The following is a 144179-nucleotide window of genomic DNA, read 5'->3' as shown; positions in this document are numbered from 1 at the left end:
TAAATGGACCATTAATAAAGAAACGAAACTTGTGTTTTTACAGTTTCGGAGGCTGAGAAGACCAAGGTCCAGGGAACACGTTGGGTGAGGGCCTTATTCTTACTGATAATTCTAAGGAGTCCGGTGGCAAAGCAAGGTATCACATGTTGAGGATAGCAAGAGCTCCTTAACAGTGTTCATTTGCTCTTCTTATGAAGCCATGAGTACCATCCCGTAACAACTCACTAAACTATTAATCCATACTCCACAAATGTATTAATCCATTCACGAGGGCATATTGATCATGATCCAATCACTTCTAAAAGTCTCCGCCTTCAAAAATGCCATAGTCTTATTACCCACATTCTTAACACTGCTACGACTGGGAGCAAGCTTCAATAAGTGTTGGATGGCCATTCAATCCACACCAGTGCCCAATTGATCTACTGTAGATTTGCTTTTATTTCTTTACATTGTATATTGATCAATTAAAATAAAATAAATAAATAAAAATTATAAATAAATAAATAAATAAAGATTAAAAATAAATAAATAAATAAATAAATAAAGATTAAAAATAAATAAATAAATAAATAAATAAAGATTAAAAATAAATAAATAAATAAATAAATAAAGTTGTTTTTACCATATGGATTCTACACAATTTTTTTTTTATATTTCAGCATAAGTGTTTAACTTTTTTAATGCTGTTGTAAATGGTCTTTTTTTCTTTTTACATTCAATTAACAATTGTCCACTGTTAGTTCATAGAAACACAATTTTGCATATTGACCTTGTACTCTGTGAAAATACTAAACTTATTTATTAGATTAAGTAACATTCAAATAGATTATTTGAAATTTTCCATGTAAACAATCATGTAGTCTGAGAATATAGGTAATTTTATTTCTTCCTTTCTAGTCTTCATGAATTTTATTGTTTTTCTTTCTGTTCACATCTATAAGGACCCCTGGCATGAAGGTGAATAGCCGTAATAGGAGCAAACATTCATGCTTTGTTACCGAACTTAAAATTAAAAATTCAGTTTTTTACTAAGTAGCTATACATTTTTAGTAGATCACTCTTCTGCGGTTAGGGATGTCCACTTCTATTCCTGGTTTGCTGAGAGTTTTAACATAAATGAATGTTGAATTTTGCCAAATACTTTATCTACTGAAATAATATTATGATTTTTCTTTATTGCTATGATAAAAATTTCTGAAGAATGATATATCTCTCTCTTCGTCTGGTGGCTGGGTAGTTTTGGCCTCATAAAACTAGTTGGAAAGTGTTCTCTTCTACTTTTGGAAAAATTATTAATAATAGATATTATTTCTTGATTGAATATTCAGATGTATTAACCAGTGAATCTATTTGCACATGGGATTTTCTTTGTAGATATATAGACTTTTTTCTCTGGAAATACCTTGTTTAGAACTCTCCTTTTTCAGATTTAATGTAATCATTAAAGATTTTTTTTTTTTAGTGTTGTATGATATACAATTTCTATAATTTTATTTTCAAATTATATTATTCAAATTATATTATTTTATTCTTGTAGACAGAATATGGTCAGGGACTACTTTCTCATGCAACTTGGAGTGAGTAGATCATTTGCTATAAACACAATTTTTGAAGAGGTTGGATTAAAATCTGCTATCTTAATAGTTGTAAACTATTTATTCTTTCCTTTTCTTTTTTCCTCTTTTTCTGTATTTTTCTTGATTATTTTTATGATCCCTTTATCTAAAGTTTACAACATATTTTTATAATTAATCAGAGGGTATATTGGAATGGGTATTATTCTTTTTCACCTGTAATATATGTATAAATCTTACAACAGTATATTCTCAATTTTTTCTTCCCATGTTTTGTGCTATTGCTGTTATACATTATAATTTTCATACATTTCACACAACACATTGGCATTATTTTGCTTTGCATATTCAGTTTTAATTTAGAGAGAGATTAAAATTAGAAAAATACATTTTATATACACCTTAATTTTAATCATTTCTATTGATTATTTTTTCACAGATTCACATTTCCATCTAGCATTATATTCCTTTTGCTTAATGCCTTTCTTTTAACATTTTTATAGTGTAGATATCTTGGTAATGAATTATCTCTTTTCTTTTTCTAAAAAAGCATACTTTTATATTTTTTTAAAATATATTTTCGGGGCTGAGCCCGTGGCGCACTTGGGAGAGTGTGACGCTGGGAGCGCAGCAACGCTCCGGCCACGGGTTCGGATCCTATGTAGGAATGGCTGGTGCACTCACTGGCTGAGTGCCGGTCATGGAAAAGACAAAAAAAAATATATATATATATATATATATTTGTTTTTTCACTATTATCACTTCTTGCTGTGCGACAGAGACACAAAGATTACTCAAAGCCAAAATATTAAGAGCAATGAGAAGCCCAAAGGGACTGCACTAAGAAAACTCACTCAAGAATGGAGAAAAAAGGCATTGCCCCAAGCTGGTATTTGCTTCAGCTTTTATTGTAAAGACAAGGAAATACAAGAGAGACAACAACTTAATCAATCATTTATCAAAGGAATGAAAAGAAATTGGCTATAGTGCATTCTCTGAAAAACATCTTGAGAAACAAAGGAAAGGGAGTGAATCTGGATAAGAAATGACCTTAATGTTCTTATCTAATCTAGCCGAAGCTATTTGCTGTTTCCAGCATGTGCTGTTTTCAGCACTTAGCTTCTGCATAAGTGCACGTAGGACTTTTGCCCTTGGTGCACTCCCTGTTCTTTGTCAGGCCTATGTGCTCCCCTACACTATATATAGAATTCTATGTTGGCAGTGACTTTGTTGTTTCAGCATTTCAGAAGTTTTAATCTATCATCTTATGACTTAAACATTATTTCTTATTATGTAATATATCTTTTATTCTCAAGCTACCTTTGGGACTGTTTCTTTTTCTTTAGTATGCAGCAATTTGAGTATTTTATGTATAGCTATGTGTGTGTACATATTTGTCCTCCATATATGAGTGTGTGTTGATATTTGTCCTCTTTAATTCACTTAGCTTCCTAGATCCATGGTTTGATTTCATTATTTTTGGATATGTATCCACCGTATATGCTCAAATCACTTTCTAATGCATTCTCTCTTCTGCTTCTAAGATCCCATTTACAAGTTTGTTAAATTGTTTAAATTTTTCTCACAGTTTTTAAAGACCCATTTTGTTTTGTTGGTTTTCCAGATTGTATGTGTGTGTGCATGTATGTGTTTTACTCTTTCTTCTCCTTGTGTTTCAGTGTGAGTAATTTCTATTAATATATCTTAACTGATTTTTTTTCAGCTGTGTCAAGCCTACTGATCAGCCTGTTCCCTAAAATGCACTTTCTATCTCTTCTACCATTCTTCTAGCATTTCCACTTGACATTTGCTTTTAGTTTCTATTTTTCTGCTGAAATTCCACAGCTGCTCTTGCATTCGGAGCACCTTTTTCACTACAGCTTTTAAGACATTAATCACAGTTATTTTCAATTTTCTGTCTGATTGTTCCAACACCTAGATCATATCTTATTGTAGAAGTTTACTTTGTATTTATAATGGGAAATGTGCATGTGTATTCTGATAGAATGGTAGTGTAGAGAGTTGAACTAATTTAAGAATTGAATTGGGTGTGGGTCTTGTTGTTTCAGGGCACCCACAGCTTCCAATTCTAACTTGTGCTCAGGATGATGGCTTGTTAACTAAAGAATTTTTCTTAATGATTTTTCTATGATTTAGACCTTCTTCTTGTGACTACACCCTGAAATGAGACTTTCTCTATGCATTTATTTCTTTCTCAGCAGTAGATTATTGGTGCTTTCTGCTCATCGCTTGATAGTCTGGTTATGGGGAAAGGCATCTCTCTTATTAACCCACACATCTGCTCTTACTGAGGTCAGCTAAATTCCTAATGCCTTGGGGAAATCTGGAATGACCTGGCAGCCCCATGCCCACCTTCTGAATATATTTACCAGAAGACCATTTTGACTTAGAAGCTAGACATGCTATCACTGATGGGAATGATCAATTAACTCAGGTATGCTGAAAAACATCTTGTAACTTTTGCTTATCAATAGGTCGTAACCCAAAACCAATTATTAGACTATATGATACTGTGTAACCATTGAAAAATCTGATGTACTGATTAAGACCCTCTCCCTCTCTTCCCTTTTCCTCCCTTCATCTGTGATTATAAAAAAAATATTGAAACCTGGCTTGAAAATTGGAATAGGTGGTTCAAGGCCTCTTGAACCTATGTATTCCTGGGCTGCAGTCACACATACTGGCTCAAATAAATTCTCTGATATATTATCAGTGTTTTGGAATATGTATTCAGATTGACATTTTGTTGTCTTCTATCTTAGTTAACCACTGTGTTTCTGGAAATCAGGACTGGCTCAGTTATCCAACTATTCTTCCAGCGAAAGGAGAACTCAAATTGTAGGAGACTTTTAATAGGTTTTCCCCCCTCTTTCATGGATAAAGGTCTGTATTAGTCCTTTAATGTTGCTTATAACATAAATACCTGAAACTGGGTGATTTATAAAGAAAATGAAATTTATTGCTTATAGTTTCTGAGGCTGGGAAGTTCAGAGCCTGGGGAACACATCTGGTAAGTAGTGAGTGACCCAGGAGTCTCACATAGAAGAAAATGGCAGAGCAGAGAGAGACTAACCTCTCACCTGCTCTTCATTTAAAACCCTCAGAACCACACCCCTGACCACCATTATTAATCTGTTCACTATGGCATGGTCCTACAATGTAATCACTTCTTCATGGCCTCACCTTTCAGTTACCATAATAGGATTTCCCACTTCGACAGTTACAGTGGGAATTAAGCTTCTAATACGTGAACTTTGTGGACACAATTCAATCAATCCACAGCATAGTCTCTCTCTCATTTCCCCTTTTCCAAGCTGCAATGGGTCTTCATGTGTGCTTTGGAGCAAGCATTTGTTGCCAAATTCTCAATGGCTTCTGGCTTCTTTTTCTCTCCACCAGGACTACACCAAGTGGAATGGTTTCTCTGGTTTTCAGCACTGTCCATAACATTTTGTGGTGATTCTGAAGAAAAGTCTTGAGGAGGTGCACTACCCTATGTATGCAGCACCAAAGGTGCTGTGCTCTCTCTCTGACCCACACTCAGCATTTGCCACTTTGTTAAAAAAGTTCACTGCTGTGCTACCCACTTTGGTCATGTTACATATTTGTTGAACACTTACGTCACACCAATTTTAATTATGAGTAAAACAGAGCTGTCCAATTTTAATACCAGTTTTTCTCAATCTTGTCTGCATGTTAGAGCTTTCATGTGTCTAGGTGTCCAACCAACATTCAACATAAATTAAACAAGAATATCTGAAGACAGGGCTCAGATAAAGCTCCCCAGGGGGTTCTGTTTTACACTCAAGGTTGAACACTACTGCACTCCACAATCCTGCCTCCTGTGACTTCTGCTTCTTTTCCCTTTAGCACTGAAGCCCTTAAAAAAATATGCCATACTGTGTAGCACAGCTGTCTCCTAGGAGGAGAAAAATTTTCTGAATTAAAAATGGAAGACAAACTTTTATAAATAACTATTCTTTTTCTAACTGTTGTTCTACGGTTTTTACCCGAAGGATCAATTTTTATTATCTGTTTTCTATTCATTTCAAATTAGGGAAAAATTTGCTCATGGGTTGAATCGATGAGGTGGTATTTATGGTATGGAGCATGATAAACAAATTACCAGACACTACTCCTGATTTCCCTAGGTGAGTTCTAGACATTTTCAGTGAGATGGCTTTTAAAATGTTTTGCATCTAGTTATTTACAGATAGAAAAGTAGAAATTGGAGTCATGGGATTCACAATACTATAAACTTTGTTTTTGAGTAGCCAAATTATTTCCCTGGAATTCTATGAGATAGCATAGGCTTAGAAGAAAAAGGAAAACAAAGAACTATTGTTTCCTATTAACACATTGGCCTAAAAGTTTAAGATAAAATTCTAGTGAGATACAAAATAGTTATTTATAAAAGTTTCACTCCTTTTCACTGTGTCCTGCTACACTAAATTGACCAAAAATCACAGCATTCTGAAGCTCTTACTTTGTCCATGTCAATCTCTGGTCTTACCACCAAGTGGCAGCAGATGGGTCCTGAGAATAAGCAAAGGAAACATGAACAAAAGGCCTTGTTGGCTCAATACAGGCTCATCATGGATGATCATGGTTTTCTCTTCTCTGCTTTACTACTTTTTATCATTCAAAACACAAAGACATTAACACATTCTGGATTTAGTACATTTCAGAAAATTGAGGTTAACTAAATTTTATACCTGCTAAGATTTATACATGTAGGCAGGTCACAAGGGATCAGAAAATTCCATTTATTGAGCAAGAATAAAAAGAATTTCAATGGCAAAATTTCAGAGGGAAATCCAGGTGTGAACCTGTGTATAGCTGGATGACACTAAATCTGCACCAGGGTGCTCTTCTCATATCTGACTGAATCTCCTCCGCTTTGCGGGGCAAGACCCTGCCTCTAAGAGAAAACCATGTGGGTGAGTTTAAATGACTTCACAGCCTGAAGGAGATGAAGCGTACATGCACAGAGTCATGGCAATATTAAAACTTGTTACACTTCTCACTATGTAACGGAAATGAGAAAAGGATTACTCAAAGCACCATTAATGTGATGAGAAGCCTAAAGGGTCTGTACCCCAGCAACTCCCCTGTTAGAAGGAGAAAACTGGGTACAGCCCTGATTCTAAGTTAGCTTCTGTTTTTTATTTTGGACAAGGAAATTTCACAAGAAAATTCAGTTGATTTGATCATTACAAAAGGACACAAGGACATGGTCAGAGTTACAAAAGTTATCTATGGCTTAAACAATGGAAACTAGTAACATCAGTAAAATTAACAATGTGACATTCCAAAGTACAATTAGTGAAAAGCTAAGTTGGTAAAACTGGCTCATTATCTAAAGTACAATATCTCCTTAAGCAAAAGTTACATTCTAATGATAAAATTTCAGTATAATTATCTCTAAAGTTTTCATCAACAGACAGCTTGCCCCTAGCAAACATTTTTTTTTTCCCCACATCTTTCCCTACAGCAATTCTTAAAATCTCTTAACAGGATTGGTATAACAATGACCTGTTACCTCTAAAATCATTAAAGTATACAGTCCCATATCTAAGCAGTGATTACAGTTGATTAGATGGGCTATTGCCCAGGTATCTGTGGGCTTTGGCCCCCTACTGGAGGGCTTTTGCCCCATATATGTATTTACTTAAAAACCCTATTCTAAAATCAAATGAGAATCAAGAATTCTAACCCTCCACAAAAACAGGTTTTGAATTTCTATCCATTCTAGTTCCTATACTCCATATTAACTGGGTAAGTAGGCTTTACACAGAGAATATTGAGAAGTTTCCTGAGTGAACCTAATGTGTTGAGTTCAAAATCTGCAAACTTGAACCTTGTAAATTGTTTAATCAACATTTTAGAAAGAAAATATCCTGATCAATATCCCCACTTAAACTTAATAAAAATGCCTGGTAAAATCTTTTGAAAGGGATATATTTTAGTTTATTTTAAGCTGGCAAAAAAGAAATCCTCAGACATCAAAACAAAGTAGAAATAGAAACCTTATCAGGTAAGATAAAGATTATTAGAAATAACCAAGCATATTTTGAAACACAGATTGACTTTCTAGAAATAAATACGTAATTGCTAAAATTTAAAATTTACTGAATCATTCAAACAATTAAACACAACTAAACAAAAAATTAGTTAACTGAAAGTAAACCTGAAGTTTTTCTAAAGGTAGTGAGGAAAAGCCTTAGAAGACATGAATGAGAATTAAAAGAAATGGAAATAAAATTAATAAAATGTTATATATCATATGTGAATGCTAGAAGTAGTGAAAAGTAAGAATAGAAGAGGCAATATTCTAAGAGACAATTAATAAGAATATTCAAGAATTGATTTTTAAAAACAATGTCAAAAAGTAAACTTAGGGGCCGGCCACGTGGCTCACTCAGGAGAGTGTGGCACTGGTAGTGCCGAGGCTGCGGGTTTGGATCCTATATAGGGATGGCCGGTGTGCTCACTGGCTGAGCATGGTGCAGGCCACAAGGTGCCAAGGGTTGTGATCCCCTTACCAGTCAAAAAAAAAAAAAAAGTAAACAGGCACAATAACATTTTTAGGAGTTTATTTGAGCAAACAAAGATTCATAAATCAGGCAGCTCCAAAGTGGTCCAGGAGCTCCACCAGAGAAATGCAAATTGGGAGACTTTTAAGGACTAACGCAGAAGGAAAGCAAAACAAATACTCAATTGTTTACAGTTATACAGTTGCTTTATTTCATCTATTCCACTGAAAAATCTCTGGTTATGTAATTGTACATTTGCTGGCTGTTTCTGACTGGTTAAACAAGTTCTGTTTTGGGTTTGTTTGTTTGTTTGTTTGTTTGTTTTTGTTTTTTAATACAGGCATTTACAACAAATAGCTCAAGTTAAGTTTCACTCATATTTGCAGATCAGGCAAGGTTTAAGTCACTTATGAGACCTAACTGGCATTCTTCAGGCCTGGTCTCAATCTTAATTTACTTTAACAAAATTAATACTCATATTAACAAAGCTCAACAGATCACCAGTTAGGACATGTTAAAAGTAAATGACACCTAGAAATATTAGGGTGCCATTACAGAGTACATAGCACAAATAGAAGATGTTAAAGACAACTAGAAATTGAAGAGAGATTATCTGGAGAGAAATAATATGTATGTAAGGGCAGACTTTCCCACAGAAACAATGAGCTAGAAAAAGGGAGGGAAACATTTTCAAGGTGCTAATTAAAAAAGCTTGTTAGCCTGGTATTCTACACAAAGTGAAATTATTTTTCAAGCAAAATGGCAAAATAAAGATATTTTAAGATTAACAAACACTGAGCTAGTGTTTACCATAAACGGGTGATTATCAAGATCAGAGAGGGATCCCGGGCTGGCGTGACTCTACCGGGTCCTTGTGGCTCTGGAAGAAATCTCTTCACTGTGGCTGTGAATGAGGAATGGGGGAGTAGCTCATGTGGGGAGAAAAGCTGGAGTGCTGTACTGAAGTCCCTTGATTAAAACAGGGGACAGACGCTAAGAAAAGGGTACACTGTTACTGAAGAGGGCAGTTGGGGAAAACAAACAAATAAAAAACTGCTTTGCTCTGAGAAGCAACTGGGTCACCACCAATTGTGAGAGTTGAAAACCTGCTGACAAGATCAGTGGCTATGCTTACTCCAAGCACAGCATATAAGTGCACTCCACTTTTATTAGACTCATCCAGATAAAGAGCTTAGACACCAACCCTCCCAAATTCCCCAAACTCAGTTGTGCCTACTTCAGATGTATGAGGCAGCTATATTGGAAAGAAATGGATTTTCAAACCAGAAATTTCAACCAGATTGTGACTGCAGTGATAATCCTAAATTACCAGTTAACCACTGCATTACACTGATATACCAGAATCCACCTTGATTACTTGGTACACCATTTTCAGCTATAAAGTTAAATTATTGCATTTGCAATTTTGAGACTTTAAATTTTACACTGTTATAACTTTATAAAGTAAAGGAAAAATAAATCCTATCAGAAAAATGAAGATATGAGCTTTAGTGTTATGATCAAAAGGACAAATTAAAGTATCATATTGAAGGATAGTGGACTGGACTTTCACCTACCAACGTAGCATTATCAAAGTTAAAATTTGTTTCAAACTCCACAAAAGGCTTTCCAGTCATGGTCTATGTGTAGCGTGTAGCACAATGTGTTGCACACCACAGGGAATCAATAAATATGGATGAAACAGTTGAATCTCACAGTTGTAGGGATATATAGAAATAAACAGAAAAAAAATGTTATTTGAAAATAATATTTATAGAAATTCTTTTTGAAATAGGGTAGAAATTAAAATTAAGGCATTTTTCTTCATAAAAAAATGAGTCACAATTGGCAATTCATGATTATTCTAATTTAGAATTTAATACAACTTAGAATTGACTGTTCTTTTGTTATAGAGAGCATGTGAAAGTACATGATCTGCAGACTATCATCAAACTTGAACATAATTTAATAATGATTCAGTACACTAATCAATATGCCAAAATCCCTAATAATACATGCTATATTGAATCTCAAAAATCCACAAGATATCTCCAAAATGTTAGTCAAGCAAATACAGCAAAACATGCAGTTTTGGTGAATGAACCTCTAAATACTAGTATTGCAAAACCTATAAACTTTTCTCTAAAATCATTTGAGAATAAACAAATAGAAAGCACACATTAATTAGATTTTCAGTTTATTCCAAGAATTACTTCCAAAAAAATGAGCCTTATTCTATGACACCCCAGCATTTGAAATCACTTGCATCGCAGGAGAGAATAACAAAATATTTTTGTGTGTTTTTTCAAGAAAAACCTGTTGATTCCTTTTGTAAAATCATTTCAATTGTGTCTAAAAAATACCAAAAAAAGTGAAGAAAATGACTTATTTTACTTATGGATGACACTTTTCTGTTTCTGCTTTACTCTGATCATATGGCTTTGAGAGAGAAACAGTGGTAGTCTCGAGAAAAAAATTCTAAATAAAATGATCACATCAGCGGACCTGAAGTTCCTGATGTATACATACCTTGTTTCAATAGAAGAATACAGCCAATAGGAGTTAGTTACTTTCCTAAGGGGTCAAATTTATATCATCAGCCATAGAAGGGCAGGGGAGGGGAAGAGGACATGTTCTCTTTTTGAATCAGTGCTGCACGTGTACGAAGAATGCTGAGTTGCATCCTAACCAAAATTAGTAACATCAAGTACATTTTTACGTGAAAAATCGTTACTTCTCATAATTTTTTTCAACTAAGCTAACTCTATTATCCTCAGAATTAAATACTTTTCTATTCCAGGCCTCTGAATGTTTCCTTTGTTTCTTTATCCCAACTGATGCAGCTAAAAATTCAGTACACACTTTCAGTTATGTTGCTGTTGATCTTGCATATTGTTTCTGTAATTTCCACTTAATAATAGAATGTTTGCTTCTGTCAGTTTCTAAGATTGTCCAAATAGTAAGCTGGATTCACATCATTAGGTCATCAACCTGCTACACAAAATAAATAGTAGTACTTTTGTTTCAACTGCAACCTAATATTACAATTTTATTCCAAACCAGCTTGCTCTAGTTGTATTTTGATTGCCTTGTGATATGTTGTGTTCATGCTCCATTAGACAAATGCTAGTGCTATAATTCATAGAGCAGGGATGTTGAGATCGAGAGTAGCCCCAAAAGGTGTTTCCAGAAAAAACTATTCAGATGAATCTCACTAATTGCTGTGGAGAGGTTTCCTACTGATCCCTTTGATTGTTTTTATACTGAGAGAGAGTTGTAAGAACATTGTTTTGGCCCTGAAGGGCTTTTCTTTGCTACTATATATGACCAATTGTCAATGGGAGTCCATAAAGACAAGGATATATATATTTATATATACACACACACACATATATATGTGTATATATATACATATATACATGTATGTATTTTTTTCTGAATAGATTTCAGACACAAGAAATTTTTTTTTAAGTGAGAAAAAATATGTTTAAACAAAGATATTTGGACCTTTTAGAAATTTGTTTTGGTTGATTTCCCTAAATATTGTTTATCTTAACAATCTGGTACATTCACTAATCTTGCAAATGAATTTTTTTTCCAGTGGATTGTTAACACTGTCTTCCAAATAGAACAAGACATTGATGATAATGACCTTAAGTGTATGAATTTTGCTTATATAGCACTTCAGCTATATCTTACAGGATATCAGGTAATTTTTTTCATGTTTTACCACACTCAAATATCTATTTCCAAAGTTCTGTTTTGTTAAGTGACTAACCATTGTCAAGGCTTATAATTCATGTAAATAATCTTATATTTCTTTATGTTTTCTCCATCTGTCCAAACCAGCTACATACCTTATTCTGTCATGTACCCATCGTTTATTGCTAATATAAAATCATAATAATTCAAGTACATAGATTAAGTTGTGACACCATTCATTCGACAACAAAATCTTATTTAATATTTACTTATGCAAAAGACTCTTTCTGAGTTCAGATATAGGCAAAAAGTGAATATGTCAATTAACTCTCCTAAAATTATATATAATACAAAAAGCAAGAACTAAACAACTGTAAAGGCAAAATATACAAAGTCCCATAAGATAGGGCTAAAAAGTGCAATTGAGGTTTAAACACAGAGCTCTCACTTTAAGTGAGTTTTATTGGAGTTGGCAATTATTGATGAGAATGTGACAATAGAGACTGAGGAAGATTGTTGTGTGTAAAAACTATAATATGAGCAAAGGCCTTAAGACACAAAAACTCAAATGTAGTTACAGAAGTAACTATTAGCAATTTATATGACATGAAGAAAGTATGTTAAAAGACGTTTATCAGTTGAGTCAAATACTTCATTAATTAAGGAGGATGAGAACTAAGAATGAATGATGGATGCCTTTCAATCTTCCTGTAGGGGATATTTTGTCCTTTACACCAAGGACATAAGTACCTTTATGTTTTATCTTTATTTACAGTCTGCCTTACTAAACTATTTTCCTTTACCTTATAGAACCAGAAGGTACAATTATAAGTGAAAATAGCATGTAAGATTCAAACACAGCTATAATGGGCAAAACATAGTCAAGTGTTCTTTGAAATAATATAGAACATGTTTCTCCCATATCTAAGATTCGCTATTTTATTTTTCAATCAATAGTTTTAAAAGAAGAGTGGAAATCTGGTCTCTAAAGAGAGACAGTGTTAAATGGGTTTAAACCAGAAATACCACAGACCACTTCCATGACTTCCTTCTTGGAGGTGAAACTACTCTTACTCAAAAAAAAATCAAATAGTTTGAATGCTGCAAATGGTCTTTTGTGGTAAAGTAGGCTACTGCTCTTTCTTTTCTTTGTTGTTTTTGTTGTGTTGGCTCAGGTCTGAAATTCAAAAGGAAACTGTTCACACTGTTAGATTAAATAAAAGTTTCTTTTACTGACACATCTCTTTTAATTCATCCATTTACTCACTCAGTTACTCATTGATTCACTCATTCTTCCATTTAATTATTCACTCACTCAGGAAGTTGTGCACTTACTACCACCTGTCAGGAACTGAAAAATGAGAACATAAGAGCAAGCAGAAAAAGACATCCCTTGAGTTCACAAAAAGCAGGATCTCATGAGATCACATTAACTTCAGAGGACAGTTCTGAAGTCCAAAGAAGGTATCAGAATGCTCAGAATAGACATATGCGTTAATGATTTTATTTACTTTCCTTTTTTCTCTATTTTTCATCTGTGACCCCACAATCATGTCATTGTATGATGGACAAGATAAAACCCACAGGAATCACATTATTTTCTTTCTTGATTCATTCACTGAATTTTTCCTTTTTCAACGTTTTTATCTTGTGTATTTCTACCTCTTGTTTTTCAAAATTTAATGTTAAAAATAAAAGGACAATATGTATATTCATGGGCATTTTACTGCCATATTTTTATTCAGAATAATTTAGGATTTGTTATTATAAGCAAAGTCGTTATAAGCAACTAGAAGACATAAACTGTTTCTCATCCATTAGGGATCATAAATAATTTTATAATGTATTTCTTGTTAGTATTTAATGAATACCAATAACTAGTATTTATTTTGTGTGTATTTTGCTATATAATTTTTCCTATTTAATCTCTGTAAGTACTATTGAAGATGGTCCTTACTGAGAAAAATGAGGCTTTAAGGATAATTTATAGAAAAAAACCACATTTTAATAGCTCACTAAAACTCCCTCCTGTTGGTTATTTGTCATGTTAATTCTCTTCATTTTCTTTAAACCTAGAAGGCACCCATACATTGCTGAAATAGACAGAGATTATAGAATGCCAACACATGTCTATTCTTTGTTGTTTATTTAAGGAGAATTGAACAGACTCAATTCCACAAACTCAGCTTTTAAAAAGAAAACATGAATAGTCTGTCCAGATATATCAAATCCCTGGACCTATCTAAGGGTTTGGAGCCTGACAATAAGATAGTAAGTGAAAAACATAAGACTTCTTTTAGGCTGGAAGTTTACAATAGAATGCATTACATCAGTAATGCCATCTAGGAACTGGATGGCCTCAAATTCTTCTGTGCACTGCAAGCCCAGAGAGGAAATACAGTGATTTCCAATAATGCAGCAAAATAATGGACTCAATTCTCCTCTGCATCCCAGGAAATATGTGTTTCTTAAAAACAAAGAAACAAATCTCTGCCATTTTCATTCCTCTCTTACATCTCACAGTTGAATCTTTCCAAAATTAGATTTAGAAAAAAACTAGGGTTTCACATCAAGTAGAACTAATGATTCTTCTCTATTCTGTATATCATTTTTTAAATGTTGTATTTAAAATCTTAAATGCTGGATTTTCCAAAATAATGTGGGAATAAATATCAGCTAGTTGAAATATTTAATTTTAAAAGTGAAATCATCAAATAGCTTTAAAAAATATGCAGATGAAGAAAAATTCAAATACATAGCATAAAGTTTAATTTAAGACATATATAACAAAGATAAAGGGTAATATCAGCATAATGATGGCACAATTTCATTGATTATTTCACATTTTCTAGCAAATATGTTAATTACTTTCAGGTCATTATCATTTGATTCCTATATAACCTATATAATATAGATAAATTTTATTGTCTTTATTTTAAAAATGAGGAAGCCATGCTTACAGTAACAGAGAGAATTAGATTTCAACTCTATTGAACTATATCTGTCTCTAAGGCCTGGGAAGTTAAACAATAATCAATAACAGGTGTGTGCATCATGTGTATGTGTGCATGTGCAACACGGCTTCACCAAATGAGTTCACCAAATTTATATATATGTATATATGTATATATACACACATATGGTATATATAAATTTTTTGTACATATACATTTTACATATATAATTTTTTGTAACTACATGTATATATAAATTACATATATACACATACACATAAGAAGAGGTACTCCAACCAAGTAATTTATAAACAGAGAAATATAAATCAAAATGATATTGTGATACTAAGATACTATCTTAAACACATTACATTGGCAAAAATTGTTTGGAGTTTAATACCAAACATTTGCAAATATGTGTACCAAGCATTCAAAAGAATATGACTTAACAGCAATATACATACTTTGCTAGTGGGAGTGTAAATGGGTAAGATAACCTTGGAAAACTATTTGGCATCATCTGTGAGCATACCTAACACAATAAAATACATAGGAAAATACTCTTGTACAGTAGGAGAGATATATGAGGATACTTCTAAAAGTTTGTAGAAAATACAATTAAAATATAATGAGTATCTTTCCATGAACTTTTTGAGGTAGCCTCATATAAAAATGTCTATAGCAGCCCTGTTGATACTTAGGAAAGAAAATTGGAAACAAGTTAAATATCTGTTGAACAGAAGATAGTTAATCAAGTATGTGATATTCACACAATGAAACACTGTACAGTAATAAAATTGAACTTAATACAGGTCCATAGCATGACATGAATAAATCTCAGTAAGATACTATGTAGTGAAATAGCAAGTCACAGAAAACTACATTAAACATAACTTTAAAAAAAAATTGAGTAAATTTAAAAATAAATAAAATGAATACTTCGGTTAGTTAAATACACACACACAAATTTGTCAGATTTGTTACATCACGGATGAAGTCAGGAGATCTGGCTGTCTGGTTGGAGGAGTCAATGTAACTTACTGGTAATTTTAATTCATGGGATTGCATGATGGACCTTGCCTGTCTATTGTATTAGTAAAATAAATCTATAATAAATAAATAATATAAAGTAAAATAAAAGTGGGTCATGGTAACTTGAGGACAAAATATAATAGTGTTTAATCAAACAAAACTGATGTGTCTTTTTCTGTGCACCTGACTCCACCCCTCAAAAAGAAGGAAAAGAAACAGAATTGCTGAAATCTAAATTTCCAAATTTCTTGGAGCTGATTCATTCTGGATGAATAGATAGTGTCTGTGATGAGATGTAAACATAGCGATCCTTCCAGATATATGAGCAGCTTCCCACGGGCAATATCTGCTTTATTCTCAACACACACATAGCTTTCCCCTTTCCCTATTCCCAGTTTCTTGAATATCCAGATGCTATTTTTGCATATCTCAGACTGTTTCAGATTAGTTTGCAAGAAACAGATTCTAAGATGGAGGTTTGTGTACAGGAAGCTGATTTGTAAGTGCTCTTGGAAAAAACAACTCTAAGAGAATGAGGGATGCAGGATTTGGCAGAGGGTGTGAGGTTGAGCTACCGTACAATTGGGACAGAGGTGACCTGCCAGGAGCTCTGCAGTGGAATGGCCTTTCTGAATGTTCCCAACAGATAGATGCATGGGCCTTTGTATTCCTCTGTAGACCAGACATTGAATACTGACTTCCCAGGGAAGGGGGTTGCCACCTTGTGTGAGGTGGCTCCTTCTGGCAAAAGATTCCTGGAGAGGGACTCAGCTATAAGTTGTCAGCAGCTGGAACTCACAGAGGCTGGGGGATGAGTGGCTGGATTTGTAAGGGGTACTCTGGGCTACACACCACATGACCACATCACAGCCCCACTGGATTTTAGTTCTGTGCAGAGACATGTCTCATCTACCTTTCTATTTGTCACAGTGTGTAGCACTGGGACTGACTCAGAGTAATTAACAAATGGTTGGTTATATTATTATTCATTACAACTGTGTACTCTTTGATTTTTAAGATTTTAATAATATAATAATCATTGCAATTGTATCACAGCTCTTCAAGTTCAACAACTTATTGTTCCAATTTATCATGGCACAAGCTGAGTCCTTTAATTGTTATTTGTATGGCATAAAAACATTGTGACAGAATATAGTGCTCATCATGGTCTTCTATGTTCAACTGTAGTGTTCTCTTTACAAAATAAAATGAAATAAATAGATTAAAAATTAAGACAGGGACTTCTGGAAAGCTTAAGAGAAGTAAACAGTAAATGGGTGACAGACAGTTCAACACTGGGAACCAGGTAACTTCTTGCTACCCAGTTAAGTCATACTCCCAGAAGAAGGTTGTTAACAATAGGTTTGGATCCATATCTTGGCTATGGTAAATAGAGCTGCAATGAACATGGGAATGCAGGTATCCCTTCAACAGCTCTATTTACCATAGCCAAGACATGGAACCAACCTAAATATCCATCAATGGAAGACTGGATAAGGATAACGTGGTGTATATACAAAATGGAATACTACTCAGCCATAAAAAAGGATAAAATCCTGACATTCAAAGCAACATGGATGAGCCTGGAGAAAATTATGTTAAGTGAAATAAGCCAGGCACAGAAAGAGAAATACCATATGTTCTCACTCATAAATGAAAGTTGGAAGGAAGGAAGGAAGGAAGGAAAGAAGGAAGGAAGGAAAATGTTGAAGTTTCAGAAGGAGAGAACAGACTTATCATTACTAGAGGTGGGAAAGGGGGAGGGGGAAGAGGGTTAGGGAGTAACTGGGTAAGGAACACAAAGGAAAATTACAATTTGTAACGATGAACATGCTACTAATATTTATTTGATCATCACATACTGTAAACAAATACTGATAGTCGACTCTGTGTCCCATAAATACATATAATTAATTATGTGTCAATTAAAAAATAATTAAGAAAATGTTTGGAGATAATATATCAAAATTCAAGCAGCCCACTACCCTTCCCTACAACACTGATTCTGCTATCACGCTATCCGTCTAAGAAGTCATATTCACAGAAAAGAAAAAAAAAATCCCATTCTGAAGACTAAACATCCAAAATAAAAAGTATGGAGTTAAAAAATAAAAACTGCAAAATACAAAAAATGCAGATTCAAAGCATGAAAGACAAAAGTAAAGCAAAGAACAAACATCCTCAAATAGCTATAGCAATAGATAAGTGAAAACTGATAATGGGGAAAATCAGAATAAAATCAAAGATGTTATAAAACATGTGTTTTTTTTTAAATTAAGAACAAAAGAAAAATAAAAATTTCAAGGAATCGATGATACAACAGACGGAGATAAAAAGAGAGCTGGAATAACTGAGAAAGGAAATATAGAATAAAAAGAAAATTAACACAGAAATGTTTGCAGTGCAATAAAACTAGTCACTAGAAAGGAAGACTTGAAAAAATGAGCAATTTTAATTAGAAAATAACTGAAGTAGAATTAAAAATAACTGAAAAATATGAAGAAAAATTTAAAAATATTCCTTACAGGCAAAAGTATAGATGAATAAGAAAGAGTATTCGTAGCTTCTCACAGAAAGAATAGAACAAATTGAAAAGAAAATAGTAAAAATAATTCTTAAAATAAGTATTGCCTGACAGAACTGGCCTGAACATGTAGTTTAAAAGGGCAGAATATGAACAAGCAAACGTGACATAGAACATTAAACACACTTACCCTGTTAAGATTTTTAGACTTCAAGGATATGCAGATAATTCTAAGCATAGCCAGGATTCATCCCCCAAGATTCACCTGTATAGGGAAAGTAGCTGATGAATTCTGGATATCTGATTTAGTATAAAATTAACAATCTTTCTCCAATATGTAACAACACCTGTAACACCTCCGCTATTTTCTGAGAAATAAAAATGGAGAATTCACTAAATCATAAATAGAACAGCCACAATAGTGAGAATTGAATTCATTTATTGAACAAGGCTAAGTAGTGGTAGTGATTAAATTATAAATATTACAAACATTACGATAATGAAGTAATTGCTTTGTTGTTGTTTTTCAAAATCATGCGTGTTCATAAAGCACATCACAACAGTACCCAATGGATATGAAAAGAGATAGTTTTCTCTTGCCCCTTTAAAGTCACTGTGAAGAAATAGAGTTGGAAGCAGCAATGAATTTGTTGGCACAGTATTTGGCTAAATCGTTAAAGATATACCAGACTGGAAACCGGCAGACCTCCCTGCCCTTCTCACTTCTGTTGCCCTCCTCATGTCACATGCAAGGCACTCAGGACAAACACCAGGATTCTCTCTCTCATTCTCTCTCACTCCATGTGCCTGAGTAATACATCATACAGATTTAGCTGATGTAAATAACTACAAGAGTATACATGATGATACAATGTAGGAAAATAATTAAAAGGGATGTTTTGAGCATGTATTACCCTGTTTTAAAATGTTTTACTTTATTGTAAACTGATATAGTTTCATTTTTGATAATGTCTGTGTGTAACAACCAGCTTGCACAAATCCTGAAGTATTAACAATTAGCTCTCCAGAGCCTGAATGGGGGAGCTGGTTCTGATGCACCACTGGTTAAAGTGGGGTGCTGGCAGGTCAAGGTGCTAGGAGACAAGTGGAAGGCTGTTTCAGACTTCCAGAGAAGACATAATGATAGTTTTACCACAGTGATGTCACACAGGGAAAGAAAGGGATAGATTTGGGATACATTTTTGGAGCTAAAAAATCAATAGACTTGTTGATAGACTAGATGTAGAAGATTAAGGAAGAGATACTATACATAGTATAAATAGAAAAACATATTTATCAATTAATTAAAAAATAGTTACACAGTCTCTCATCCAAAACCATGGGGTCAGGCATCTTTCAAATGTGTTTACAAGGAAATTCAGATACATAATATATGTTAAATAAAACCCCCAGTAGGGTACAGACAACACACATAAAAAGTAAGTTAACACAGCTATGGTGAAAAATGTATACATTTTTACATTAGTTGGGCAAATAACTATAAATAGGCACACATCAATGCATATTAGGTTTTGATGTGAAAGATAAAACACACGTTGTATAAAAAGAAATACACTCTATGTTCCTGATGTGAAGATTTCACAAATTAATAAAATACAATACAAATACTATTAGAGTTTTAACAGGAAACTAGTTATTATGTATAAAATAATTTTAAAACTTACAACCAAATATAAGTGCAAAAACATATCCAATTCTTGTGACAAAGTAAAACCAAAACCAAAATTGCACAATGTCTACTAAAATATTAAGGAAAATTTGAATGGGCTATCATTGAAGCAAAGCATCTTAGAATTTAGTTAAAACTGCACTCAGAGAAATTTGTATTCACACAATAGGACAATGATCTAGGAAAAAATAAGTTTAAAAAGTTGCAGATAAATAAAAATTACATCTTTTTAAAGGGAAACTATGAAAGTGTTCAAAGATAAAACAAAATCAACTCAATCTGTATAAGCAAGATTGGCTTTACTTCGCAAACAAAACCTAGACACTATAAATAAAAAGATTAATAAGTCTTACTAAACATTTACAATTATATGCAAAATAAATGCTACTATTTAAGTGAAAACATAATGTAAAATTTAGGAAATATATTTATAATACATAAATTTATGACTAATTTCTGTAACATAAAAATTCTATTATTAATTTGTAATGTACAAAAACATATAAAAAATATTAGACGTCAAAAAATAAAAGAGTGGCATTATTTTAAACTTGAAGAAAACCACAGAAGCTAACAGAAAAATAAATAGCTAAATATACAGAGAATGTGCATGACAATTGTATATGTGCATAATGATTCAGCTCTCTTCATTGGAAAAACTCCTTTCCTTTCCTTTAGTTTCTTCCTCAGCTCAAAACCTCCCATAGGTTCCAGGCCTCAGCTGGATATAGAGCTACCAATTATCACCAAATTTTAAAGGTGCCAGTGAAAGTTGGTCTTCAGTCCCGTGAAAAGTGATAAACATAAGATCTAGATGTATGTTCAGTGTTTTTTTTTTTTTTTTTTTTTTTTGTGAACTAGTATTGTGGACTTCTGGTTCTCATAATAATGACATATTACTTTAAGTACATCCTTCAAAGCAGTGATAGCACAGTCTAAACCTGTGTAAAGGAAACAAAAGTTTCTTTATGTGTGTCCTTTCTCTGGAAATAGTCAGTCCTTGTTATTGTAATAAAAATGTGTATTTGTTTTAGGTTTTAGTCTTCTGATTAAAACAGCAATGATAATAATAATAATAAGATAGAAATAGGTTTTCCATTACTTGGGTCACACTAAGAAACCCATTTTAATATCAATTCCTACAATCACATCATATATATCTAAATTTTAATAATAGCTATAAAGTCATTTCCTCCCTTAGGGGAGTCTTCATGCTTAGTCTTAAAAATATGTTATTTATATAGGATGTCATACACCATATTATTGTAGAATAAATAAATACATATTTATATTTTTCTCAGTACTTTCAAAGTTATGTTCTTATGACAATTCAAAGACAATTGTTAAAAAAACACTTTCAATATTTTTATTAAATCCTCTCTTGGTGATTAAAAGCAGAATTTACCTTTTGAGAAAAAAAGTTTACATTATACTAGCTTTTTTAGTAAGACAATGTGCAGTCAACATGTAACCGATTTTAATTCTGTCTCTTAACCAATGAAAAATGTGAAATACCTGCCACCCAGCATCTACAGAGTTGAGTTAAATAAATATCTATTGAAAAAAAAAATGACTTCAAATTCAGAGTGGAAATTTAAGAAATTCTGGCTGCTGATATTATTCAGCAACACACTGACAGATGTAGTCCAGAGAATAGCTCTGGCTGGTCATGAGTCTACATATGTACTAATAACTGAAGATGCCTCTTCTTACACAATAACATATATGTTTAAAAGTATGAAACAAGAACAGTTTATATAGGAAATAACTTGAATAGCAGTTTCTAGTTAATATATTTTATAAAGAACTAGTATATTTAAGAGAGGGTTATAAAATAAGTTTTACTCTTTTCTTCTACTTATTTTGATGTTGCTGCTCTCCTTAAAAACAAAACAAAATACAACACAACAAAAATTCTATTGACTCTACATTGTCATTGAGCTGAATTCCAAATTTGGTAGCATGGCATAAGAAATACTCCACAATTTAGCCTTCGGTCTATCTTGACAGGTTCATTTCATACAACTCCCTGGTGGCCTCCTTGGGCCAAATAATTAGACAGCTCTGATCTCCCATTTCCTCATTTTCTCTAAAACAGGGATTATTATATATGGGTTGTCATCAGGATAAAAAACATACATATTTTTTAACAAATGGTAGCTGATGTCTGGACAATTAATTATTTACTACTCTGAGATGCTAAAAATATTGAATATACAAAAATCTTTTTATCAACTTTACATTGCAAAATTAATTTTTTATATGTTTACATATTTTCCACTAACATTTAGGAAGCATGGTACAGAAAATAGAATTAAATTTTGGAATCAAAATGTCTTATTTAAGTATTATGTCTCCACTAACAGCTAAAATATTTCAAGTCAGTTACTCAAAACATATGAATTATAGTTCCTTTGTGTTTTGATCTAGAATAGCAATGCCAGGATCTTGGGTTAACTTCAGTTAAATAAAGAACTTAAATATAAAATCATTACACTTCTGAAGTGTGTTGCCACTTGTTAAGCTAAAATTAGTTTGATTGAATTAAAATGGAATACATATTAATATATATTGATTAAAAACATAGAACAGTGGCCAAAAAAAAAAAAAAACATCTAAACTGAAGTAATAAAAATATAAGCATGCAATCATCTATGCACCAAAGGATAATAATTCTTGTTTATGCTTTGGTAAGTATTCTTACATCTTTTTTTTTCTTAACGAGCATCTAGTTAAAATGTATATAATTATATAATGTGGATGTAAAGCCATAGAAAGGGACTTTAAAAGAAAGTATTCTCTTGTGACATGCTCTTTACTACTTACATAATATTTAATAAACATGTTTCCATGTTCATTCACTCAGCTTAGCATATGTAAAGTACTTACTATGTACTGGATACTCTTCTTGGCACTTGGAATAAATAAGTAAACAAGATAACAGTTCTGAGCATAAATTGTATAGAATGTAAGAAAGTGCTAAGTTCTACAAAGTATTAGAGCAGAGCAAAGTGGCTATTTTTAAAAGTCTTTCCTGACTACAGCTGAATCAATTATATAGATATACATAACATATCCAATGTATTTTATTATCCATATATTTTCCTTTACATTTTTTAATGTTTCTCTAGTCGGGAATGATAGATCTAAATGTTCACATTGCATTCCTCAATGTTATTTCATTAGGCTGTTTTTAGTTGACTTGCTGTTTAGGTATATAAAATATCTAAAACAAAATTGTCCCTCAGAAAGGTTTTACCTTTTTTAGACTCAACTTCAGGTTGAGAATGTCTTCACGTTATAATCTCCTCAAAAAAAAGTGGCCGGCTACAAACATATTTTTGAGGCACAAAGCAGAGGACAGAATATTATATTCAGCTTTAAAAGATTATAATAGTTCTTGAGACTTAGTAAATGTTCCATGAATGATGGTTTTCTTCGAAATGTCTCCTAACAAGAATGAATAATTTCCTATGTAAATATCACAAAAATGTCAGATAACTCTGTTTAACTTCTCCAGGTGAGAAAAAGAGTGTTTTTATCCTCATGAGATAGCCAAACTGTATAATAAAACAGTAAAGGCCAAAATTGTTTTCTAACATTAAAAAAAATAAAATAAACTACGATCTTTTAATTCTAATATCTATTTTGACATATGTATTGTTCATAATAAAAAAAAATCTCTTTGGCCTATGTAAGCCTGTCTTAAAAATTAGCAGTATGTATATCAAGAAATACTTTTAAAAAATTAATAGGAGAATCTTTTTCTTATGTGGACTATTATATATTTCCATGCAAACTTTTGAACAGCATTAATAATTTATGTTGAATGTATACAACTTTTGTGTTCAATTAGAAGAAACGTTTCTTTACAATATTTTCATGCAAACTTTTTGAATAGCAACAGTATTTGTGTTGAATAAATTAGTACATTTTACCACTGAGTTAAGAGAGTTCAGAATGAAATAACTCATAAGCTGGAAGGTCAACTCTTCCTGCATTACAGGATCCAACCAGTTGTTGATTGGACTCATAATATGTTAAAACATACTTCTACAATAATGAGAAGTTAAAGATGCAGGTTATTGAATGGAGATTAAACAAAATTGGTTTTTAGAAAGTTTCTAAATTATGATGTTTAAGTATAATTCTCTTTTTTTGTAATGCTGCATCTGAAATATAATATCAAAATCTATAGTGTGTTTGTGTTTTAATCAGGTAAATATTTTATTCAATACCAGGTAGAGATGAATCAGAAGTGACTGAGAACTGAGTGAGAAGAATTAAATGAAATACATATAACTGAAAAAAACCATAGGAAAATGAAATAGTGAATGACTGTCAAATAAATTCAAAGCTTTTCTTCAAGTTTATTTTTGTATGAAAGTCATTCTTTAAGGTTACCTGCAGACTAAACTCATCCTGTTCGTTTCTCAAGCTTAAATTAAAACGGGCGAATCACCAGATTTACATTTTTATTAATATTGTATTTTAAGTACTCCTTTGGCATTTTAATGAACTAAAACTTAAATACTTCCTTATTTCATTACATATTTAAATTGTTCTACATGGGGTCACTGCTTAGGTTTTCACAAAGGGATAATTGAAACCTTAAATCAAACAATTTCAGGGAAGAAATTTTCTGTAATGGGTGGTGGCACTTAATTCAAACCTATTTCTTCCTTGAAAGTGAAAGTAATAGATTAATTTAAAATATCATCTGGGGAACAATTTAGTTTTCTAACTTTTCATGTATTATGTTTTCTAATTCACAATATCATTACTGGTTTAGTAATATTTAGAAAGATTGAAGAAACAAAATGTCAAAACAAATATGGGTAAAATGCATATGTATCCATTATATAAATATCTAAAGGCATAGTTGAATCTGAACTTTTTCTGATTGTTTACATTTATCATTAGTATACATTCAATATTATTGATTTCCCTGTGTTTCTAGTCTTTTAAAAATGCAAGAACAATTGGAAATTGTTAATGATTAATAATATGGCTTAATTTTTTATGGAAATGTAATTTCATAAGAATAAGAAATGAGTTGAATATCAATACCTGTGTGCAATGTGTGGTGATCAAACCAGGATAATTAGCATGTTCGTCATTACATAATGCAATCATTCCTTGTACCATTAACCAATTTCTCGCTAACCCTCTCCACCACCCCCTTTCCCACCTCTGATAATTGAGGTTCTGTTCTCTCCTTCTGAATGTTCAACGTATTATTGTGATTTTTCTTTCTTTTCTTTACTTTTCTTCCTTCCCTCTTTCCTCCCTCCCTCCCTCCCTTCCTTCCTCCCTTCCTTTCTTGTCTTTCTTTCCTATTTACTTTATTTCATAGCTCCCACTTATGAGTGAGGACATGTGGTATTTCTCTTTCTGTGCCTGGCTTGTTTGACTTAACATAATTTTTTTCCAATCTTCATGTTTCTGAAAATGGCAGAATTTCATTATTTTTATGACAGAGTAGTATTCCATTGTGTATGTATACCACATTTTCCTTATTCACTTATACGATGATGGACATTTCAGTTGGTTCCAACTCTTGGTTAATGTAAATAGAGCTATGATAAACACGAGAGTGCAGATATCCCTTTGACATGATAATTTCCATTCCTTTGGGTATATATCCAGTGGTGGGATTGCTGGATCATATGGTAGTTCTATCTGCAGTTGTTTGAGAAGACTCCATACTGTTTTCCATAATGGATGTACTAATTTACAGTCCCAACAATACTGAAGAAGAGTTTCCCTTTCTCCATAACCTCACCAGCATTTGTAACTCTCTGTCTTTTTGATAACAGCCAGTCTAACTGGGGTGAGATGATACCTCAATGTAGCTTTTTGATTTTTTTTATTTTTATTTTTTCGGACTGGTAAGGTGATCGCGACCCTCGGTACAGTGTTGCCTGCACCACGCTCAGCCAGTGAGCGCACCGGCCATCCCTATATAGGATCCCAACCCAATGCATGCTCTTATGCCTTTGTTAAAGATTGGTTGGCTGTATGTATGTGGGTTGATTTCTGGGTTCTCTATTCTGTCCCATTACTCCATGTGTCTGTTTTTATCCCACTATCATGCTGTTTTGCTTTGTATAGCTTTGGAGCATAATTTGAAGTCAGATAGTATAATGTCTCCAAGTGTATTATTTTTTTGCTCAGAATTGCTTTGGCTATTCAGGGTATTTTGTTGTTCCATGTGAATCTTACATTTCTCCATCCACACCAGCAGAGGAGGAGTGGGGAGCAAGCGATTAATTCCTGCCATCTCACCCAGAATCATACCTACAAAGCCCAACTGAACTACCAATACAAAACACTTCTATAGGTAAGAGCCCACCCCTTCGGAAGCCAAAATTGGAAAGAAGTGACTAAACCATCAGATAACCAAACATCAATGGAGAGATATAAGAAGTATGAAAAAAAAAGCAGAGAAACATGAGTCCCATAACAGAGACTACAATTCTCCAATACCAGACTTTAAATATCAGAAATAGATGAATTGGCTGAGGAAGAATCCCAAAGGGAAATATTAAGGAAATAAATGATGGATGGAAAAACATAAATTACAATGAAGTCAGAAAGAAATTCAATGACATGTATGAGAAATTCAACAAAGAGATACAAGCAATAAAGAAAAATCAAGCAGAAATCCTGGAATTGAAGAATTCATCCAAAGAAATAAAAAATACAACTGAGGGCATAAACAGCATGCTGGAACAAGCAGAAGAAAGAATCTCCAAACTAGAAGATAAGCTTTTCGGATTAACACAGTTGGGAAAAAAAAGAATTAAAAAATGAAGAAATCCTGCAAAATCTTTCTGATAACCTTAAGCGTACAAACATCCTTATTATAGGTATGCAGGAAGGAGAAAAGAAAGGAAAAGACATTGAAAATCTATTTAATGAAATAATAGATGAAATTTTTCCAAGTATTAGAAGTGATACAGTCTCATAGATCCAAGAAGCTCAAACATTCCCAAACAAATTCAACAGAAAAAGGACCTCCTTGAGACACATTATAGTCAAGTTATCAAGTCAAAGGCAAAGAAAGAATTCTAAAAACAGCAAGAGAAAAACATCAAATCACCTATAAGGAAGCCCCATAAGGCTAAGAGCAGACTTTTCATCAGAAACCCTACAGCCAGGAGAGAGTGGGATGACATATTCAAAGTACTAAAAGAAAAAAAATCTGCCAACCAATAATACTGCATCCAGCAAAGCTTTCCTTTTGAAATGAAGGAGAAGTAGGATCTTTCCCAAATAGGTAGTATGCATTCATAGATTAGAAGACAATACTGTTAAGAAGTCAGTTCTTCCCAACTTAAACTTAATCATCATAATGATTCAATTAAATTGGATGTTGAGACTTTTTTCTTGAGTTTTTGTTTCACTTTGTTTTGCTTTGTTTTTGCCTTTTTGAAGTTCTCATGCTTCTGAACCAACAAGCAAAAAAAGGGCATCACTATAAAGATCTGCATAATTTTAATCCTATTTTCCATATGAGTATTGTGTTGCTTCTCCATGACAGGAGGATGATATATCTAACTGGAGAGACTCACTGGAATGCCACTTAATCATTCCACATCTAATAGTGAATGTCAGTGGAGGACTGGAGAACCTTAAAGAATTAGATTGCTCTAATTCTCCACTGACATTCACTATTAGAGTTGGAATCTTCTACTTGGGATTCAGAGTCAGAATCCACTAATATTAACTATTAGATATGGAACTATTAGAGGCAGAATCCATAAGAACTTAGACCTTTCAGGAAAGTTATCTTTCGTCAAAACCCATCTAAAATGTTTCAATTGTATTTCAGATAAAACATAAAATTTTGAACCTGTTCTCTAACTCTTTCTGGTTCTGAGACTAGCCTGTCACATGCACTTTTCTCTCTGCTTATTTTACATCAGCCAGTTGACCTCATTTCCATCCTTAAAGATGTCAAGTTCATTGCTGTTCTCTTTGCACACTCTGTCTACTAGGATTTTCTCAACCTTCTGTCCTATATAAACTCTTACTTAGTATAAAAATATTACCTTAAATGATTGATTCTCTGTGAAGGATTTTCTAACCTTTGAAGCTAGGTCTTTAAAAAAAAATGTTCCAGTGGCTATACGTCTTTTCCTATGATTAGTAATTAATAATAATTAGTATCATTAACATATAATAATTATTAATAATCCTGGCCATAATTATAACGCTTACTCCAATGCTCATTCCTAGACCATGTCATTATTAATAAAACAACCTCTCCATAAATTCATCTTCAAATATCCCATGCTCTGATGACCAATTCCTATCTCCACCTACTCCCCCAAGCATCTCAACTCTAAAATTCTTATATTCCCTTCATATCCACAATGATTTTAACCTACTTCTTCTTATACATGTTTTTACTTGTCTGTTAAACCTGTTTAAATTCCATGAGCAGTCACCATATTAACTCTTCTCTATACTATGAACTCTCTTCACTTGCTAGGTTGGTAACTTAATTTGAACTGTCTGCCCAATAAGCACAGCACATTCAGCAAAGCATGTCTAGAGAAAAACACAAGCACAATGACTGGTATTAACTTGAAATTCGTGATCTTGACCTCAGGTAGACAATGCTTCATTTTCAGAGTTCTTTAACGGCCCAATCTCCCAGGTGACTATTTCATGCCTATTCTCTATTCACAACTTTATCATCATAAACTATTACAACCTCTTTCTTGGCTCTTTCCTATTTTCCTGGGGAAAAAAAAGAACTTATACCGTTTTCCACCACCCTCTAGTTAATTACAAGTATCTGAACCCATATGTTCTGCCTCCCTTTTTCTGATGAGAGGTAAACTCCTTTCTCCTGTCTAAGGCCAACACTTCAATTTATGCTCTCACATACTTAATTACATTACTCTAGCAGTTCTACCTTCTAAAACATATATCACCATTTTTTCCCACCTAATCATTTCTGGAAGCGTAAAACTATATTGCTACTGCTACTGATATCTTGAATGGGAGGAATGGATTTCTTTATTTCTCTTTGTTGTAACGACTGTTGAATAGATTTACCTAATGGTTCAAACTCCTCTCTTTCCATTTTCTCTTATATGCATTTCACATCCATTCTACCAGTCCATATTATTTGCCAACTCGACTAGGGTACAATCTCTTTTACTGAATAATTTAGATGTTGCAATGAATGTATTTTGTAGCACAATTAATGTCAACTTTAAGTAAATATAGGTAAGAGGGATGGACCTGATTGAAACAGTTGAAAGGCCTTAATAGCAGAACTGAGGCTTCTCAGGAGAAGAAATTCTGCCTGTGGACTGCAGCTTTTAGTTCCTGTGGGACTTCTACCCCACCTTTCCTTACTGCCCAACCCATGGATTTCGGATTTGCCTGGTGAGCCTGGTATTAGTCCATTTCCTGTTGCTTTTAAAAGAATACCCAAAACTGGGTAATTTATAAAATAAATGAAATGTATTTCTCACAGTTTTGGAGGCTGGGAAGTCCAAGGTCCAGGGAACATATCTGATAAGGACCTTCTTCTTGGTGGTGACTCCCTACAGCAGCGCACTACATCACCCGACAAGAAAGGCAAGAGCCCCCTAACGTGCTCACTTGCTCTCCTTATAAAACAAGCCCTCAATGCCCTTCCTGTGACAACCCAATAAACCATTAACCCATTACACCATGAATAAATTAATCCATTCACGAGAGCATAGTCCAATCACCTCTTAAAGGCCCTGCTTTTCAGATCCCGTAGTCGAATTTCTCATTCTCATAACACTGTGCCAATGGGGATCAAGCTACAATGAATTTTGGCAGGACATTCAATCCACAGCAAGCTCCAACAATTGCATAAGCAAATTCCGTGCAATAAATCATTTACAATATAACTGCTACTGGTTCTCCTTCTCCAGTTTGTGCCACGACTGATATACCCACCACTCTACCACAATTGCTATGTGAAGGTCAACAATGATTTCAACGCCATTTAATCCAATGCTCCTTTTCACTCCATTAGTAGCATTTGTCATAGTCAATTAATTTTGTTCTTTGATAGACTTGGCCTCAAGACTTCCATACTCTCCAGATTTTCTTTCTTCCTTACTAGCCACTTCTCTTTACAAGCTCTCACATGTCTGCCTGATCAGTTTGCTATTGCCACATTTTTTTCCCAGCCATTTTGATGGGTGTGGAATGGTATATCATTGTGGTTTGAATTGCATTTTCCTAGTGGCAAATAACTTTTAACATTTTTCATGTGCTTTATACCATTTGCATATATTGTTTAAAATGTCTCTTCGTGTATTTTCTGTATTATCTAATTGGATTTTTTTCCCTGTTGTGTTTTGAGACTTTACATATCCCAGATTCTACTCCTCTGTCAGATATGTGGTTTGCAAACATTATGCCCACTTTAAATGTTGCTGAATTTTATTAAATGATTTTTCTGCATTGATTAATCAGATCATGTGATTTTTCTTCTTTTGGATTAACATTGATTGATTTTCAAATCAATTCCATCATTGCCTGTCTGGAATAAACCCTACATGGTTATCATGTATAATTTTTTTTTTAAGTTTTGTTAAGAATTTTTGCATCTATATTTATGAGGAATATTGGTCTCTAATTTTTTTTTTTTTTTTTGGTATTGATTTTGTCTGGTGCTGGCATTAGGGTGATACTAGATTCATAGAATTAATTGGGAGTGTTCCCATTATATTATCTGAAAGAGGCTGTGTAGAATTGGTGTTGATTTTTCTTTCAATTTTAGTATAATTTTCCAGGATAGGCATCTGAGCCTAGAGATTTATTCATTGGGATTTTTAAAAAATTAAGTATTCAATTTTCTTAATAGTTTCAGGGCTATTCAAATTATTTATTTCATATTGGGTAATTTATGACAACTTGCATTTTTTGAGGAAATGGCCCATTTCTTCTAAATTATCAAATCTGTGTGTATAGAGTTATTAATACTATTCCCCAATTATCCTTCTGATGTCTGCAGGGTCTCAAGTTAATACACCCTGTTTTAGTCCTGATACTGGTGAGTTGTATCTTCCTTCTTTTTGCTTTGTTAGTCTTGCTAGAAGATGGTTAATTTTATTGATATTTTCACACCATCTTTTTTATCCACTGATTTTCTCAATTGTTTATTCTCTTCTCCATTTCACTGATTTCTGCTCTTATCTTCATTATCTTCTCATGCTGCTTGTTTTGTGTTTAGTTTGCTCTTCTATTTAGGTTCTTAAGATGTAAGCTTAGATTACTGATGTGAGATTTTTTTCTTTTTTAAAGTGCTCATTTAACATTATAAATTTCTCTCTTCACACTGCTTTAGCTGTGTTCCACACATTTTGATATGTTGTAATTTAATTTTCATTCACTTCAATAATTTGCTTTGCTTTTTTTAGTTTCCCTTGAGACTTCCTTTTTGACCCATGGATTATTTATGTGTATGAATATTGTTTAGCTTCTGAGTGTTTGGAGATTTTCCCTTCATCTTTCTGTTATAGATTTCTAGTTTGACTCCATTTGGTTTAAAGAATACACTCAGTATGATTTCAAATTTTTAAATTTGCTGTCCTTATTTTATTGTACAATGTAATCATTTTGGTATATGTTTCATTGGCAGTTGAAAAGAATGTGTTCTTCTGTTGTGTAAAATGTTCTATAAATGCAGTTTGGCCTCTCTTGGTTGATGGTGTTGATTCTCTTCTGTCCTTACTGATTTTCTGTCTGGTTCTATCACTTGTTAAAAGGGGATTTGTTGAAATATCCAACATAACTGCTATTTTCATTTCTCCTTTCACTCTATCAGTTTTTGCTCCATACTTTTTTCAATCCTGTTGTTTGTTGCATACACTTAGATTTGATATGTCTTCTTATTAGATTTTGTCTCTGACTCCAGTAATTTTCTTTGTTCTGAAGTCTACATTATTTGCTACTAATACAGCCACTATTGCTTTACTTTGATTATTTGAATGATATATCTTATTTCGTCCTTTTACTTTCAAACTGCCTACATTGTTATACTTGAAGTTAGTTGCTTGTAAATAGCATACAGTTGGGTCATATTTTTAAATTTATACTGCTATGCTGTCTTTTAAATGACACATTTATACCATTTTTATTTAATAGAATTATTGGCTTAAGCCTGAAATTGTATTTGTTTATGTTTTTTATTTGTTCTTTCTTTCTTATTTCTCTATTTTGCTGTTCCTGCCTTCCTGTGGGTTACTTGAACATTTTCTAGAATTTCATTTTGACTTATCTATAGTGTTTTTCAACATATCTATTTGTATTTTTTGTAGTGATTGCTCTTATTATTACATTATATATGCAGAACTTGTCAGTCTACTGATGTAGTCATTTTGCTAGTTCAAATGAAAGATACCAATTTTACTTCTCTTTACCCTCCCTGTTTTTTAGATAACTGTTTTTAAATATTGCTTCTATGTACAGTTAAAAAACACATTACATGAGGTTATAATTTTTTCTTCAGTCATCACACAAAATTTACAAATGTCAAGAAGAGAAGGAAAAAGTTTATTAATTTACCTGTATTTGTGCTTACCGTGTTATTTCTTCTTTCCTGATGTTTAAAGGGGTTTTTCTTTGTTGTTGTTGTTATACTTTTATTCTGTTTAGAGAACTTCCTTTAGCTGATCTTTTAAGTTAGGTCTGTTGATGACAAATTCAATTAGTTTTTCCTTATCTAAGAATGTCTCGATTTTCCTTCCATTACAAAAAGCTATTTCACTGGATATGAAATGTTTGGTTGAACATTCTATTCTTTTGGCACTTAAAAATTTTGTACTGCTTCGTTATGACCTTTATGGTTTCTGTTATTCAAATTGTTTTTTCACCATAGGTACGGTGTTATTTTTCTCCGACTGCTTTCAAGATTTTTTTCTTTGTCTTTATTTTTTAGAAGTTTAGATATAATGTTCCTTAGTGTAGATTTCTTTGGATTTATCCTCTTCAAGGTTTACTCAGCTTCTTGAAACTATAGGTTTTGTCTCTCACTGAATTGGGAAGTTTTATCCACTATTTCTTCAAATACTTTTTTTGTCTCACCCTCTTTTCCTTCTCCTTCTCAAACTCCAGTGGCATGAATGTTAGATCATTGATTACAGTCCCATGGGTCCCTGAGGCTCTGTTCTTTTTTTTTTTTTTTTTTTTTTTTTTTTTTTTTAGTTTGTTTTCTATTTGTTGCTCAGATTGGGTAATTTCTATACTTATATCTTCAACTTTGCTGAGTTTTTCTCCATCCCATTGATTCTACAGTTAAGTCCATCCAATGAACTTTTTTCAGTTATTGTATTTTTCACTTTTAATATTTCCTATTTCCTTTTGAATCTTCTCTATATATTCTCTACATGTTCTGCTCATTGCTGAAATTTTTTCCCTGATGATTTCTATTTATTCATTTGTTTCTAGTGTTTTCATAATTGTGAAAGTATTTTTATCATAGCTGCTTTATAATCCTTGTCCTATAACTCTAACATCTCTGATATTTCTGTATTATCATCTATTGATTGATTCTTTCTATTAAATTTGAAATTATCCTGTAGAAAAGAGAAAAAAAGCAACTGTTTTTCTCCTGTACTCTCCTTCTAGAGAACAATTCAGGTCACTAAAATTTTTGTTTTTGTTTTTTCCCCTCATACCAACCAATTCTCTGAAACAAGATGAGTTTCCTACAATTTAACTCAATTCTGACACTGTCTGCCTGGAGATAGCATCATATGCCACAGGTTAAAGGTTCAGTCCCACAAGACAGCCACACAGTTCAGATGTCTGTCATGTGTACATGTTCTTATCTGTGCTACCTGCCATAAATTGAAAGTGCCCACAACTCCCTCCTCAGTTTTGATTATTTGCTAGAATGACTCACAGAACTTAAAAACAAACAAACAAACAAACAAACACTTTGCATACTGTTACCCATTAAGAATACAACTCGGGAACAGGCAAGTGGAAGAGATGCAAAGGGCAAGGTATTGGGGAAAGGGCACGGAGTTTCCATGCCCTTACTGGGCATACCACTCTCCAGTTGTTAGCAGCCAGAAGCTCTCCACCTGCCCCCCCATTTTTTTCTGTTTTAGTTTTTATGGAGTCTGCAGTACATAGGCATGATTAATTAAATCACTGGCTATTGGTGATTATCTCAATCTTAGCCCTTCTCCACTCACTGACAGTCAGGGATGAGGCTGAAATTTCAAACCCTCTAATCAAATGGTTGGTTTCCCTGGCAACCATACTTCATTTTGAGTTTATCCAGGGGCCTCCAGCCATCAGTCATCTCATTAGCATACATTAAGACATTAATCATAGAGAGTCCAAGGGTTTTAGAAGGTATGCTCCTGGAAATGGCAACAAAGACCAAAATATATGTTTCTTCTTATTTATCACAGTATCACTCCAAATTTTTGGAATTACAACCAGTCTTTGATTGAAACCTGGACATTTTCATGTTATGAGACTAGATTACATTTAAACCATCTTTTTTAACTAGATTTTTATTTTTTACACTGCTCCAGCAGGTGAATAAATGTCTCATTCATTCATTCATTCATTCATTCACATGCCTGCTGGTGATAGAAGTCCAGGTTCCCAATTCAACCTTTTTTGACACACAGAGGAAGGATTCCTCATTACTGCTAAATGGGAGTGGGACTTCTGGATCCCCATACGGTTTCTTCTCATCCTGCTGTGGGGATGGCCTTATTGCCACTGGGAAATGGCAAAAGTCCTGACTCTGTACTTGGCCCCTTTTCATCCCATTCCAGAGCAGAGAGAAAGGGGCTTCTTGATACCAGCATGGAGGATGATTTGGGGAAGCTCATTACAGCCTTACAACGATGAAAATCTAGGCTCACCACTCAGCCTTTGCTGGTGGAAGGGTAGTTTTTTTCTGAAGTGTTTGACTGTGGTAAAGTTTGTTGTCTGAAAATTTTCCCTTTTGCTAGGTCGATCTTTTTTAACTGATGTTTGGCTAGAGAGAACAAGATTTTGTTGGTATGCCTGTTCTCATTTCCAGATTGCTAGGTTCTATAAGTACAGGATATATAAAGCAAAGATATATAAATAAGTAAATAAAATAAAATGAACAAATAAACAAGCAAAAACAAGAAACTGACAACTGTGTCTTTCTATGATCCCAACTGTTCCTGGCTGGTCTGTCTTCTCTCCACCATTTAGCATTGTTGACACATATGTGTATATAATGTATAATAATATACAACAAGAAAATAATATTTATAAGTACATGCCTTCTATAAAAAACTCTATGGAGATTCAAAAAATTTTAATAAATATACTACAGTGTAATACAGTTGCATTAGGGTCACATTAACTAATATAATTAAGCCTATATTATTCTCTTGGAAATATATATATACATATAAAATTCATTTAAACACAATGTGGTGAGACTACCTAGCATAAGATAATTCTTAAATTAATGAATAAAGATTACAATAAAGCTGCACTCTATATTTATTTCCATGAGACATTTGTATTCTAAAACCTATTAGAACCTCCAATCATGCTCTGTAGTCCAATATTAGAATTTCATCTTTCAAAATACAACTCTTTTCAATTACTCATATAATTACGTTTACTAAAAATATAAGTAACTCTTCTATCAATAAATTTTTCTAAATTAATTTGGGGGATGAGGGTTATTATATTCAACGTATAGGTTAAAATTATTTTTCCATGAAAGCAAAATTAAATAATATAAACAACTAGACTGCAAGTCTTTAAAAATTAACTTTAAAACGTATTATAGTTTGTCTTCTTCCTATTTCTGATTATTTTTAAAAGCCAGTAACTTTGATAATCAACATCAATGATCAATATGTTCTCCCATATATTCTTAAGAGAACACATTTTGACCTTTAATTTTCTTTTTATTCTATCCCTTCACATTTTCCTTTTCTCTTTCACTGTACATACTTATAATTTTATGAAGTGATTTTTTTTAAATTATAGGAAATGTAAAAATATAATACATATGTCTCATAGTTTTGACACACTAAAACCTGGTCATTCAAATTTATCAAGCACATATGCTTGTAAATATGGAAAATAGTAGAGCTATTTTTAGAAAGGTGAAGAATAGAAATTTCATCTGAACAATAATCTTATTAACGTTATTACACTACTTAAGCATGTGGAATAATAGCTTATGTATTTGCATTCATTAACTCATTTGCCAAGCATTGATTAGTGTCAGAAATAACACTAGTCACTGGGGATATAACTATGAGCAACACACATTTCCATCTCTAAGCCCATAGAAGATTTCTGCTCAGAGAAGATTTTTAGCCTAAATATTTCTCAAATTTACTTATTTAAAATAATAAGAAAAATCAGGTGTGAATATATATTAAAGTATAGGCGATGGGTTTTCGTTGGTTTGTTTCTTTGTTTTAACCAGGAGTAAAAAACTTTCCATCATAATTCTCTTTTTATCTCAGGTTTCTGTCACTCTCAGAGCTTAGAATCATTCTATAGACATGGTTTCTCCATGCAGCAGGAAAAGTAGTAGCTACAATCCCACCAGCTAAACACTATCCTGTCTTAAAAAATTTGTTCCCTCCCTACTCCTGACATTGCATATACCCCTAAAAAGAGATTATTTATCTACCAGTGTCCTTGCTTTAATATTTGCTCTTGGCTTTATGTTTTCAACCATGATTCAGAGAGATGGCATATAATTACTGACCAGGTCCATGTCATATGTCACCAACTCCCAGTGCCAGCAGGCATTTGGGACTTACCAGTAATCAGATAAATTAGGCAGAAGCAGCTGATAGGATAGTGTCCTCCTAACAGTACAAATGGGAACCAGACATTTTCTACTGGATGTAGAAGAGGTACTAAAGTGATAATAATTTCCATTTTATTTGCCACCTTAAAAAATATAAGGACAGATACATATTTCCATACAAAACCCACCAACAATACTACATCACTCTGCCTTTGCATCATGGAACTATCCAAATTGCAACACAAATGTCCTTGTGGCCTGTAAACAAAAGAACATTTCTCATAGTCCAAAGTCTTGCTCAGTTACTACTTCCAACTTCAAGTGCAAGATCACCGTGTGAAATACGAGAAAATCATTTTTTGAACACCTGTGCATTGGTCATCAGGTGGATCTTTATTGTCCGGGAACACATGGCAAGGTATTTTCTAACCGCATGAGCCAAAGCATCAGCAATGTTGGACATCCCACAGGAAATTTATCTGTTTGACTTTCAGCCCAACAAGAATAGGTGGAGACAGATATGAGGAGTTCCCTTAATGAAGATATAAAGGCTGTCAGATGGGCCAACCTGAACTAACGTGTGTCCTCTTCATCCGGAGCCTATTGAATACTGCACCAAGAAACTTTTGTTCAAATTTCATCTGAAATCTCATACTCCCATTCTTCACTATTTCTGTCAAGTGTGCTAAAATACACATCACAGGATGTGTTAGCTAGAAAATAAAGCAATGCACATCTTTACAAATGTTTAGTTTCTAATAAGTTGCAAACTTGCATGTCAGAGCTAGAATGGTTCCTGCTACATTTTATTCCATATTTATTTAATTGTACTCCAGTTAATGTTTCCTGTTCATCAGGACACTATTGCTTGAAAACTGTAGAAATCCAACGCTAGTTAACCTGATCAAAAAGAAAATAAGATATTTTACGAAATTGTGAAGTTCAGAGATGGATTTGGATTCAAGAATGTCTGGATCTGGCAATATAAACAATGGCATTAAGGCTCTGTCATCTAACTCTTCTTTAATTCACTTGGCTTTGTTTTCCAGTAGATTTTTACCAGCCAGAGACAAACAGGTGCTAACCTCAGAATGACATTATTCCCAGATTAGCTAATTCTTTCCCAATAGCCCTCATCAAAATCAGGGAAATCTTGGACTGGTCCTGTTCTCACCATATGCCTCCATTCAACCACTGTAGGCTGCAATCCTGTGATTTCCCATTGCTGGTTCACATGCTACCTGACACAACAAAGGGGAAGATGAAATAGTAAAGCCGGCAGGCCCTACACAACCATTTGGGAAGGAAAAGGAGCTGCTATACAATAGAAAAACAAGGTGCTGGGCAAAAAAAAAAAAAAAAAAAAAAAAAAAAAGGCAAGCATAGGAACAAAGAAACATAGCTAAATATTCACATTGAAATAAGTCCAAAGTTATGACAGTGATATAATCTTATGAATGTTGTAAAGACATATACTACAGCATATAAAATCAAACTTGAGAAAGATGGAGATGTATCATTTGGCCAGAAATAGAAGAAAAGTGAAGGAGGAAGATGTTTAATACTTAAGGAAAAGGTATACATAAAAGCATTGAATTGTGAATGACTATGATATTCTGAGGGAAAATAAAGTAGTTTTGTGTGATGGTAGTTGAATTGGGAGAGAGATTATAGGCACGGCAACTTTATTTAAGCCTGGAGAGGCCTTCATTGCACAAGAATTTAAGAATTTATGTTTTAATGATAAATGACACATGATTTCAACTGCTACCTACGTATTCAAAATTTAGTTGAAGATAAACATACTTTATTATTTAAGTGTACTGTATGTTCTAAGTACTGTATTTGGATAGGTAAAAGAATATTTATGAGTGTAATGTAGTTGAAGATGTAGAGCTCCAAAATATTTCTAATATAGAAAACAATAACACAGAATAACAATTATAGGAACTTCTCCAGTTAGAGACACCTTCTTTAAAATGACCAATATTTTATCAATAGTTCACCTGGCAGAAAATAATAAAATTATGTACATAAAAGTGAAGTTCATTTTTCAACTTATTCTTCTGTAGATTTTTAAATATTTTATATTTAACATTTGGTATCTGGGCTTAGTTTCACAGACTTAATGTTAAGCCATAGGATGAAGACATGTCACTCTGATCAAAAGCAGAACTTAATAAAGATGTGTGGAGAAAAATTAAATTATGAGCTCAACTGGCCTCATGTTGTTGAAAGCTTTTTGCTAATGGACTTTCAGACTCGAGTTTTTTGCTTGTTTATTTGAATCTGTCTTTTCTTGGTAAAATTATAAAAGTATGCAGTTAGGCATTTCTCTTCAGCTAGAGTAGAAGGAGGGCTGTTCCATTAAAAAACAGAGACATGCTAAACATGCTTCATTGCTACATTCTATTAAATTTGAATATGCTTATCAGTATTCATATTCCAGAATATTTGTTGGAATTAACAAAAAAGGCTTAAGTAAAGAAATGCATAAATCAATAAAATCAGTGATATATTGTTAGAGATTTTTTAATTGATATTTTAAGCTTTGAAGTCAGATAAATGTTATTTTTGGCCCTGCACTCTTACACTGACTAGCTGTGCAACACCAAGAAAAATACTTCATCTCTCTGAGCCTCAAGTTCCTCATATGTAAAATGTGTAAAACAGCAATTATGTCACAGATCATTGGAGAAAACAGAATGAGATAGCTTGTACATTGGACAAACACTATTTTTTCAACTATTTTTAAAGTGTACGTTGGGACAAGGACAGCCTCTTCAGTAAATAGTGTTGGGAAAACTGGATACCCATGTGTAGAAGAAAGAAACTAGACCCATACCTCTGGCCATATAACAAAATCACCTCAAAATGGATTACAGTCTTAAATATAAGACTTGAAACTATAAAACTCCTGGAAGAAAACATAGGGGAAACACTTCACGATGTAGGACTGGGCAAAGGCTTTATGAATCAGGCCCCCAAACCACAAGCAAAAAAAGAAAAAATAAACAAATGGGATTATATCAAACTAAAAAGCTTCTGCACGGCAGAGTAAACAATCAACTGAGTGCAAAGACAACCTCCAGAATGGAAGAAAATATTTGAAAAACTATATATCTGACAAGGGACTAATATCTGGAATATACGAGGAACTCAAACAACTTCAAAGTAAAGAAAAAAAAAAATCCAATTAAAAAAAGGGCAAAGGAGCCGAACATATATTTTTCAAAGGAAGACATACAAATGGCCAATAGGTACATGAAAAAATACTCAATATCACTAATCATCAGGGAAGTGAAAATCAAAACGACATTGAAATATCATCTCAAAAAGATTGAGAATAACAAATGCTAATGACGATGTGGAGAAAGGGGAACTCTTCTACACTGTTGGTGGGACTATAGATTAGTACAGACATTATAGAAAATAACATGGACACCTCTCAAACAACTACAGATCGATCTACTATAAATCTAGCAATTCCACTTCTGGGTATATACCCAAAAGAATGGAAAACATCGTGTCTAAGGGATACCTGCACGCCTCTGTTTGTTTGTCACAGCTTTGTGTACAACAGGCAAAATATGGAACTAACCTAAATGTGCATCGATGGATGACTGGATAAGGAAAATGTGGATATATACACAATGGAATACTACTCAGCCGTAAAAAAAGACTGGAATTCTGCCATTTGCAGAAGCATGAATGAGCCTGGAGAAAATTATGTTAATTGAAATAAGCCGGGTACAGAATGAGAAATACCATATGGCTTCACTCATAAGTGGGAGCTAAGAAAGAGAGAGACAATGAAAGAAATTAAGAAAGAAACAGAAAGATGGACGGAAGGAAGGAAGGAAGGAAGGAAGGAAGGAAGGAAGGAAGGAAGGAAGGAAGGAAGGAAGGAAGGAAGGAAGGTCACAATGAAACGATGAGCTTGCAGAAGGGGAGAACAGATCTATAGTTACTAGAGGTGGGAAAGGGGGAGGGAGAGGGGAGTCAGGCAGTAATTGAATAATGGACACAATGCGTTATATTTATCCCTATTTCTCAGGGAAGAAAACGGAAGCCAGAAAATTTAAGTTAAATAAATAAGGAAACTGAGCTAGGAAACAGTAAACCCACTTATAAATATTAAATCAAGGGAAAGGGTGTCTTATGACAAATGAATCATCTGTTTAACTATAGAGATGAGATTAAACAGGTACTATTTATATCAGCATTTCTTCCATAGAACTACCAATGTTGGCTCATAAGCGAATTAGGAAAAAATACTGGAGAAAATCACTGTCAGTTTATTTTTTGTTACCAAAAACCACTTTTTTAGCAAGTTCCTCTTGGAAAGTGACTTTGTCTTTATAGTCAATATTTTGAGTACTTAACATAATACCTGGCACCTAGAGCTGTTTGATACAAGTTTGTTGGTCGAATGAAGAGGTTTCTTCAAAGAGACGCTGCTAAGGAGCCAAAAAGAATAAATGTTTTAGCATTTTCTTATTACTAGATAGATAAATAGATAGATAAACAACTTTGAGTGAAGAGCAAAGTAAAAATATACATATATATAAATCAAGTTATAAAAATATTGAATGTAATCTTAAACACACTAATTAATATAAAATATTGTCTACCTTGTTATGATTTATGTCAAACTTAGAGAGCTCACTCCTCACCTCTATGTTTATGTCTAGACACATTTTCATCGTAAAGAATATTTATACCATAAGAAGACACAGTTTAGAAAACAAAACTAGAGGTAATCAATGAATAAGCTTATTTTCTGTGGAATAGATTTCCTGGCTATATAATTCATTTGGAATTAGTTACAAAACTTAATTAAACCTTTTCCCCATTCAGGATGATATTGGCAGTGGGTTTGTCATATATGGCTTTAATTATGTTGAGATACTTTCCCTCTATACCTAACTTATAGAGGGTCTTTGTCATGAATGAGTGCTGAACTTTATCAAATGCTTTTTCAGCATCTATAGAGATGATCATATGGTCCTTGTGTTTGAGTTTATTAATATGGTGTATCACATTTATTGATTTGCGTATGTTGAACCAACCTTGCATCCCTGGGATGAATCCCACTTGATCGTGATGAATAATTTTTCGTATGTGTTGCTGTATTCTGTTTGCTAGTATTTTAGTGAGGATTTTTGCATCTATATTCATCAAGGATATCGGCCTGTAGTTTTCTTTTTTGGTTATATCTTTATCTGGTTTTGGTATCAGGATGATGTTTGCTTCATAGAATGAGTTTGGGAGATTTGCGTCCGTTTCAATCTTTTGGAATAGTTTGTAAAGAATCGGTGTCAATTCCTCTTTGAATGTTTGGTAAAATTCTGCTGTGAATCCATCTGGTCCTGGGCTTTTCTTTGTTGGGAGCCTTCTGATAACAGCTTCAATCTCCTTTATTGTTATTGGTCTGTTCAAATTTTCTACGTCTTCACGGTTCAGTTTTGGGAGCTTGTGTGTGTCCAGAAATTTATCCATTTCCTCCAGATTTTCAAATTTGTTGGCGTATAGTTGTTTATAGTAGTCTTGAATGATTCCTTGTATTTCAGATGAATCAGTTGTAATATCGCCTTTTTCATTTCTAATTTTTGTTATTTGAGTCTTCTCTCTTCTTTTTTTTGTTAGCCATGCTAATGGTTTGTTATTTTTACTTATCTTTTTAAAAAACCAACTTTTTGATTCGTTGATCTTTTGAATTGTTTTTTGGTTTTCAATTTCATTCAGTTCTGCTCTGATCTTAATGATTTCTTTCCGTCTGCTAACTTTAGGTTTGGATTGTTCTTGTTTTTCTAGAAAGCTTTTCCTTTAAGAACAGGAACTAGACAAGGATGCCCACTCTCACCACTCCTATTTAACATAGTGTTGGAAGTACTAGCCAGAGCAATCAGAGAAGAGAAGGAAATAAAGGGCATCCAGATTGGAAAAGATGAAGTCAAACTGTCCCTGTTTGCAGATGACATGATCCTATATATCGAACAGCCTAAAACCTCTACAAAAAAACTGTTGGAATTGATAAATGATTTCAGCACAGTTGCAGGATACAAAATCAACACACAAAAATCAGTAGCATTTCTTTTCTCCAATAGTGAACATACAGAACGAGAAATCAAGAAAGCCTGCCCATTTACAATAGCCACCAAAAAAATAAAATACTTAGGAATTGAGTTAACCAAGGAGGTGAAAAATCTCTATAATGAGAACTACAAACCACTGCTGAGAGAAATTAGAGAGGATACAAGAAGATGCAAAGATATTCCATGCTCTTGGATTGGAAGAATCAACATAGTGAAAATGTCCATACTACCCAAAGTGATATACAAATTCAATGCAATCCCCATCAAAATTCCAAAGACATTTTTCTCAGAAATGGAAAAAACTATTCAGACATTTATATGGAACAATAAAAGACCACCCATAGCCAAAGCAATGCTGAGCAAAAAAAATAAAGCTGGAGGCATAACACTACCTGACTTTAAGCTATACTACAAAGCTATAATAACCAAAACAGTATGGTACAGGCATAAAAACTGACACACTGACCAATGGAATAGAATAGAGAATCCAGAAATCAACCCACACACTTACTGCCATCTGATCTTTGACAAAGGCACCAAGCCTATTCACTGGGGAAGGGACTGCCTCTTCAGCAAATGGTGCTGGGATAACTGGATATCCATATGCAGGAGAATGAAACTAGATCCATACCTCTCACCGTATACTAAAATCAACTCAAAATGGATTAAGGATTTAAATATACACCCTGAAACAATAAAACTTCTTAAAGAAAACATAGGAGAAACACTTCAGGAAATAGGACTGGGCACAGACTTCATGAATACGACCCCAAAAGCACGGGCAACCAAAGGAAAAATAAACAAATGGGATTATATCAAACTAAAAAGCTTCTTCACAGCAAAAGAAACAATTAACAGAGTTAAAAGACAACCAACAGAGTGGGAGAAAATATTTGCAAAATATACATCTGACAAAGGATTAATATCCAGAATATATAAGGAACTCAAACAACTTTACAAGAAGAAAACAAGCAACCCAATTAAAAAATGGGCAAAAGAGCTAAGCAGGCATTTCTCTAAGGAAGATATACAAATGGCCAACAGACATATGAAAAAATGCTCAACATCACTCAGCATCCGGGAAATGCAAATCAAAACCACATTGAGATACCATCTAACCCCAGTTAGGATGGCTAAAATCCAAAAGACTATGAACGATAAATGCTGGCGAGGCTGCGGAGAAAAAGGAACTCTCATACATTGTTGGTGGGAATGCAAAATGGTGCAGCCTCTATGGAAAATGGTATGGAGGTTCCTCAAACAATTGCAGATAGATCTACCATACGACCCAGCTATCCCACTGTTGGGAATATACCCAGAGGAATGGAAATCATCAAGTCGAAGGTATACCTGTTCCCCAATGTTTATCGCAGCACTCTTTACAATAGCCAAGAGTTGGAACCAGCCCAAATGCCCATCATCGGATGAGTGGATACGGAAAATGTGGTACATCTACACAATGGAATACTACTCAGCTATAAAAACGAATGAAATACTGCCATTTGCAACAACATGGATGGACCTTGAGAGAATTATATTAAGTGAAACAAGTCAGGCACAGAAAGAGAAATACCACATGTTCTCACTTATTGATGGGAGCTAAAAATTAATATATAAATTCACACACACACACACACACACACACACACACACACACAAACCGGGGGGGGGGAAGAAGGTATAACAACCACAATTATTTGAAGTTGATATGACAAGCAAACAGAAAGGACATTGTTGGGGGGGGAGGGGGGGAGGGAGAAGGGAGGGAGGTTTTGGTGATGGGGAGCAATAATCAGCTACAAAGTATATCGACAAAATAAAATTTTTTAAAAAATTAATAAAAATAAATAAATAAATAAATTAAAAATTAAAAAAGAAAGTAATTTTGGTTATTTAAGAATGTAATAAAAATATACTTTTTTCTTTTTAAAAAAAAGAACACTTAATTAAACCTTAAGAGTGGGTTAAAATCCTTGTTCTTAATCTTGACACTGATATATTTATACCTCCTCTATCTATAATTTTAAAAACAAAACAAAGTATTTTCATCCTAAAATGGTACTGACATCTTGATGCAGTTTAAAATATATAACAAGTTATTTGTTTCCAGTCTCATATTTTTCAAATGTATTTTGAAAGAAGTAAGTGAATCATCTTTCCCATACGTCATTACCTTAAACATTTATGATTAAATACTCAGCATCATTTTTTAATTGAAAGTTTTCAGATAAGTTAAAAGAAAAAAACTTAAACCTTTAAAGGAACTAAAAATCAGTGTTGCTCACCATTTGTAATTGTGACTCTTTCTGATATTTTACTTGTAAAATATCTTATTGCAGGGCTCCAACACTTTTTAACTTTCTGTCTATTAAGTATTACTTTGGAAAGATTCATTCACATCAGTGAAAAACAATTCTGAAATCATGCAATTACAGAACAGCTTGAGGCATATTATCAACGTCCTTGAAAATAAAGGATTTTCAACTAGCAGTATGCTTTGCTATATAGCTATTCAGTAATGTGATATGTCTTAAATTCTCCAGTTCTGTTGTATAGGGATGTGTGCTTCTCCAAACTTGGTTAATTATAGTGATGTGAAATACTAGATAATTTAGGAATCTCAGGCAACTTAAAAGCATGCTCCTCGTGCCTTATTTCTAGACACTGTTATGTTCCATGCTCTGTTCAATAGTAGTACCTAAGTGATTTGAGGAAAGAAAACATGTCTGACATGTACTGCAGTGTATATTCCACATTGTGGGAATGCTGGCCATACCAACGCTATCTTCGGCCTTCAAAGCTCTAGTTTGTCCTCTCTACAGCCTTTTCCTTTACATGTTACTTAGCTACTTGAGGCAAACAAGGAATGGAATACTGTGCTAGTTTAAGATAGTAAATCAATCATTCTGGATGACACAAGTAACACGCCTACAGATTTTTCTCCCTTTGGCATAGTTTCACCTATGTCCTCAAACGCCTTATAAATTCCTGATCTCCTCCAGGTGGTGCAAAGTACAGCTGGGCAGATACATGAATCACTACCCACCCAGTCTTTCCCATATGTAAGTTACCCATCAATAAATGCTTGATAATACTATATGGAGTTGCTTACTTTGTTTTTCAGTCTCAAAGTTCCATGTCAGTTCAGAGGCTATTTTACCTTAATTCTTTCACTGGACATATATCGTTTGGCAATATGAACATTCAATAAATAGTCTATCTGAAACTGATATTATAATGTTTCACTTAAGATACAAGAATTTTAAAATATTTATATTTATATCTGCCATTTGATATGCTATGAAGGTCATATGATTTACTTATGCATGTTATAAGCCTGATGATAAGTAGTTATTATTGTGGTTACATAGCCAGTTATCTCTATAAAATATTTAAATAGGAAGGAAATGTTTTATATTCAACCACGTTCTTGCTTGTTCCAATGCTACGTTGATTCATGTCAGTTTTCTTCTGCCTGAAGAACTGCCTGTAACATTGTGGGACTGCTTGGGATGAATTCTAACAGTTTGTATGTCTTTATTACACCTTCAATTTTGAATGATAGTTTTGCTCAGTAGAATTCTCAACTGACAGTCTTTTTTCTTTTGTTACATAATTATTGTTTTTGGTTTTTTTTTTTTTTTTTTTTTTCAGAGACAGAAATCCAGGTTGGTAGATTTTTTTCTTTACCTTAAAGATGTTTCTTCACTTTTGCCATCTTTCCAATGAGGAATCTAGAGTCATTTGTATTTTTGCTCTTCTGTAGATAACATGTATTTCATCTCTAGTTGCTTTAAAGTTTTTCTTCTTATCATAACATTGGAGTAATTTAATTATGATACAACTTTTAAAAAAATTCTTCATGCTTCTTGTGCTTGGGAAGTGTTCAGCTCCTTAAATCTTAAGAATCTTAAAATTCTTATAGTTTTTATAAAATTAGAAAAATGTTTGGCCATTATTTTTCAAATAGTTTTATGCCATCCCTGCTTTTATCTTCTTCAGTAACTCTATTTATACATGTATTACACTTATTAAAGTTTTCCCACAGTTAAATCATACTCTTTTCACTTTGTAAGTTATTTTTTATTACAATTCCTTCAAGTTTTCTTATCTTTTTGATGGCAGTATTGATTGTGACATCAATCCCAATATCATATTATCAATCACAAAAAATTCATTTTTAACTATCGAATTTCAAATCAACTCTGTTGTATATGTTTCACGTATTTATTTCCTTTTAGAACATCAGAAATACCATTAGAATAATCGTTTGTATTTTATTTTCTGGTTTTAATCAAACATCTCTGTTGGTTTGGGTTCAATTGAGATTAGTTGGTTTTTCACCTCATAATGTATTGTATTACTGTATTCTTTCCATGCCTAGTAATTCTTGATTGAAGGATAGACATTGTAAATATTGCCTTGTTGGGTGGGTGTTGGATATTTTTGTTCTTACATATATTTGTGAGCTTTCTTGTGAAATGCATGGATTTAAATCGTTTGAAAGAATTTGATCTTGCTTCTAGGATATTTTAAGTTGGGCCAGTACAGCATTTAGCTTATGGCTAATTACTCTCTATCAGTGAGATAAGGCTCTGTGAATACTATACCTATTGCTCTACGAATTCTGAGATTATTCTGAGAAAATACCTACCTCAGTAGTATGAATCATTTTCACTAGGAAATGAAGGCTACAAAAATTTATTCTTACATGAAAATTTGAATCAAGAACATTTTTCCAGAGAAAACATAACATTTTATATATCAGTATTATCGTCTGGTTGTCAACTGTAAGGATAGTTTATTTTCTTATTTTGCATTTTCATTAGAAATAGATCGATTAATAACTTACAAATAGATATTAATCTAAATTCAGTGGAAAAAACAAAAATCATGCTAGGTGACTCAGTTCAGAAAGAAATTTAATACAAAAGTATGGAGTTTATATAAATTATTGAAAGTGGAAAGTCATATTCTAGGTCATGCCTTTTAGAACTATTCCTAGAACCGCATAATGCTATCTCTTAGATCTTATGCCAATACAGCCTCTAAACACTAGTCGGCTGCAGAAGGTGCATCCAAAGGTACAATCCCAAGCTTCATGAACTATATGAAGAGTCTGTATTTACAGCCACTGTTTCATCAAAGCCAGAACGTGAGCTTTAGTCAGAAGAAGCATTAGAAAATGCTGAAGGAAGTCCATGTGTTGCTACACAGTGATAATTTCTAGTAGTCCCAGAATGATCATCACATCAATACTGGATTCCAAATCTCTGCAAGTACATCTAATTGGTAGATACTAATTCATATCTAAAACCTGAAGTAAGGAAGTTGATTAAATGTAGCTTTTCTTTTTTCAGCTTCTTTAAAATGCTAAGGTTGAGCAAAACAATCCCAGTTTGTTTCACATTCTTATTTTTACTTACAAATACAGACAGATGACGAGGAGCCTTTTGGGAGAACTGGGATATATTTTACAATTTAGAACTAATGTAGAATCATTTTCAATTAGTTGAAATTTTGGACAGTTATTAAATAATTCAAGTAAGTAAATAGTGATGCTGCATTTAAAATGTATAAAGAAATTCTTGATATAATCCTCATTTAAAGATTGAAAGCTGCAAATAGCTCTTTACTTATTATGCATTATTCTTCTAATCATTCTAATATGGATTTATACAAAGCATAAGCAAAGAACTTTTCAACAGTCATAATGCCACCAGGGGAATTTGAATTGTAATTATGATATAGACAAAAGATTGTACAACTACTCTTTGTACACAAAGTAACTTCTAACATATTTTATTGTATATTTTAATATTTCATAGTGGTACTATAGAAAAACAAACTTAGACATGATGATATATAAAGAAACATGTTTTTTTTTCACTCTACAATCTGTTTTTCTTGAGTTGCCAGGCCATAATTTAGGCAGTTCTATGTAACAAAATAAATGTTAACGTTTCCATGGTGACTCAATTCACATGAGTTAACAGATTTTTCTTGCTTTTAAAGTGATATTTAAGTAATTTCGAAGGTATTCACACTAGAGTCAGACATGGCTTATGTGATGTGAATTGGATTTGGAAATATATATTAATAAAACTTACATGAAAGATATTGATTGAATGTCTTTATTCTGCATAAAGGATATGAACAGGTATGTTTGTTGAACTGTCCTACATGTATTAAAAGTAACTGTATTATTTGTACTGAATCAAAATATAAAAGCAATAATTCTAAAACTGTTAAAATGCATTATTAATGATAAACACTCACAAACACACAGAAACATCCCTCAAAAAGTAGAGCTTTGCTACAGATATTGAGTTTGAATCTAGGATTGATTTGTTTTGATTTATTTGTATTTCAAATTCTTCTATATTTAAGTAATTATTTAAATAACTAGGAATGTCAACATAAATTGAACTATAAAAGATAAAAATAATCATGAGAATTACTGTATTGCATATTCTGATGTTTTATTATTATACTACTTATAAATCAGATTTTAGTTAAATTTCCATGAAAATATAATATATAAAAAGTTGTGGAACTCAGCATTCCTAACCAAATCATTCACTTATTTTTATTATTTTAAATGTTTAAGAATTAAACTGTTTTTATTTTTAGAAGTAAAAGAACTGAAAGGAAATTCAAGAATCATGGAAACTCATAATGGCTTATTTCATTATCTGTATGTCCCAAAAAGTTGATTGTATCACTCTGGGTTTTACTTTATTTATCAAATATCACAATAAAGAATGCTTACTAATATCTCTAAAATCCATTGGAGATTAAAAATTTTAACTATACTTCATTTTATATTTTTAATATGTATTCCATTTTAATAAAATTCTTCACTTTTTTCAAAGAGCAAATGCTAGATCAGATCAAGGAATAACAATATCCAGATGTTTTCGTTGTCATATAAAAGTCGCTTTATTCCGAGTTGATGGAGTTTGGATGTGTTGTCCCCTCCAAAACTCATGTGGAAATCTGATCTCCAATGTGGCAGTGTTGGAAACTGATCGAGTCATGGGGGCGGATCCCTCATGAATGGATTAATGCTCTCCCTGGGGGAGGGGGGATGTATGAGTGAGTTGTTGCTCTGTTAGTTACCTTGAGAGCTTGTTGTTTAAAAGAACCTGGCACCTTCTCTCTCTCTCTTGCTTCTCTCTCTTGCTTCCTCTCACCATGTGATCTGCTTGTACCCACTGGCTGCCTGCCACTTTCCGCCATGAGTAGAAGCAGCCTGAGGCCCTTGCCAGATGCAGCTGTCCCAGAATTGTAAGCCAAATAAACCTCTTTCCCTTATAAATTACCCAGTCTCAGGTATTTCTGTTATAGCAACACAAACGGACTAAAACACAAGTGAATCACTATATCTTATATTTCAGAGATTAGAAAAAAAAAAACCAGCAACACGTAAAACAGCAATATATATGCACATATTCCTATGATACTGGTGTCTGGCACATAAAAACAATAAGTAAATGTTTGCAAAATCAATGAAGGGATTCATTTATGAATTCATAAAGAGTTCTGTAAATCATCTTCCCAAAAGCAAGTAAAAAATTTGACAAAATTATCCAAAAAGAATACCATTTTAGTGCTCTGGAAAAAAACAAATTGAGAAGCATTAAGCATTTATTGATGAAAAATGTCTCCATCTTTGATTCAGCACAGCAGGTGTCTTCAGCCTTCTTGCCTAAGTCGCTCCTATTCTTCTAACCCCTAGCTAAGTAGATAAGAATGGCAGTTTTCATCAGAGTGGGGATAGTCATGAAAATTAGCAGATTTTTTGAGAGAGGTGGCTAAATTAACTTAATACAATGGATAAAAATTTTTCCAGTGACATTGTCAATAAAAGTAGAAAACACTGTGGAAAACTGTGGGAAACACTTGCAACTCCAACTTAGATTGGGTCCTGGTTGGGTTAGGTAGCAGAAAACTCAGAAATGTATTGCAGAGACTGTAGAATTCGAGATCATCTTAAAAGGGTTAGATAAGCTGTCCACATATGCCTGACTTACTGGTAAAATACGCGTCTGCTTAGGGCAGACACAACAAGTCCTGGCAAACAGTAAAAGCAAAGCCAGGCTTTTGGCTGCACTCTGACAGATGCATTGGCAGAGGGTGGGTACCTCACAACATGAGTTAATAGAGCTGAGACTCAGTTCTAAGCAGTTAAGACAAAGAAAAAATGTAAGAAACAAAAAGCAGACATATTAGTAGCTATAAACTATGGGGGTGATAGATCCCAGAGTTTTAGTCAGGGAAATATATAAAATAATAATAATAATAAAAATACTTGGTGGGGTAGAGTTTAGTTACCAGATATAGTCTAAGACTCCCAGTTTTTAATAGAAATTAGGGGATATGTAAATGTATAAAAAGAGGCTCAATCTCAAAAAATTTTTAAAAAATCAGACAATATAAGCTCATTCTAAATAGGATCAGGTGTTAAATTTAGCAGGAAAAAAACTATAAAATAGTTATTATTACTATATTTAAGAAATTAAGTAAAATTGTAAAGATGTAAAATAAATTGGAATAAAATAACAAATAGGAAAAATCCACAGAAAAAATTGTGAACTATAAAAAAAGGAAAAATTAACTGAACATGAGACATCTATAGGACGATATTAAGAGTACCCAGATACAGATAATGGGAGTATCATGTGGAGAGGAGAGAAAGAAAGGAGCAAAAACTGTACTTGAGGAAATAATGACCAAAAACAACTTAGATTTGGTGAAAGACTTTAATCCTTAGATCCAAAATTTTTTTTAAAAAAGTAGTAAGACGAAGATAAAAAGAACCACACCAAGACACTTCATAAACTGTGGAAATTTAAAGTCAAAGACAAATTTTGAAAACAGTAAGAAAAAAGAAAAAAAAATCAGTATATTTTGTCATGAGACAAAAAAAAAAAAAAATAGATTTAATACACCAAAGCCAGTGGCAACTTCCTCAGATTCAGACAGGATACTGCTGAAGGCTAGAGAGAAGGCATCAGGAAAAGAGAGTTATGCCTGGGTTGTAAAGCAGACGGGCAATCTATTGTTTGGACACTGGTGGCACACCGTAAAGCATATCAAGCAATATTTTGAGATGTGGTGGCACTATGGCAATAAGAAGTCCTGATCCTGCATTCAAAATATTTGAAAACAGTGGTAAACGGAGTCTAACTTAAGCTATAACAGTCCAGACCCAGCTCAATGAGAGAAAAGATTACCTCTAATCAACAGGGTTTCATAATGACAGAAGGTAAATAATAGTTAATTCAAATTCTACTATTTCTTCACACCCAATGTACAAAGTATAATTTTAAAAAATATGAAACATGGGACTGGCCGGTTAGTTCAGTTTATTGGAGTGCAGACTTATAACACCAAGGTCATGGATTTGGATCCCAGTACTGGCCAGTTGCCAAAAATAAACAAATAAATATAAATAAAAATATGAAAAAAAGGAGGGAAATGTGACAGATAGTCAAGAGGATCACAACCAGTAGAAGCAGACACACAAGAGGGCCAAAATACTACAATTAGTAGACAAAAGTTTCAAATAACTGTGAGAAGCGTATACATGATGTATCTTTCACACACCTTTACTTCCAAATTCTCTATGTCTTTAGTTTTAGAATATGTATGTTTTTTAGATTGTTTGTAAAATTGTTTAATGTTCGGTGGGATATTATTGTAAGTTAAAGATGTGAAATGTAAACTTGTCTAGAATAACTACTAAATCATTTAACACAAGGAGAAATATCTAAAAAGTCAATAGTGGGAATGATATGTAATAGACACAAGCACTCAATTAACCAAAAGAAGGCATACATGAAAAAAGAGAAGAGCAAGGAAGAGAGAGAATAAAAATTAAATAAAAGGGAAAGAAAACACATAGCAAATGGTGAATTTTAAACTAAACCTATCAATATTTACATTAAATACAACTGAATGAATCATTCTGAAAAATGTTTAAAAATCTAGAGTTGCAACACTGGGTGAGAGAGAAAAGCCCACCTTCATGATACTTACAAGGCTCTTCACAATTGAAAAACACCTTTGTCTAAGTGTTGTGGGCAACACATAAAATCATTCAGAGACCTCATCAAAGGGTCTTAGAGCCACAGCATACAGTCTACTATATCTAACTCCATTCTCTACAATGGTTATGTATTAGTCAGTGTTAAAGTTAAGTAATATTTCTATGTACTAGAATTTTTACATGTGTTTGGGCATTTAAATCTTACCACACACACACACACAATAAAAATATAATCTCAATTTTATGTAAAGGAAATCAAGACTATTAAAATAAGAAGTTCACAGATAGTAAAGTATTCACCCAATATCTTGCCTCTAGAAGGTTTGGGAGCTGAGATTTAATCCTTAGACTTTCTACCTCCAGATTTTGTATCCTTCTATAACATGATGTCTTCTAAAAGTAACTGTTCTGCATTCGAACTATGAGAGTTAGACAAGACATCTGCAAAACATTCTTTGTAATCACTGAATTTCTAAACTTATAAATCAATAAATGTCTCAGTTGATAATTAAGAACTGGAAAGAGTCCTAATAATCAAAAAGTGCAAAGCATTGATTTGGGGACTTTAAATAACAAAGAAAAATTGTTTTAAATATAGGTTGTGCTTTTCCATTTTCAATTTTTATAATTCTCCATCTATTCATTAGAAGCAATTTTAAAATAAGATTAGATTTAAAGAAATGATTACAATCAAGGTCAATTATGTAAGCATTCCAACTCTGTACCAGAATTGCTCTTTGTTAATCTAAGGTCCTAACATTTGCTTCAGGCCACATTCAAAACCATGCTGAATAATCATTTCTACCTGTAATGCATTTACTAATTGGTAAAATATGTCTTTGTCAATTGGGCTCAACAAAACTATTTTCAATTTATTAACTGAAAATATCGAGTTGATCTCCAAATTGCCATAGATATTCCTTAACTCAATGATTTAAAATTATACTTTTTCTTTAAAAGAATCCATAAATCCAAGCACAAACCAATAGACATCCTCATTTGCAAGTCTTATCGGGGGTACTTTCAGTCTTATTTATCTGACAGCTTTGGGGTGAGAATAATACACTGAATGTAAAAAGACTTAATTTTCAATAACACTTGCTATTTAATAGTGAAGTATATATTTTTAAAACTGCACACTTTATTAATTTTTAGTAACATTGTTTTCTATATTATTGAGACATTTATACTGCGTAAAGAATAATCAATTAGTCAAGTATGATATAAACTTCTTAGCAGATAGTTCACAAAAAATCAAAAGTTGTTTTCTATGTATGAATTAAGAAAATTTCTCTGTAGTCATTAAAGGTCACCTCTTATCTTCTTCCATTAGTCTTAATGTTGTTTTGTAACATTTCACTTATTTAATAATATTCCATAAGTAATAAGCATTAATTAGGGACCAAGCATTCTCTTAAATACGTAATGCATTATTTCATTTTATCTTTACAATAAGTTTATTTTACTAATTTTATTATCACTTTTGTGACTAAGTTATGAAAAGCCCAAATAATTTCTCCAAAGTGATGCAATTACTAATTTATAAAGTCAAGAGTTGTATCCCATGTGCAACATGGCTACCAGTAGCATTCCTGTAATCTTTGATAAATTCACTGAAAACTTATCCCACACTTTTTACATAACAGGCCTGCAGGGGCTCAGGGGCAGCGGGCCCGAACCTCCCAGTAGCCCCTTTTATGCCCCCTGCCATGGGATGAGCAAGAGAGGGAACCGGTAAGATTACTCCTGCCACCCTAGTGGCCAGGAGAGCCTGGGAGGAAGGTGAGGATGCCGCCCGTCTATTCAGCCCCACAAAGAGACAGACGCGGCAAGGGTTCCATCAAGTAGTTCTGTTTATTTTCACACAAGCACCTGCTTTTATAAGCATATGGCAAGGGGATTTCCTAACTTCAACCTATCATCTTAAAGGTCATGTGAACATGCATCTTGCTCTAATGCTTTGCTATTGCAATCACGCGGTGAGCAGGAGCACGGAAATATCTTTTATCCAATAATTTTAAACTGTTTCTTTCCTTGGCCACTCCCCAGCGGCTTCCATCAGGCGCCATCTTTATCTCTCCTGTCCAGGTGAATGTTTTCAACAGATTGCATACGGGTATGTGGGTGGGGTCGTGGCTAGTTCTCTGCCCCGGGAGGAGGTGTGTGGCCTCAACGCCCCAACACAGGCCCAGAACCAGGCACTGGGAACAAAACTTATTATGACATGGAGAGGATTCACCTTTTTCTAGAAAATCAGACTGCTCAACAGGCTTAAGCATTTTAACTGCTTGGACAGATTTGTACAGAGTTATATAGGATAGTAGTAATTAATTTTAGAATAATTTCCACATACTTACCACATGCCAGACAATGACTTAGGTAGAAAAGAACCAATGTTGAACAATACATAAGATTTAAATAATAATGAAATGAACTGTAAAGCAGGAGATGCAACAAAGTAAAAGATCATGAAATTAAAATATTGGGAAGTAAAACTTCTGGAAATGGAGAAAAATACAACCAAGGTAAGGATTTCAGGAAGAATTGTTGCATAGAAATCAGGAAAGACACTCAGGTGAGGGGGATAAGTCAAAAACTACATATATTTATCAATAATCATCTATAAATACACATTTTAAGTATTGTTTGGCTTAGGTGTCTCTGCATACAAAATCTAACAATACTTAAAACATGTACTTAAGGATTATTATTACTATTAATGATAAATATGTGGTTACACACATATTCACACACACACACACGAACGCAGAAGATGATTCTACTTAAGAATGTCTGTGAAAGTTTCACATACAAGTGCTGTTAGAAAAAAAAAGAAAGCAACAACTCTACTTTTTACCTGTCTACTCTTTTAATAAAGGTGACATTGAAATATAGGAAATTACCACAAAGAATGCAGACAGGGCTTATAGTTACAAATGTGTAACTATTGCTTATCAAGGAAGAATAAGAGAAAACAAATTACATGTTTGAGTGGTGGCCATAAACTCATTTCAAAGATGAAAATATAAATTTCTACAGATCTTGAAAGTGAGTTGTACCTAATTTCTGGAAAAATACTAAGAACATGACTTCTGATAATGTAGAATGAGAACTTTTATAGTGTGTGCCACATAATTCACACAGTATTTGTTATTGATAATAAGTAAAATCAACATAAATACATTTAAAATATGACTAACTTTACATAAAGGTCTGGTAGGCTGGAAAAGGCTAGAAAATCTCTGTATCTTAATTTCACTGAATTATTTAATAAAATATTTTACAAATGAATATCTTTGTTGATAAGCTTTTACCTTAGTTATACATGTTTTAGCAGTTTAAGTAATTATAACTTATGGGTTATGTAAATTTATAGTGAGATGTCTACTGGCTTGCAAATGAAACCTGTCCTATAGAGTTCTGTGTCAACAGTTTGAGCAAAGATTTTGATGTTATTTAAAAGGCATATTAAATATAGGAGTGTTTCCTGAATACATCAATATGGAATATGACAGTGATATCAGAGGATGACTCCAATATTTTAATAGTAACAAATAGATGAGTTTGGTACCATTTACCTTTTCTTGATGACAGAGAACACTAAAGAGAAATGGTTTGTGAGAAAAAAAATCAAGAGCTTGTTTAAAGCAGGTTAAGTTTGAGATACCTATTAGATACCTTGTAACTGTATCGAGTTATCACTTATATACACAAATATAGAATTTGAGGTTGATGTTAGGCTGAAGATCAAAAGTGAGAGGTCATGAGCTTAAAGAGTACATTAAAGGTCATAGTACTGGAAGAGATCACCTAAGAAATCCAGTAAAAATGAAAAATAAGAAAAAAAAACATTGAAAAGTAATGAAAGATTAATAACAATGGAAAAGCAAATATTCTGGGGAAAATCCTATGAAGTTTTTGTAGGTATTTTTTTCTCTATAGACGATCTACCTTTTTTTATTAAAATCATAAGTCAAAGTAATAGAAGCATACCGAATTATGTTTAATTAAAGAGAGAAACTAGAGCGAAAGTTCTTTGAAACAATGAAAACCATATTTATGCATAAAACATATACTATTTGAGTTGTACTAATATAAACCCTACTAAAATTTAAATAATCATTTTCAAGTGCATAAAATATAAGCATGAATTACCATAATGAAAGTCAATTTATATTTTAAAAATATGGTAATTAAAATTTTTTCACTATAAGCTGAGAATAGGAAAAATAGCCTCGTTAAATAAATTAATCAAACACTAGCAAGTTAACATTCAAGTTGGGTTTAGAAAATATAGATTTATAACATATTCAATTATTTTCCTTCTATTAACTTTAAAAGGCAATGGATTGATGTGGTAAGAGATAGATACTGGAGAGACCAAATTAATTTATAATGGATACTAAATCTAAAAGATAAGATCACTAGAGTCAGGAAAAGTTGACCTAGGCTGTATTTGAAAGACACAAGAAATACCTCCTATTAGAATAGACACCTGTAGGCATAGTCCTGGGAGGGTTCTTACTGCAAAGAAGTAGACATGGGCAAGACTCTTGTTCAGCAAAATCTTCAAATTATATTTAAAATCCTTAAATGATAAGTTGGTAAAGCTTGGAAATGTTTTAAAGAATCAAGATGAAACAAAATATAATCTGACAAATTATGTGAATTGGTACATAATGTTCTGCTTAGAAAAAAATGTTTGCTCTTTATCATTTGGCCTACTCATCCATAATTCCAGGTTCACACAAAATAATGAAAAATTGTTTAAAAGAAGTTTCAAAAAAAGTTTTCTTTATTAAGAGACATATATCTCAGAGAGAAATAATGTCACTATACTGGATTTGGGATATGATGGAAATGTGTTTTAATCTAAAAACTTCATGTCACAAAATTGATAGAATGAGTTGAATGTTGGCACATCATTAGGAGAGATGAAATAGTTGTTCTTAAGTAAGAAGGGCAAAGCCTTATAGATAATAGTGAATATTGTCAATGAATTTCAATTCTATGCAATAAGTAGATGAGTTGTTAAATTTTATAGGTAACAATGAAAATTATTTATTTGATTATAAAATATATCAATGAAGTAATTTAATCTTAAATATATGTTAAAATAATAAAGAACCTCAGTCCTCTGGGTTTAGGAGTGCAGATAGATATCAATCAGCTGAACTTAAGAAAATACAGAAGTGAGAACAGTTAAAAAATGGGCAGTCAGGAAGAACAATAGGCATATTATGAAATAGTGTAGGGACAGTATGCCAAGGTCGTAAAAGCACAGGCAAAGTTTAGGCCTGGAAACATGTCCAGGCTGCTTAGTGGTCCATGCTGGTCAGGATGTCTGACCTCAGCACTTCCCGTCAGGGACTCTCCAAAAGGGTTTTAATGGACTTAGGTTTTTTTTTTCTTTTCAGCTATTCTGCATTTGATCTTTGTCCTTATAATCTTGAAGATTAATTTCATTATATTCTGTTTGTAAACTCCCCTTAAGTTCTCTTTATTATTTTTATATTCAGTTTATACTACTAATTCATTTTCAACAGCCTCCATAATTTCCTAACAAATAGCTAATCTAACATTGTTCTGCATAACTTCCTAATGTTAATTGTAGTAAACATTTACTGTTCGGTATTCTTCTATTATAAATGGTTGCTTCTGTGTTCATAGCTATACCCTTTTCATTTTCCTCAACATTCCTTAGTCTTTCTGTATTATTTGCTTGTATAACAATATAATTTTAGCTGCTATTACTTGTATTTTTAAAGTAAGCTACATGACTAATGGATGATAAATTATAATTGTAAATTATTCTGGCAATGTTTCTTTTTTGTGAACTTATTTGAGCTTTATCTAGAGTTATAAAATTTATATCCCACTAAACAAGTATGGAGACAGATAATAGTCTTAAGAATTTTTCAAGAACAGTATACAAGGTGCTAAGACTTGAATGTTTGTTTCCCCAAAAGCTCATGTTCATGTTGGAACTTAATTTCCAATATGGTATTTAAAAGGTGAGGGATTTTAGAAGTGATTGGATTGTGATGACTATGCCTTCCTGAAATTAATTCATTCATGGATGAATAGGTTAATGGTTTAATGGATTACCAGATAGTGGCTCTGATGGCTTTATAAGGAGAGCAAGTGACCATGTTAAGAAGTGCTAATGCTCTTGGTCAGCTCTCAATATGGGATACTCCCACTGGCCATTGGATTTTGTAGAGAGTTCCCACCCAGAAGAAGGTCCTCGCCAGATGTGTTCTCTGGACCTTGGACTTCCCGCCTCCAAAACTGTAAGAAATAAATTTTGATTTATTATAAATTACCCAGTTTCAGGTATTCTGTTATGAGCAACAGAAAACAGACTAATAAATAGGATGACTTAGAAAAAATTTGATGCACACAATGGCAAAGTAGGCTTAAGATAGAAATTTGTAATAAATTATGAAAAAACTTGGAGTTTTGGTATTGTTTTCATGTGGAGAGGTAGAATGTTAAATCAGGAAAGGAGTGGTAGACAGAAGAGAGGCATTATCATAAAAAAGAATTAAATAAAAATAATGAATATTGTCTACTGCAGAAGAAAAAGAGGGAGGGAGGAAAATAAAGACCGAGTTGTGTTTCAGCTCCAGCTCCGGGACATATAAAGTTAGGAAGAGCATTTCTCCCATGTTTACAAAAAAAAAAAAAAAAAAACCGACAAACTGAAAATTAATGACTTTTCCGGAGCCCATTGGAGTACTAAGGCTATCAGGCAAACAACTATCCTGAAATCTGGAAAGAGAGAGACCCTTGATGAGAAACAGAACTCCAGAATTTTTTCCTGGAAAAAAAGCCACAAAATTCCATCAAGCCTGGAAGAAAACTCAGCTGGAACTTTTTATCTAATTGCTAAATTTGTGCTATGAGACAGACTGAAAGTGTGAAGCCTCTGGACACTGCAGCACAGACAGCATCCCAAGCCTTTGCATCCGCCTCTACCGCCTCCCTCTTGTCCTCCCCCTCCTCCCCCTCTTCCTCCTCCTTCTCTCTCTTTCTTTTTCTTTCTTCTTATATTATTCAACTACATTTCTATATTCCTCAACTATATCTTTTTTATTGGTTATGAATATTCATGAGATACAAAGCTGATTATCACCCATTGTGCCAAAGATGTGAAGGCCAGATCATAGTGGCAGCATGCACATTACCACAAATTGTGTTTGTACCCCATCTCCCCCACCCAAATATCCCCAACCTCCTTCCCACTCCCCCCTTCCCCCACTCCACTTTGTATCCCAAGGTATGTTCTCGCCTTCTGCAAGTCCAACACACCACTGTGGTCTTTCTTTCCTTCCTTCTTTCTCTCTTAGCTCCCACATATGAGTGAGCACATGTGGTATTTATCCCTCTGTGCTTTGTGTATTTCACTCAATGTAAGTTTCTCCAGGCTCATCCATGTTGTTGCAAATAGCAGAATTTCATTCTTTTTTATGGGAGAGAAGTATTCCATGGTGTATATATAGCACAGTTTCCTTATCCAATCATCCATTGATGGACATTTAGGTTGGTTCCATATCTTGGCTATTGTAAACAGAGCTGCAATGAACATGGGAATGCAGGTATCCCTTCAACATGATGATTTCCATTCCTCTGGGTATGTACCCAGAAGAGGGATTGCTGGATCATATGGAAGATCTATTTGTAGTTGTTAGAGAAACCTCCATACTGTTTTCTGTAGTGGCTGTACTAATTTACAGTCCCATCAACAGTTCAGGAGTGTTCCTTTCTCCCCACACCCTCTCTAGCATTTGTTATTCACCATCTTTTTTATTATAGCCCCTCTAACTGGGGTGAGGTGGTATCTCAATGTGGTCTTAATTTGCATTTCCCTGACGACTAGTGATTCAACTACGTTTGAAGCTGAATAATAATGAGAAAGTAACCAACTTGTGAATTATACATTTTTAAATGGGCAAAATATATTAACAGAAGGAAAATAGAAAAACACATTGAAATGCAAATAAACCAGTAAAACAGAGGAGGAATTTATTTGAAAAAATATTTCTTTACAGTCCTAATGAGATCAGAGAAAACAGTAGTTCTAACCAAAAATTTAAATGAGAAAAAGTTGGAAAACATTGTGAATTGCTCTCGTAAATTCTAAGAAAACAAATGCAAAAAGTCAAATTGAAAAATCTCAAAATACAATACAATAAAAAATAAAATGAGTGATAAAATAAAGCTATATTAAGAGAAAAAATGAAATCAGACACATGAGAGTCATGCTTGTTAATTTCACTCCAAAATTTTTTAAAAAATTATTTAAAAATAGCAGATAATCTAATAAATAACAAACACAGGAGATGCAGCATAAGTATTCTACTACTAAAGGGTAAAGTTTTAAAAAACAGAAATAGAAATAATGTTCAATGAAAATAGAAGGAAATAGAAATGAAATATACAATATTTGAAAGATAAAAATGATTTACATAACATGAAAAATTTGATTAAAATAATATAACTATGTATACTCAAAGTGATTTTTCGAGTGTGAGAGTCTCAACTTCATTCATAAAATAAAAGCAGGAGAGGCAGAGACTTCTTTTTCTACAGTGATGCATCTTTTTCTTTTTATTCTCATGTCAAGTTTATTCTAGGTAGGAGTTCATTCAGTAACAGGATTGCTTTTGCAAACTCGCTTGCCACTTTGGAGGCCAGTGAAACGTAGTGGGTATTGTTGGGTATGTATCTAGCAAGGCACTTTGAGATGGCTGGATCACATTTGCCCTTTTACTCTTCTTACTCTTTTTTCTTCTTTCCAGACATTGACTGAATCTGCAGCTGGAAGGTCAGCATCCACGTTAGAGAAAGAAGTAACATCACAGGTGAAAGCCATGCACTAACGATGGTCAAAAGAAAGCTAGTGTTTGCTCTGGGCTCTCTACCTAAGCCAGATTTTTTTTTTTTTTTTTTTTTTTTGCATAACAAAGAATTGGGCCTCTACTTTGTTTAAACCACTTTTGGGGGGTTTCAATTTTCTGTGTTTGAATCTCATATGAAATCGAGTACCAGTTGTAACAGAATATTACTCTGCTATAAAAAAGAGTGAAATACTCCCATTTGCAGCAACATGGATGGACTTAGAAAAAATTATATTAAGTGAAATAAGTCAGGCACAGAAAGAGAAATCCCTCATGTTCTCACTTATTTGTGGGAGCTATAAATAAATAAATAAATAAACAAACAAACAAATAAACAAATAAATAAATAAATATACAAATAAACAGTGGAGGGCTGGCGGGGAAGAAGACTCAACAATCAACAATTCCTTGAACTTGTTAAGACAAGTGAACAGATATGATGTTGATGGGGGGGGAGGGGAGAGGGAGGGAGGAAAGAAGAATTGATAAAGAGACATGAAAATCAACTCATTGTATACAGATAAATTACAATAAAATAAAAGAAATAACATAAAATAAAATAAACTATAAAATGTAAAAAAAATTAAAATTAAAATTTACATCAGTTTAAAAACAGTTAAACTATATAAATTTACAATTAACTAAATTATATTAAAAACAAAGGCAATTCTCAAAAGAAACAAAATTGACTAACTGAAAGAAAGGAGAGTATATGTAATAAGGAATATAATTTTGTCAGCTGGAAATCTGGTGACCATCATATTGTACTGGCAAAACATTAGATCAAACTGTTACCTTCAGTATTTTGGAAGGCATAGCTTTGATTCCTGAGGCTGTCATGTTACCGAAAATACATGAAAATTCAGAATGTTAGTGTGTGTTGGCTCCTTCTTAATGCTTTCAGCAAAACCCTATCAGTGAGAAATAAATCGAGACTGTAGCTTTCCAATTTACTAGAATAGATAGAAGGAGATGCCACTTTGCCAAAAGAAAAGCACTTTTTCTCTCTCTCCCTATAGTTTCCAAAATAAGTTGCCAAGAAGTCTGTAATTTGGAACATTTTCAGTATTGCTCTGGTTGTGAAACAGCAGATCTAGTGAGAAATAATACTGGTGCCCCACCACACAAAGGCAGTGAACTTACTGGCAAAGTTGACAAAAGTTTCAGAAATGCATCAAGGCAGTGACTGCTGAACTAAAAGAGTCAAAAGAACTGGCAGAACTTAAAGGTCAGTTAGTACAAGTTTTAAAACTATGACAGACTAGGTAAGTCTTCAGCTATGTTGTCATATAAAATTAACAAAAACAGATTGGGTGTTTGCTAAATTTTTGAATGAATATATACTTATTAAGGTATTAAACTCCAAAGATTAAGATATCCTAAATTCACTTACAAAGAATATATAGATGTTGTAAAAATGCAGTTTCTAGTGCCTCCTCTTCTTTCTTAGAAATAGACACCAGTTTTATTCTGTGTGGCAAGGAATAAAACTAAAGGATTTCAAGTGTAATCCTTGAAGGCAGCCGAAGGTGACGAATTAAATATAAATCAAAGATGTTGGGTGGATGTCTGGGAAGACTCTCCAGATAGTGCTTCTCCTTGCCTTTTCTCACACTTCCTGCTAAATTGTGGACTTAAGAGACAGAATTCCAGCAATCATATTGAACCTTTCACAAAAGTTAGTGGAGCAGAAGTCTAACGGTGCTGCAATAACTGCTTTGCATGGTCTGACCCTGTGTGCTTGTTTTGCTTTGCTTTGCTTTGTTTTGTTTAACATAAGAGAAATGTAAACATCAAAATTCAGTTGGCATAGAGTCACTTTTGCATCTGTCCTCCCATACACCTTTCTTCTTATATAGAATTCTAAAATGACAGCTGAAGTTTCATTAGCTATTCTAAACCATGAGGTGAACTTGAATTTCATAGTCATGCAAGAACACTGATGCAATAGAAATATAGAATAATTTAGGTTCCTGATGATCACAAAAGCAGAATATCACCCTAGATATCTTTTTTCCTTGTTTCTGTGTTAGGGATGTACACCTCTATCTCACTGAAATGATTTACTTTGGTTTTATATTTTATATATCTAATTTTAATATAAAATTAGTGAAAGTGTATACAAGGAGAACAAAATAATTTTAGCCCCAAACTTTTTCATAGCAACACTTGATGCTACAACATAGCATGAGGACTATTATCTTCAAAGAATTTAGAGAAATAAAATGTGGTCTCAGAAGTATATACACAAATTTTCTTTAAGAATCAAAACAACGGAATCATTCTTAATCATAAAATAACTTAGAGATTCCAGCACCTATGCAATTTTTTTGAACAAAATCGTAGTTAAAAAAATAGAACAAAACATAATGCTTGGAAATGGAGATTTAATAAAATGGCTGTTGGCTACTGATGGAGTCTGGATGTTTTGACCTCCCAAAACTCATGTGGAAATTTGATCCCCAATGTGGCAGTGTTGGAAACTGATCGAGTCATGGGGATGGATCCCTCATGAATGGATTAATGCTGTCCCTGGGGGAGGGGGCAGTAATGAGTGAGATCTCACTCTACTAGTTCCTGTGAGAGCTGGTTGTTTAAAAGACCCTGGCACCTCCTCTCTGTCTCTCTTGCTTCCTCTCACCATGTGATCTGCTTATACCCCTGGTTGCCTGCCACTTTTGGCCCCTGAGTAGAAGCAGTCTGAGGCCTGTGCAGCTGTCCCAGAATCATAAGCCAAATAAACTTCTGCTCTTTGGAAATTACCCAGTCTCAGGTACTTCTGTTATAGCAATACAAACAGACTAAGACAGCTACTATTAACTCTATTTAACCATATAGTTGGAAATTATACAATAAAATAAGTGATAATGAGAAGATAAAGAATTATTTATAAGAAATGAGGAATGGTAGATATGTGTGTGTGTGTGTATATATATATATACACACATATCTACATATGCACAAGGGTATTTCAAAAAGTTCATGGAAAGATTTATATTATCTTTAGGCTCTATTTTTCCACAAACTTTTTGATGTACCTTCATACAAGTGAAATAAACACATAAATTGAAGAAATTCCATATGTACATATAAATTTACATATAAATATGAACAATATAGTCTATTAGAATGTACACAGCTCAATTATGAAGAAAAGGACTTATTTTAAAGAGACTTTTAATGGTCTTTGTTACTAAAATAAACATTTTAGCTTAACAAGCAGTTAGAAACTTTGGAAAAGGAGAAACAATGAGATTTGTGTAAATGGAGAGGGGTTTGGAAGGACAGTAGGGTCATGAACATTCTAAAAGATTCATCTAATTGAGGATGGATATTAATGATACAAGTGTGTACATAAAGTATCTTCGTGTGAGAAATTAAAAAGCGACTTGTTTGCACTTAATGGATATCTGTGAGGATCTTGAAAGGAAAAGTAACCATTGACAGAATTAGAAATCGGTGTAGAATTATAGAATTAACAATGGAACAAAGCATGACAAATAGAAGTTTGATTAAATCAGCAACAATGAGGCAAAATAGGAATTCACAGACTAAAAGAAATAATAAATTAACGTAGTAGAGACAGATAAAATCAAGTAGATTACATATTACACTACATATAAAATGATTTGATTTTGTCAATAGAAAACAGACTTGTTAGGATGGGTTAAAACTCCATACCCAACTGTATTGCATTATCAAGAAACACATTTAAAGTGGAGCTATACAGAAATGCTAAAGATAGAGAGATAGATAAAAAAAAAAAGTCAAAAGAATTTCAAACATGAAGAAAAAATATATGGCAATGCTAAAGTGAAGAACATTAATGTAAAATAAACATATTTTAAGACAGAGAAAAGCTAAGATTCAATGTCTAAAGCATTACACCTACTATAAGGAACACTAAAATAAATTTTTAAATCAAAATGAATAACATCAGATGAAATTACAAATTCCAGAAAAGAATAAAGAATATAAGAAAGGGTAAACATTTGGGTGTGTGTGTGCATATATGTGTGTGCGTTTATATATATTTTGTACCGATGTATTTACATGTGTATACATGTAAGTGGACAAACCTATCCAACTAAACACCAAAAATATATGAATTGTTAAAATAATATAAGACTAACTATATTAACTATGTTTTTTATAAGGAATAATTTTTAAACACAAAGGGGTTAACAGTTTTAAAGTCAAATTTTTGAAAATAAATTACATAATACACATCTTAAAATAACTCATGTTACTGTGTTCTAACCAGAAAAGGAGGCTACAAGACAAAGAATTTCACCAAAGATGGAGAAGGACAGGTCAAATTTTTAATGGAGCTACTAACCAAGAAGACAAAATTGTTCACATACCTAAATATTTATGAACTTAAAAAGAAGTTTTTCAAAATACATAAAACAATAATTGACATGACTGAGGGGAGAAGAAGATAAATCCACAAACATAGTTGGAGATTTTAAGAAATTACATTGTCAAATTATAAAAAAAAGCAGGAAATTAAATCAGAAAAGTTATAGATTTGCAGACTATCAAGCAACTTGATCTATTTAATATTTATAGCAGGACACAGCCAACAACTATACAACATACATTTGTTCCATGTGCACTTGCAATATTAACACATAATTATTTTAAGCCACAAATAAATCTTAAGGTTGAAATTTTGAAATAATTCAAGGTACATTCTCTGCCCATAAATATATTAATTAGAACCTGATGAAGATAAGATATAAAGAAGATCCACAAATATCCATAAAGACATCCCTAAATAACCCTAGCATCAAAAAAGGAATTGTAAAATAAACTTTAAAATAGTTCATGCTGAATGAAAATGAACAAAGAACATATTTCAAATTGTGGGTGGACTTCCATATCAATATAAGATAGAAAATGCTTTTAAAAAAAGAAAGAGTGTTTCTAACTTAAGATTGAGGGGAAAAAATAAGATTGGCTATGTTTTCATAACACTTCTTATCCTCACTGGAAAGCTGAAGTTAGAAGGCTGTGAAGGAATCTGAAATCCAAAGAGGTTCAAGTTCTTTCAAGTGATACCAGGACATATGTATTTTCTCACTCATGGCAGAGCAGAAGAGAATCTGCAGCTGTTCTGACCGCAATGTAAGCATATAAAATTTAACCTGGCTGAAGGCCAAGTAACAGTTAATGTGTCTGAAGTTGCTGGAGGCCCTTAGCAAATGCTTCACCCAGTCATGTAGTTCTGCATCACTTCAAATCTCATTCCTACTGGATGCTCACAGGGGAAATTGAGAGCAGGGTCCAAGACTGAAGAGAGCAAACCTGAGTGGCTCAGATGGGCAAAAGGTGATTTACAGCTGTTGGGGGACAGGGATGAAACATCTTCCATTTCCCGAGTCCCCTCTTTTATACAAAGTGAATGTCTTAATTCTCTGAGGTAGGGGACCAAACTCCTTTTGCCCACAGAAGGCAAGGCTAATTATAGATTGCAAACAAGACAAAAGCAACACACTGCCTGCTTCTTAAAACTATTTCTTGTATAAAGCGAAGAGATTAAATCACTGGGGAAGGGGAAGAAAGCGTTCTCAAGAAGTGCTCAAAGAAAATTATCACTTGCTGCTGGTAAGACAGACACAAACCCTGCTAATTGTCCCCACACTTCATCCCTATGGAGCCAACTGTGCAGAAAGAGGGGTAAGACTCATAAGAGATGGTTGGCACCTATGAAGATGAGAAGGTGGTCAGAAGGTCGCTTCTCCCACACTGAGATCTTACTGAGCTAATCTTAAGTTGCTAGGGAGGAGCACCAAGGCCCCTCACCTGCAAGGCACAGGCAAAGACTACAGATGAAGGAAGTTTAAAGAGAAATTCTCTAGAACAGATTAACAGGCAAGAACCAACCTCAGGCCTAACATTCTTTATTGCTACAGTCTACATGATATGGTCCATATTGATGTGGTCTACCACAGCCGGAGGAGGTGCAGAACATCTTCACTTAACACCAAATGTGGATATAAGGCTGAGTAGACTGACAAGGAGATAGAAGTGCAGGGATGTTGAATGTTAAAAAAAAAAAAAATCTTAAACTGTCTAGTGAAAAAGAAGATCGATATGCATAAATAGATGGAGAATTTCATCAAAGAAAATGAAATATTAATAAAGATTCAAATCAAAATGCTGAAAATTAAATAAAAACACAATATCTGAGATGAAAATTCCATTATAGACTTATCAGTAGAATTGAAACAGCTAAGAAAAGAATCAATAAACTTGATGATGGGTTAATAAAACTAGTAGACTTACTCAAACAAAACACAAAGGGAAAAATGTGGAAGAAAATACAAGATATATGGGACATCATAAGGTTTAACATAAATGCCAGAAGGAGAAAAAAAAAAAGCCATAATATGGGGAGGAAAGCATTTGAAGAGATATTAGCTAATCATTTCCCCAAATCACTGAAGGATAAATAATCATATACCGAAAAGCTCAGATAACTTCAAGCAGAATGTAAATGAACACACACACACACACACACACACACACACACAGCAGAACATATAGTCAAAATTCTGAAAACCAAAAATAAAAGTAAAATCTTGCAAATGGCAAGATTAAAGAGAGACAAAAATAAAACAAAGCATAAAGAGAAATAAAGACATACAGAGAAACAAAGATAAGAATTACAGAAGGCTTCTTGTCAAAAACTACAAGTCAGAAGATTACGGTGTGACATTTATTGTAGGTACAAAAACATGTACCTCTCAATCTATAATTCTATACCAAGAAATACTGTCTTTAGATGTTAAGGTAAAATAAAGACTACCATATGAAATGGCTTTAAGTTGCAAAGTCATCTCAAATTCTTTTCCATACCCTCAGAGATTAAAAAAAAGAAAGTCTTTACTTTCAAACTACAAATCACTTTATATATACTTTGGAAACCATTGACCTTAGCATGTGGACAATATAATCAGTGAATTAATAAAGTAAATGTGGAGGCAAAGAAACATAGTCATATTGATGATGTGATACTGTCCTGGGAATTAAATATGTGAGAATGTGAATGTCACAAATTACTGAACAATATTAACCAAAATATTTTATGTGAGATACTGTTGATGAATCCCTTAAATTAATTGTATTTTGCATTTAAGAATTTAATAAAGTAGCATAGTAGCCAATGGACTGTCAAAGACAAAATAACACATGGCTTACTTCCCCAAACCTGCCCTCCCCCTTAATTTTCACTGACAACGGAAAGAGCATTGTACGGACACTCTTGATTGAATACCCTTTTGTACGAACACTGTAATGTGGCCAACTCACACATCTGTCATGTTTTAGACAGTTGTGTTGACAACGTTGTTGCCGTTACTCGTGAAGTCTAAAATTACGTTTTTTCCGGCGGTGCATTACTAACATCTCCCACATCTATTTTACATCATAGATCATTAGCATAAGCCCAATTATTTAAAAAACTCAGAGAACAAGATTTGTGAGTACAGACAGAATTCAGAAACATTCCTAATTATTTTAGAAGTCTATGTATAGCTCCCACTAAAAAGATTTAAGTACATTTTCCCAAGAATGACTGCATTAAGTCAGAACAGACTGACTCTAAGTCAAAAACAATGTAGAAATATATATGGTGTTTGTGTGTGTGTGTCTGTCTGTCTGTTTATGTATATAAAAGGAGGGAATTGCAGTGGATACTAGTATAGTATGTTTAGCATAGTTAGGGCAGCATAACTAGATGGCCACAAAAAGTTACTGAAATCTAGGCCATTAGCAAAAAAGTAATTTTTTGTGATTTTTTTGTTTTATTTGTGCTTTATATATTAATTTTATCATATATATGTTATTGTCTAGTACTTCTTCTCCTGTCAGAATTTTTTATATAAAAAATACCGTTGGACTTAATTGTAAGTGGGTAAATATTCATTCAGATTGTTAGATTCCAATTCTTAACTATGCCAAAATAACATATTATTTTCTGTTAAAAAAAACAAAATGATTTAAGTTTTTTCCCCATATTGAATTCAGAGAAAATATTTGTTTATGCAACTAGGAATTTTTGTATGTTGTATGGTTGTTGTTGTACTAAAGACAAGACAGAAGAGAGAATAACAGACTAAGGAAACCTGCCTGCCTGGAACTTACAGTCTACACAGGGTAATGAAAATTAAACACAGCATAAAAAAATGCATGATTATATTCATGGAAAGTGATATGAAAGAAAAGTAAATGGTGTTGTGAAATAGTGTTATGACAGGATGAAGCCTAGTTCGGGCGTCACTTAAGCAATGACATCCAGGCTGAAATCTGAAGGTTGAATTGGTTTGAGCTGTGTGCACAGGTAAGAGGAAGAAGGAAAGGTGCAGACACATGAAAGTCATAAAGAAGGAAGTAGAAATGAGTGAGATGAAAGAGAATGAAGACATTTGCAGAAAGTAGGGGAGCTGAGTATGGTATGCCTTCTTATATTTGCAGTAAGTAAGCAGATTGTTGAGGCAATTTTTGATATGGCATATTAGAAGTGAGCACTGTCAGAAAGCAAAGGTGGATGGTGCTGCCACAATCTCCTTTGACCAGTAAAATATGCATGAACTTAAAACACTAGAGGGAGAATGTCACTAAAAAAGCAGTCTACTTGTCCTGGACTTAACAGAAGGAGTTACTCTTTTCCTTTTGAATCCCCCTAAGGAAATTTCAGCACTGAAAATGGTAATGAAAGCATATTAGCTTTCAATGCAAAAATAGTTTTGAATTAATTCATTAGTATGTTGACATTAGAAACAAACAGATCTGTTTTCCTCTTTCAGTATCTTCAGGCTTCCAGTGGGTTTAGCTAGCAGTTGGCATGCTCATTAAGTGCACACTGTATTGTTTTTGGAAATGTCATCTAAATATTTGGAATTATAGAGGAACTGACAGTAGAAAAACTGAATGATTTTTCCCCAGAAGAGGAAACTACTGTTTCCAGGAATTTATCATTTTGACATGAGGATTGATGGATTGGGTATAATTCCTGTCCAAAACAATAGGCTAAGAGGTCAAGTACATTTCCCTAAGCCAAGATACCACAGTGTCAAAATACAATTCGTTGTATTCTGGGCAAACAAGGTAATGATTTTCTACCTAAAACCCCATTCTTGGAAGTTGCATTTTAATTTTTTATTTCATTCATTTAATTAGTTTAAATATCACTTTAAAAAGTAATTACATACAATAAGAAAAAAACAGGAGATGAAATAAGTATGGCTATAAAATATTCATGGTAAAAATATAAGTTTTATCAATACCCAGAAAAAGTATCAAAAATTATAAACCTTAACTTATATATGTGAAAACATAGTATTTATGATGCCAAAGTGAGAGAAAAATCCCATTTTTTTTAACACTTTCTTGCACTTCAGTTTTATTTGTCTGATGTCTCCACCTACAAGCATTTTTTTTTAATCACTTTGCCATTCAGTTAGCATTATTTTAGAAGCAGTCAGAAGAGAGACAAGAATTGGTCCCTGTACTTAAGACATTTATACTTTAGTTAGATGAGATAGACTTAGGTGTTAATAGCATAGGGATAGAAAATGATTTTAGAATACCATGAATATATAATTTAGCCCTCCAGAATTTACTACATTATCAAATACTGAGTGGTATAAAGGGAGATTTTTAAAAGCATCACAGAGAAGGGTATGACCCACTGAAAAATCATTTTAAAATACAATAGAGCAATTAGCTAAGTGTAACATGAGTGTGTGTGTGCACGTGTGTGTAACATCGGCAGTTTACAAATGCATCTATATGGTAGCTTGTAATGATAAGTAGCTTAGGACTGCCTGTGTCGAGAGACATATGCTCAAGTCCTTGCTATGCAAGAAGAGGATTGGGTGGGTATGGAAACGTGAGAAAAAACTGACAGGATGATATAATTTGATGACTATGAGGGAGACTGGTAGACACCATAAATTAAAGACCCCAAATTAGTTCTAAAATAATCACTTTAGGGTTGGTACAGAAGGCAAGTGACATATGTTTACTACAAGAGGGTAAGAGTTCCAGAATCCAGAATATGAGGTAAGACACAGAGAAACCAAATAGCAGAAAGTTAGAATCCAATTTAGGAGACTGGTGACAGGTTATCATCAGAAGTTCTTCATAGCAAATCATCAGGAGGCAAAGTGCTAAAACTATGAAGGTGGCACCTTCTACTTGGCCTTTTCATGGAGATAATTCTCAGTGTGCTTACTCTCTAATGGGGCCATTATAAAGGAAGTGTGCGTGAAGCCCTACAAGAAGAGATTATGCTTTGCAATTTGACAAACCTTTGTGCAAATCAGAGCACCATCTCTCACTAGCGTTGTAATTTTGGACATTTTTCTTAATGTCTGCAGATATAAATCTCCTTGCTCTAAAAGAAACATGACTATACTCACCTCACAATGTTGCTTTCAGATTAAGGGAGAAAATGCATGTAAAGTGCTTGCACCATGTTTGATAGTTGGTAATTAAGTAATAAGCCATTCCAGCTTCCCCCTCTTTCAATGTCTATATTTTTACCCAGGTCAAAATATGTTCGTCTCTGTTCATTTTTAGGGCCTACTACCTTTTCCAATTTTCCATCAACTGTGGCCTAGAAAACTGCAAAAAAAAGCATCCTACCTGTTTTTTTTTTTTCATTTAGTATATGACCCCTAAAATCTATTTGCCACACAGTAGCCAAAGAGATCTTATCAAAAAAGAAACCACATTAACTCACTAACCTGAAAGCTCTCTAATATCTACTTTGTCCAAAGAATAAAATCCAAACTCTCCACCATGGCTAAAAATGCACTAAACGAGCAAGCCCTTGCCTCCTCCATGTCTCCATCTCCCACCCCTCTGCCCTTCTTACTATTATCAACGTACCAAGCTCTGCGATAGGGTAAAGAATTCATACTTGCTTTTTCTTTTTCTTTTTTTTTTCTTTTTTCTTTTTCTTTTTTACTTTTTTAAATTTTATTTTGTCGATATACATTGTGGCTGATTATTGTTGCCCATCACCAAAACCTCCCTCCATTCTCCCTCCCCCCTCCCCCCAACAATGTCCCCTCTGTTTGCTTGTTGTATCAACTTCAAGTAATTGTGGTTGTTATATCTTCTTCCACACCCCCCCCCCGGTTTGTGTGTGTGTGTGTGTGTGAATTTATATATTAATTTTTAGCTCCCACCAAAAGTGAGAACATGTGGTATTTCTCTTTCTGTGCCTGACTCGTTTCATTTAATATAATTCTCTCAAGGTCCATCCATGTTGTTGCAAATGGCAGTATTTCATTCGTTTTTATAGCTGAGTAGTATTCCATTGTGTAGATGTACCACATTTTCCCTATCCACTCATCTGTTGATGGACATTTGGGCTGGTTCCAACTCTTGGCTATTGTAAAGAGTACCGCGATGAACATTGCGAGCAGGTATACCTTCAACTTGATGATTTCCATTCCTCTGGGTATATTCCCAGCAGTGGGATAGCTGGGTCATATGGTAGATCTATCTGCAATTGTTTGAGGAACCTCCATACCATTTTCCATAGAGGCTGCACCATTTTGCAGTCCCACCAACAATGTATGAGAGTTCCTTTTTCTCCACAAGCTCGCCAGCATTTATCGTTCATAGTCTTTTGGATTTTAGCCATCCTAACTGGGGTTAGATGGTATCTCAGTGTGGTTTTGATTTGCATTTCCCGGATGCTGAGTGATGTTGAGCATTTTTTCATATGTCTGTTAGCCATTTGTATATCTTCCTTAGAGAAATGCCTACTTAGCTCTTTTGCCCATTTTTTAATTGGGTTGCTTGTTTTCTTCTTGTAAAGTTGTTTGAGTTCCTTATATATTCTGGATATTAATCCTTTGTCAGATGTATATTTTGCAAATATTTTCTCCCACTGTGTTGGTTGTCTTTTAACTCTTTTGTTTCTTTTGCTGTGCAGAAGCTTTTTAGTTTGATATAATCCCATTTTTTAATTTTTCCTTTGGTTGCCCATTCTTTTGGGGTCGTATTCATGAAGTCTGTGTCCAGTCCTATTTCCTGGAGTGTTTCTCCTATGTTTTCTTTAAGAAGTTTTATTGTTTCAGGGTGTATATTTAAACCCTTATTCCATTTTGAGTTGATTTTAGTATACGGTGAGAGGTATGGATCTAGTTTCATTCTCCTGCGTATGGATATCCAGTTATCCCAGCACCATTTGAAGAAGAGGCAGTCCCTTCGCCAGTGAATAGGCTTGGTGCCTTTGTCAAAGATCAGATGGCAGTAAGTGTGTGGGTTGATTTCTGGATTCTCTATTCTATTCCATTGATCAGTGTGTCTATTTTTATGCCAGTACCATACTGTTTTGGTTATTATAGCTTTGTAGTATAGCTTAAAGTCAGGTAGTGTTATGCCTCCAGCTTTATTTTTTTTGCTCAGCATTGCTTTGGCTATGCATGGTCTTTTATTGTTCTATATAAATGTATGGAGAGTTTTTTCCATTTCTGAGAAAAATGTCTTTGGAATTTTGATGGGGATTGCATTGAATTTGTATATCACTTTGGGTAGTATGGACATTTTCACTATGTTGATTCTTCCAATCCAAGAGCATGGGATATCTTTCCATCTTCTTGTATCCTCTCTTATTTCTCTCAGCAGTGGTTTGTAGTTCTCATTATAGAGATTTTTCACCTCCTTGGTTAACTCAATTCCTAAGTATTTTATTTTTTTGGTGGCTATTGTAAATGGGCAGGCTTTCTTGATTTCTCGTTCTGCATGTTCACTATTGGAGAAAAGAAATGCTACTGATTTTTGTGTGATACTTGCTTTTTCTTTACACTGAAACTCCATTTTCCCCAGATCTTGCTTTTCTGACTTCTTTCCTCCTCCACCTCCTTCTTTTCATTTCCCCCAATCAGGTTTAAGCTCAAACGTGATCTCACTCAAGCTTTTCTAACTGCTCAAATCAAGAAGGCTGACATACATTACCCCGACAATCCCTACTTTATTTTGATATGGGAGGGGCTCAGTTTCCCTGGGCCCTGCTTTCAGGACATGCCTCTGGGTTTCCAGCTCCTCCCTGAGGTTTCAGGCCCCCTTCTCTGAGCTCTCCCATGGGGAAAAGTTACTGCTGCCAATCAGACCTGTTTTTAGCACCCACAGGAAAATGAGACCATAGCTGACCAGCTTATGCAATTCAGTGGCTGGGCATGCTCAGTAGAGAGCACAGAACATTCTGGTGCATATAACTGGGAACCACCCCATTAACTGAATGTTCATTAGATAGAGAAACTATAAATCCGAATCCAAGCTGAAGGCAGGGTTGTTGCTCACATTCCTGGAGGCAACCTGCACTTTGCTGGCGGAGGTGTGTGTATTTTACTTTGTAAAGAACTTTCAGCAAGCAGCTGCTCATTCTTGAGCCAGTCTGCACTTTGTACTAAACTTCAGAATGTTTTTCTTGCTTTTGTGTTAGAATTGATGTCTTTACTGAACTTTCTTTTGTGTTAAACTTGGTGTGAGTCCTGCTCCGTCTCTGGAGCTAGGCTGCTCTCTCTCTTAGAACCTGTGTTTCTTATCTATTATATTAAACTTGTTCAAACTTTATACTGTGGACTCTGCCCTTGAATTCTTTCCTGTGGCAGATACAAGAACCTGGAGGATTGGGCAGGCTGAGGCCAACTATTGGGCCCCCTACCTCTGATATAAATTTCACTTAATTTCCTTCATTCTCACTATCTGAAATTATGATTGTTTCTTTTGATTTATGCTGTAAGCACCCAGCAATAAATTGTACTCCCTACAAACACAAAGAGAGAGTATCCTGTGAATCTTGTTCATGATAGTATCTCTAACACGAAGAAGAAAAGTGCCCAGATCATAAGTGCTCAGTAAATATCTGATGAATGACAAGATGAAATTTAAAATATTACTTGAGCATTTTATGTAGCATCCAAATAAAAAGAGAAACACCAGTGCTTTAACTGTAAATAATAGAATAAAGTAAACTTGGCTGCCAAAAAACTAGTAATCAGATAACATATCGATTTTGCTTATATTTTGCACATACATTATCTAATGTTATAGCCAGATGGTTTCTAAGAGATCATGGACTCCGTGATTCTAGAAATGACAAAACTGAAACCTAGAAATCAAGACCCGACTAGTTTGAGCTAATATTCACATCTGAATCTATTGAGTCCCCCCCCAATTCAGTGCTACTTTTTCTACATATTATGATTCTGTAGTTTATTTTTTTCCTTTGCTTAGAGCTATCAAAACACTTGGACTATAAAGCAAATTTCCATTTAATTAATATGAGAAGTAATGATACAGGCAAAAAATATGAATACAAGTTATAGGTAAATAATAATGAAAATCGGGCATGGGCACATGGCAAAAACGCAGTTAAATTCCTAGTTATCTCCATCAGAATCAAGCTGATGAATGAAGGGGCAACAGGAATAAGAAAAGAAAAGGAAATTCTGGAGACAAATTCGGTACTATTTATATGCAGAACAAATGACAACAACAACAACACATTTCTAAAAAAATCGACATGTCTAAACAAACATTCAAAACCTGTGTTTAGCATTTTTGTAGAGAAATTTACTACTCATATTTTGCTCTCTGTTTCAACCTCCATTTTATATTCATGGAGGATACCTTCTTTACATATGGCTGTGATATTTTCAAAAAAAAAACATGATAATTTAGTAAATAAGATAAACATGTAACTAAATAGCTGTGTTTTTAATATTCCATGTCAAAAATAAGAAAATACACTTTTACTTGACTTATTTGAAGTATCTTCTTTGCATTAGTACAATAGTCTACCTCTTTGTCTTCATCTATATATGTACTTATCCCTTTATCTATGTATCTATGTAGCTATCCACCGTAGAAATGTGCCTTGTTTTATTGATGTGTAATAGTCTTCTGCCTACACTGCAATGCTCAAAATTCTTTAAAACCTCCCATAACTGGCTTGGTGTTTCTTTTTAGCTTTATCTCATGCAACAATTCTCCCGTATGGAGTATCATCTCTAAACCGTTTTTATTAGTGGTTTCATAACAACCATTGATTTTTCCCATCTAGTTTTTTCATGCTTTTCTCCATCTCTGTGTGAGGAAAATGGACTAGTTTAGTCAGGTCTCCTGGCCTCAGGTCCATCTGGGTATGATTCAGCACATCCTTTGTAAACAAGTTGTGTGGGAGTAGAGTTAGTGCGCATGCGGTAGGTGTACTCTTTGGCTTGTTGCCATTTTTTCTGTGCTCTTCAGTATGGAAGGCAGAGCTCGTGTCTAAAAATAAAGCATGTCCACTTTGCCATGGGCTGCTCAGTTTTTCTTTTGACTACCTGGCTCAGGACCTGCACAAGATGGGGTAGAAGGGTTTGTGATACGGCCGACAATATGGAAATTCTTCCTTTTATTTTTTGTGACTATAAAATTTTATTTAGCAAAACCTATATCTATACTAATGTGTTTCATCTTGCTTCCTTTCTATTGTTTCCTTCCTTCCTTCCCTCCTTCCTTTTTCCTTCTCTCTTCCTTTCTTCTTTTCTTTCACATTTTATTCAATATTTCAACAAATTATTATTGATGACCTATTATTTGCCAGTCACTGATCTAGCTGTTTCGAATATATCTATGAACAAAACAAATAAGTTCCCTTCCTTTATGGAGCTTTTTCTAGAGCTTTATGAAGGTAAGTTATACAGTATGTTAGAATGTAAATAACACTATGATAAATGCAGAAAAGCAAGGGACATATGGAACGTGGGCTACAATTTTAAATACATAAGTAATGGTAGGTCTCATTGAGAAGATAATATATTATTAAGACTTGAAGGACCTGATGGAAGAACTGTTCAGATTGAAAGAAAAAAAAAAACCTCAAAGACGACCCCACAATAGAAATGTGAAAGTATCTTAGGATTTGCACAGAGTCCAGCAGTGTGGTAAGCTAGCAGAAGAGTACAAGAATTAATAGCACAAGTCAAAAAAGCCAGGAAGTTTTTTAGTAACCTTGAGAGTATACCATTTCCAGTGTTTTAAATAAATAATTGGCACAATCATAATTTAATTTGAAAGAAGTATCTAAGATATTATGTTTAAAACAGACTTTTGAGAGTTAAATGTAGGCTCAGAATGACAGGAGACTCTGGTAAAAGTCAAATGACCTTGCACCATGAAGCTTCTTGAGTAATTAAGACAAGAAATTGATATGATTTATATAAATGTAGAGCATCTCATATCTTTTCTATATAAACAGGCTTTATTTTTATCCATGCTTATTTTTTATTTAATATCTTGAAATCATCTTCTCACAACTTTTGCGTTTCCAGTGCTATTAATTTACAGATATAGTTGGCATAAATATTCTTCTAAACAGAGTTCAACCATGGAAGCAAACACTGTTCTCAACCTGCAATTTTCTGCATAAATTACTAGACATAAACGCATTTCCAATTATGAAGGGCAAATTATGAATATTGTTTAAAATGAGACACAAACGTACGATTTACATCTCAAAGATGATTTTACCAAAATAAGCTTTACCTAGAAACACAAAAACTGAATGGAATAAATAGCCTGATCTGCATATTTTAAATAATATTTAATAAATTCCTTTGGTGTCTTAAGATAAATATTATTTTTATTTTTAAGAAGCAAACTTGACAATATGATGTTGTATTTTAAGACTGCTGACCTATAAAAATGGACAAAGACTATTTTTACAATCATGATCAGTGAGTTTGACAGTTTCAGGATAGCATATCATTCATGATAATTTGGATGTTATTGTTGATTGTCTATTAGAAATAGCTTTCATAGAAAAAGTGCCAGTCATCTAAGAGTTTTGTTAAAATAACTGTTGTATTAGCATGATAATGATTACAGGAGACATGTAAAATGTCATGAACTAACTGAAAAAGAATAAACAAAGGACCAGTTCCATACCTCAATCATTTGTAGTGTGACTGATAAAATTTTATCACAACAGCAAATTGGTTTGCATAAATTATTAAATCATATGCATACATGACAATTAGTAATTAAACAGAAAATCTTATTGTGTATTTTCATAATTGGCAGTTACTAAAGAAAGATAAATCCATTAATAATTCAAGATTACTTTAATTTTATGACAATTTTGAGTTATTATTCATAATGCTTTCAAATGTAGTCAGGAGAAATTAATTGTGAGATTGTTTTTTCTTCAAGCATATACCAGACTTAAAAATAAGTTGGAATATATAATAAGTATAATGTATAATGTATAATTTTGAATGGTCACAATAAGCATAAGTTTGGTGCAATTCATTTTAACCAAAGAATAGGTATTTTCACCAAAGTTACTCTAGTGTTTGGTATCCAAACACATTTAATATTTCCTCTATTAATTTTTAGACTTTATTTCCCTTTGTTTCAATAGATTTTGTTTTTGTAAACAACAGGCTTTACAGCTTTTCAGCCAAGTGTCATTGAAAATATTTCATGTTTCTCATCAAGAAAATTTACTGAGTATTTTTTTTACATTTCTCTTGATAAATTATCAGTTATTTAAATATAGTTTAGTATTTATAGAAATATATTTTTGTGTTCCTAACATAAAAACTGTTTTGTTATCACCTATCGCAATAATGAAAATGCTAACAAAATATAAGTGACCTGCTACCTTATGTATAATAATTACCTAAACTTGGACATTCTAGAAGCATTAGCAAATGTTGACTTCAGTTACTATGCCTTTGTAATATATGTAAATTTACATATATTAAATTCTATAAATTCTATAATTACATATATTTCTTTCTTGGTCTAATATACATGAAAAATCAATTTTTTCTAACTTTCATGTAGTTTAAATTAGCATATCCAGCTCCAAATTGTGTTTAAAGTTACTTATAAAACCATGTATGTATGCATACATATATGTATACATGAGGGGCCTTCAAAACGTTCATGGAAGGATTCACATTATCTTCTAATTCCATTTGTCCACAGACTTTTTGAAGTACCTGTATATATTTTATATACATAATATACATATATATGTACACATACAAGTGTCCATATACTTGTCTGATATATATATGTTTATAAAATAAAGGCAAAAGGGGATTTTAAAAATACTTATAAATGAAAGAAGGGAGAATTAAAAAGTGGTTTTAAAAAATCTGAGTATTAAAATTAACTTGGATTATTTTGTAATTAAGGTACAATGAGCTCATACTCTTAAAAAAGTATATAACTATTTTTATGTTAAACAAATGTGGCACATATATGTATGTGGATTTCAGTACAGATGTATTTCAATAATAAGTTTTAATGCATTTAACATAAGCATATATTATCTAAAGATCTATGTATAGTAAGCATGTACTGAAATGCTTGTAAGTGTAATATAAATATACAGTAAAGTTTCATGTGATTGACAATAAAGATAATGCTATGGGATCAGAAATGCTGGGGTGGAGGTGAAAGCAGGGATACTGTTTTCACTATCTATAGCTATTGTCTGAATTACTAACTGGCAAAGCCATTCTTTTCTTTATTCCTACATATGATGCATATAAATATCTTTTTTTTGGTTTTTTTAGACACTGTGCATATGGTTGAGGCTAGAGCAGTGAACAAGCTGATAAAAGCCTAGCCTTCATGACTTCTGTAATCTAGGTTGGAAAAAACAAGGCATAAGACAATGATGTAAAAAATTTGAACAGTACAGTAATGATGGAAATATGGAGTATTATGGGAGTATACAAATGAAGTACAGCATATACTCTGGTTATTTTTGGTTCTCTAAACAATAAAATTCCAATTAAACAAAAATTATTTGAATTTGTCTCACTTAATGAATGTTCTTCAGAAGTTGCAGATAAATCTAAAGGCTGATTGTGATGGCTACCTTCCATCTCAATCCACAGTTTCTAGTTATATGTGCCTTCATTCTATTCTTTTCCCATGAATGTACATGATGTATCTTGTGTTAATATAGGTGTATAAAATTGGTTACTGTATACTGGGTAGTAGGATATAAAATGATATAGACACTTGGAGGGCAATTTTATAATATTTGCCAAATTTAAAATGCAGACACATTGCGCAAATAGATATTTCCCAGAAGAAAAATATAATACTATGTTATTTAACATAAATGATGTACCACATAAATATCTGGAGTTCTTGAATGTCAGTGTATGTGTGCATGTATAACCTAAAATTTGAAAATGCTATGTAATATTAAAAATATGGATGTATCACAATTTATTGAGCCATTTTCTTATTTAAGGGTATTTAATGTTTATGAACCTGTTTTTTTCCAACAAAACTGCAATAGACTTCCTTTTATAAGCCTCTTAGTGCGTATATGAAATTTTTTCTAGGATTAACACTGTTCAGTGAAATTACCAAATGATAATGTCTGCATTTTAAATTTTGGTAAATATTGTCAAATTGCCCTCCAAGTGTCTATATCATTTTGTATCCTACTATCCAGTAATCAGTAACCAATTTTATACACCTATATTAACACAAGATACATCAAACTTTTAAAATTGTTAATTTCTTAAGCCTCATTTATTTTATATTTTTCTGGTTATTCAGCTATTTTAATATGTTAGTTTCCTACTGTTATGTACTCTGCGAATGGATATTAATATGCATTGTCAATTTTTTTCACTTGATTGATTGGACAGAATTTTTATGCTGAGAAATGGTGGATAATTGGGAATCATCCAATCTTATGGGAAATGGGACAGAACATAGAAAAAGTGTTCTAGGAAAGAGGGATGGCGTGTACAAACATACTAAAGAGAGAGTACGGTACATTTGTCAGAATTAATAAACCGGTATTCACACACTATTAACTAAAGTCCATACTTTATTCATATTTTCTTAGTGTTTACATAATGTCCTTTTTTCTGTTCCAGGGTTCCTTCCAGGATACTTCATTACATTTATTCGTCATATCTCTTTAGACTGTTCTTGGGTGTGGATAGTTTCTCAGACTCTACTTGTTTATAATGACTGACAGTTTTGAGTAGTATTGGTAACTGCATGGTTTTTAGGGACTGCATAATGTATCACAGTTGGCATTTGTCTTATTTGTTTATCATGATTACACTAAGTTTAGAGGTTTTGGGGAGAAGGACCACAGAAGTAAGTTGCTTGTATTAGATTCCTAAGACTGACACAAAGAACCACAAACTGGGTGACTTGAATCAACAGACATTTATTCTTTCTCACAGTTCTGGAAGACTGAAGTCCAAAATTAAGGTATCATCAGGGTTGATTCTTCCCGAGAGCTGTGAGAAAGAATCTATTCCATGCCTTTATGTGTTACTAGTCATATTTTATTGCATTGTAATAGTTTAATGTAAAACTACTTTTATTTATATTTATTGACCAACATTTAAATACTTAATTATTGACTTTTAAAAGTATAGCTTACCACGGGAGAAATTTAAAAGAGAAATATGTGAATTACATATTTTATTCCAATAAATTTTATAAAGTGTCCAGTAAAGAGTATTCATCATACCAAACATCTTCTCTATACTTTGTATTCAAGACAGAGACTGTTCTAGGGCATATCTATATTTACAGGAGTTTTTTTATTTGTTTATTTTTTAAAAATTTTTTAAACCATAAACTGGCACTGACTAGGAAAAGCAATACAACACTGATGTGAAATAACAGACTTTGTCTTTTTACCTATCGAGTTAATGACACTCCAGGCCAATCTGTATTCACGCTCATACTCTACTGCCTTTTACGCAGAGATTTAGATATTATGATAAAGTAATAAGACCCACAGATTTCTTCACATTTACATTTTAGGATGTAAACCACAGTGCCTTCATTTTATGTGCTGTTACATTGACTACAAACCTAACTTGTAATATGTCAAAGGACTCTTGAGGAATGTCCTTGAACTTCTCTAAACAGGGCCCAATGGCATCCAAAATGGTACTGTCCACATTAAAATGTAAATGAGCCCTCTGTAACTGCAAACCAAGATCATTTTACACAGGTGTTTAAATATAACAAGACCTTAAAATCGATCCTTTGGGGACATCACGTGTACTGTAGTTGCTGAGTTGCATCTTGGCATAATGCTTTCTTTCTACATGGTTTTATTGCTTTTGTGTGATGCTTGCTGAACTCTCGAGAAAATATTCTGCTAAATCAAATAAAAGGACATCTCACCAAGACCCAAATGATTATCTCTTTCAGCCTCCCCCAAAAGAAACACACACAATTTTTAGTAATGCTAAATAACTTGATATTTGATTAATATTTATAGAACAATTATGATATTAGTCACAAAAAGGTACATGTTTTTGCCTTAGAACAATTTATACTTACATAAAAAAGATTAACATGTGGCATAATTTTTCTTGCAAAGTGAATTTTATCCTTTTTGTTATCTTAATGTTACTCTATTTATCTCTGATTCATATAATATGTGGTCAAATTGTGTGAGCTTCATTGCCATATGTCACTACCAATGCGAATTAAGCTATCTCCTGGCAGTGCTGTTTCTAGTGCATATTCATAATGCATGATGCATAAAACACTTCCTAATCTTTCAAATCAGATCCTCCACAGGCATGGTAAATGTAAATGCAGACAGCCTCAAATAAGATCTCATTTCCGATGAATATGAGAAAAATAACTTTTTAAAACTGGGTTACTTTATTTTCAGTGAGAATGAATGAACCTTATTTTTTCCTCTAAATAAAGCCTGGAGAAGGAAAAGGAGGACAGAGAATGCCAAGATAAAATAAGAGATCAATTCCCTATTATTTGATATATCATATTTAAAGTGCTCAAGCATTTCTGGGTCTTGTTCCCTTATAAATGTCAAAGAAGGAAAAATAGAAACAACCTTTAAGTGCTGAACTCATCAGTTTCCTCTGCCGAAAATCCTTCTTAGCAGCACCTCCATTAAATAAAGTTAAAAAATGAAAACAAAAATGTTCTTTTTAGTACACCAGCCGTAATGTATATTTACAGACTTAATTAGCTTTCTGTTAAGTTTTTTTGTTTCATTCAAAAATTGGTATTCTTAATTAAATATATACTTCAAAAAAATCAGAAGATTAAAAGGTAGAACATATTTATCAACAAATTCTTATTTCATTTACTTACCTGTCACCCACCCAAATAATTATGTATCTATTTATCCATCTATTTATTTAATTTTTTGTTTCAGTGCTTTTCTAGAATTGTTTTTCTAAGAGGGATAATTAAACTTATCATTCCCTTGTGCCTGGGATAATGAGATGCATTTAGCAACAAAGCGATCAATACTGCATCGATGAGAATATATAAATATATTTTAACTTATTCATCAGTATGCCAGTACTAGTCAATCCCTAGTTTTATCAAACCTTAGGGTAATTTCCTTTCCTTTTATTTTTTAATTGAACTACTGCTATAAATAATATCCCCAGAACGTGAATCTCGATGCAGTAGAAATGCGGGGTTTGGCACTGTTCCAATTTGTCCCTCTTAGAATTAGAATACCTGTCCTAACAAATGTATTTCCTTCCAGACCCAGCCATAATTGCCACAGGGTTCACAGACTTTGAGTGAAATACTTCTCCCCTCAGGTATTCATAAAGTTTCAAAGTATTCCTAAGAAACCATTGAAAAAAATCATTCAGGCCATAAGATGGTCTTTATTCTGCTCCAAACATGCTGTGGTACTGTACTTGTGAGATTTTGTCTGACTTGAGGTCTCAGTACAGTTGCTTGATGTAACCTGCGGCCAGCAGAGACTGCAATGAAGTCCAAGGCTGAAGTTGTGGCTTCTATATGCTGACATGCTGACCTGTATATAGGCCATACTGATGGGGCTTTCGGCATTACTATAGCTGGATTTGTACAAACACAGACAGACATTAACTTTGATCCCTTTACATATGTAAGTGTTTAGAGTAGATGTTTAGGGAAAAAATGTATTAGTTTAATGTCTGAAAGTGTAAAGGAAGTTTTTTTTGTATTTTCTATTTTTTATTATGTTAGGAATGGGGTCAATTTATGCTTGGTTTGATTCTAATGATAAACGCATATTTTATGTATTGGACACAAATACATTATGTATTGGGCCTTTTTTCTATCTGCAAGGATCCTCAAGCTTGCCTAATCACAAATAGCACCTGGGCACTTGTTAACAATGCTGATTTCCAAGCCCTTCACCCATGTACTCCGATTTAAAAGTTCAGCAGTGACAATGGAGATTAGTCATTTTAGTAAGCAACACAAATGATTTTTTTTTTTTGCTAGACTAGAGAAGTTTGCATAACACAAACTTATAGATTTATAGTAGCAATGCATAACATGTCCTAATATTTCCTTGATCTGTATATGCATACCAACTCAACAGAACCTTCTCCTACCTTTGTGACATAGCAGTTTCTCCCTCATTCTGCAGTAGCTCATTATCACGTTGCATCACTCTTCTTCTTTTGCTACTCTACCCACCTCTGGTTTGATACCAACTAGAATGGACTTAGGCAAAGTGAATAAATGTATTTGCTTTAATATTGAAAAAAGTTTGCAGAAATATATAATTATACAGCATGTATAATTTAGGCTTCTTACAAACTAGTGGGAGGGGATTGATTATAGGATTCCTAGTGTTTTTTAATCCGAGTTTAGAAAGCTTTGCCTTTTCTGGTCCTATCTTTTCATTTTAAGAATGGTGTCTCAACCATAGAAACAGATCTATTCAAATATTCAAAAAACACGTGATGCAAGTCTTTGAAATGACATTTATAGACTTTATGTTATATTGGCTTTATTTGAATTACATTTTAATATAAAAATGTTAGAAATAATACATTTAAATGAATGTTAATGTTTTCATTTAAAAAAGTATCCCTTGTGTGAGTTTATTCACACTTGAGGTGTTTAAGCATATAGTGATTATTATCTACTGGGAGTATACACAGGCACATGCATGAGATGGGGAAATATTTAAAAGAAAGATTGATGAATATCTGCTACAGAATTATGTGAAATACTTGCTAAAGGTCAGATTCCTAGGACCTATTCCTGATCTATTGAATCAGTTACACTGAGGGTGGACCTTTGAAATTGATATTATTAATATGACTCCTGGTCTATTAATAAATCATAAAAAAATTGTGAGCAATTAGTTTAGAAGGTTATATCATATCACAAATAACCTTTTAAATAGAAACACTAATATCTTTCAAATACAGGTTTTAAATGGCCTAGGTGCTGTCCCAGTTCAAATTAGTACACACATCTACTTAATGCCATTCAGTGATTAGTGCTGACAGCCAAACAATAGGTTAGTGGCTGGAGTTCCACCAACTGATGGAAGACAAAACAAGTTTTGCTTCTGCAGAGACAGAATTACTTATGTTTGGAGAGAGGAAACCTGTGCACCTGGATACCCTGCTTCATATCTTGCTTCTCCTCAATTAATAAGTTAGTAACAGGAATTCATGTTCAGAGCCTCCTCTTCAATGTTTCATTAAAAAGACCTCTGAATTCGAACCCATTTCTCTGAGACATTTGCCTAGATTTTTCACTGATGTAGGTAGTAATTGTAGTTACTGGCTCAGGTTCCACTCTGAAGCTATTATCGTTTGAGGTCAAGAGTCAACATAGAAAGGACCACAGAAGGCATTGCCAAAGCCCACAAGCCTGTTTCCTTACATGCACAGGGAGGATGACAGCTGTGCCCATCTGATAAGGTTATTTATTACAGTACCCAGTGTAAAATAATACTGATTAACTGTCAGATGTTGTGTTATAAACAAGAGGACATCTATAAAATTATAGAGAAGTTGGACAGTTTTTGCTCCATTCAATGAACATTTGTTGTAATTCTCCACTAAAAACCACAAAGCAGGTGTATATCATTCTTCATTTCCTAAAGGATACACTCAGAAATGGGTGCCCACCTATTAGGAATATTCTTCAAAAGACAAATAATGTGTGTTAAGATAACCTTTTATGGAAACCTCTGATATACCAGGTATGCTACCAGTTTCCATGTGGTAGGGGGAAAGAATTTAGATTTTCCCTAATTGCTGCTTTCTGACAATAGAAGTGGTAAGGCTAGCCATAAAGGCAAAGATTTTTCTCCCCAAAATGCTTCTTGTTAGAATGTGGAGATTCTTTAAAAACATAAGAATTTGAAGAAATTGTCCCAGAAATAATAGCTAACAATTCTGAAATACAATTAGATTCTGATCTCCTTAGATGTGCTTATTTTTGCAGAAAAGGACAGCTAAAGTCAAAAGGTTGGAGAGCACTAGTGATAAGCACTGAGGTCCCATATGGGCCCTGAATATGTATATACAGACTGCGCACACAGTTCAGAAGCAGACAATGGCCAACCCTTCAAATCCCCCACACCCAGGACTGAAAGGGATCATATAATTTACAGAAGCAGAATAGAGCTTAAATTATAACAGGCATTCCTGCGTTCTTCTGATAATAGCTCCTGAGCCAGTGACCATTCAGAGAAAACCCCCAAGATAACATTTATCAAGTAAATTAGAGTTCAAACACAACATACTTGTCTAATTTTTCTAGACTACCAGGAATGCTTCTAAGCTGCCTTAAGAGTTTATAGTCTTAAAGCCAATCATATTTATTTTGTTTTTGAAAAAAATCAACATCCCTTCATGATAAAGACTCTCAACAAATTAGGTATATAAGGAACATATCTCAACACAATAAAAGCCATTTATGACAAGCCCACCCACAGCATCATTCTGAATGGGGAAAACCTGATGGTCTTTCCCTTAAGAACAGAAACAAGACAAGGATGCCCACTCTCACCACTTCTATTTAACATAGTACTGGAGGTACTAGCCAGAGCATTCAGACAAGAGAAGGAAATAAAGGGCATTCAGATTGGAAAAGATGAAGTCAAACTGTCCCTATTTGCAGATAACATGATACTATATATTGAAAAACCTAAAGACTGTTAAAAAACTCCTAAAGCTGGTTAATAATTGCAGTAAAGTTGCAGGGTACAAAATAAATGCCCCCAAATCAATTGCATTTATATACTCAAATAATGAACTAACAGAAAGAGAAATAAAGTAATCCCATTTACAGTAGCCATGAAAAAAAAATGAAATATCTAGGCATCAATTTAACCAAGGAGGTGAAAGATCTCTACAATGACAACTACAAACCACTGCTGAAAAAAATTAAAGACAACACAAAAAGATGGAAAGATATTCCATGCTCTCGGGTTGCAAGAATTAATATTGTGAAAATGTCTATACTGCCCAGTGATCTACAGATTCAATGCAATCTCCATCAAAATACCAATGACATTCTTCATAGAAATGGAAAAACAACCTTAATATTCATGTGGAATGACAAAAGGCCCTGAATAGCCAAAGCAATCATGGGCCAAAAATATAAACCCAGAATCATAACACTACCTGACTTCAAATTATACTACAAAGCCATAGTAACCAAAACAGCATGGTACTGCTACAAAAATAGACAAGTGGAGCAGAATTGAGAACTCAGAAATCATCAAAATCGACAAAGATCAACAAAAATCAAACAAAATCAACAAAATCAACAAAAATCTACATTGGGGAAAAGACTCCCTCTTTGGTAAGTAGTGCTGGGAAAATTGGATATCCATAGGCAGAAGAATGAAACTAAACATGCACCTCTCACCATATACCAAAATCAACTCAAAAGGGATTAAGGACTTAAGTATAAGACCAAAAACTGTAAAACAACTAAGGAAAAATATAAGTGAAACACTTCAAGAACTAGGAGTGGGCAAAAACTTTAAGAAAATGAGCCCAAAAGCATAAGCAACAAAAGAAAAAAATAAACAAATGGGACTATATCAAAATAAAAAGCTACACAGCAAAGGAAACAATGAACAGAGTGAAATGACAACCTACAGAGTGGGAGAAAATTTTTGCTAACTATTCTTCCAACAAGGGAATAATATCCATAATATACAAGGAACACAAGCAATTACACAGTAAAAAAATAAAATAAATAACTCAATTAAAAAATGGGCAAAGGAGCTGAATAGACATTTTTCAAAGGAAGATATACAAATGGCCAACAGGTCCATGAAAAAATGCTCAATATCAGGGGGCCGACCCCGTGGCGCACTCGGGAGAGTGCGGCGCTGGGAGCGCTGCAGCGCTCCCACCACAGGTTCGGATCTTATATAGGGATGGCTGATGCACTCGGTGCGGCCGGTCACAAAAAAAAAAAATGCTCAATATCACTAGTCATCAGGGAAAGGCAAATTAAAGCCACATTGAGATACCACCTCACCCCAGTTAGACTGGCTATTATCAAAAAAACTGAATAACAAATTCTGGCAAGGGTGTGGAGAGAAGGGAACACTCCTGCACTGTTGGTGGGACTGTAAATTAGTACAACCACTATGGAAAACAGTATGGATTTTTCTCAAACAACTACAGATAGATCCTTCCATATGATCTAGCAATCCCACTTCTGGGTACATACCCAGAGGAATGGAAATCATCATGTTGAAGGGATACCTGCATTCCTATGTTCATTGCAGCTCTGATTACAATAGCCAAGATCAAGTTAATGGAACCAAGTTAAATGTCCATTGATGGATGATTGGATAAGGAAACTGTTTTTTATATATATACACCATGGAATACTACTCTGCCATAAAAAAGAATGAAATTCTCCCCATTTGCAACAACATGGATGAGCTTGGAGAAACTTAAGTTGAATGAAATAAGCAAAGCACAGAAGGAAAAATACTGCATATACTCACTCATAAGTGGGAACTAAGAGAGAAAGAAGGAAGGAAAGAAAGACCACAGTGGTGTGCTGGACTTGCAGAAGGAGAGAACATACCTAGTGATACAAAGTGGAGTGGGGGAAGGGGGGAGTGGGAGGGCGGTTGGGGAAAATTGGGTGAGGGAAATGAGATACACTCACAATTTGTGGTAATGTGCATGCTGCCACTATGATCTGACCTACACATCTAGGGCTCAAGGGGAGACAGTCAGCTTTGTATCTCATGAATACTCATAACCAATAAAAAAAAATTAAAGCCAATCTTGAGCCAACAGACTTGAAGTGTAGTTGGAATCGATGGTAGTTACATGAAGAGTCCTTCTTCATTATTACCTTATATATTTGCCGAAATCCAGACTTTCAGACTACTCCAGAGAGATTTTCTTGTTAGGAACAAAAATTAAAAAAAAAAAAAAAAAATCTAGATCAAGTAGAGTGACTGTATAATTATGTTATTTATCTTTCAAACACTTTGAGACTGATAACAACTCAATATTATTCATTAGGCAAGAACTCTCCTGGGTAAACCAGGAGGACTACTGTAAATATAACAGGAATAAGATACATTGGCAAGATCTCTGCCCTGAATCTATGCTGCATGCTGTCTCCTCAGTCTTTTCCACTAGGCTTGTCTCTCTGTTTCCCTCCTGTCATTTATGGTTTTTGAGGGACTATGATCCTAACTAAATCCAAGTCCATTAGGCTGAAACTCTGACTCTATACCTACTCATTCCTAAATCTCTCATCTAGAGGGCTGTATTTAATTATCTCCAATCCACTGGTTGGTATATTACCTGTTAGGCACTACTAGTTTAGAAGCTTGGTGAAGGAAGAAACTGATTCTCTATTTTATGTTTATTGCTGTCTCCTTAGTGCATTTTACAGTGCTTGACAAGTAATGGATATTAAAAAATTACTGATTGAATGCACGAATAAATGTTAGTGCCTGGTAATTTGTCATCTGAAACCCTAAATCTGTGCCTCCTCTTCCACATTGAATCTCCTCAAATACAATTATTTGTGTGAATCAATGAATTTGTATTCACTTAATATGTCCAGGATTTGCCTTCAGCATCTACAGAGTGATTATTGAATATATATCCTTAAAACTTCCTACTCTAATGCTTATGATATTGTTTAACAAGACATAGAGGAAAATATTTTATGTCTCGTATCAAAGAAAATCTATGATTCCTCTATGGAAGTGGTAATTTTTCCTCTTAGGGATAATGATATTATTCTAATTTACCATGTAGACATTTTGTTTTTATTTGAAGCTTCACTTAGTAGGAATAATTTCCAGCACCTTTCTAAAACATTCTCTTATAGACTTCCTGTTTTAATTCTATATGTTGCTATTCTGCTGTTTTATTATTTTTATCCAATTGCTTGCTCTCTTTTAAACAATTTAAAATTACCTATAGAATTTAGCAGGGAATATAAAACAGAAAGTGCCTCAAAATTTCTAGCGTGTAGTAAGCTCCATTCCTTTCCCCTCCCCTTACTATTTCTTTCACTAACATGTCCCCAAACAATATTTCCAGCTTATTTTTTATACCTTTCCATGTGTGTATAGCAAGAAATGTCTCATTTTTGTACATATATTCACCGATATTATTTCCTAGACTTTCAGTTTAGCGGATTTAAAAGGTTCTAAGAAATTAGGAGAATGAACCAAGGTATCCATATACTACAAAATGATCTTTCTTTGTACATCAATATAATTATAACAAAAGTTAAATAGTAACAAATCAATGATAACAAGGCTTAATTACTAATTGTCAAACCTGTTTCATAAGAACGTAGAAGTCAAAGATATTACTGGTGTGCTGCACTGCATGGTCACTGGCTGTGCTGTGGTTTCTGCTGGTAAAGTCCTTGGTCGGTGAAAATTAGGTCTGTTCTCTTGAATCGCTCAGGAGACTGATACTTTGAGTTCTACCACGGCTACATTTCACCCCTCACTGCTTTAAGCAGTGTCCTCTGCAGCCTCATTCAAATCATTGTATTATACTATGGCAGCTCCGTGGAGAACCTGAAAGATCACCATGGAGAGAAATGTTCCAGATCACTCAGGGAGAGCTCACAGAAATCCCTGAATGCCTTCCTGCTCCATGGAATCTTGCTAGAGATGGCAGGAACACTTACTCTCTTTGACTAAGGAGTCCTCCCTTAAATAAATAGCTTTATTGGGGTGTAATTTATAAACAAAAAGAACTGCTCATGTACACAATTTGATGAGTTCGGACTGCATATGCAGTTGAGTGCAGACATTTTCTGAGGTAGCCTGAAGTTTCCCTACCTGAAGCCCAGAAAAGTATAGAGGAAGTCTTGCTCTGCTGTTCTCACCAAATTATTTGTTTTTATTTCTCCAATGCTTTATTCATTATCTTCCCAGCAATATCTGACAGTAAGAGTGAGAAGCCTAGACACATATATCTAAAATTTGCCCTTGTTATTTTTTGTTATTCTACATAATGAAGGGATCCTAATTTTTTCTTTTTGTTGCACATATATATATATATATATAATTTTGACTTTTTATCATCTGTGTATTTTACGTAAATCCTCAGTTTTTTTTATTATCTACATAATGAAAGGGTCCTAATTCTTTAACTGTACATTTATATATAATTTTGACTTTATATAATCTGTGTGCTATACTTAAATTATTCCTTGTTATTCCTGAATAATATTTCATTATATGGATATGGGAGAACTTCTTTATCCATTTTCCAGCTTATGGACATTTGGTTGGCTTCCAATTTGAAGCTATTGTGTATAAAGTTACCATAAACATTTCAGTACAAGGTTTTTCTTGTGGACATGTGGTTTCCTTTGCTTGGATACATTCCTAGAATTAAGAATTACTGTGCTGAAGGGTACATGTGCTTTTAAATTTACAAGCTGCTCTTAATTTTTTTTTAAAAAAAACAAGTGTAAAGTTTTACACTGCAGGACACAATGTAAGAGATTTCCAGTTGTTCCACAGTTTTCCCAAAACTTGTGATTTTCAGGAATTTAATTTTAGTCATTCTAATAGATATATATTATTATTTCCTTACAGTTTCTTGATAATAATTTTGAGCAACAGTTTTGGAGGATGAGAGGGCTTAGTGGTCATTTATATATCTTTTTTTGTAAAGTGTTTGTTCAGGTATAATCCCATTTTTAACTGGATAGAAGTTGTGTACATCGTCTGGATGTGAGACCTTTATCATACATATATATATATATATATATATATATATATATATATATATATATATATCACAAATCTTTTCTCCAGGCTATGGCTTGAATCATCAATTTTTAACAATACCTTTGATGAGAAGATATTTTTATTTTGATGAAATCTAGTTTATCAATATTTTTCTTTAAAATTATTTCCTTTTGAGGAAGTCCCGGTCAAGATGGCAGAATAGACGGTCTCCAGCTGTTGGGTCTGCTGCCAGCCAAACCGAACAGCCCTTGTCTCACTGTCAGTCTCTCCCTTGGTGTTCCTTCTGGTGGGCGAGTGAATTGCCCGGATTCCTCTTTCCCTCCGGTCCCCGTTGGGAGGAGACGGGGGAAGAGAGACATGAAGAGAGGTGAGCACAGCCGCCGGCCCCAACCAGCCCGTTAAAGGACACTCAGATGCAGTGGGGGTTCTGTCCAGCAGTTCCGTTTATTATCACACAAGCACTTGCTTTTAAAGGCAAATAGGGAAGGGAGGTTTTTACATCCTCCAATCAGCTTAAAGTTTATGAGAGCATGCATCCTGTCTCAATGCCTAGCTATTGCAATCATGCAGTGTTCACGAGCGTGGAAGCAGGTATTTGGCCAATAAGGGCTAAGGCAAGGTTCCGGCAGACACTCCCACCCTACTTCCTCCCAGCGCCATCTTAGGCTGCCAGGTTAATATGCCCTTATGGGCCCATAATGGCGCTACCTGTAATGTCACTTAAGGTGGCATTAGTTTTTAAGGCCCAACATCTCCCCCTTTTTGTTTTAATAAGGCAGCTGGAGGCGGCTAACCTTCCCAGCCTCACCTCCATTCCCTCTGGTGGCTGTGCCTGTTTTAGGTTGTTTCCCTCTGGAAATCTTACCCATCATTGACTAGCGGGGGTAGGGTGGAGCCTTACAGATTGGCGTTGAGTTTTTAAAGGGCCATATTGACCCAAGGGCTGTCAGGGCTTGCATTATGGGCCACCTCCTCTACCACCTGGGTGAGCATTATGAGAGAAGTGGTGTTGCGCCTCATAAGGGACACAACCTGGCAAATGGCATAAGACCCCAAGATGATTAAGACAAGGAAAATGGCTAGGGGGCCCAGCAGGGAGGACAGCAGGGTGGTGAGCCATGGGGAACTTGAAAGCCAGCTTTGGAACCAATTACTATTGGCTTCGCATTCTTTTTTTTGCGCTTTTCTAATCCTTCTCTAAGCTTAGATAGGGAATCCTTGACCACTCCAGAGTGGTCAGCATAGAAGCAGCACTCTTCTTTGAGGGTAGCACATAATCCTCCTTGCTGTAAGAACAACAGGTCTAGTCCGCGTCGATTCTGTAAAACAACTTCAAAAAGTGATGTTAGCAATTTTTTTTTAAATGTGATACAGACACCTCCAAGCGGCCAAAATCTATGTCCACTGCCTCCCTAAGGGAAGCTACCTGTTGATGTGCCAAGGCTATTCCGGCGGTCCTGTTACCCACTCCAATAACTCCCAAGAGGGAGCTGATGACCACAGCAGCTGCCCCTGCGGCCCGCTTGTTTCGGGTCCTCTTATTTCGGGTTTTGGGGGTGGTGAGATTTGCCACAGTGCTGCAAAAGGGTTTGTTGGCACCTACGCAGGAACCTTTGCCAAGAACCTGCGGGAAGGTGAGTCTGGGATTGCTTTTATTGTGGTTACATACACATTGGCTAGCGTTTACACCTAGCAGAGTGGCATTGGGCAATGCTACTGCTTGATATATCTCTGCCTGCACATGGCACTCTTCTTTAAAGAAGGCGCAGAACTTGATAAATAAGTTTGGAGGGAGGACAGCCTTACAGAGCATTTTCCATGGGTTGCGGAAGGCTGGGGGTTCCCAGCGAGCCATAACAGGAAAAACCTGCGGCTCTGCCGGGGGTTTTCTTAAAGGTGGGCTAGCCTCCTCCACTTCTTCAGGTGCTGCTTTTTCTCCTTCGGCTAAACTTTGGCGGGGTCAGTATGCTGGGAGAGGAGGGTACAGGATAGGGGCATAGGTATCACTCAGTGGCTCAGGGCCTTGCATTGGCAGCTTTGTGTCCTTTTTTCTCTCCTCATCAAACTGGGCCCAATCCCTTTCTGCCCCTTCCTGATGCTAGGGATGGAAGCAAAGCTTTAGGGCAGAGATAGTTAGGTAGAACCCTAAGGGGGGTCTAGCCCGTGACTAATCTCGTTCTTTCTGGCCAGGGTCTGAACCCGGTCCCAAGTCTCATACGAGAACAAGTTGGACAAGGGTGCCCAAGGGGCTACCTGCACCAAATGATGCCAGGCATTGATGGCCGTGGAGTCAGATATTTCTAGGCCTCTGCTTTATAACATGTACTTTAGAGCCTTGCAGGCTGTCTCATCACTCTTTCCACACACACCTCCCATGTTGCCCCACGAGGAAGGGACAAAGGGAGAACAGGGAAGAGAAGTGCAGGGACTTCCCCGTGTTATGGTACTCACGCTGACACACAGGTGGATTACTTCAAGGTGACTATCGCACTTGCGGGGGCCACTCCATTGGGTGATCACCCTTTGTCGACCTTCTTTCAGGACCGAGCAGCCGGGGGCCTCACTCGCTCGCCTTTAACCCACGAGTTTTAAAAAAACGCTTCACACGCGGCACCACTCTGTCCAGTCCACCGCTGGCCGACCCGAACAGCCCTTGTCTTGCTATCAGTCTCTCCCTTGGTGTTCCTTCTGGTGGGCGAGTGAATTGCCCGGATTCCTCTTTCCCTCCAGTCCCCATTGGGAGGAGACAGGGGAAGAGAGCTGTGAAGAGAGGTGAGCACAGCCACTGGCCCCAACCAGCCCATTAAAGGACATTCAGACACGGTGGGGTTCTGTTGAGCAGTTCCGTTTATTGTCACACAAGCACTTGCTTTTAAAGGCAAATAGGAAACAGAGGTTTTTACATCCTCCAATCAGCTTAAAGTTTATGAGAGCATGCATCCTGTCTCAATGCCTAGCTATTATAATCACAAAGTGTTCACGAGCGCAGAAGCGCGTTATTTGGCCAATAAGGGCTAAGGCAAGCTTCCTGCAGACACTCCCATCCTACTTCCTCCTGGCGCTGTCTTAGGCTGCCACGTTAATACGCCCTTGTGGGCCCATAATGGCACCACCTGTAATGTCACTTAAGGTGGTGTTAGTTTTTAAGGCCCGACACCCAGCATCACTCTCTCCCACAAATCAACCAATTTACAACCATAAAAATGTAACATCAGCCAAGCCGGGGCCGCCAGAGTTCAGGTGAAGAGGAGGAGAGACCTATGGAGTTCATGAAGGCAGGAGAAACCACAATGAGAGAAAGAAAACACTGCTCTGATGGTTTTATGCTTCAGCCACTTTAAGCCTGGAGCTGTTGAGTGCACGGAGCAGGAGCCGGCACAAGCTGTAGCTGCAACCTTCAGATGGAGTTGCTTGGAAGTGACTGGGGAGAAGAGGGCCTTGGTTGCTCCCAGGACAGCAAGACCACTAATAGGGTTCCGTGGACCCGTGCAGGAGTGAGGAGCCAGAACAACTGAAAAAAAGGGAGCCATTCAGAGGCCAGTGAGTCAACGCCAGGGACCTGTGCAGGGCCGTACCATGGGAAGTGTTTGGAGCATGGGCAGTGGGGGAGACAGGCCCACTGTGAGAACACAGACACAGCAAGAATAGCTGACCCACCTCCCAATCAGTGCAGGGCCACTCAGAGGAAACTGGTGGGAATGCAGAATTTCATGGGGTACAGTTTAATGAAACAACTCAGGCCCAGATCAGAGATTCTACACAATATAGATCCACCAGGTCTCTGGAGAGCCAGAAGTGCCTATAAGGTCAACCATTAAACCCTGAGCTGCACAAAAAGTCTTCCCTAGAGAAACAGCAGCAAAGCAGCAATTTAACTCAACCACACAGCTCAAGTATTGGTTCCCAGAGGAAATTCCCCCATTTTAGAAGTAAGCAAATGACAAAAAATTAGTTCCAGCTCAGGTATGCCACCAGTGCCTTGGGACCTGCTTGGGAACCTGAGGCTTGGAGCCAAGGACTGGATCCTACTCCCACATACAGGCACACAGTATCTGCAGCTCGGGGCCTGCCCATGGACCCAAGGCATGGAGAAGGGGACCGGGCCCCCCTCCCACAACCAGGCACACTGTGCCAGTGCTTCAGGGCCTACCTGGTGACCCAAGGCACAGATCTGGGGACCAGACCCTCATCCTACCACCAGGCACACTGAACCAGCACCTCAGGGCCTGCCTGGAGCTGGGGACCAGACACACCCCACAACCAGGCACACTGCCATCTACAAGGAGGATGCCAAATACATCACCTCCATGTGGGTGGCGCACCACAGCTACCACAATAATCATGGCTGCCATGAAAGCGACTAGACACCACAACTGCCACGCAGATGGTCCACCAACCACTGGAGTGCATTGACACAAGGAGAGTCACCAGCAGAGATAAAGAAAAGAAGAGGATGTCTCTCTCTACAAAGCCCATTTCAGAGTGACAGAAGAAGCATCTGCTCTATAATATTGGGGGACCTGATCACACCTCAGCATTGGACAGATCATCTAGGCAACAAATCAACAGAGTAACCATTATTCTTTCAGAAGGAGAGAAGAAGTCTAGGGTTATCAGAGCAGGGAGAGGGGAGGGAGAGGGGGAAGGGGGGAGATTGGACAAGGGGCATAAAGAATAATTATGATTTGTAACAATATATATTCTAGTAATATTGATTTGATCAACATATCTCAATGTTGAACCCCCAAAATATGTATAATCAAGTTTCATTCAATAAAAAAAAAATTTTTTTTTAATATTTCCTTTTGTGTCCTTCTTAAGAATCTTTATCTCCCATCATTATAAGATTTTTCTGCATTTCTCCAGAAACTTTAGGTCTATGATTTTATCTTAATTTAATTATGACATGAGTTAAGATCGATAATTATTTACTTCCATTCATATATCCAGTTGTTCCAAGACATATTTTTTGAAAAGTCTTTTATCTTTCTAACAGATTACAATAATGCATTAGTTATAGATTGTCATTCTCACCTAGTAAGCTTACCTATTTTCTAAGATCATTTCTCATTCTGTTACTATCTGATTTCAGCTAATCTTCAGTACTTTGAAACCATCGCTTTTTATCTTTTGTCCAGATTTACAATTGCTATCATTAAGAGGTTTTGTCCAATAAATGCTACTCAGACATTATCATAACAGGAATTTCTAGGCTTGTTTCAAGTTGTGTAAGACCTATGGGGTAGAAAAATACTTACCTAATCAAAAATCTGAATTTCACAGCTACTGTCTTTTGGCAAATTAAGAATCTGTTTTGAAAAATAAGAGCTGGAAAAAACATTTCTTGTTAGACTGTGGCTACAATAATTCAATTATTTCCTGTGACATTAGTTGTTTCTGAATGGAGGGGAGTAAATTACCAACAAAATACTCGAGAAAAATAAACTCTGATTTCAAAAATTTTTTCTCCATTATATAACAAACTCCTGTGCATAGGGTAAAAGTATCAACAGGTATTGAGTTAGGAAAACAGTTGGATTATTGAGTTGGTTCATTTGTATCATAGCAATTAACAATCACATTGAAGTTGAAATTAGTTTTGTATTATTGATATTGGTTGAGTAATACTGCTATATATTTTTATAACATATTTTGCTATTATTAGTGTTTTCAAGAAAGATCAATATAACCTTTTAAATTTACTTTCAAAAAGGGGTTTTTTTTCCTTAAAATACATCCAGACTTAGTGTTTGAATTACTTTGAATCTAATAGACAGTGGCCCATTAAAAAAGGTGATCAATTATGTACATATTATCATTGCTATGTTTTTTAACTTTTATTTTATATTAATTTACAATATTCAAAATTTATTTCTATATTTTTATTTCACTTTCTAAATTTTTGCTGAGTACCTGCTATATGCCAGGCATATTGATATGCACCATGAGAGGCTGTATCACTTGAAATCCTCACTACTCTGTCATATAGACAGAAATCATTTTAAATTCCACATCAATTTTCGATACAAAGGTAATCCCTCCAAGTAAGCCTGGAGGAAATTTTAATAGAAATACCAAAATATACCTGCCTTTTCAAAACTCTTAAATGTTTAAAGGAGACTTAACATTAGTCTAAACAATCTAAATAATATTAGAAATGCATGTAAAGTACATTAAAAGTAATAGAAACAAATAGAACCACTTTTTGTTTCTTTCATTTTTATATTTAAAATTTTACTGTTCTCATTTTTTAAAAATTATATGAGGTGGTATTATTTCTTGATTTTTTTAGTACCTAACGATTGACATTTAATTGCTTAAAATTTTTACAATTTATTTCTCTGGGTGCATAGATAGAAGCAGATGGTTTGGAGATTAAAAGTATCAAATTAGAAATTAAAATCAGTTTACTAAAATCAACTTTAGGGTTATATGTTAGGTTTGCATATATCACACATAACACCCACCCACACCTACACACAAAACATCAATTTTCATAAATTATTTAGTTCTCATAAAAATGGGATGTCTTAAGTGCAAATCTTTCAGAAAAATATATCGTTAATTTCACTTTAATAATCAACTTTAAAAATTCATGCTTTGCAAGAAAAGATATTATAAATAATTTCTCTTCAATTAAAATAATATTTGAAACAGAATTTTTTAACATGTCCCTATTAGTGATAAATTAACAGAAGAATATCACAATAAAAAGTTATTACTAAAATGGTATTAATAAAATGCTGTATTTAATTCAACCCAGAAAAATCCTTACCACCTCCCCTCTGCTTGCTTTAAAAGTCTTGGAATCTATAAAAGTATAATAGTTACATGTATTTTTTTTTTATTTTTCTTTATATATTTACAGTTTATAGTAGTTTTAGTGGACACTGGATAGGGTGTTCCCAGCAGGTAATAATGTGATTTTTTTTTTCTGCCAGGAAATAACCAAGTAGATTATCATTACTTAAATAAATAGATGATTATATAGCTAAAGGGAAAGAGGGATGTGTGTTAAGAAGGGACTTTCTACTTTTTTAACAATTAAACTGTATTTTATTAAACTAATACAAAATGCTTTACATTTGTCACCTCTTGATTGAAAGTATATTAGCCTAAGTTTGCTGTTGAGTATATAACTAATGAAAGGAATTAATCTTTGAACACCATTGAGAGTACAAACTTGACTTTGACCTATGCAACATTCCAAGGTTAGTGGGTAGAAAAGTTATAATTCAATGCTAAACCTTCTATGTCCTTGTGTTGTATGGAAACATGGATTTAGGAATAAAAACTCTCATTACATCTCTATTCTTCTATTTATTGTTTCATATTTGTCAAATTATTTCATGATTTTGCTAATAAAATTATTTTTACATAATCTAGATAATAATATAAATTCTATACAGTTGAGAATTAACTGTGTTAATTATACAGAATATAATGTATTTCCTTGGAATGAAAGCTCAGTAAATTCTATTTCTCACCTTTCTTTCCATTAGACTAGTGATTCCAATACCTCCAGGGGATGATATTTATACCCAGTGAACATAATTTGAGGATAATGCTTATAATAGTAGCATTTTGTAATGTTAAGGACTTCATAATTGTAAATATGCTGGTTGCCTTTAATATTTTATTTTGTTTGCATGGGAGGATGAAATACACAGATTGACTTTTAAATGATTTTAAAATGACTATAAAGATTCATAAAATACACAACTAAAAATCAGTAGCACAAATGTGATTTAAGGAGTGATCCATCTTTGGGCATCAAACTAAACAATACTTTTGACAGATTTTGTATACCAGTGTATTCAGACAGGAAGAATCCCAGCTATATCTTAGGATTTGGGACATCAGCCCCATAAAATTTTTTCATGAAATGTTGGCAGAATCAGGAAATACCGACTTGATGTCTCAGTACATTACTCATGATAACAAATTGAAATCATATTCTCTTTCTGGTTTCAGCTGTAATCTAACCAGTGTCCCCCAGATGCTAAAATTGGTCCTAGATACTGGAGTAAAATAAGTTTTGAGTCTTGCACTCCAGGGTAAAAATAGAGTTTGCTGAGTGACCCTGGGTTGAGATGCAGTGGGAAAGCTGAGGGACTGAGACTCCTAGTTAACCTTTTTTGCAATAAAAGCTTCAGTTTCATCTGTTTGTATGCTGTCTTTTTACATAAGGCTTAAATTAAAAAATGATTTTGATGTTACTTTTAAAAATAGAGGAAACCACTATTCTAGAACCTGTACTAAAAACTTATATGACCATATGACAATACATAGACCTAACAACCTTAATATGTACTGAAGTAATCAAAAAGCAATGTGTTATCTCTTTCCCTTCATATTTTAAAAGTACCTCAATGATTACTGTGCAGTTCCAAAATGAAATGTTTGCTAGTCTCCACCTCCAAATTTAAAAATATTTAAGTTTAGTCGAAATTGCCATCATGACCAGATACTATTTATACTACTAAATTGAGCTGTACAAAATTGCTGTTTTTGAAGGTTAAAAATGATAGAATGTTGACAGGTTCCTATGATTGATTCTCATACACCCTGCCATGTTCAAGAACCAGAGATAAAGTATGCACAGGAAAGAAACTGTATTAGTCTGGATTCTCCAGAGAGAGAGCATCAATAGGATATTTTATAAATATATTAGAGGGGATTTATCAGCTGAACTAGCTCACACAATTGTAAAGAGAAGTCTCATGATAGGGTGCATATAAACTGGATGCTGGTAGTTTGGCTCACTCCAAGTCCAAAGGCCTCAAAAGTTGGGAAGCTGATGGTGCCCTTGGTATAAATCCCGGAACCCAAAAGCTGAGGAGTCTAGAGCTCTGATGTCCACGGACAGGAGTGAAGAGTGTATCCCAGATCCAGCAAATAGAGAGAGTAATTCGCCTTTTTCTCAATTTTTTGTTCTCTCTGGGCCCCAGGTAATTGGATGGTTCTCGCCCATATTGAGGGCTGGTCTTTTCTAGCTAGTCCACTCAGGCTTTCATGCTTATCTCTTCTGGAAGCATCCTCATGGACATACCTAAAATGATAGCTTTACCAGGTTTTTCAGTATTCCTTAATCTAATCAAGTTGACACCCAGAGTTAACCTTCACAGAAACATATTCCAAATTGAGATGCTGAGGAGCATTTGGGGAAAAATTCACAGGTAAGGTGACATTTAGCATGGCAGCTACCATTTATTTAATACAGTTTCTTAAATATGAGTCTGTGTGTGTGCACATGTATTCTAGACAGCAAGAGAGAGAACAAGAATGAGAGGTAACAGGGAGACTAGCTTGACTATCAGAGAGGTTTAGAGGGAAATCATCTGAGGTGGAGGATGGGACCAGGCTAAGAGATTCACGAAGGCCAGCAGAGAAACTAGGCTGGACGAGAGCTGCTGGAAGCTTCTCGATCCTACAACTTCAGGCACAGGTCCTGAGCACATGCATATTTTATTTTGTACATGGGCACATAGTTTGGAAAACTAAAACAAAGAGGTAGAGTTATGCAACTGCATATAAATACACATAAGTACTGTGTGTTCATTATCACTTTAATTTATAAACTTGTCAACTCCATCAATGAGGTAGTTTGCTGGAGATATATCATTGGTTCATCTCTGACAGATAGGTCAGAGAATTATTTTCTTCAGTCTTTAAAGTGGCTTGATGTACTATAAAATGCCATGGCATTTTATCTTTTTACTGTAAAACATTGAGACATTTTATCTGAGATTCTTTAAATTTAGCATTGTTTTTAAGGTAGTCATGAAATGGTATAAAATATATGTATTGGACAAAAAGTTTGCCATGGTAAATATAATAAAAATGAACAATTAATGATAAACATGTAAGCTGTTCAAAAGAAATTTCACAAAACTGAGAGAAGAGTCTTGCAGCAGGGAGACACATTTTTCTTAATTTTACAAATTTTCAATAATGCTAAGTGAATCAATAACAAGATTATTTTAGGGGAAATGTTGAAACTTTCTCAAGGAAGTATTGTTTCTTTGTTTGTTTTTTGTTTAAGCAAAAACCCAAAAACTCCTCTAGCAAAACACAATAAATTTTTAATTTAAGTTAATTTAACTAAATTTAAGTCAGAGGATGCAGGCAAGTTATTTGACATCTCTTAGCTCTCACTTTGCATTTATGTTTATTAAAAATCAAGATGTCTCATTATATACTACATATTATGCTATTTATTCTTTCCTATGTTTCAGATTTTCTCAGGTAGCTTTAAATATTAAGACTTTATGACATTCTTATCCTTTTTGTGTTTTCTCTCTCTCCCCACCCCATTCTGCATATTCATGCATTGAAATATAAAATGTCTCTGGGTTTTATCAACGATTTAACAAAAAAGTAAAGAAACTTCTTTAAACTGGTTTTATATATGAAACCAGAAAAGCCATAATTATATTTGGAATTTTTCCTAAGTTGTGTGGCATGTTTATTTTTCCCCTTTGGTGTGGTATACTCTTATGAATAAGTGAGCATTCTAATAAATGAACACTACAGATATACTACATCTGTAATAATTTGTTAAAAACTACCATGTAGATGCATTCAACAGAAAATTCACTGCTAGCCCCCTTATATTAGAAAAACTAACAGTGTTGGTAAAATGTGCTCTTATTTCTTGGTTTTGACACTAATGAGAGTTTTCAGTAAAGACTTCTGGTCCAATTGATTCATGAGCCTAGTAGCTCTCCTTAATTGTGTTTGTAAATTCAATTGCTATTACAGAAAGAGACATTCTCGGCTGCACTTTACAAAAATTATTATACCTTCTAGACCATACTTTATTCATTCTTAACTTCTATGCATTTTAAAACTGTCTCGTGTAAAATGTAACTCAGAAATGTATACTTGTCTCTCACCAGCTTTGGGAGGTTTTGATTTGTCACATGTTCCTCTGATAATTCAATACATTTTGTCTAAATCTAACATAATGGTGTTGAAAGTCTTCCAAAAAGAATGGAGCAAATTCTTTTTTATATAAAAACACAGCAATATAAAGAGAAATATACAATGCATTCTGGAATTTTTTTGAAATGCTTTCTTAATAGAGAGAAATGGAAAAGCATTTAAGTTGCAAATTTACATCGATAATATTTAATACTGAATATGAAATGTTGAGATTTTTCTAATATTCGGCAACATTTTAAGTTGTAGATCCTCCAAAAGCATTCTCACTGTATGTCTAAATATGTATCATGTAATCAAAATTGAAGTACAGACTTCTTTAAAAAAGCATTTGTAATCTTGGCGAGCTTGTAAACATTTACTCTTTTTTGTTATTGCCTCTGGTTTGGAAGCTTGGGGTTATTTTAGGGAGTGGGCATTCACATTTATTTGTGGTTCAGACTAGTGGCTTTTTAACCAATACATTTCTTCTCAATCATTTACTGAGATTCCCAAACATTCAGATCTGGTCAATTTAAAGGTGTAAAGCAAAATATCTTTAGAGCTTCCGTCTACAAACAATGATTTTTTTGTCTGTTACCGATTGGTTCTATGCTCTGCCATTCCCTAGCCCTTAGCTTAATAGCCTGTGCCTGAAGCAATTAAACAATTGTCTTAGGTGAGGAGAAACCATCCTTAATATAGACTTGGCCAGTGTTCTCACCCAGTTTGTCTGGAAGAAAATAACTACCAAGTAGCATGGGTGAAAACTGGTCTCTAATCCTATCAATATTTTCTTTTGATAAAGAGAGTTTTTTTCTACAACCTCACCTTGAATAAACCAGAGTTGGTGATATAAAAGGTGGCTCTTGCTTGCTTTTTTTCTACAATATCAAATTCCATATTTTGGGGTCTTTCCCTTTAGGGATATCATCAGCTGCTACTAATGGAAATCCATGTAATAGTGGTTTAGACAAATAAAATATCATTTTTCTCACCTAAAATTCTGTAGGTTGGTCCTTGCTGGTATGGTCCCCCATCTTTCTGGGTTGCCTCAATATAGGTGTTGACTTTTTAACTTAAGCATATTGCCTCATTATGATAATTTACATACACAACCACAGGCCACAGCAGGAAATTTACATGTTATGAGATAGAAGAACTTTCCTTTTACCTAAACACACATAAAATTTTTCACAGAAGTCTCCAACAGATTACCCCTTATGCACCACTGTGTTCAATTACATCTCCCCTTAACCTCAGGAACTGGGGAAAGGAGTACCTGCCATAGAGGAAAGCCATTGTCATGACTGGCTAAGACCAGTGGTGATTTACTGCTTGAGACAGGTTAGAGGTCACCCTAAACAAATATTCAATATTTCACCCTAACTGGAATATTGTTATTAAGAAACAAAGACTGAGAGTCTCTTATGTGGAACCTGACTAAAAATTTCTGATCTGAATTATCTGGGATTATCTCTTGATATGTAAAAATAATCTCTTGGAATTAGATAAAGCCCTTTTCTCTCCATCAAATCCTCACTGATAAGACTATAATCAAAGTATAAACTCAGAGTCAAACTGACAGTTAAAAGCTGAGCAAAATATGTATGACTGTAGCCATTTATTGCTCTTTCTGTGATATACTAAAACCCATTGATTTAGTGGTTAAGGAGCCAAACAATAACATGAATTAAAGAAAATAAGTATTTCTCATTATTACTATGCCTTAATGACTTCCAAGTGAAAGGTACTGTAACTCTAAAAGGAGAATTATATTAGAGAATAATTAATTTAAGAGCTTAGTTAATAACACATCCTTTGAATGATTATACTGACAGAAGTAAGGAAAATGCATTTATTGATTCTTATGTAGTCATCTGGATACCTTTATGATTGTTACAAAAAACTCCCTGAGTATAAAAGAACATTTTGTAGACATGAAAATACATTTTCTGCAACAATTAAAATCTGACCTTGACTTCATCATCAGACTTTGTGCAAAGAGTTGTTCTAGGCTAGAAAAATGCCAGATTATAAGAGACTTGTTTATACGCATGTTTAGTTTGTGATTAATGTTTTAATGCATACACTTTAAAATAATATATTTTAAAAGTTTCATCATAGAATAATTATTCTTATAATGCATTTTACAAAGTCATATAAAGTTAATGAATGCTTTCAAAGTATTTTTTAACATTTTGAGTAGAATTTAAAGTGTTTAAAATTCTTGCTCATGTTCTATAACTTTTTTCTCCAAATATTTATGTGTCAGAAACCTGTCACTCAAATCTATTATTTAGAGAGATTTAATTTGTTGGTTATGCTAGTATAAATTGTGGTTTAAGTCATGTAATGTGGCAAGCAATAACATGAAATGGCTGGAGTTTAAAGCTTATATAATTATCTCTTTGAATAAATATTAGCATTTTGACAAATAATTCTATCTAAGCTATGCCCAGTTTTTACTAAGTAACTTATTTAGATAGCTAATATTTTCTCCAGTGGCACCCGCATTAATTAATTTCAGTTTTATAAAATTCTTAAAAATGTTGTCTTATTAATACTATTTTATTTTGGATACTTTATACTGTACAAATTACATTTTAATGGTAAAATAAGCGTCATGTGATATTTGTATAAGAGTTAATTTTATGTGTCAAGTGTTTCGGCTAAGAGGTGCCCAGATAGCTGGTAAAATATTATTCCAGGATGTGTCCTGAGGATAGCATGTGAATCAGTAGACTGAATAAAGAAGATCTGCCCTCACCAACGTAGGTGGGCATCTTAATTAGGCAGAGGAATGGTGAATTTTTTCTCTTTCTCCTTTAGCTGGGACATTCATCATCTCTTGTCCTTGGACAGTGGAGCTCCTTCCAAAGGCCTTTGCACTCCGAGACTACACTAGAGCCTCTTCCTTCCTTTTCTCAGGTCTTCAGCCTTGGACTGGGAGTTATGCCATAGGCTCCCCTGGTTTTCAGTCCTTCAGACTCAGACTGAATTACACCACCAGCTTTACTGGTTCTCCCGCTTGAAGATGGCATGTTGTGGGATTTCTTGGCTTCCATAATCACGTGAGACCGTTCGCATAATAAATCTCCTCTTACCTATCTAAATATATATCCTATTTTTTCTGTTTTTCTAGAGGAGCCTAATATAATTTATCACCATGGTGACTGTCTTAGTTCATTCCGGCTACTATATTAAAAAACCTGAGATTGGGTAATTTATAAAGGACAGAAATACATTCTGATGTTCTGGAGGTTGGAAAATCCAAGATCATGGTCTGGGAGGGTTTAATTTGAATTTTGGTTGGGGTTCTCTTTGTGGCTCTTATAGATAGTCAGCTGTCTTCTCCCTGTGGAGATAGAAAAAGAGAAAAAGAGAGAAAGAAAGAGACAGATCTTCCTCCTTTTATAAGACCACAATCTTATGGGATTAGGCCCCCAGCCTTTGACTTTATTTTACCTTATAGATACTATCACCTCTTAAAGATGGTATCTCCAAATGTAGTCACACTAGGGTTTAGGGCTTCAATCATTTGGGATATACTTCAATCATTTTTTAAAAAAATATTCAGTAGCATAAGCATGTAAGGTGAAATATATTTAACTATAGCCAGAAAACTTAAGATCAAGGGCTACATCTAAGGCTTTTCTTTGATAATGAAAAAAAGACACAATATCTATGGGCCTCAGTGTAATTTCTAGTAAATTATGAAAGTAGAAATATCTTAACCCGTTGTTTAAACATTTGGACCGTAATTTCTGAAATAATGTTGAGAGCCTCTTTGCCGACTTACATATTGTTAGATCAATATTCAAAAATATAATAAGTTTAAACAGTTACAAAGGAAATTGTTTCTGCCATTTTTATGCTGTATATGCATGTTACACATATTTAGATAACAATATTGGAACTGCATTTTTATTTTATTCCATTTAAAGAAATTGTGCACCAGATTATCTAATCAGCAAATCTAGACATAACCGTAAAATATGACCAGCCAATCTTACATTAGACAGAAAAGCTGGCATCAAATTTTATAGTCAAATAAAAATATTAATGGGTGCCCTTATATCAACCATCTCACCTCTAAATTCTAAGATGGATAAAAAGACAAATAGAAAGAAAAATGAAAGAAGGAAGAGAAGAGAAAAGAGAGAAAGAAAAGAAGAGGAAAGAAGGAAGGAAGAAAGGGGCAAGGACTTTATCATGAGTTTGTCACTTGAAAAGAAAAAAAAGCCAGCTCTGTAATATTAATGATGTAAACCTTTTTTTGTTTTGTTTTTATGGGACTAGCCATCATGGTACATGAATTCACAATACATGCATCATTTTTTTCTATGTCCATAAGATTTTATTCATAGGGAGTTAAGGACCATTATAAAATATAGGGTGAAGGACATTGTGCCTTTTTATTTTTTATATATAAAAATATATATTATGTACATAATATATAAATTATATATTATTAATCATATATATTATATATACATAAAATATGAGAGATATTTTGAAAGGACAGACCACTGCAAAAGAGAACTAATTAACCACAGTGATATTCTTGGGTATACTGATTTTTGAGAAAGAGAATAGATGAAAGTTAATGATCTAATCATTGATTTCCTTAAATCTAGCTGAGGTCATTTATCTGCTGAAGAGTTTTTTGTACCTTCCTTTGTACTTAGAACCCAATATGAAGATGCCACATATGAAAGACATGTTCTCGCATTAAATTCAATCAATTATCATCTTCCTTCTTCCTTCTATATGATTAGGTTTGCAATATTTATATTAATATTATCCTGAAAACACATACTAATAAGCATATGATAACTGCATGGTTTCACTGTGCCTAAATCTTACCCCTGGGACAACATGGTAACCCTACAAATAGTATTACAGACAAGCAATACCAAAAATATGAATATCTAAAAGAGACAGCTGACCCCTCCCTTTCTAAAAAGAGTCTCCCTAGAGATGGGATAGAAAGGATTAGGGTTTTCACTATAAACCATTTGGGACGTAAATAGATCTCTTCAGTAGAAATATGAGACCCATTGTCTTCAACTTTGCAACCCCGGAGGTTTCTCTACTTTTCTGGATCTCAGCACATTGATATTTTAAAACTCATCACATTGCTTTATAGGGGGGTGAAGGGGGAGGCTTTGGTTATGGGGGTGTCTCTGTTATTCAGTAACCTTTGGAAATAACCCAGTATGTATCCCTTCATGTAAACATTTGACTCTTGAGGTTGTGGAAGAAAGCTAATTATCCTTGCAATGGAAGCAATTAGTTCCACTGAATAGAAAAACAAATGACTGCAGATCTAATCCTCACTGGTATGAGCAAAGTAAAAGGTTTATGAAGAGTATAGTATTCTTGGCTGGCAGTATATTTCTTTTAGTATTTTGAATAAATCATCCCATTCTCTTCTGGCCTGTAGAGTTTCTGTTGAGAAGTCTGCTGTTAATCTGATGAGGGTTCCCATTTATATTACTTGACATTTTACTGTTTCTGTTTTTAAGATTCTCTCTTTGTCTTTGAGCTTTGCCAGTTTGAATACAATGTGTCTTGAAGAGGACCTTTTTGGATTGAATCTGTTTGGGGATCTTTGAGCCTCCTGGATTTTCTATTTGGGAGTCCCCATCAGAATAGCAGTAGATTTCTCAACAGAAACTCTACAAGCCAGAATAGAATGGGATGATATATTCAAAATACTAACAGAAAAACTGCCAGCCATGAAGACTGTACCCAACAAGGCTATCCTTCAGAAATGAGGGAGAAATAGTGTATCTCCCAGACGAACCAAAACTACAGGAGTTCACCACCACATAACCAGCCCTGAAAGAAATCCTCAAGGGAATCCTGCATCTAGAATCAAAAAAATGATAACCACTACCATGAATACGTGAGAAAGAACAAAACCCACTAGTAGAACAGAAATGCAAGTGAGAAAGAGAAAAAAACTATATCTTACTACCTCAAAAAACCAACCAACCCCAAAGGCAAACAATGAAATAGGAATAAAGGAATAAAATATACTTAAAACATCCAAATAAAAATCAATAAAATGCCAGGAGTAAAACAGTAACTTTCAGTAAAAATCCTAAATACAAATAGATTAAATTCCCTACTCAAAAGACAAAGACCGGCTGACTAGATTAAAAAGCTAGGTCCAACTATATGCTGTCTACAAGAGACTTGCTTCACCTATAAAGACACACACAGACTAAGAGTGAAAGGATGGAAAAAGATATACCACACAAATGGAAGCCCAAAACAAGTAGGAGTAGCTATTTTTATATCAGATAAAATAGACTTTAAGTGAAAAACAAGAAAAAGAGACAAAGAAGGCCATTATATAATGACAAAGTGATCTATCCAGCAAGAAGACATAACAATCATAAATATATAAGAACCCAACACTAGAGCATCCAGATACAGAAAGCAAATACTACTAAACCTAAAGAAAGAGATAGACCACAATATGATAAAAGATGGGGACATGAACACCCCTCTCAGCACTGGACAGATTATCTACGCAACATATCAACAGAAAAACACAGGACTTTAACTATACTTTATACCAGTTGGACCTGGCAGATATTTACAGACCATTTCATCCAATAACTACAGAATATACATTCTTCTCATCAGCACATGGAACATTCTCCAGGCTAGACCACATGTTAGATCACAAAACAAACCTCATAAAATTTAAAAAAAAAACTGAGATGATTTTTTCAACTATCTTCAGAAAACAATAAAAACTAGAAATTAAAACTAGAAATCAATAACAAGTGAAACTCTGGAAACTATACAAACACATGGAAATTAAACAACATGATCCTGAACGACCTATGGGTCCAAGAAAAACATTAAACAGGGCATCAAAAAATGTCTCAAAACTAATGAAAATAAAGACACATCATACCCAAACCTTTTTGATACTGCAAAGCAGTACTAAGAGAAAAGTTTATTGCAATGAACACTTACATCAAAAGAATGAAAAGATTTCAAGTATACAACCTAACACCACATTTCAAAAAATTAGAACAAGAAAAATACTATTCCAAAATCAGTACATGGAAAGAAATAATTAAGATTAGAGCAGAACTAAATGAAACAGAGACCCCCAAAATGATACAAAATATCAATGAAACAAAAAGTTGATTTTTTGAGAAGATAAAAACAATAGAGAAACAATTAGCTAGACTAACTAAAAAAAGAAGACCAAAATAAAAAAATCAGAAATGAAAGAGAAGACATTACAACCAATATAGCACAGAAATACAAAGAATCATTAGAGACTATTATAAACAACTACAATTCATCAAATTTGAAGACCTGGGGGAAATAGATTAATTTCTGGATGCTTACAAACTACCAAGACTGAACCAAGAAGAAACAGAAAACCTGAAAAGACCAATAACAAGCAAAGAGATTGAAGCAGTATTAAGCAATCTTCTAAAATAGAAAAGCCCAGGAATAGACAGTTTTACTGCTAAATTCTAATAAACCATTAAAGAGGAATTAATACCAATTCTCTTTAAACAATTCCAAAAAATTGAAACAGAGGTCAGTCTCCCAAGAGGTAATTCTATGAAGCCAGTATCAACCTAGTACCAAAGCCAGACAAAAATACAAAAAAAAAAAAAAAGAAGAAGAAGAAAACTACAGGCCATTATCTCTGATGAATATAGATGCAAAAATCCTCAACAAAATATTAGCAAACAGAATACAGCACCACATCAAAAACTTATACACCATGATGAAGTGGCATTCATTCCAGGGGTGCAATCATACTTCAACATGCCCAAGTCAATAAATGTGATACACTGTATCAACAAAATCAAGAACAAAAACCATACGATTATCTCAATAAGCACAGAAAAAGCATTTGATGATATTCAACATTCCTTCATGATAAAGACTCTCAGAAAATTAAATATAGAAGGAAAGTATCTCAGTATAATAAAAGCCATATAAGACAAACACACTGCCAACATCATCCTGAATGGGGAAAAGCTGGAAGCTTTTCTCTTAAGAGAAGGAACAAGACACAGATGTATGCCCACTCTCAGCACTAATTTAACATAATATTGGAAGTACTATCCAGACCAATCAGGCAAGAGAAAGAAATAAAGGGCATCCAGATTGGAAAAGACTATGTCAGACAGTCCCTGTGTACAGATGATAGAAAAACTTAAAGGCTCTACAAAAAAACTCTTAGAGCTAACAGACTATTTCAGTAAAGTTGCAGGATACAAAATCAACATGCTAAAATCAGTAGCACTTTTATACTCCAATAATGAAGTAGCAGAGAAAGACATCAAGAAAGCAAGCCTATTTACACTAGTCACCAAAAAATAAAATACCTAGAAATTAATTTAGCTAAGGAGTTAAAAGATCTCTACAGCCAGAAGTACAAATTACTGCAAGATAATTTAAAGAGGACACAAAAATGTGTAAAGACATTCCATGCTTTTGGATTGCAAGCATTAACATTGTGGAAACGTCCATACTACACAAAGCAATCTACAGATTCAATGCAATCTCCATCAAAATACCAATGATATTATTCATGGAAATAGAAAAAAATCTATACTTACATCCATATGGAAGAACAAAAGGCGTCAGATAGCCAAAGCAATCCCGAGCAAAAAAATAAAGTGAGAGGCATAATACTCCCTGACTTCAAATTATACAACATAGCTATAGTAACCAAAACAGAAAGGTACTGGCATAAAAATAGACACTCAGACCAATGGAACAAAACAAAGAGCCCAGAAGTCATCCCAGAAACTGATGGCCAACTGATCTTTGATAAAGGCGATGAGGACATACATTGGGGAAGAGACTGCCTCTTCAACAAATAGTGCTGGAAAAACTGGACTTCCACATGTAGACCTGTACCTCTCACCATTTACCAAAATCAACTCAGCATGGATTAAAGACATAAGTATAAGACCTGAAACTATAAAACTTTTAAAAGAAAACATAGGGGAAACACTTCAGGAAGTAGGACTTGGCAAAGACTTTATGCACAGGCAACAAAAGGAAAAGTAAACGAATGGGATTGTATCAAACTAAAAAGCTTCAGTACAGCAAAAGAAACAATTAACAGAACTAAAAAACTACCTACAGAATAGGAGAAAATATTTGCAAACTATCATCTGAGAGGGGATTAGTATCGAGAAAATACAGAAACTCAAACAACTTCAGAGTAAAAAAACAAGTAATTGATGGGCAAAGAAGCTGAATAGGCATTTCTAATAGGAAGATACACAAAAGGCTAAAAGACACCTGAAAAATTGCTCAGCATCACTCAGAATCAGGGAAATGTAAATCAAAACCACACTGAGATATCATCTCACCCCATTTAAACTGGCTATTGTCAAAAAGAGAATAACATATGATTGCAAGGATGCAGAGAAAGGGGAACCCTCCTACACTGTTGGTGGGACTGTAAGTTAGCAAAGCCATTATGGACAACATTGTGGAGGTTCTTCAAACAACTACAGATAGAACCATCGTATGATCCAGCAATTCTGCTGCCAGGTATATACCCAAAAGAATGGGAGTGCAGGTATCCCTTCAATGTGGTGATTGGAAGGACACAGTACTAAGTGCTTAACATGCATTACTTCATTTAATTCTCAAAACCATCTAGAAAAAAAAAATATTTTTCACACTGTTCTGGAGGCTGGGAAGTCCAAATTTGAGGGGCCACATCTAGTCCCTGTCAGGTGCTCTGAACTTTCTTGCTGAGTCATAACATGGCAGAGGGTATCACATGGCAAGAGGACGAGAGCATACAGGTCTCTCTTCCTCTTCTTATAAGTCACCAGTCTTATCATGGGCGCCCCATGCTGATGACTTTATCTAATCCTAATTACCTTACAAAGGCTCCACCTCCAGTCAACATATTTGTGGATTAAGTTTCCAATGCATAAAATTAGATATTTTATTTAATTTACTAAATTAATGCATCAGTCAAGAGATGAAGTTAAGTTCTAGAGTAACATGCTATCTGAGGAAGAATTTTTCAGAGCTACTTATCACTTTCCTGACATTGCAAAAAGAACTGTTTTATAAAATTTAGGCTGTTTCCTCTTTCAGTTATAGTAAATGTTAAAAACTAGTATGAGTTGCCAAAAATAAACCATCAGCTGAGTGGCTCATGAAATTTATAGCAAAAGTGCTCTTAGATGTGGGTAGTATTTTTGTAAGACATTGTGTAAAGTGAATCAGTTTGTGTATGCATAGTCTGTATACATTAAACAGAAAACATTTAAAACTGGGTATTTAATTAAAGAGAATACTCACTTAAAGTTGCTAATATTAATCTAACTCAAAAAAATTTGTTTTATGTAATTTTAAATATTTGTTTTATTTTGTGTGATTTTGCATATTTGTTTTAATTTTAAAATGAGACTTTTAATTTATGAATTTAGTTATTTTATACAAAAATTTTATAATTTATAGGTGAATGTATCACATAAAACTTAGTGAAAGATAAGATGTCTTGTATTGTTATGCTCCTCTATGAAGACAGAGCAACTAGTATAAGATGAGTAAGAGCATGTATTGATGTATTTTGATGGACATAAGAAAATTCTCTTTAAAGTAATCCTTTAGCCAATATTCTGTGGCATGTCCTCCTTAACGTTCCTTGAGTAGGTCATCTCAGAGTCTTTTCAGCATATAATTTTATTTCTGGAGGAAACTACAGACTTTGAAAATAGGAAGGTAGGTATTGAAAACTCTATTTAAAAAAGAAAATAAAGCATTGAAAATAAATTTTGGAGATATAAAATCAAAAGTAATGTGCGAAGGAGGTGAAACAGTTTAATATGCTATCTGCAGAGATTTTAGGTTATGGCAGCCCCAATGCACAAGTCATGAGTCCTGATATAACAAATAAAGCAACATGTTTTAAAGAAATCTTTAATCGTTTTTTCCCTTTCACATAGTCAAGGGCATTTCTAGAATAATTCTCCATCTAATGTAGCACAACACAACACATCCGCCTACATATATACTGGAATTTTGCTCCAACCTGAAAAAACAAACCATCTTAATCCTATTTCTTTATTAAATCACTTTTTATCATTTTGCTTAGCTTTACGGGTAAAATCTTGGAATGAGATGCCTTTACATTCTGTCTCTAACTCCTTTCTTGGCATTATTTCTTGACCCACTCAAAACTGCTAAGTTTTGCTATTTATAACCTGTACACTCTGAATGTTAAAATGCGTGCAATCTCAAAAGGTTAACTACTTCATTCCATCACACCTTGACCAGGTTGACCTCATGATAAACCTACATAATAACTTGTATCTTTAAAATTAGTGGCAATGATAATCAAAATATCTTGAACTTTATTAGCCCTGCTTTTTATAATCAATAAAATAATAGAACATTTCACTGTAGATTATCATTAACATATTTAAGCAATTCCCATGCTTATAATGATAACCTTGTGAAACAGTAAATAAAACAGATATATAATACTTAGTCTTAATGAAAAGGCTGGGATTTCAACTATCTAATTTCTTTTTAACTGAAAGTGAGTGTTAAACTTTAGCATATCACTGACTAATACCTTTATTTTTTTTAATTTTTGAAATTTATGTTGATAAATAATAATTGTATATAATTATGAGTGCAACGTGATGTTTTGGCATATGTATGCAATGTGGAATGATTAAATCAAGCTAATTAACATATCCATCACCTCATTTTTTGTGGTGAGACATTTGAAATTTACTCTTTAAGCATAAGACCTTTCTTCTTGACTTGTCTTTGTGATTTCAAGTTAATTGAATGAACACCGCTTAGCTATCTACTGAATTCAATCCAAACTCCAAGGTTACAAAAAGGTGAGAGTGAGAAACCTGGTTTCTTTAACAATGGAACGTAACTAAGTTAATAATATTTATTTGTTTATTTCACTCTTCATTGTACTTTATTATTTTTTAATATATTAATTGAAGTATAGTTGATTGTATATATCTGTGGGTGTAGTGGATTGAATTATGTCCTCCCCAAAACTCACTGAAGCTTGAATTATGTCTCCAAGTTATGTATTAGAAATTGGCCCCCACTGTGGCTGTTAAGCGGGTGGGAAACCCTATAATGGTAATTGAAAGGTGGAGGCTTGAAGGGCTGATTAGATAACAGGACCATGCCCTAGTGAATGGATTAGAAATGTTGTTCAGGGCCATGGTTCTGAAGGCTTTAAAAGAAGAGGAGTGTCCCTGTCTTGCTCTTTCTGCTCTCTCTGCTTCCACCATGTTGCCATGTGAGACCCCTGGGTCACTGTTGTCACCACCAGATGGACTTTTGACTTCCCAGTCTCAGAAACTATAAGCAATGAATTTCATTTTCTTTATAAATCACCCAGTTTCGAGTATTTTGTTATAAGCAACAGAAACAGACTAATACAGTGGGGTACGAGTAGAATATCAATACCTGTGTACAATTGTGATGCTCAAATCAGGGTAATTAGTATGTTCAACATTATACAATGTAATAGATTTTCGTGGGTCTCTACCAATTTCTTCCTCCCCCTCTCCCACTTCCCCCTTTCCTTCCTCTGGTAACCTCAGCTCTGTTCTCCCCTTTTGAAAGCTCAGCATGTTACTGTGATTGTTTTACCTTTCTTGTTTTTTTATTTGTTTATTTTATTTATTTTTTTTTAGCTCCCACTTATGAGTGAAGACATGCAGTTTTTCTCTTTCTGTGCCTGGCTTATTTCACTTAACATAATTTTCTCCAAGTTCATCCATGTTGCTGTGAATGGCAGAATTTCTTTCTTGTTTTTTATGGCAGAGTAGTATTCCATTGCATAAATATATTACATTTCCTCATCCAGTCATCTGACGATGGGCATTTAGGTGGTTCCAACTCTTAGGTATTGTACATAGAGCTGAGATAAAGATAGCAGTGTGGGTATCGCTTTGACTTGATGAATCCCTTTCACTTGGGTATACCCAGCAGTGGAATTCCTGGATCATATGGCATAAAAGTATTTAATTGAAAGAAAATCAGATAATCTTTGGGCTATATTGAAATTAGTAACTAAGCAAATTGCTATAGTTGAATAAATAGCTACTTCTAGAATTGGTATGATATAGCTAACATAAATGTATCTACCAGTAAAAATTTGGATGCCCACTAGGTCTTCTAACTTGACTGTCTTTTGTATTTAAACTTTCATTTCTTTCAAAGCAAACACATTTTAGGGTTGATTACAAGCAATCCTCAGCAAAATAATGAAGATTAAAAAATCATATTCAATATTCTATACTCTCCGGTTTTTTCTTCCTGCCCCATGTGTCCAGTTTTTTAATTCCCTTCCCAGGGGTCTCAGTTTACTGAGGTTTAGCATTCACTGAAAAAATAACACAGATTAAATTACAGGATATTATTGATGAATTCCATGCAAAAGGTAATTTCCCTCTGACGTGGCATTCTGAAACCATAGTGTGTTTAGTCATCTCATATTATTCTCTATTTTACATTATCAGACCGTGAAGAAATATATATATATAATTTATTTTTTCCTGGAGCTTGATAATGTGCTTCATTTATAAGATTCAGATTTCATGAATTTGTCTAGATGTTATATTCAATTAATTTTATAATAAATTACCTCTCTTATTCCTGGACTCCTGTAATGAGTTTTCATGATTCAGAAAAATAAAAAAAATTATTTTGGGCTGGACTCTAATACTCTATGAAAAGTATTTGCCTGGTATCGCATATATTTGGCCAAACATTATATTTATGTAAAATATTTAAAGAGCTACCCCAAGAGCTACTCTATCTCCTTCCCATATAAAACTAAACCCATCTTTAAGTTTTTAAATGTAAATTCCTAAGTGAATGTACTATTTATATTGAGAAAAAAAGAAATTTCAATTAAACAGTTTTCTGAGACTCTGAATTTCTAGGAATTTCATATAAAATTTATACAAAAAATATTTTTTAAAGGGGAGCAATTCTGATAAAACATAAGTAACATGATAGTGTATTATTAATCATCAGTATGACATAATCAAAAAACTTGTAAAGGATCTATCTCTGTAATATCTGCACCATTAGAAATGCTGTTTGAATGCTGAAATATCTTTCCCTTTTCTCTGATAAGCCAATTTCAAAACCTCTCACATGCACATAAATTATTTTTCTCTTTTTAGAACTTTTTACATGCACAAAAACTATCATCTTTCCTGACTTCTTTGATCAGAAAAGCTAAATCCAAGTGCATCAGATACTCCCAGTTCGTTCCCCATAGAGAAGGTATAAGTAAAGCAACATTTCATGGGGTCACTTAAAATATCCTAAAATACTACATCCATCATTTTGAAAAGGGTACCTTAGTCCTTATAGTCCTCATTTTCTAAAATTAGATATTTTACTTAATTTACTAAATTATCACATCAGTCAAGAGATGAAGTTAAGTTCTTGATGACATGCTGTCTGAGGAAAGATTTTTCAGGGCTACTTAGCACTTTCCTGACATTGCAATAAGAACTGTTATATAAGAGTAAGACAAAAGTGTCATCCTGAATGCTTGGAGCTATTTCACTATCAACAGAAAAAACTCAAAAAAAAAAAAAAAAATCAAAGGGCAAGAGCTATTTTTCTAATAATTTTACCAATCACTTTAGGGATTAAAAACTTCCTAAAAAACTTTTGATATTATAATTAAGGGACGCTGAGATTCCGAAAACAAATAAAAAAATAGACCATAATATGGGAGAGGCACTCTAAGCACAGATGGAGAATAACACAGGACAATTGTGTTTTTAGTTCCTCCATTGTAGCCTGTCAGCCCAAAGGTTCATTTATCAGGAATGTATTATGTGAGGCTGTTTTAAAATATCCAAATGATAAATACTGCCTTCCTGTTTTTAGAATAAATGGCTTACTGTAATAGTGGGAATTACAGACCTTGCTTCAAAAACTTCTGGGAAAATGAGCTATCACAAGCCTTTAAAACCATTTGTCTATTCTTTATTGCTTTCTTATCTCTCAAAATTCATTTTATTAAGTCTAAGCAGTTTTAAAATGTTAAAAATCATGTTTTATAAACATAATACCTGTGCAAGAGTAAGGGTATGTGTTTTTAGTAATTAAGATATGCTCATGTTAAAAACTAAGTTAAGCAAATCTAGAATAGGTGACTAAAGATTGATGAGTGTGAGACAGAAATTTCTATAACGATAATACTATTTACACTGAAATGATGACAACACAAGCTTTGCATTTTAATTGTTATTACAATTAAAAATTAGTTGTATAATGGTCCTGTATAAATATATGTATATGTACTCATTAATCACTATAAAAATATTAAATTCTTTACTTTTAAGAGTAAACTCCACTTTCACTATAATGTGCAGGCTTTTGTTAGAATAGGAAATCTTTAACTCATTGGCAAACAGCACTTAGCAGCTACCAAAATTTAAATATTGAATAGTAATAAATAACACCTAGCAGCCACAGAAAATATTCCATACAAGAATTGCAAAGTTTTACATCTGACTCAATTTAATTTTATGTTATATTAAAATAGGAGAATATTAATATGTAAATAAATGTTTTGATGCCAATATGTACAATTCAATGTATACTTTAAGACTTATTTATAAATACAAGCATACTATTCTTATGAAGCTTATTTTTTTCCTTTGCACATAAAATGCTGAAAGCACATGAACTATTTAGCAATAAAATGAATAAAAGAACTATAAATAATTCAGTAGCTTTGTTTAGCAATTAAAAGAGTAATTCTTGATTACGTATTAGAGACAGTAATGGCTATTACTCTAGTAGAAAAATAAATTGCTTTGACCTGTAATTTACTGAAAATGCTTCTTAGAAGAGAATGTAATTTAGCTTAGCCCTAAAAGGCATAAACTGGAACAGATCTGAATATTCTAATAAAATATAAAATCTAATTAAATATAAAATCTAAATATCAATAGCTATTCAAATTTGACAAATATCTCATTTATTTCTGCTTATAAAGTAATTACACACATTCCAGTTTGTACCTTAACTTTTCTCACCGTGTGTACCAACTATGAACTTGTTTCCATTTATTTAGCAAAACAGGTCTCATAGCCTGGCAATTACTTGCATTCTGCTGATGCTGCTATTTTCTGTCTGGATTTCTGAAATCATATAGTATGTAATTGTTCAGATCTACCTTCTTTCTCTGACCATTATGTTTGGGAGACACATCCATGATGTTGAGCTTTGTAGCAGTTCGGTCATTTTCATTACTATGTATTATTCCACTGTGTGAATATATTGCAACTTATTTATGCAGTCTGCTATTGATGAACCCTTAGGTTGTTTTTAAACCATTTCGTTTCTGTTCCTGTTGTAGTAGTGCTACTAGTAATATATTGTACACAGGTGTGCACAATTCTACTGGCAACATACCCAAGAGTAGAAGTGCTGCTCATATAGAAGGCATGTGATCTGCATTGGTAGATAATGCCCAGTTACTTCCCAAAGTAATTAAAGCAATTTGTATTCCAACAAATAGGTACAAAAGTTCCAGGTGTTCCTCTTTTCTTTTCACAACCCTTGGTATCATCAGACTTTTAAATTTTATCCATCTGGTGCAACGGTATCAAAGCACAGTTGTGATTTATATTTCCCCTGAGGATTAATGAAATTGAGCACCTTTATATAAGCGTAATTGAGAATTTTTTATTTCATTAACGAAATGAGTGTTCAAATATATGCCTCTTCTAAGGTGTGGTGCTATTTGAGTTTTTCCCATTGACTTACTGGTATGCTCAATGTATTCTGGGTATGTCTGTTGACTATTATACCTACTGTGAAAATAGATTCTCTTTCTCTCTGCTACACACTTTCACTTTCCTAATGGAACATTTTGGCGAACAGAAGTTGTTGATTTTAATATAGTATAATTCACCAATATTTCCTTTATTATTTCATTTATAATTAGGACTTTTTTTTTTTTTTTTGCCAAAATCTGCATATAGTCTCTGAAGCACGCTTATTTTTTTCTCTTTTTGTTCTTTCTGCCCCTTCACCTAAGGTGTTTAACATCATTTATTACAGTATTACAGTTTTTATTTTTTGGATTTTACATTTTCCTTTATAGTTTCTCCAGTGTTAATTTTTTAGGAAAGAAGTAAGTAGCCTTGTGAATTTACCATCTTGGCAGAAAATTTTATTAAATGACAATTACTACAAAAAGGTAACATGAATTGGTTATCTATTATATGTCAGGTACCAAGAATAAATGATGAAGACATACCTTTATTTCAAGATAGACCTTCATGTCACTCTACTTACAAGAAAGACTAAAACAGGTCAAGAAATGATATAAATGCAGTAAAGCTATTTAGCATGTGTGGGAGACTGTAGAAGAGCATCACTTAGCCAAGTCCTGTTGAGGGAGGGATGTTTGAAAAGACTTTTAGAAAATAGGGTTTCTTTTGACTTCAGACTTCATCATTTTTCTTGATATAAGTCTTCATGCTGAAGAAGCATTGGTGGAGAAGCAGGTGGGGAGTTGACTAGAGTAATCCAATACGAAGCCATATGCAGAAAAACTGAGCCCTGAAACATCAATCATTAGACTAGATTCTTTTCATTTCTATTAAGACTAAGTGAGTTTTCAGCAGACATAATTAGTCCGGTTATGCTAAGATTCAATAGGAGTTGTATTAGGGTAAATAAAGAGTCGCTTAACTTCTAAATTATTATTTATTCGTCTAGTATAGTCACTAGAAATTATTACCATAGTAATTGTACACACTTTTGCAAATATTATTCCTTTTGACTGCCTCTGCAACATGCACCCATTGTACATATTATTGTTTGCATCATTTCTCTCTCACTAATTAAGTGGTAGCCACAATAAGTTTTCACTGACATTTAACTAGTAATAGAACAATACATAAAAGGAGAAGGAGCAAAAGAATTTTTATGTACTGGCTATTAGAACTTCTGGCTATCAGAGTTGGGGCTATGATTTGAGGAATCTTATTAGTAATAATGGTCCATTTTATCCTGTAAGTAAAAACTACTAATCAGTAACCCAATGAATTATGAAGGTTCTTTTTGGAATAATTTGTCAGAAATATTCCATTACTCTTAGAAAAAATGATCTGAGAAAGATAAACCATATTCTGTGAGTCTCCTTATTACTCCATTTCCTCCTGCCACATTGATTTTATCCAGAAAATCCCTTAATAAAATGAATATAAATTCCAATTAAATCGTGAAATTTTAAGGAGCCATAATATAGTCTATTATATATCTAGTTCTCTCATGAGCATATTTAAATATCATAACCTTTCTATTTTTAATTTTAAAGAATAAAATGGAAGTGAATGTTTTAATGCTATCACAGTGATTAAGGTAAAGGGCTGAAAGATGTTAGTTTAGAAGGACAAAAACTGTTAGAAATATGGTTGTGAACTTCTCCTCTTTAGAAACAAAAATTGGATTTGAAAAGACATCAAAACACATATGAACACACCAGGGGTTGATTTGTGTTCTCTACAATCTTCAGAAATACATCAAAGAAAATCTAACAAGCAACTTCAAAAGCCTGTTAGTTTCACTGCAAGCTGCAGTTCAGGGAGAAAGGGCCTTTTAAAGGACTTATTGAGGAAAATGACAGTATCCACAGAGAGCACAGGAGATTGACCTACAAACAATTTCTTGAAAAATATCACCAAAAGATAATATAAATTTCACCTAGAAATCAAAATAACACCAAAATATACTATGATTACAAGAGGCATAAAATAGAAACAAGAAATATAAACAGTAAAAGACAGACTCAGTTCATTGAAATTGTATTTATAAAATACATGACATGAGCGGGTTAATATCTAATGACAAAGAAATAGGATTACAAATATTTAACTTGAACAGTGGTGTGTTGCACTTGCAGACGAAGAGAACGTACCTTGGGATACAAAGTGGAGTGGAGAGGGGGAGGGAGGTTGGGGACAACTGGGTGGGGGACACGGGGTACAATCACAATTTGTGGTAATGGGCATGCTGCCAGTATGAATCTGGCCTTCACATCTTGGGCACGAGAGGTGACAATCGGCTCTGTATCTCATGAATATTCATAACCAATAATAAAAAAACATAAAAATAAGTCCAAAAAGAATTATTCTAATTAAAAATATTTGCTGGATAAATATAAACTCATTTTTCCTTTTTCCAATTCAAAAACTAAAAACCTAAAATCATACCATGATGTAGAAGAAGGCAGGATCTGGGTTTTTTGTTATTTTTAATTTTTGTTAAAAAAATCTTTTTAACAATAAAAGCAGGTATATGGCATTTCTGATTATACAGAGAATGATTGCTCATTTTAAAATTAATTGAAAGAACATACAAGGTATAGGGAAAAGCATAAACTGTACCAGATATTCTATTGCCTTGAAATATCCACTACTAACATGTTGGCAAATGTTTTTTTCATGCACAACAAACAAAAACAAATATACATGATGAGGTAATATTGTGAAAGTTATTTATGTGCTTTATCATTTGTTTAAAACCGAATGGATTATATGGTATAATACCTTGGTCAGATATCTCTTTCAAGGTGCCAGAACTTTTTCCCAGGCTGTCAGAAGTGTTACCTTATAATGGCTTAGAACGGAGCAAATCCCCAGGGATTGCTTTTAAAGAACCTGTTTTGCTCAAGGCGTTACCCATTCTTCAGGCAAGGGCTTCCCATGTTCATTGACAGTTTCATGTGTAGGTAAAACTGTCTTGCTCCCTTACCTCAATTTGGCATATATCTAAAGGGCCTTCCAGGTTGAAAACTTCACATTGAATCAACTGAGGCCACTGTTGTTATTGAATTACAAATCATTTTTTTTCCTGTACAATTCTTCTTCCCTCACCTTTCTAGTTTTAGTTCCTGACAGCAATGCCCAGTAACACTCTTATGCAAACATCTGGTTCACAGAGTTTCCTGTAGAATCTGCCCAATAACACTCTACCGAGAGTGTTCCTTGAAACAGACTCTAAAATGGAATTTTTGATGTAGATCATCTGCTGGTCAGTGGCAATGTGGAACCCATCCATCTTTGGTGGTTGTAAGTGGAGTTCTCACAGCCCTGAGAACAGGGAAGCAGTCTTTGTAAAAAAAAAAAAAAAAAAAAAAAAAAAAAAAAAAAAAATCTCTGGTGGTAAAGCAGGATAGAGTACCTCAGGAAGTTCATGCATTGATGGTGAAATATATCAGGATTTTGAGATGTTTGAGGGAACAGAAATTTGAATCAAATGGCTGATGTTGGAAAATATTGATTCATTAGAAAAGACATTGAAAGGCCAAGGTGCATTAATCACTACCAACTTAAGGCAAAGCTAGGAGGCTTCTACAGCAGCATATAAAAAGATGCTAATATCCTGCAGTTGGAGGGAAGAAAAAGATGACTTTTTCTTTCTATCCAGCCAGGGACTTAATAATAGGTGTCAAGAGCTCCAGAGACTATTGACTGCTTAACCTTTACAACGGCTGCTATTCCAAGATCAGTGCTGTGATTGAGACAGTTTGGGGCTCTGGGACACAAAATGGGGCACCAATTTTAATACACTTGAAAATTGTAACCCCCACCAAATATTCGGAAACTTTGTGGCCTGTGAAAGTAGCCCACTCCTTTTTGATGAATTTTATTGTTTCAGCTTTGCTGAAAGATGATGTAAATATCTCTGCTTTTCAAGAAGACACTTACCCGCATCAGGATACCCAAATCCTGCATATGCTCAAGTCTCTGATGTAAAATGGTATAGTATTTGCATATAACCTGTGCACATCCTCCTATATGCTTTAAATCATCTCTAGAATATTTATAATACCTAATACACTGTAAATGCTATGTAGATAGTTGTACTGTGTTGTTTAGGAAATAATGATAAGAAAAATGTCTGTACATGCATTCAGTAGAGAAGCAAATTTTTTTCCTTCCTGAATATTTTTGATTCTTGGTTGAATCCGTGGGTGCAGAAACCACGGGTACAGAGGGCCAACTATACTACTGTACATGTGCTGAATCTGCAAAGGAAAGAAAGGAAATATAGCTAGAAAGAAATGAAGGAGATAGGCACTGTGTATTAACAACAGATAGGACTGGACAGTGAAGTGTTGTATTGGGAGATGGGGTACTTGAACATAAATATAAGTAAAGGAGAGTTTATTGATATAGAAATACTCCATCATTAAATAGAATATAACACAGTGACAAGCAGCCCAAGAGATGGTTCTAATCTGCCACTAGGATGTCTCTTAGAAACTGGAGGATGTGATTGACAATTACAGATGAAAAATAAATGCTATGACTTCCATAGCTGACAGTGAAGAAAAAGATTACAATTCTCTCAGAAGTTACCATACCAGGGTACATTCACTATATAAGAAGATCTACTAGCCAATTGTATTCTATGGAAGGCCCACAACATATGGAAGGTCATGTATCAAACTGCTGGGTAACACTCACACGCACAGTAGTATTGCTGAGAGTCCCAATGTTGGCTGTCCACTATAGGCTACAACTGTTGATAAAAGATGCACTTAAAAGATTGGTTTGCCTGGTAATAATCACAATAGTACGACCTTAAAACAATTGAGGGCAAATGGTGGAATTTGATTATCGGAAGCCAGGAAGAAAAAGTTATGTATTGAGGAACAAAGCCAGAGCCAAAGCCCATTGGGATGAGATGTGGCTTGTTAACAAAGAGCCATGGAAAAGTTAATAGAACATGGCTTCCCTGGGGACAAGATAGAGAGGCAGTCAATGAGGATATTTCTCAATCATTACAGATCAGAAAAATTCAAGGGTGGGAATCCCAATAAAAATAATTATCCATTGCCTACTTTCCAGACATCAATTAGTGTTCAGAACCAGAGCCCATGAAAGAAAGAAAATCTGGGAAACCAGGATAAAGACATCATAATGCCACTCAGTCCCTCCCACAAAGGACCTATGAACATGTACTTGGATCCATACTCTAGGGAAAGGAGTATGCACAGATGTTTCAAGGGCTGTTGAACATAGCGTCCAAGTTGATAACTACGGACTTGATGGGCCATAATGGCCTCTGCGAGAATGGGCATGCAGTAGAGATAATATATGAAATTCGGGCTCAGGTCCAGCTCATAGTAGGTCCCACAGATGTATACAACCATCCAGTGGCTATTTCATTAGTAGATGATAAATAATTAAAATGGGCTTTCTTGGTGGTTGACAGAATCCTCACACTGGTTCCTTGGTCTGTGATCAAGAGCTCTAAAGAAGGCTAAGGAGAAGCTTCTAAAACTACCTGTACCCCAGCCAATTCAGTAAATAAAAAATGATAATAGATGCTATGTTCAATTACAGATATTAGTGTCCATACTTAAAGACCTAAAGAATGTAATAAGCAGATTTTGGAAAATACCATTGTTCCACTGCAAACTCCACCTTGCAGTAACCCCAATTATGGCTATGTTACTTGATTTTGCTCCAGCAGACTTATGCTGTGTCAGGTTTATAGTATCCATCCACTGAGATGATGAATTCATTTTCCAGAAGCAGTCTCTCTTACCTAGTATAGACAATAGTATACATTTATGGCTTTACCACAGGACTATGTTACTTTTTCCATTAATTATCATGCATACAATCCAAGGTGACATGGAGCATCTGGACATTCTACTGAACATCAGGTTGGTCTATATGACATATTTATAACATAATTTTAATCAGATTAGAAGAATATGATAACGGCAAGTGTGATAGAGGATTGTTAAGACACATACAACACAGGGAGTGGACAAGAAACTGAATGAAGATTCAAGGGTCTGTTCCATCTGGGACAGTGTCTAGGATTAGAATAATCTGGGGCTTTTCAGGACATCACTTACAAAGTAAATAAAAAATTATGCTTCTTACAACCCCAGCACCAAGAAAGAAGAAACTTTTTTAGTTTCTGGAGGCAGAATATTTCACACTTGAAAATATGGCTCCGACCTGTTTACTGAATGAAGTGAAACCTGTCAAGAGGATAACAAAAATGGACACAACAGTAGGTCCAGGCTGTGGGGTAAGCAGCCTACCACTTGGCTATGCAACCCAACCTACTCTGTGGTACAGTTATCTGTAATGTGAGAAGGTGTCATATTGAGTGTACAGTACTTCCCAATAGAAGCACTAGGGTTCAACAGCCCTAGGGTTCAACAACAAGATCTTGCTCTCTATAAAAGAGAATTATCTGATATTTAAAAAGAAAATCCTGGCAGAGTAGATATGAGATGCCTAGCCAAAGGGCATAAAGTAATCACGTGGCCTAAATGGACTATTATGAACTAATTCATAAGGTTGAACAGGCCCAACAATGACCCACTGTAATATGGAAGTGGTGCATCTGAGATTAGACACAAGCAGGTCCAGAGTGCACAAGTAAACTAACTGATTACTGTAAAGAGACTCAATAACGTGGGCTCCATTTATAAAGGCTGACCTATCTATTGTCACTGCCAATAGAACCACCAGGCACCAGATGGCATAAGGAAACAGAAAATGCCATTCTAAAATGTATATGAAAATCCAAAGAAGCTAGCATAGCCAAAACAACTTTGAAAAGGTCATAAAGTTAGAAGAATTATACCTTATCATTTCAAAACCTATTATAAAGCTACAGTGTAAGTCAGTGTGGTATTGGAATAAGGACAGATAGATAGATAATTGCAACAGAATAGTCTAGAGACAGAAAAACACATATATGAACAATTGAATTTTGACAAATGTGCAAAAGCAATTCAAGGGAAATAATTACCTTTTCATCAAATGGTGTTAAAACAATTGGATAGTGATATGCAAAAGAAAAAAAATAAATAAATATAATGAACCTTAAACCCTACTTCACACCATTTAATTGTAGATACCATATATAATTAAATCAAATTAATCATATACCTAAATATACAGATAACTAAAATTATAAAACTGCTATAAGTAAATATAACATTTTAGTGATCTTGGGATTGGCCAAGATTTCCTAAGTAGAACACAAGAACCATAAACAATGAAGTGTCAATATGTTAAATTTCATCAATATTAAGAACAATCATTCTTCAAAAGACACTTTTGTAAAAATGTAAAGGCAAGTCACACACATGGAGAAAGCATGTAAAAATTTTATATCCAACACAGGATTTTATCTAAAAAATGTAAAGAATTCTTATAGCTTAGTGATAAGAAGATAAACAGTTTAATGAAAAGGGGGCAAAAGATGAAAACATACACTGTACAAAGACAATGCAAGGAGACTAAATAAATTTATAAAAAGATACTCAATATTTCTAGTCATTAAAAAATGAAAATAAAATAACCACACACCCACTAGTATGGCTACAATTTAAAAAATTGACCATACCAAATATTTATAAGGATATGGAAGAAAGTTTTGGACTCTCGTACACTGCTAGTGCATACAACAAATCAGACACAGTTTCATAATTTCTTTAAAAGTTATATATATGCCTACCACATACTGCAAGAATTCCATTCCACTCCTAGGTATTTATTCAAAATAAATGGAGGCATATTTCTGTACAATGACTTTTGCACAAATGGTTTTAGCAGCTTTATGTGTATTAGTCCAAACTTGGGGGAAAAATCCAGCATCCATCCCAAGGAGAACAGACTAACAAGTTGTGATAGAGTCATAAAACCAAATATTCTTCAGCAATAAATGGAAAACAAGAACAACAACAACAAAATAACAACTATAACTGGTAGACTGGAGACTCTGCTGGTGGTTGGGAGCCAGGAGAATGAGAGACGGCAGGAATCCCAAAGCAATCACAAAGGAGCAACAGGAAATTTATGCGGGTGATGGGCATAATCATAATCTCCCTTATGGTAACAGTTTCAAGGATGTGTGTGTGTGTGTGTGTGTGTGTGTGTGTGTGTGTGTGTGTGTGTGTGTGTGTGTGTGAAAAGGTCCAAACTCATCAAGTTGTGCAATTTAAATATGTTCAGTTATTGTATGCCAATTATACCACAGTAAAGCTGCTAAAACAACAACAGTAACAATAATAAATTTTACTCTACTTTCTCTTATAGAGTAGGTATCTACTACTTATTCTCTGGTTAGCCTCGTATAAATTAATCTTTCTAATATTAATTTATCACACAGAATGTGAAAAATGTTTTTTTCTTTCATCCAAGAATTTTTTTTAAAAAACGTACAAACAGGAAATAGGCATGGAAAGACTCAAATGTATATTTAAGGAGCTGTACATGTTTTAATATGGGCTGTGCACAATGAAAAATTTAGGTCAATTGAGTTCAACATATATTCATTAAATGCCAACTTTGGGCTGATAATTCTGTCAGAAGCTAGAATAAGAAAAGGAATAAAAGCACTTTTAGTTTTACAGTTATCTACTATATATGAAAATAATATATTGAGGATATGGCACATAAACTTCTAATTCCACTAGTAAATTTATACACTGAATACTAAAAATTATGAGAAAATTGTGTAGCTTGCTCAGGTTGGCATGATAGAGGGGTCAGGACATTCTTTCTTGAAGTGATAAGACCTGACTCAAAATAGGAAGGATTAGCATTCATTAACTGGCACAGAATAAATGGTTTTATAAGCAAATGCAGCATTTTTCCATAGGCCACAAAAGCCATGATTTATCTTTTTACCCGAAGAGAAAAGTACATTTGAAGTCATTACAGTAACCTCAGCAATTTTTAAATAATATTGTAGTTTTATTGATATGCCTACAGGGTCCATATAAATTCCATAAAGCATGCATTTAAAGGATTTATACTTCATCAGAAGCACTTCCAGAACACAGTGATCTATGAATTTTATCATTTATATTAGGACACTATTATTAAACTTCCAACTGAGAGGGATTTGATGTCAAATCCCAAATCACCTTTCTTTAGTGTATATAGCTATAACTATATCCATAGCTTATAGTTAAGCAAAAATGTACAATAACTCTATACAGAAAGTATAAAACTTTATTGGAAGAAATTTCAACAAAGCTACTTACATGGAGAAATATTCTATATTCGTGGATTGGAACACTAAATATTGTAACAGTTTGAATTGTTTTCAAACTGATCAATCAAATTCCAAGAAAAACTCCAGCATTCTTTTGTGGGAATTGACAAGCTGGTTTATCATTTATATTACAATGCAAAAAGCAAACAGTATTAAGACATGACCCAGGGAGAACAGGGAAGATACTAAGAAGTATAATAAAGCTATAGTTCATTCATTGGAGTGTTAGGGCAAGGACAAACAAATGGAATCTTGGAGAAGAATTAAGAGTCCAGAAGCAGACCTACCCACATATGGCCATTCAATTTATGACAAAAAAAAAAAAAAAAATGGTGGCATTGCAAATCAATAGGAAAAGAAGAGGACTTTTAATAAATTAAACTGGAACAACTGGGATACTCAATAATAATAATAATTTAAAAATACAGTACCTAAGGCCATTTACAAAAATCTATTCCAGGTGGAAAGTAGATCTAATTGTAAAAGAAATAAAAAACAAAACTTACAGATGTTGTAAGTTAAGATAATATATTCAAGGCTTCAAGGTAGAAAAAAATATTTCTTAAATAGGACAAAGAAAAGAGTAATCACAAGGGAAAAGACCTATAAATTTGAATATATTAAAATAAGAACATTTCTTCATCAAAATTTTATTATGAAAATAAAAATGCAAGCCATGAAATGAGAGAATATGTTTCAATACATATGAAGAAATTTCAAAAATTTCATGGAAAAATTGAATTGAAAAAATATGAATCTACTTTATATTATTTAGTATTTAGTAGGTTCACATGTTATGCAACCACCTCCTCTGTCTAGTTTCCAAACTTCTTCATCATTCCAGAAGAACACTCCAGACCTATTGAACAATCATTCCCCATTCCCCTCCACTCCCCATGCCCTGGCGCCCACTATTCTGCTTTCTGTCTGTATAGATTTCCCTATTTTGAATATGTCATATTAAAGAAGTCATACAATAAAAAAAAAAAATAGGAATCCTTCCAAGAAGTTTTTGAAGACCCCTCAAATATCCAACAAGGACTATTATTCAAGATACATAGACTTCTGCAAATCAGTATACGAAAGATACAACCAAATAGAAAAATAGGCAAACAAGTTGACTCACCAGTTTTACTAAAAATGACAGTAAAGTAGTCCGATGTTATTAGTAAAATGCAAAATTAAAATAAAAATCAGAGAATGACTAAAATTAAAGATATTAGCAATACCATGTTGCAGAAAGTGTGTGGGTATGATGGTTATTTTTATGTGTCAATTTTACTAGATTAAGTGATGCCCAGGTAGATGGTAAAATATTTTTGGGTATGTCTGTGAAAGTATCTCCACAAGAGATTGCGTTTGAATCCCTAGACTGTGTAAGAAAGATCCACCTTCACCAATGTAGGCCTGTGTCATCCAATCCATTGAGGGACCAAACAGAACACAAAGGCAGAGAAAAGGTGAATTCACTCTTTCCTCTGGAGCTGAGACATCCATCTTCTCCTGACCTCAGACATCAGGGCAGGTTCCCAGTGTTGGTACTCTGGGACTTACACCATCAGCTCCCCTGGTTCTCACTTATTGGACTTAAACTGAATTATACCACCAGCTTTCCTGGTTCTCCAGTTTGCAAATGGCAGATCATAGACTTCTCTTCCTCCATAACTGGGTGAGTCAGTTCTCATAGTAAGCCCTCTCTTGTAGCTAGCTCTCTCTGTATATCCTATTGGTTCTTTTTCTCTGGAGAACCCTGACTAACACAGTGGACATAGGATCTATGCTATAATGATCAAGTGATAGTATATTTTTACAATTAATTTGGAAATAACTTTGGCAAGGATATGTATACTCTATGATTCAGTAATTCTACTCCTAGGTATATAGTATACAGAAATGTGTACACATACACATAAGGAGACATGCGCACACTTGCACGTGGCAACATTATTCATAATAAAAAAAATTGAAAGGCCTAATTGTCTATCACTGTATGATGAATAAATTAAATGTGGTATATTCATACAATGTAATGTTATGCAGCAATAAAAATAAACAGACTAGAGTTATATAAAAACATGAATAAATTATAAAAGCAAATATTGAGCAATAGAAGCTGAATGCCAAAGAATACAGGTTGTGTACTCCTTTCACATAAAGTTCAAAATCTGGCAAAAACTAAAAGTGTAAAGGCAGTGTTACATAGTTAGGTGATAACTATGAAATTTAATTTATATTTACACAGGTTAGTTACATAAGTTACATAGTTACATAGGATACTCTTACATAGTTAGGGGATAACACTATAAAGAAAAACAAGGAAGAGATGACTCCGTAAATCAGCATAGTGATTACCTTTAGAGTAGGGTGAGGTAATTGGAAGGAGCATATTGAAAGTTACTGAGGTTCTGGCTGTGTTCAGTTTCTTGACCAGGGTATTCACCACATACATATATTCCTTCCATCATAACTGACTGAGCTTTAAGTATCTACTTCTTGCTTTTATCTATGGTGTTCTTCAGTTGTTCTAAAACAATTAAGATTAACTCACAGTCCAAATAACTTGTGAAGTTGTAATAGGGTTAGATCAGGCTGCAGGGCAAAATTAAGCAGTGGAAACTTAAATAAAATAGAAATTTCTTTCTTTCTCCAGGAACGTAGGTTTTTCTAGATTAACCAAACAAATATACAAAGGCTCCATGCACAAATAGAAATACATCACCTAGTTTTGAATTCATTTCCATCTTTCCCACATGTATAACTTTGGGAATATTATTTAACATTTTTCATGCCTCAATTTCTTTATCTGTAAAATGTGAATAATTTCACCTATCTCAGTAGGCAATTGTGAAGATTTACTCTGTTAAAATATGCATTAGGATTATGATGCAATAATGCTGAGGGGGGAATATATCTTAGGCTTAAAACAAGGATTATTTATTTCACAGTTATGCTTCTGCAGATTGGCTGAGATGTCGTTGTGGTTTGGCTGATCATGTTTGATGACTGAACTTCATCTTTCCCATCAGATTTCAATCTGTTCATATCTGCGCCCTAAGAAGCAGTCCAGAGGGACAGTGGCTACTGCAGTTGAGCTCTTCTCTTGATAGGTGGCAAGGAGGAGAAGAGGCCCATCAAAACCATAATGCACACTTCAAGATTTTGCCCAGATTTACTCACATTCCTTTGGCCAAAAAGATTACTCAGCCAAATCCAAAATCAATAGGTTTGTATACTCCTCCTAAGAAGGAATGTATATTTGTCAAACCATAATACAATTTAGGACAAGGATACAGGCAGTATGTGTAAAAGCATATTAAATTGCCAAATTCTTTGATCAGAAAATATCAAATATCTTCATATGATATTTTAACTATATAGCACTCATCTGTTGTTTAAGAGAACTGTTGTATTATCAGCAACATATTTCTATTCAATCTAAAAAAAGGTAGAATATTGGGAGAGAGAGACATTTTGAGTCCTCTTTGGGGAACTTTCTAGAATTTGCAAAACAAACAACCCCCCCCACACACACACATACACACATTTAATTATCTAATTTCTAAATAGACAGAACTGAATTGGATATTACACCTAGCTTCAAGAGAGGCTAAGAAATATAGTTTTTATACCACAGGCCCAGTACCTAGTCACAAATTAGATATTATATTAGTAAAATATAAGGAGAGAGAAAATATTGGGCGATAGATTATCATCTCTCTAGTGCACACCCCTTCAACCACTTAGATATCTATGTACACTCTTCCTGGAGCACATAAAATGCAGTCACCTTTTTTCTAAGAGAAACAACCCCAAAGTCCCATTTAACTATATATCTGTAACTCTAGGTATAAATTGACTCTTCATAGCCTGGTGATCTATACATCATTTGACAAAGATGTAGTTTCTTGTACTCTAAAAGGTGAATTATCTGCAAAATGCTCAGGAAACAATAGGATAGAAAGAACAGAAAAAAAGTCATATCAGGAAAAAAGAAAAAGGCAGATTAGAACACAAATGAGTCACTGGAGCACAGGCACGATCAACTCCCAAGGATCGGAATTGAGAGCTCTTTCCTTTCTTCCCGCAGTATAAACTCCTCACCCTGGAAGACACTGCTTTGCTTTCTTGGAGATTCGTTCACATCAGTTATTTCCCAGGGCCATCACTGAAGTGAATACGGGGATCTATGCTCTCCTCAGGGGCTGTACTTGTAGTTGGCTTTCTTCTGTGCTACATTATATAAATGTAGAGAAAATGCTTGTCTTCTTTGACAATATAATTCCATCCAAAGTTTAGCAGTCTTTTGATGTGTTGTTAATATGTAAAAGAAAACTACAGGCATAAAAAAAAGTCTCTGGTCATTTACTTAATGGCTTGTGAGCTTTTGTTAGATTGAAAGAAGAGGTCAAAGATATGTCCACATCCTAAACTCTGGAACCTGAGAATGTTACCTTATATGGCAAAAGCCTAAATATTACCTTATATGATGAAAGATGTGATTAAGAATCTTGAGAAAAAGAATTCATCCTGAGTTATTGAAGCGTCCCCTAACTGTAATTACATGCATTCTTATATAAAAGAGGAGAGGACAACTGGAAAGTGGAGGCAAAAACTGGAGTAATGTGGCCACAAGTCAAGGAATGCCAAGCAGCCCCTACAAGCCAGAAGAGCCCAGGAATGGGTTCTCCCTCAGAACCTCCAAAGGGAGCATGGCCCTGCCAGCAGCTGGATTTTGGACCCCAGACCTGCAGAACTGTGGAAGAATATATTTCTGTTGTTTGAAGCCACTAAGGTTGGTGTATTTAAGAAACTAATACCAAGCTCAACTCCTTTCCCTGTCCATCCTCTCAACCTATCCTTCAGGGGTCAAAAGCAAAAGACTTAAGTATAAACATAACAATATTAACTTGATATTTTTTTCTGGCTGCCATTTTTTTGGCACAGTTCGTGATCACAATCTCATCTCTGACACTGAGTAAAGTTTCAAGATATCACGCAGTATAAATTATAAAGAAATTAAAGATTATAAAGGGTACTTTGCTTTTTCAGTCTTGCAAGGCTCTAAATCATTGGAATTATGATCATCGTGGATTGTGCATACCTGCAGAACAGGAATGTATTCATTTCATTCCATTAATGTTTGCAGATCAGCTTGCTGGAGCCTGGATGCGTCTCTTTGTAAGCCCCCCCCCCATGAAAGCGACTAGAATTGGACAAATTAATCAACACTAAATTTCTTCTTCACTTTTCTCTGGTTGTCTTGGTTGACATATGTAGTGTTTTCAAGGTAATGTGGGCATTAGTTAAACATTTTGGCCTATAAAGGGCCAATAAACTTGCCACCTGTGATATTTTAGTTAACTCTGTTTTTCTCTAACAAATGCCACCATTTTAGTTTCTGTCCTAATTAGCATCCCAATTCCAAGTTTAAAATTCTGCATTAGTAAGGGTAGCTTTACTTGTAAATTGAATGATATCCAAAGTTTTAGTAAATTGAAGAAGATAGACAGTTACTTATATCTCCTACGTACGTATGTGTTCCAAGGCTGGTATGGAAGGTTGATGAGCTTTAAGCACAAGCCTCCTCTATCTTCTTCCATATTCTCAGAAGCAGAAGGCTCTTCTGACCTAAACCTAGCATCCACCTCAGGGTCCAAAGCAGCTGTTCTGGTGACAGCTAGTCATAATCAAAGGATTGCCTAGAGAACAACAGAAAGACATAGAAAAGGGCATTCCTCTCTTTAAAAACACTTTCCAGAAATAATGCACAACATTTCCAACTACTACCCATCAATTATAACTTAATTGCAATGTCTGGTGATAAAGGAAGCAAAGAAAAAGTGTTTCTTTCATTTGGATATGTGCCCAGATAGAAATTTATAATTTCGATTGCTTTGGGAAAAAAAGAAATAAAGAGAACAAGCACCTTGGGGGGTGGGAGGACTGGTAGCTGGTGTTTTTGCTATAAGAGAGAATATGTGGAGCAAAAATAGCTTTATCTGATTCTGTTACTCTCTCCTCCTAGATGTCCTTTGCTGCTCATTCTATGTGTTCTTGTGTTCATCTGCTATTAGCAGGAATGCAATATGTTCTTAAATATCATCAAGTTTGAGGCGGTGTTCATGACTATGACTATCACTGTATACTATGCCTTGCACTCTCCTGTGGCAGTGGAAGTACGAGGGACTAGAAAGCAATAAAGATCCTTAGGTTCCATGCTATACAAAATATATGGCAAAGGTAAAGTGTGTCTGTGGTTTGAAAATGTATATGTAATGAAGACACAGAAACAACAAATGTCCATACTTGAGTAAATATGAAGCCAAACAAATAAATTTGATAAAAGGTATGAAGAAAAATATTTCTAGTATTTGAAGGTCAGAGACAGAGTAATACTAAACATTGGATACACAGATGAAATTTCATACGGATGTAGATCTCTCTTCCATCTTGTATGTCGTGAAGGGAAAGATTGAAGGTATAAAGCAAACTCCCAAGGAAAGGCAACGGTCAGAGCCAATGTGCTTGTCAACTTTCTACCATCCCCAAAGCAACTAACGAGCTCTTAAATGTTGACTTCAAGACAAACAAATATGTGGTCCTCAAGGAGTCAGAAAATGAATTGAGATCTTTTCCAAGAAAGGTCACTATATATCATGTCAAAGAAATTGCAAGCTTGCAGAGCCAGTGAATATAAGAACAATTTTGTCTGCCCCTTGCCTTTCTGTGCCAAAATACATGGGCCTTTATTTTTAGATTCTAGTGGTCAAAATAAGCAATTGATATGATTGTCACCTTACTGACAATACAGAAAACTTGAAATATGTAAAAGTCTGAAAGTTGTTAAGTACTGTGACTCAGAAATAAGCAGATGTTCACATTATTGCTGCCAATGTCTCCGCTAGGTTGCCTACAATGGAACTAACAAACCAACCCAAATAAGTTGATTATTATGGCAGAATCCCAGCAGAGACAGAATACATCTGATCTGGTTCATCAATCCCCAGCAAATAAGGAAAATGAGATGTTGGATTTAATTTTTAAAAAACATTTATAACTAAAATGAGAAGGAATTAAATTATAATTGATGGATGGAGATAAACTGTGATTAGTATCACATTGGTTACATGTGTTGGCTTAGTAACTACAACAAAACCTTGGACAACATGGGTTTGAACTGTTTGGTTAGACTTATACGTGGATTTTTTTCAATAACTGTATTGGAAAACAGTTAAGTCGCCTACCTAACAGTAGTCTATTAGTAGGCTATTAGTAGTTATGTAGCTAAGTACTTAAGTAACAATGCCTCTACCCTCTCAGGTGCATAGTGCAGCTTAGAGGCACCTCTGATGCCAAATTGTTCAAGGGTCAACTGTAGATTGCTTATGGCACAAATCCTAGCTTTACAACTTGGATTGTAAATCACAGCTTTCTAATTTTGTGAGCTTGGGTGAGAAACAACTAGTATAAACCTCAGTTTCCCCATAAGGAAAAGAACAAGTTTTACAACACCATTATTTATCTGTCAGAATTGAACGAGGAGAAAATGAGTTAATGCAATTAAAGCAATCCATACAATACCTGGCACTTAGTATTCAATAAAAGTTCATATAATCATTTTATTTTAATTTCAAGAGTTAGGCTTTGCTTAGGTTAAATAAATTAACATTCTTTCTGCTCAATTATACTTTTTTAGTATAAATATAATTGGCATGTTTATTATTATTTTCAAAATAATAAAAAATTAAAAGATAATAGGAAGAAATAAAAAGAAGTATACTATTAAGCAGCTCAGTTATTAAGCATAATTATTCTCCACTATTATTTCATAAATCTTTCCTGTTTAATAAAAACTCAGCTTTTAAACTTTTTTATATTGTGTTATACAGTACAAAGAAATCAGTGCATGCTCAATTCCTATTTCTGAACATTTGTTTCATCTCTTTTTATACTTCCTTTGCTTTTGTTTTACTCTGTCAGCAAAGCAGAGATAAAGTGGTAGAATATTCTAGAAATCTATGCATTACTAATCTACCTGATTACCTATTTTCAGTTAGGAACATATTTATCTTTGAAGCCTGATAATTTACTTATTTTTAATGTGTTCATTTGAATCTGCAACAAATGTTTTACATGACAATTGCAAAATAAAACTCCCTTTTATAAAGACTATTCTAACACTTAAAACAACCTTTACTTCTGATTTTTAAATGGCAGATAATTGTTTTCAAATATGCACTTGTGGACACATTAAAACAGAAAACTACAAGGCTTTTGCATAGTTATTTAATGATTCTGATAACAAGAATAACTTTAAATCAAATAATTTTTGCTGCTCTGGAGTCGTATTGCTTGGGCTAGATTTTTGACTCTCTTATTATTACCTGATGATATTAGGAAGCTATTTAAAAATATATGCTTCAGTTTTCTTATCTGTAAAATAGGGATAATAATAGTATCGACTTGAAAGCATGACAGAAAATGCATTGCTGAAACTCTTTTTCTTTCAGATCAGAGATTATATTTCTATAGATATCTCTTCTTAAGTTGAAGACAACATATTTCTGTGTAACCACGCAGAGAAAAGAAAAATTGTCACCTAAAATAGATTTGTAGTGATGCTTTCACATCTGTAATGAAGACTTAATTATACTATTATTGGGAGCAATTTGTTTCCTTTTTGACTAGGCTTGTTTGATAAATTATAGGGTGCCAAGTTAAATTAAATTTCAAATAAATGATACATAATATTTTAGTGTAAGTATGTCCTATCCAATACTTAGGACAAACTTATACTTCCAAAAAAAAAAAAAGTGTTTTTCCAAAATTTAAATTTAACTTGGCATCCTATCTTTTTATTTGTTAAATCTGGCAACCATATTTTTGTCAAAACCTTCTGTTCGCAAGCTTTACTCTGGGGTTTAGCTTTGCAGAATAAAAATCTCCATTAAATTATTTTGTCAATTGAGAGAGCATTCTTTCTCCAAATATGAGTTATGCACAAAAACTTAAATAAGAATACTTGTAAAAATATCACTGTTCTTAGGTCTAGCAACATGCCCCACTCTTGTTATTGTGATAGTATCATTATTAGTAATGCTTATAATAGCAATAGTATAGCAGAAAAACTATTAATGTTTTTGATTTTAGAACGCTAGCAATTAGAAATTGCTAGTAATTCAAATTGGAAAAATAATTTTCACCACTTGTCTTTGAAGATATATAATAGTTTCATTCAAGAGTATTTTGAGATTAAAAAACAATCTTTTCAAAAATGGCTACTATTCAAAACAGCTTGCCAGTTTTTTCTTAATTGTGTGTAACAAAAATAGACAAATTGTATACTGAGTTTTAAAGAAGAAAACAATCCACATTTATCTTTTAAAAAGTCAAAAATATATTCTTTCTATTAAATCTTCAAGTTAATCATCAAAACTATTTATCAAAATTGTTTTATTATTCTGATTTACTTTAAACTCATACCTTAGTTTATAAAATATTTTTATAGTCATTAAATAGCAATGTTAACTTAATTTATGTCAGATAATACAAAACTTTTTATTGTGTACAAAAGGGTTCAACCACTTTAAAAATATGAAAAACACTATTTTAAAAATAGACTTTTTGAGTGAAGTTCCATTTAAAACAATCAGGCTGGGAAACTGTTTTAACTGTACTGAAGATATAACATGATCATATGCAGGTCAAGTTATAAAAGAATTCTCTTAGTAACACTGCATGCAATCATACCTCAGTCCCTAATCATACCTGTATACTTCATCAGGCATCTAGGATTCCAGGCAATTATAAATTAAAGTTTAAAGCCAATTTTTTTAGCCAATCACTTCACAAAGGAGTGACCAGGCTTTGGTTCTTATTTATTATTAGCTTTAACTATGAAAGCTATGTGCCAAACTTCATAATATATATCTAAAGTCATGTGTAATACATGGCCAATGCAATCATTTTTAACTAGATTGTATTGTCCACTACGTAACTTAGTCATTCTGTCATTCAAATAAAACCAAACAAAATGATAATTCACTTGGATTTTATGCAATGAAGTTTCCACCAATGGAAGAACTCTTTGCTCTAATGTAGACTTTTATAAAAGCCTTAAATAAACATTTGCTCCCATTTGTTTGACAAACTTAATAACTTCATGTCTAACTTTTCCTGATATGATATTCCTTGATTTAATTTCATTGAACTATAAAATAAAGAAGTAGAGAAACATTTTCTGGCAGCCCGGGGATAATCTCTCTCGTGTTTACTAGGGCTGAATGTGTCTTCACCTCATTGGCACCCTTCAGTACTTCAGAAACATGTTAATCTAGGTGTTATCAACACATTTCAGAATGGCACCAGTTTATATGATCTCCTTTGTCTATACATATTGACAATAATAGTTATACTAAGTAATATAGGGCATATGAAGCATCAAAATAAATTGTTCTGATATGCTGTATGATTTTCAGACAGTAAATTTTAGTTTATAGTTTTTCCAACTTGCAGTTTCTATATAGGGTGTCTGATAGTCAAGATTAAGAGAGGTGAAAGTTCTGTACAGGTAGCTGTAGAGAACCTGTCTCTGTATTTACCATCCAGTTGCTCTTAATGTCCAATTCTAATACCCGGGCATATTTCTAGAAAAAAGTTGAATTGAATTATTGTGGTGTTTTGTTCAAAAGCTAATTCTTCTTGAGGTTTCAGTGAGCCCTGATCTTTTTTGTATGAGATTGTCAAATGGTGCTGTGTAGTCACTTAGATGATGTTCTATGTATCACAGATTAACATGCAGTGCATCTACTTTTCAAGGCACCTTGGGCAAAAACTATCCTATATTTTCTATGTTAATCAAGGTAGCAGGAAGCCATTGCTGTTATCTTTCATGAACTCAACAATAAATTTAAGTATATGTATTACCTCAAATCTTATTTCTAAATCCCTTATTTTGCAACTAGAGCAGAGCAATATAAACACGTTCACATGTAGCTTATTAAATTATTCACCCGGCATTATCCAAATTGACCTGTTTTTTTCATTTTAAGTAAATTTATTTACTTTTATTGAGTCATACCTGATTTTAAATCTGTGGGAGTTGAATATTATCAGCACCTGTGTGCAATATGTGATACTTAAATTGGGGTAATTAGTATATTCAACATTATACAATGTAATCATTTTCGTGGCCCATTATCCATTCTTCACTTACCCCCCTTCCCCTATCCCTTTCCCACCTCTGTTAACTTCAGTCTGTTCTCTCCTTTTGAAAGTTCAACATATTATTGTGATTGTTGTATCCTTTTTTCTATTTTATTATTATTATTATTATTATTATTATTATTATTATTATTATTATTATTTGTTTAACTTTTTTTAGCTCCCACTTATGAGTGAGGACATAGGTATTTCTCTTTCTGTGTCTGGTTTATTTCACTTAACACAGTTTTCTCTAAGCTCATCCATGTTTCTGTGAATGGCAGCATCCCAGTCTTTTCTTAAGGTACAGTAATATTCCATCGTGTGTGTGTATACACACACACACACACACACACACACACACACACACACACCATATTTTCCTTATCCAGTCATCTGATGATGGACACGTAGATTGGTTCCAACTCTTGGCTATTGTGAATAGAGCTGTGATAAACACGGGGTGCAGGTATCCCTTCAACACGATGATTGCCATTCCTTTGGTGTATATACAACAGTGGGATTGCTGGATCATATGGCAGTTCTATCTGTAGTTGTTAAGAGAACCTCGACAATGTTCTCCGTAATGGTTGTGCTAACTTCCAGTCCCACCAACAGTGTAGGAGGGTTCTCCTTTCTCTGCATCCTTGTAAGCATTTGTTATTCTTGTTTTGATAGTAGTCAGTCTAACTGGGGTGAGGTGATATCTCAGTGTGGTTTTGATGAACATTTCTCTGATGATAAGTGATATTGAGCATTTTTTCATGTGTCTGTTGGCCATTTGTATACCTTCCTTTGAGAAATGCCTATTCGGCTCCTTTGCTGATTTTTAAATTGGGTTATTTGGTTTTTAACTGTTAAGTTGTTTGAATTCCTTCTGTATTCTGGATGTCAAGCCTTTGTTAGATGCATAGCTTGCAAATATTTTCTCCCATTCTGTACATTATCTTTTGACTCTGTTATTTGTTTCCTTTGCTGTGTAGAAGGCTTTAAATTTGATATAATCCCATCTGTTTATTTTTTCTTTTGTTGCTTGTGCTTTGGGGGTCATATTCATAAAGTCTTTGCTCAGTCTTACTTCCTATAAAATAAAAATTTACCATACACAGTATTGTTTTTAAAGACATAAAATACAAAATAAATCCCTTTTCCACTCTGCTAGGCACATTGTTTTGGGTCATTTGAATATCACTTGTGTGTTACCCTTTATAAAATAAACAATAGAAAGAAAGATGTATTAAATGATAGAAGATTTTTTGCCAAACCAGGAGGGGACCATCACCTGCTGCCCAAATATCTAAGAAATCTCTCACACTAAAGTTTGCAGTGTTAAAAATTACTGTATTTGAAGGCATGACTCCTACCCTTAAATCTCCCCTCTTTAACTGGGAAAATTGAACATAATTTAAGTACATAAAGTGCAAAGCAGAGGCATGCGATATAACAGGACCATGAATACAATTCTTGAACAGCTGTCAGAATAAAAATAACGATCGTATAAAAAAAATGGTGTATTTGAATGCCATCCAAAAAGAAGACTGTGGTAGCCAAAGGAGCTTTTAAGACCAGACTTCCCCATCATTTAGAATCACAAGCATTATATATATTTATAATCCCGGATGAGAGTCATGTGTGAATAGTATTGGTGAGCAGTGAGGTCAGTGTAATTAATCCTGGCATCTTGACTAATATTTTCCATGGAGCTTTAGGGTCCAGGGTGTATAGGCTTCAAAGCAGGTTTGTTTGTTATCTGCAGACAACTCAAGATTGGCCTAACAGATGTTATCTTAAGCCATCAGGCATTTATTTAAGGAACAAAGATTCTGACCTTCAAATCAAGTCTCAGCCTAAGGAACAAACATCCTGACCTCCAGATCAAGTCTCAGCCTAAGGAAGTTTGTTTAATCAACTCTTATCTTATTATTGTTACTCCTAGGAATCCAGCTTGTCCTGCCTGGACAAGCAGTTTTTCTTTGTCCCCTTTTCTCTCCAGACGGGGGTGAAGGGTATAGCTAGGAGAAATCTGTGTTTGTCCCCCTGTTTCAGTTTTATTAAATGACAACATTTATATTTTCTGAAAGATATTAACTTAAACTTAAAGATAGCAATATTTAAAGAAGTACCCTGCATCTGTACTGAATAACCAATATGTTAATTATATATCTACATATTATTATTAGTTATGTGAAGCTGTCCTCATTTCAACGTGTCACACATTTATTGAGTTTGTATTATGTGGCAGGCTCTTGCTAGATAAAATGATGAGTGAGACACAGCCCAAGCCATGTCTAATATTTATTCGCATTTTTCAGTATTTAGTTTATTTGATGAAGTTGCAATTGTGAAAAAGCATGAATAAACTATTTCGGGTGATCTGGTTTTCCACAGAATATTTGGATTAGGATAAAAAACAGAACACTTTTTACTTCATGGGAGCACAGTTGTCATAAAGGAGTGCACTATAAATGCTGATCCAATCATTCCCCTACATTCCCCTGCTGGATGGAGATGTTATATACTTATTAACACAATTAATATTTGAGAGTGTTTTATAAACAAAACACAGATTGCACTGAGTTCTTAAAATTAATGTATGTCTCAGATAACAAGAATAAATAGTTCTAAACATGAAATTGATTTAACATTAGAAAGCCTAATTCAGTTTCTAAACAAGCAATAAAATTTGTTTTACTTATTTGTAGTAAATTTCTTTGAAAAGCTCTGATTATTACCCAGATACAGATTGTATATTATTCAAAATAAAAAATTTAAATATTCTTAGATTTTTCTACTTAGTTTTCACATGAATACTACAGAAACTAGCCCAACTTACGTTCATTCCTTTTGGGCATTCTTGCAAAGCAAAAAAACTTCCCTATTTTGAATTTGCAATGAGTTCTGATGCTAAGTACCTAGAGTTAACCAAACTTCGTAGGTGAAAGGTAGAGGCTTCGACAAGAAAGCTCTTACCTGAGAGGCCAGTCACAAACTTGGGAGTTCCC

This window comes from Cynocephalus volans, chromosome 13, assembly GCF_027409185.1.
Source record: "Cynocephalus volans isolate mCynVol1 chromosome 13, mCynVol1.pri, whole genome shotgun sequence".
In the NCBI taxonomy this organism is placed as follows: Eukaryota; Metazoa; Chordata; class Mammalia; order Dermoptera; family Cynocephalidae; genus Cynocephalus; species Cynocephalus volans.
The sequence above is the reverse complement of the archived record's forward strand: the minus strand, read 5'-3'. Positions refer to the sequence as shown.